General features: G+C 40.0%; 1 protein-coding gene across 1 annotated transcript; it reads left to right on the forward strand.

Moving 5' to 3' along the window:
• Positions 1 to 17,919: 17,919 nt before the first annotated feature.
• Positions 17,920 to 103,822, forward strand: LOC134313413 (uncharacterized). The gene is made up of 10 exons (XM_062994682.1): positions 17,920 to 17,984; positions 19,705 to 21,267; positions 24,720 to 25,005; positions 25,115 to 25,309; positions 90,735 to 90,986; positions 91,130 to 91,244; positions 93,441 to 93,558; positions 97,005 to 97,196; positions 98,479 to 98,669; positions 102,141 to 103,822. Exons 1-10 carry the CDS (start codon positions 17,920 to 17,922, stop codon positions 103,445 to 103,447), a joined length of 4,284 nt encoding a protein of 1,427 aa, XP_062850752.1. The 3' UTR covers positions 103,448 to 103,822.
• Positions 103,823 to 144,179: the final 40,357 nt, after the last annotated feature.

The following is a 144,179-nucleotide window of genomic DNA, read 5'->3' on the forward strand; positions in this document are numbered from 1 at the left end:
GAATTGAAATGGCTTTGCTGGATTTAGGGGACGTGCTTGTACCAAGCATTGCAATTCTCCAGCAACCTGCACAAACAAAAGCTGTAAAACAACAGGTTATAAACAAGCATTGCTAAACAAAACTAATACCATTTATTTGTCACTGAATTAAATTACTGTATATTTTAAAGAATCAGGATCAGACCTTATTGGCCAAGCATGCTCACACATACAAGGAATTTGACTTTGGTTACATCGAAGCTCGCAGTGCACAAAAACACAACAGGAAACAGTCCCATCACACACAACTCACTCTCTCTTTAACACACACATTCACACATTAATACCTGTAAACATATGCATGTGCAATCCACATTGTGGGTTAAAAGGTGCATTTATTCTTATGTGCAGTATAGAAAATATATTGTGGCGACTGGCTGGTCCAGCATTGTAGTAAGGCAGGGCCTGGGCAGAACGGATCCCATGATGCCATGCAACCACGGCTGAAACATCTTTAGGGGTTAAAAAGTGTGTGTGGATTGTTTGTACACCGATCAGCCATAACATTAAAACCACCTCCTTGTTTCTACACTCAATGTTCATTTCATCAGCTCCACTTACCATATAGAAGCACTTTGTAGTTCTACAGTTACTGACTGTAGTCCATCTGTTTCTCTACATACTTTTTTAGCCTGCTTTCACCCTGTTATTTAATGGTCAGGACCACAACAGAGCAGGTATTATTTGGGTGGTGGATCATTCTCAGGACTGCAGTGACAATGACATGGTGGTGGTGTGTTAGTGTGTGTTGTGCTGGTATGAGTGGATCAGACACAGCAGCACTGCTGGAGTTTTTAAATACCGTGTCCACTCACTGTCCCCTCTATTAGACACTCCTACCTAGTTGTTTTACCTTGTAGATGTAAAGTCAGAGATGATCGCTCATCTGTTGCTGCTGTTTGAGTTGGTCATCTTCTAGACCTTCATCAGTGGTCACAGGACGCTGCCCACAGGGCATTGTTGGCTGGATATTTTTGGTTGGTGGACTATTCTTAGTCCAGCAGTGACAGTGAGGTGTTTAAAAACTCAATCAGCATTGCTAACACACCACCACCATGTCATTGTCACTGCAGTGCTGAGAATGATCCACCACCCAAATAATACCTGCTCTGTAGAGAGTCCTGACCCTTAAAGAACAGCATGAAAGGGGGCTAACAAAGCATGCAGAGAAACAGATGGACCACAGTCAGGAATTGTAGAACTACAAAGTGCTTCTATATGGTAAGTGAAGCTGATAAAATGGACAGTGTGTGTAGAAACAAGGAGGTGGTTTTAATGTTATGGCTGATCAGTGTAAATAGGAAATGGGTAGTGAGTGTGAAGGACTAGTGTATTGAACGTTGTGTACCATTATTTAAATTAAATAAGTAATTTGTAAATGTGCAATTATCCGGAGGATGAACAGTTGTGTGCATGCAGTAGTGTTAAGTTATTTATGAGCATGATGGAGTGTGGGGAAAAAAAAGCTTCTCTGTAGCCTGGTTGTTCTGATCTTCATGGGGCTGAAATGCCAGCCTGATGGAAGGTGCTGAAACAGGTAATGGCCAGGATGAGACGAGTCAGCGATGATTTTCTGCATGCGTCTTGGTTCTGGAAGCACGCTGATCCAGTGTGGACTGTGATCCACGCAGTGTGGGCAGCTTTATACCAATGTCAAGTCAAATTTATTTGTATAGCACTTTTTACAATGGATATTGTCTGAAAGCAACTTTACAGAATCCAGGACAGACAGACCAAACACCCCTGTTGAGTAAGCCAAGGCTGACAATGGCAAGGGAAAACTTCCATAAAATTACAGAAAGAAACCTTGAGAGGAACCAGACTCACCAGGGACCCCCATCCTCCTTGGGTGGCCTGGAGAATAATTTACACAAATCATACATACATTAAATTAAATTAAACTAAAAGTTATAACTAGCAAAAAAGAAAAAGTAAATTGGAGTCCTTCATTATTCAGTCCCGTCTGTAATCAGGTCCGTAGTGAGTTCTGGAAATTTTTGGTGCAAACACGCCAGGTTGCCATCACCTCTAGCAGAAGCAGCATGTTGGCACAGCAGTCTAGACTTGCAGGATTCAACCTCGGGTGGGTAAACAGGCTTCTGTCAGAACCACCTCAGGGTAAAACAACAGAAAATGTACTTAAAATGTGAAATTGTTATGAGTAAAATGTCAGTTTTGCAGAGAACAGCATGAGACTCCAGCAACCCTAAGTATTACAGCATAACTAAAAGCGAGAGCGAGCAGGTAACACAGTCATGAGGGCTTTCACAGGACGTCATTGCTCACCTCCCCCACCATCATCAAACCTGAGTGATCGGACAAGAGACAAAACGACAGGAACCCAACATATCCTTGATCACCACAAGTTTCTATGACTTAGAACCCCCAAGCTCTGCGCCTTTGTTCATTAGTGGGGTGGGCAGCTCCGGTCCTAGAGGTCAGAAATCAATGGTCCTCTCTGCATACCTGATGATGCACTGCAGTCTGTTGGTATCATGTTTGGTGGCTAAGCTGTGCCACCCAGTTTTTTTAAACTTCAAAAAAAAGAGTTTGGAATTGTATCATTATTTATTTTTTTATGGAAATGTTCTGTTTACTTCAAATTATATTTCTGAAACAATTTGATTGTCATGCATTTGTGCTTTACAATAAGGGAACAAGTAAATAACAAGTATTGAAAGCTTATAGACATGTAACGAATATTGGGCTAAGATGAGACAAGGTGGGGCGGACACACACGCAGAGATGATCTAACAAATGTTTAATAATAACAAAACAAGACAGAATAACACAAGACAAGACATACTAACATATGACCTAAGCTAAGCTAACAATGCTAAGCTAAACACACATGAACTAAGCTAAACACACATGAACTAAGCTAAATGCTAATCTAAACACTAATGCTAAACACTAAACATACAAGAACCCTGACTAAACTATACTAAACCCTAATCTAAGGCTAACAATACTAAAGCTAAACATGAACAAGACAAATACAAGACTTCTAAACCTGGACAAAAGCATGGACTAGGGCATGAACAATCACTAGAGACAAACCTGACAAACAGGAGCAGAACAGGGCTAGGCCAAACCAATTTTAAATCAAACCAAAGTAGTCCCCACTGGTGGACCCACAGCTAACCACTTATATACCTGTGGATAATTAGCAGGGGACCAATCACTGTTACCCCTTTTCCACAGACGTGGAACGGTTCTGAACTTGATTTTGAACCGGTTCCGCATGTTTCCACCAAAAAAAAAGAGGTTCCAGACAGCGAACTAGTGTTCTAATCTGGCACTATAGAATATTTGGTTTTTCAACGCTTAATGTGAAAAATAAAGCGTAACCTGGCTTGTTGTATTAAAACAACGAACAATGAATTTAGGCAGTACAGAGCACTTATACCCAGTACAGAGCACTTATAACTAGGGATGTCCCGATCCGATCTCACAGATCGGGATCGGGGCCGATCAAGGCATTTTTAACTGATCGGAAATCGGCTTTACTAATGCCGATCATAACCCGATCTTTTGTTTTACGTCAGCATGTCCGCTGTGTGGAAATACTTTAAATTGGAAAGTGAAACGAGTCCAACAGCGGTGTAATGTCTGTAATGCGAGCGTTTCACGAGGCGGTAGGAGCAGAGCTGCGTTCATTACTGTAGAATTTTACTGTTTATATGGTGTGTGAGTCAAGGATCACTCCGGTTTACAAAACAATAACTTTTAATCCGAGTATGAAAACTTCAGGACCATAACATACAGCTTTTACGAGTTTACGTGTTACAAGACTGAATGACATCTCAGTATCAAGAACTCTGATTGGCTTAGTTATGTAACCGAGCGTCGTAGTGATGCACTTGCTTAATAAAGAAATAAATACACGGTATATTCACAAATTGTCGGGAGCAAAACACTTTATTAACTTCTTCTGTTCCGAATAGCGGACAGCCAGAGCCGAGCACGCTATCCCATGCACTATGGAAGCCCCAAAGGGTCAAAACACACTCACTTTGCGTAGACCCGTCCATCAAACCATTGTCACAATACAAACACTTTAAGAACTGGCTTTCCTTCATAACAAAAGAGTGACTTTCCATTTTATTTTGGTATTCAGGTTTTACTGTAATGCTGTTAAGTAACTTATTTGGTTTTTTATATTCAAGTTAAGCTGCTACACCACTTGTGAGTGGAGATTTTTGTTCATTTTTAGTGTATCACTGCATTAAACAGAATTATGTTCTTTGAATATAAAGTTCAAAGTGAAACTGTAATTATCTCACTTCATTTTTACTACAATGCTGCACTAGGTTTGTTTACTTTTATTTTGTAAAAGAACATTAAGCAATAGCTTGGATGCAGGCAATTTTTTTCCTACAGCACTGCAGAGCTATTCAGTTGTTAAACATGTACATTGGATTAATTTGAATAACTGTAATGTACTTGAAGTGTGCACTGTGTAAACAGTGTTATCTAGTTCTTATCTAGACAATATCTAGAAAATACTAGTATCGGTTTGAGAATCGGTATCGGATCGGGATCAAAATTAAAGATCGGGATCGGGATCGGGAACAAAAAAACGTGATCGGGACATCCCTACTTATAACCAGTAATAACAAAGAAAAATTGAGTGTTTCTGTGTCGTACTTTTAGTACATTAATCCACGTTATGCTCAATTATTTACGTTACGCTTTTTCGACTCTCCCGAGAAGATTTAGAACCCCGAGCTGCAGAACCACCACACGTGAAGTAAATCCAGCTAAACACAGATATATGTTGTAGATTTGGTGGTTATTTCACACAAATGTTTGTTCGTGTTGTGGAACTTTAGTGATGTTTTATCGCTCAAGCCCAGCGCTGAGCAAATCGGCTATTTGTGCCGACAGTCGCGGTGAGAGCGAAGCGCAAAACGCTTCTCACCTCAATGAACTAAGGAAAACAACAACTGACAAACACATCTAAGTCTTCTTATCACCAATAGTTGAGCGATGCTTTTTGCATAAAAACAAACATCTGTAACAACAGCACAAATGCTTGCACCTAATTGACACGCTCCGCCATGATGTTACTACTCTTTACTTTTGTTAAGCAACGCCCACCGTTGATGATGCAGGCTTGGTTTTCAAAAACTGGTGGAAACGTGGGTCGGTTCTTTACAAAACACCAAGGTTAGAAAAAACCTGAACAGAACCGGTTCAAGAACCAGAGTTCTTTTGGTGGAAAAGCACTAAATGAGGGGCGTTGGCTTCAGCTTGTGCTCCTGGAGAGAGGGGCGTGGCACCTACACCAACAAACTCCACATGCTCTGGGAGCACAGAGGGGCTGGGCTCGTGACAAGCCATCAGTTTTCATCACATAAAATGCCTTACTTAATAAATAATTAATATACTTTACTTAAATTACATAATCTGGTTTATACCATTCACACATACAAAATATCATGAAATACACATGCTGACCCTTGTCCTTAGGATGACTAATAAAACTAAATAAATGTTCTTTTAATTTGAATAGAAGGCTAATTTCTAACATGTTGTGCAGTGCTAAAAATCTGGCCTGCACATCCCAGCAATTTTAGATTAAGGCCTGATGTCCACCGATGCGTGAGTCTCATTATAGCGGTCATAGACAATCATTTCAGCTATGAGGCTGTAGCTGAGAGGAACAAAAATGCTGCCGAGCGAAAGTAATGCAATTACATGGTTTTAGTGCAACCAAGTGTTGGTCTCTGCTGCCTCCCTGCTGCTTCTCTTGTTAGTTTTTCCTGATTGCAATACTGATCGAGTGCTTTCCCACAGGCTTTTTAATTTCCGGTATTGATTCTGGATCACAGACGAAACTAGATCTACATCTTTAAAACAAGAACAGAAACAGCATGGGCTGATCATGCAGTCTGATAATAGTAAAAGGATATGAGACTCCCTATACTCAGAAGTCTAACATAATAATGCAATATTCTAGTAGAAGCTAATACTTTTTTATTCATGGTGACAAGCTAACAAGCTGTTAGAGACAGATATCCCGTGACTCCAAGTCTAAATGTAATAAATGAATTGGGAGTTGTTCCTTTTGTGGCTTGTAGGTTTATAGATGATTTATTTACACCCACATAATTTAAATATCAAATCATTTTACAATTTACATACTGAGCCAAAGAATATGTTTAACTGTAATTGGGTTGTCATGTACCTCCAGTAACCTCTTTATTCCTATTAGGCCTATTAAAGTAAAACTGGGTGCAAGCTCAAATACATCAAAGACAGGGCTTGAGCTTATTGCAAATTGCTGTAGCAGGGTGATGAGTGCCTTGTTGTATAAGCACCAGGTATTGTCCCATTTCTGAGATGTCTAAATGCAGAAGACTAAACCTTGGAACCAAAAAAGTAAAACAATGATAAATAAAAAATGAACTAGATAATTTATTAATCATTTGTAACCTAAATAAATCATACATAAAAATACAGTATAAGAATTTAATATAAAAACAACCTGAACACCCATAAGTCACAAAAAAGGGACTGGAATTTAGAAACAACACTACTACATGACCTACATGCTATAGAACACACATGAACAGAGAAAGAAAACAACTGGCTGATGGAAGTGAAACCACTAAGCTCTACGTCAATGTCACTGGCTCAAAACAAATAAATACTGTAAATAAAGGCATGATTGTGTGCTACTTAATCAGCTACTTAGTCCACCAGTGGGTTAAAACCTAAAGGCATTCTACAGAGAGAGAGATAAAGAGGGGGAACTAAAGAAAAATCTAAATGAAAAAGAACACCAAAATAATGTAAAACACACATGAACAGATAAGGAAAACAACTTGTTAATGGAAGTGGAACCACTAGGCTCCATGCCAATGTTACTGGTTCAAAAAAAATGATTGAATGATGGTGTGCAAATTAACCAGCTACTTAGTCCACCATAGAGAGAGAGATAGAGAAAAAAGGGAAACTAAAAAACAGTCAAAATGAAAAAGAAAACCAAAAATAATGTAGAACACATAAACAAAGAAAAAAAATCCAACTTGCTGATGGAAGTAGAACCACTAAGCTCTATGTCAATGTTATTGGATCAAAAAAAAAGCAGTGATGATGTGCAACTTAATCAGCTACTTAGTCCTCCAGTGAGTTAAAACCCAAAGAAAAAAGAACACCAAAATAACGTACATCTGAGATGTTTAAATAAATCCAAATGCATAAAACTAAACCACAGAATCAAAGAAAGCAAAACAATGATAACCAAAGAAAAAAAAGAAAAAAAGAGAAAATATTAGTCATTCATAAACTAGAGAAATCTTATGTAAAAATATAAGAAATTAATATAAAAACAACCCGAACATCCATAACCCACAAGAAGGGGGACTGGAATTTAGAAACAACACTACTACATGACCTACATGCTGTAGAACACACATGAACAGAGAAACAAAACAACTGGCTGATGGAAGTGGAACCACTAGTAATTGTGTACAGCTTAACCAGCTACTTAGTCCACCAGTGGTTTAAAACCCAAACCCTTTGTACAGGGAGAGATAGAGAAAAACTATGTGCAAATTGGGACTTAAAGGCATAAAGATGCATGAGGTCACTTCTTATTATGCTATTGTTAGCACAATTCTATCTGTATACATGCCAACATTTCACTGGCTGATGGAGAAATGTGTAACCATTCAGGGGTTACTGTAGAGGCAAAGGTGTGTTTTCCATCACAGGATTTAGGAAGAACTACTGTCATCTTTTGACAAATTGTCTTCTTCGTTCTCTTCCTCACTGGTGTCTTGAGTACATTTCCAATGCCAACAAAAACACAATAATAAAACAATTATTGTCACAGCTTGATGTTGCTCCAATATTCCTCAAATACTTTTTTGTATGTTGTCTGCTGTACGAAATTAAAACCCTATATTTTCATTATTTCATACTTTATCTACACTCCACTCCTCCTCATTGTCATTGCTGTCTATCTCACTGTCTTCGCTATCAGATGGCATTGGCCTAACATGGCGATCCTGTTTCTGTCTTACATAAAACACGCTTATGTCCATTTTCTATCAAAAAGCATGAAAAAAGTTAATTTAAATGAGAAAAAAAACACATTTGAATTTGGAGCTTATACTATACACAAATACATGTGATAATACATGATAACATCCTAAAACATAGTCAGCGAAAACATCCTTGAAAAGTACCCCTTAATGCACAACATTGCCCTGAGTCAACAAAAAGAAAAAACTTCATAAAACTCGACAGGCGACTTCTTTACACCTTCACACACGTGCACATATTTTTTATGTACAGTCCAAGTTATTTTAAATAAGATTAATAAAGCAAAAAATCGTATGTTTTTCTTATACCATGTGCTTCTGTGACCATGTGTCAGAAAAGGCAGTCCCACCTTAAAATGATACTTGATGGTGAATCTCAAACTTTATAAGATTGTTTTTTGATATTTTTTTGACCATTCTGGTTGGTTGCAATAATTAAAAAAAAATGGGCACTAGACATGGCGCTTAAGAAAACTTTCTGTTGCCTGAGGGCAACGCTGTGCAGTAGAGGGTTAAGAAGTAGAGTCGCTTCTGTGCTTTTTTTTTTTACTAGAGAGGTGGTGTTGGCAGTCCATGTGAGGTGTGCCGAGGAATTTGAAGTTAGATAATCTCTCTACAGTGTCTCCTCCAATGTATAAGGGAGTACGTTCCTCTCACTGTCTCCTGAAGCAGATGATCATCTCTTTTGTTTTATGGGTGTTGAGTGCCAGGTTGTTGATGGAGCACCTTTCAGACAGTTTGACAACTTCTTCACTCTTCACTCATCTCCATTTTGTATTAATCCGATCACAGTGGTGTCATCAGCAAACTTGAAAATTAAGTTAGTGCTGTGGGTTGGTGTACAGTCATGGGTGTAGAGGAAGTAAAGAAAAAGTAGAGGTTAGAATGATCCACCACCCAAATAATACATGCTCTGTGGTGGTCCTGACCATTGAAGAACAGGGTGACAGCAGGCTAAAAAGGTATGTAGAGAAACAGATAGACTACAGTCAGTAATTGTAGAACTACAAAATGCTTCTATATGGTAAATGGACAGTGAGTGTAGACACAACGAGGTGGTTTTAATGTTACGGCTGATCAGTGTATATGCAAATGTCTTCACTGTTCTGAAAAGCTTAACACAAGATTTCGGAGTATGTCAACAAAATCTGAACTCAATGACCCGATGAAGGTGGATCCACCAAAGCAAACTAAGATGGGTAGTGGCCCACAACTTTGTGTTAAACCTCATGAAGAAGTTGTCAGTCAGTTCAAAAAGAACATTTCACAAGGCAAAATTGCATATAGTTTAAGTATTTTACCATCTACTGTACATAATATTGTGAAAAGATTCCAGGAATCTGGAGTAATCCTATTCTTTGAAGCGCAAGGCTGGAAATCAATGGTGAATGTACATGTATTTCCAGTCCCTCAGACGTTATTACATGCTACTGTGAAAAAAATAACCACATGGGATCAAGACTACTTCAGAAAACTATATTTACTTAACACAATATGCTGCTGCATCCAGCTTAAAACACTATTGCACAAAGAGAAAGCCATAAATCAATTATATGCAGAAATGCTGCCAAGTTGTCTGGCTCATCTCAGATGGACTGAAAGATGTGAAAACGTGTGCTGTGGTCAGATGAGCACACAAGTCCAAGATAGACATTGAGTTTTCTGTGCCAAGGACAAAAAGGATAATCTAGACTGTTATCAGCAAAAATATAAAACTCCAACATTTGTCATAGTATAAGGGTGCATCAGTTCCCTCGGCATGGGCGACTTGCATATGTATGAAGGCATCATTGACGCCAAGACATCTTGGGATTTCAGAGAGACATATGCTGCAATCAAGGTGACATATTTTCACAGAAAGTCCTTTGTTTTTTTCAATAAGATAAAGCCAGGCTTCATTCTGTATGCACTACAACAGCACGACTTTGTAGACACAAAGTGTGTGTGCTTGACCGGCTTCTTTTGAATTGTGAAGAGAAGAATAAAAAAGTATGCACTGGCTATTTTCTGGACTGTTCTCTGCCTCATCACATCACATTTTGAATGTGTTTATTTTTACAAAATACAATTAAATTGTCAAAAAAGAAAAAAAAACATCGGAAAGACTTTTGTACTTTCATCATTTGTAATAAAGGTTCAAGGGTGTTTGTTTTCTCTATGCTTTTTTCCCCTCTTTTTCTCAGATTCCTCCCCCCCTACCCAGTTTTCTCCCCTAATCTAGTCGTATCCAATTACTTGGTTGCCTTGCGCTTCCCCTCTACCAATACAACCCTCTACTGCTGACTGAGGAGCTTCGCAACTGACACACTCCCCCTCCAACACACGATTGCCTCTTTTCACCTGTATGAGGCAAGTTCATATGCAGACCAGCCTTGTGCATGGAGAGACAGACCCTGATCTGTATTATTCCTCAACTCAGCCAGCAGAGGTCGGAATTGCACCAGTTATGAGGAACCCTGGTCCAGCTTTCCCATCCCTGATCAACAGCCAATTGTTGTTCATGTGGCTTCCCAGCCCAGCCAGATGGCAGAGCTGAGATTCGAATCTACGCTTTTTTTATTTGTTAAAAATATTCTTGTTTATGCTTATACTGCTGTTAAATATCCATAAGTAAAAAGTCAAACCACATGACATGTAAATTCCAAGTACTTAAATTTACAGAGTGGTTCAATACTTAATTTCTATCATTGTATATTCTGGCTTACAAATTTAATTTAGGCCACTTTGTCCTAATCAGGGTTGCGGCTTGTACGGTTATACCAAGAAACACTGGGCACAAGGCAGAAATTTCCTGGACAGGGGACAATCCATTGCAGGGTTTCGGCCATCCCTGCCCTCAGACATGGCCAATCACAGTTGTACTTTTATATATATTATATATTAGAATTTATAGAACTAATTCATACTACAATAGTGTTCGAAAGCACTTAATAGGGTGTACGTATTGCTAAATATAAATTTAGAACCCAGTCGAGTCCAGAGGAACAGGCAGGATTTAGATCAGGCCGAAGCTGCTGTGATCAAATATTTGTCATTCGACAGCTTATGAAGGGAAAAAAATAGATGTGGACAGCAAACTATTATCATTTTCATCGATGTCAAAGCAGTATTTGACTGCTTACATTGGCCAGCATTATGGAAAACATTGGAGCACTTCCCCCGGAAAATCATCCGCCTCTTACAAGCCACATACAATGGCTCGAGCAGTGTTGTACGCATCCGTAATGAAGTGTCTGACAAGTTCTCTAATCAATCTGGCGTTCGCCAGGGAGACGTTGCTTCTCTGATATTTTGCTTATGGTCTGAGAATCAATGCAGACAAGTCCAAAGTCTTGACAACTGATGGATCAGAAGCCATTGTACACCTCAGTGGAGTCCAAATCGAACAAGTTAAGAAGTTCAAATATCTTGGAAAACTGGTGGAGAAGAAAAAAGTAGCATCCACAGCTGAGATGCACAGTAGGGTCGGGCAGGCCACATCAGCCTTCACCTCATTTGAGTAGTGTGTATGGAAGAAGCAGAACATGTCTATCAAAACCAAGATGCGTCGCTTCCGAACACTGATCCTGCCGATATTGCCCACGCTAGCTAGGGATCTAGGAAATATTAACTGTTCTAATAATTAATAAAAGGACAGGAAAGAAAATATGATTGTGTTTCATTCTTTTTCAGGGTACACAACATCATGTTATTGTTGTGTTAACATACACAAGCTACTGTAAATCTCAATCCAAAATTCTAAGCTGTAGTCATGTTCAAAAACAACAAATCCAGGACATGCCACAGTAAGAATGCTCTAAAATCGAGTTGCTGACCCGATGTTTATTAGTATGTAGGTATTTTTTTGACCTCTCTCTGACCTGAATAAATACATCTTTTTGGACAGAATTTAAAGCCCACATTTGAGTCAGGAAATCTCTGTAAACCAGAGTACAGCCCATTAAATTTCAAATTTCATGGGTCTTTATTGCAGTCCGCTTCCCTTGGACAGAAAAGCTCAGTCTTGCCCCTTTATCTAGTTGAGGAATGTGCTTTACTGTGCTGTCTCTGTAGGCACGAAGATGGAGAGCGGGCATGGCTTACCAGATAAACAGCTCGTCTGTACTCAGCAGTGCTTTTCAGACTTACTGTTGCCACCTCATACTGTTATGCGTTCTTTCAGTGTGATTAGCAGTCAATACTTTGCAATCAAAGTAGGGGATGCAATATACTGTATGCTAATGGAGTAGGCATTTAAAATTGCAGCTAATTTTCATTGCTTACTAGTGTGTATAATGAAAATATAATATAATCTTTAATTCTATTTAATTCCATTTTATTTATTTAATCTAATGTTAAATGTTTGAACAGTTAGCTCTGCAAAGCAAACTGCCCAACAATGCTTTAAAACTATGTAGCAAAGAAAACAAAATACAAAAACCTCTCTCTGAGCTGAATGAATACATCTTTTGTACAGAATTTAAAGCTCACATTTTAAGAGCTATCAAAAAATAAATAAAGAAATAAATAAGTAAATAAATCTGAGTTAGGAAATCTCTATTAACCAGAGTACAGCCCACAAAATTTCATAGCAGTCCTCTTCTCTTGGACAGAAAAGGTTTCCTTGGACAGAAAAGGGTCTGTTCCTGAAAGCTTTCCTAGCTTTGTATGTTAATTAAATTTTAGATTATCTAATTCAATTCATAAGTGTAAACAACTTTTTTGTAAGGGAGTGGATGCTAAATGGAGATTTGGCAGTCCACCCATCTGACAGTCCACCTACACACGCAGCGGGGTCGGGGTGTCCACCTGTTAAAGGCCGGCATTGGACGGTGCAGAAAGTTTCTTACTGTGCTCTTTTTAAGAACTTTTCAAGCAGCTTGTCATATTGCAAAATCCAGTATCCTTTCTCCATCCACTTTTCTCTATAGCAGGTTGCATACACAGTATTTTGTTCCACTATTCCTTTGTTACTTTGTATTTCTTAATTTTTTATGATGTTTAGTACTTTAACGTGGTTTATGTATCTCAAGAGACATTTTAACATCTGTTTTTCATTTTGGCTTAATTTCTTTAGTAAAGACAATTGCTATTCTCAAAACGTATAGCAAACCATTAAGTCATTAGGGTTTGGTTGACTAAATATCAGAGCTGTAAGTCATTTTTATTCATGTATTATTATTATTATTTATTTATTTATTATTATTATTTATTTTTTTAATACTGCAATGTCACAGTTTTAACCCCTACATAATATCACTGATCTTAAAAAAAACTAGTGCTAGTCTGTATGATCTAAAAATTGATTAAGGCATGATTAAACCATTGTGAACTCAACAACAATCCTTTATTTGCTTGAATTGTGATGAGTTACATAAACACCCTCTAGATATTCAGGTGTTCAAGGTGTGTTGGAATAATGGTGAAAACTAAGGAGTTGTCACAAAAGCTTTAAAGATTTTTCATTACATCAAAAGGGCAATTGCTTTCCAGGATCTTAAACTTTATTAAAGACACCATTGGAAGTATTGTCCAGAAGTTCCAAACTTACAGGGCAGCAGCAAACGTGCCTGGCCATGGGAGAAAGCCCAAAATTGGCAACCAAAAGAAGATCACCTAACAGCTCAGGACCTTATGAACAGACTTTATCATGTATGTCACTATTGACAAAAGAAGCACAACATCATGGATTCACAGAAATACCAAGACATTTTGAGGAGGAATGTTATGACTTCTGTGGTAAAATCAATCCTTGGTAATAAATGGACTTTCCAGCAAGACGATGATCTCAAGCACACTACCAAGTCAACCAAAGCTTGGGTAAGGAATCCGTCCTGGAATATTTTAGAGTGGCCTTCTCATTCTTTAGGTTTAAATCCTATAGAAACGCTCTGGTGGGATTTAATGAAAGAAGCCGAGACACAGGAGCAATCAAATCTTTGCATGAGAATAATAGGTAAAAATTCCACACATGAGGTGTTAGAAGCTTGTTAGCACTTACTGAAATAGCTTATTAGAGGTTATGAAGGCAAAAGGATGTTCCACCAAGGACTGAAGCTAGGGGTTGAATAATAGTTCACATGGACAATTGTCATTTTGTCAACTTACGTTATAAAGATTGGTAGAATATAATAGTAAATATTGTTACTCTGAGCATCTTCTTGTATATTTTCGTTCAATTCCAAACACAACACCATAATACCTTTTGAAGTGAGAGGGAACTATTAAGCCGCTGGTTTATTTAGACTTAGGGGCACTGTAAAGAAAAAGTTCACTAGAACATTGCAGAACTGACACTTATGCTTAGTTCACACCACACAATTTTTGCTTTGATTTTTGCTCGCCTACAGATGGACCAGCTCTCAATCTCTATGTGTAAACTGTTTAGTGACTCGCCGATCTCTTGCAGACTCAGAAAAAATCTAGCATGCTAAATATCTGGACCTGTCGGCGACTCAGAATCCTGTAGCGTGAAAGGTATTCCGATCAGGTTGTGACTGAGTGCGGTGTTGAGCTATAGCCAGTGAGAAAGCAAGACACAGGGTTAGGGGAAACCCAGGAGTGGAGTTATAAATGTTTGGGGCAGGGGCATAATATAGTTTCTATCATTGGCACACACAAGCTTTACAGTATTTGTGACCTTATTGTCCACTCCAAATCATAATACCAACGTTGCATTGCAAAAATATAAATTTACCTCTAACTCTCTCTGCAGAACAGAACAGAAAATTCCTGCTGGCTGTTCAGCCAAATCCACTTCTTTTCTTTTTCCTTCTTGCTTTTTTGCTGCATATCAGTGCACAAACAACTTGGATTACTCACTGTTGGTGTCTATTTTTGGAAGGAAAAAACCTGTCTCATGCTTGGTATCATTAAACTCCCTAAAACTTCTCACGTGTATTTTGGTGACAAAATGTAGTTTGGGTAGTTGTGATTTTTTTTTATTAAACTGTATATTTTTATACTGCATTTCAGTTTACAGAATCACAGCATCACAGTCGCTAGCATCAAAAGTTCTGTCTGTGTCTCCATATCCTCCATACGTGGGCAAGCCATAGCCTAGTGGTTAAGGTACTGGACTAGTAATAAGAAGGTTGCTGGTTCAAGTCCCACCACTGCCAGGTTGCTGCTGTTTTAATCGAGATTAATCGCGATTAAAGAACCAAATTAATCGCGATTTATCGCCTCCAAAAATAACTACGCAAAATTTGAAGTTTTGCACATTTTTATTGCAAGAAAATTTTTACCAATAAAAAATTTATAAAATTATGATAAAATTATTAAATCTAAATTTATTAAAGCGTTATTATCAGCTACCCATATTTCAGCCAGTTATTTAAAATAATAACTGTTCACATTATCTTCCAAAAGTAAGGATATTTTCCTGCCACTGAAAACAGGCGCCCACAGGGTAGTAATATAAACCATTTCTAGATGCAAAACGTATAACATCATGTTGACCCACATTGGTAACTATGTTAAAGCGCCTAAGTCCATTGCGATCCATTTAACACCAGTGTTTGTAATGTTCCTACGACGTGTATAGTCCATGGACTTTCCATACAAACTCCTCCCAAATAAAGTTGTCTGAGCTCATGTTGCCTGTAACGCATATCCTGCGCTCAGACGCCTGACGAGACAAATGCGTACTTTGACCGAAGATGATATTAAAGCATCAATTAATAACTGTAATTTTGTCTAGCGATGATTTATCATGCTTTTTGAAAATTATTATTTAAAATACCTGATATTTCGATAATATGTAGCAGCAGCAGCTCGAGCAATTTCTAACTCACGATGCAAACTGGAAAAAGACCTGTGTTATTGCTATACAGTATAAACACAATGTTGCTACATTAAAGCAGCAAAAATTACCACAGTGACGTATGTTTAAAGTGGCACAAACATAGCCCAATAAAAACTGTTTGATTAAAAATTGTAATTAATTTAATTTAATTATCTTTCTAGATTAAAATTTTACAGCGTTAATCACGTTAATTAAATATCCTAAACTTAATGAATGCGTTAATTAAGTGAGGATGTTTAATTGACGCGTTAATTAACGACAGCCCTAGTTAATATCATTTACCCTAAGTTTTTCTGTTTTTCTGGTCTTTCCCACTTTTCACAATCATGCAGAAAGTAATTAGGCTTGTTCGAGATGAACTGCGCCTCGCCTTGGTGGTCAGTGAGAGCTGCCGGTTGCAGTTGGGGGAGGAGGTTAAAAGAAAGCCGTCAAGTCGGACAGTCGCCACCTGCAACCCACGTGAGCTACAGCGGATCTCGCGGCGTTTGCGTTCTTCGTGGCTGATGAAGTGAATGCAGTAGAAATCGCTCTGCTTTTGCGTGAAATCGAACTAAACATTCTTGATCACTGAGCAGGTTAAACCCAGCGTTTGTTTTCCAAATCCATAGTGGTGAATATACGTAGATGACCATAAAGTGTCAAACTAAGTTTCTGTAAAATCTGTTAATAAATATAGTTTTACTCATCATTCATTTATCTTGTAGATTGGTGAAAAAGAAAAGTTCTAACAAACTTTCATGTTCTAACAAACTAATGTTATCAAACACATATTTATGTTATTGAATAGATTTAAATATTTGTCTACAACAATTTAAATGAATAGACCTAAACTAAGTAGCCTATTTTTCAAGACTGTCTATTGAAACATTTCACATGAAAACGTGTGAATACATAATTCCAAATATATGGTTTGTTCAAGGTAAAATTGGTGAATATGATAAAACAATGTACGTAAAAGTGTTCTAGAAATAATTAGATGGAAATTATAAAGTGCACTCAATCAGACCTTAATCATCATTATGGTTGTGTATATGGTAAATAGACTGCAATTATATTGTGTCAAAGTGGCTTAAAGTCCAAACTGTCTAATTATATTGTCTACGTAAGGACTTAATCACATTTACCCTTCTTTAGGCTTGTTCCAAAAATACAACATTTTGTAGAGGATGTTGTCCCCCTCTATAGTCTCTCAGAATTTAGAGGTCATTTCAGACTCTCCAAAGGACAAGTGGAGGTACGATATGATAACCTTCTTTTCTCTCACTTACTATGTAGGATCTTATAAGCACCATTGGCCCTGTCTATATGAATCCACAGCAGACAAAATTGCCACTGACAAAGAGTGTCCTAGCCTGTCTATGGACACTGTCGAACCAGGAGTCATATATATAGGGGTATTTCAGACAGATTCAATATCACAAAATCCACTCTTGCCAAACATCTTCATGAGTTTTGTACTCACATGGCACACCACATTTCCTGGCCTTTAGGACAAACCCTGCACAATTCTTTGTTAGGCTTTCAAGCAGCTGGATTTCCAAACACTATCTGTGCAGTAGATGGATGCCACATTCATATTCAGAAGCCACACTGTGACAACCCCCTGGCATATTTTAACAGGAAACAGTTCTATTCTATCATTCTCACTGGATTTTGTGACAGTCACCGGCAGTTCACCCACATCAGCGTGGGTCATCCTGGTAGCTGGCATGATGCCAGAGCCTTTCGCCTCACAGAGGTTGCTTGTCTTTTAGAAGAAGATCCCCTGTCTGTCCCTGGTCCCACAAGGGGTGTATATAATTGGGGATTCAGCCTACCCTCTATTGCCCCAACTGATGAGGCCTTACAGAGACAATGGGCACTTGACAGCTAGGCAGAAGCGCTTTAATAGAAAACTAAACACTGGCCGTGTGGTCATTGAGCATGCCTTCGGCAAAGTTTAGGAGACTCCGATGCCTGCACATGAGGAATGTCCAGTCCATCAGCTCAGCAGTGTCTGTTGCATTCTACACAGTGTTTGCTTGGAGCCAGGAGACCATGGCGATGATGTGCAGGATGAAGAGGATGATGAACAGCATTCACTACAACCTCACAACCAAGATGTAATTCATTATAGAGACATAATAAAAAAAATGTTTTTGTGTCATCTTTAACTTCATGCCTTTTGGAGATAATTTTATCTTCAACTGCTTAACTGTTCACAGTAACAGTAATTTTGACCGGGGTGCCCAAATGTTCACAATGTCCGCATGTCACTGTATTTTATACAGTAGATGCATTGTTAAACAGTATACTTCAGTATGCTCACCGATGTGCCCAGTATGAGTCACTAATGAATAATGTGGTTAATAAGTACATTGTACAATTGTGTAGAAGTTTGTGCTTCTTCGAGCACTGACAAATCAGTTATTTAGGCATTGATGATGAATAGTGGCTGTGGTTTATTGAAGATGAATCTCTTAACACAATAATCTTCTGAACAACACATTTGTTTTGTTCTTCCAGAACAACTTACCTTCTGGCCTTGGTTCTTGTAAAGAAACATGACACCATGCACATCCACACATTTTTATGTATGTAGCATATTTAAATTTTTTTACAAAGTTTACAGAGAAGAATGAAAAATAAATCAAAGTGTAATAGTGATAGTGGTATTAAAACAGTTAAGATATAAAATATTAAAGCAATTTAGATTGCTTTATATTAATAAAATTAGAAGACAAGAACCATCAGAAGTTCTAGAAAAACATCAAGATAAAACGATATGTTACATTAAAAAAATATCAGGTAGCTTACTTGAGTCTTTTCATGATATGGAATGATAATCATGACATATGTTGCAATTTGTACGAAAATAAACTGTCATGCTACTAGAAAGCATGATAGTATTTCGCACATATCAGGTCTTTAAGACAAATAAACTGAGATTTACATTTTAGAATGAAACGAAACAACCGCCAGAGGATTCAGCGGAGCTTCTAGCCAATGAGGATTAAGCTCTGTCGTCATCAAGCCGTCTCTCAGGCAGCGCAGGTCGTGGAGAGCAACTGCAGGGACTGGTTCTGCCGCCTGCAGCCGCCCCGCTCTCGCGAGATTATAACCAGTCTGTCATCGTGACGCGCCGGTGGCGCCGACGCAAGTCGGACAAAAAAAACTATTTGGCATGCACCATACCGAGCCAGGCGGCGATCGGTCTGCGCAGCACCGGGTTAAGTCGAACAAGCCTAATGTCACACTTGAACCCTCTGTGTGCTCCTGTGTGCCACACCCCTCACCAGCACACACTCTGTCTCCTGCCACACCCTGATTGGTTCATGTGGACTAATTATCTCCAGCTGCTTCTTATTTAAGGAGGCAGCTTTTGTGCAGACTTTGGGAACTATTGAACTATTTTTTTTACATTAATGGAGGTTGGTGTACTGATGTCACAGAATTAAGTAAATACTGCAGTCCAAATTTGGAGTCTTTTTTCATTCATTGTAAGCCTTTCTACTCTCCGCGCGAGTTCTCTTCATTCATCCTGGCTGGTGTTTACATTCCACCTCAAGCCAACGTGCATGACGCACTGCAAACTCTAGCGGATCAGATAACGGGATTAGAACAAAAATATCCGGACTCACTGTTAATAATTCTGGGGGATTTCAACAAAGCAAAACTAAACCACGAACTGCCAAAATATAAACAGCATATTAACTGTCCCACCAGGGATAACAACACACTGGACCACTGCTACACCATCATTAAGGATGCATACCGCCCTGTTCCACGTGCACCTCTGGGAAACTCTGATCACTGTCTAATTTACTTAATTCCAAATTACAGGCAAAAACTTAAAACGTCTAAGCCTGTAGTTAAAACAGTAAAGAAATGGACCAGAGAGGCTAAACTAGAACTACAGGACTGTTTTGAACACACGGATTGGTCTGTTTTTGAAACTGCAGCTGCAAACCTGGATGAACTGACGGACACTGTAACATCTTACATCAGTTTCTGTGAAGAGGTGTGTGTGCAAACTAAAACCTTCTGCACATACAGCAACAACAAACCATGGTTTACACCCAAACTCAAACAACTGCGTCGGGTCAAGGCGGACGCCTACAGGAGTGGAGATAGGGCCCTGTACAACAAGGCAAGAAACACACTAACCAGGGAGATCAGTATGGCTAAAAGAAACTACACTGAAAAGCTGAAAAAACGTTTTTCAGCCAACGACCCTGCTACAGTGTGGAGAGGCCTTGGAGAAATCACAAGTTACAGGAAACCTCCCCCACCCATAGATGCAAATAAAGACCTTGCAGACGACCTCAACGACTACTTTTGTAGGTTTGAAAGTGACCACTTCACACCCATCAATCTACCCACCTCATCTGCATCTGTTATTTCATCTCTAACACCACCACCACCTTCCCCCCCAGTCACCCAGGCTACACTTGAGATAGGTGTGAAAGATGTCAGCCAGCTCTTCCGGAGACAAAAGACCAGGAAATCGTCAGGCCCGGACAACATCTCTCCCTCCTGTCTCAAAGCCTGCGCTGACCAACTGGCTCCAATTTTTACACGTATCTTAAACAGATCCCTGGAACTGTCTGTTGTTCCCTCCTGTTTCAAACGCTCCACCATCATCCCGATCCCCAAGAAACCCTCCATAACTGGACTGAATGACTACAGACCGGTAGCATTGACATCAGTAGTCATGAAGTCATTTGAACGATTGGTGCTAGCCCATCTGAAGGAAACCACTGGACACCTACTGGACCCACTGCAGTTTGCATATAGGGCTAACAGGTCAGTGGATGATGCAATCAACATGGGCCTTCACTACGTTCTGAAACACCTCGACTGCCCAGGGACTTATGTAAGGATCCTGTTTGTGGACTTCAGCTCGGCTTTCAACACTGTCAACCCTGGAATTCTCTCCTACAAACTCTCTCAGCTCACTGTGCCCCCTGCCATGTGTCAATGGATTACCAGCTTCCTGACAGGCAGAACACAGCAGGTGAAGCTAGGAGAAGTCACTTCTCACACTCGGACAGTCAGTACTGGTACTCCTCAGGGAAGTGTTATCTCACCACTGCTCTTTTCACTCTACACCAATGACTGCATCTCCAGTGACCCATCTGTGAAACTCTTGAAGTTTGCAGATGATACTACAATCATTGGTCTGATTCGCGACGGAGATGAATCTGCTTACCGGCGAGAGGTCGACCAGCTGGTGCACTGGTGCAGTATGAACAACCTGGAGCTTAACACGCTCAAGACTGTAGAGATGACAGTGGACTTCAGAAAACACTCACCAGCACGGCTCCCACTCACAATCTTAGGCAGTCCTGTTTCAACTGTGGAGTCCTTCAAGTTTTTGGGCACTATCATTTCCCAGGACCTGAAGTGGGAGTATAACATCAACTCCACCATCAAGAAAACCCAACAGAGAATGTTCTTTCTGCGGAAAATGCGAAAGCTGGGACTGCCACAGGAGCTGCTAAGACAATTCTACACTGCGGCCATCGAATCAGTTCTGTGCACTTCCATCACAGTCTGGTTTGGTGCAGCCACAACACAACAAAGGAACAGACTGCAGCGACAGGTGAAGTCAGCTGAAAAAATCATTGGTGCTCCTCTGCCCTCTATCCAGGACTTGTATACTTCAAGAACCAAGAAACGGGCAGAGAAAATTATCACTGACTCCTCACACCCTGGACATTACTTTATCCAACCCCTCCCCTCCGGCAGGCGCTATAGATCCATCCACATTAAAACCACCAGATTTAAAAGCAGTTTCTTCCCACAGGCCATCTCCCTCCTAAATAAATAAATGACTAATAATACATAACACGTAAGCGTAAAAATATTCATCTGCTGCCAAACTGACTACACTGTAGTACTCATCCTACATGTTGTGCACTTTACTGTTTTGTAAATATTTCAGATGCTGCTAAATTACATATCTGTATATTGTGTGTATATAATCTTATAGTTTGGATAATTTTGTGATTTTGTGTTTAATGTTTAATGTATACGTTGCTTGTACACTGTATCGTACCATTACTAGAGAGATACCATCAGCCGGAAACAAATTCCTTGTGTGTATCCACATACCTGGCCAATAAATCTGATTCTGATTCTATTTTGGCTAGGTTTGGCTCAGGTCTCTCGCTTCAGGTTAACTCATGTTTCGTTTCTAAGTCATGTTTCTAAGTCATGTTTCTTGCTATTGTTCCTAGTTCCAGGTTATTCCTAGCTCCAGGTTGTTCCTAGCTCCAGTTTGTTCCTAGCTCCAGTTTGTTCCTAGCTCTTGTGTTTAGCTCTCGTTACTCGTTATGTTACTAGCTCTTGTGTTTAGCTCTCGTTCCAAGCTATGTTACTAGCTCTTGTGTTTAGCTTTCATTCCTAGCTATGTTACTAGCTCTTGTGTTTAGCTCTTGTTACTAGCTATGTTACTAGCTCTTGTGATCAGCTTTTGTTACTAATAAATTCTTAGTTTTTTTTGCATCTCTGCGTGTGTCCGCCCCTTCTGTCTCGCCTCCTTAGCCCCCCATTCGTGACATAATAGTTCCCCTTTCATAGGACACAGCGAGATGTTTTTGTTGTATACATTCCCGGAGTTTAACTCCATGAGGTTTCCTCAGACCTTACCGCTAAGTAGGCCAGCTCTATATGATGGAAGCGACTCATTTGTCGAAGGCTTCCTTCTGCAGAGCCAGCTCTACCTGCAGAACCTTCAGGACCCCCAGCCAGCTGAAATCGACCAGATACGGTTCATGATGTCTAGACTGAGGGGTGCCGCTTGTGAGTGGGACAGGCAGCTGTGGTCTGACAGGGGAGCTGTGCTGAACTCGGTTAAGGTGTTCGAGGGCCTCATGAGAGCCAAATTTACAGGTGAGAACCCCTATGATTTTAGTATAGGAAAGTTCGCTAAACCTCCTGTACCCATTGGTGACGCTCCACGCAGCAAAGCGCCCACTGCAGCTTATACCCGGCATCCAGTGCCCACTGGGGATGTGAAATTTCCCCCAGTGCCCACTGCTGATGTGGTCCGGGTGCCAGTGCCTGCTATTAATGCTCGTGACCGTCCCACGTCCTTGTTAGGAGCCAGTCAGGATCCTTTGTTTAGTCTTGCTCCTTGTAATGACCCCAAGGGCTCCAGGGGTCTTTTTGTTTGTTCACCGGCTCCAGTTTCAGGTACTCAAGTTCGGGTGAGTCCTTTGCTGGTTCCGTCTGTTTTAACGACTCCTAATCAGTCTGAAACTTTGTATAGTCCAGTTAATTCTGTTAGTCCGTCGATCTTGCCTGTTTCTAGTCCGTCTGCCCAGATCTGTCCTGGGTCTAAGTCAGATTCAGTAAGTCCTAGTCTGTCTGGTCATGCCTGTTTAGTCAGCCAGCCTGTCATGTCTTGTCCGTCTGTCCAAGTCAGTCATGTCTCTAAGTCTGGTTCCATGAGTTCTAGTTTATCTAGTCCTGTTCCGTGTTCATCTGTCTCTGTCGGTTCTAGGTGTCAGTCAGCAGGTCAGGGTTTCAAAAATGGTCTGTTTGTACGTTCGGGCCCTCCTGCCACCCAGACAGAGTCGAATAGTTCCAAGTCCTCTCCAGTTTTGTTTCCTGTCAAAGTTCCAAGCTTTATGTTCCAGCCTGCAGAGTTCAAGCCACAGTCTACTACAGACAATTCTCCTTCAGCTCTGCTGCTGCCGGCTTCAGGTTCCAAGCAGCTGAGTCAAGAAACCTCTTCAGGTTCCACGCAGCTGATTCAAGAAGCTTCTCCAAGTTCCAAGCAGCAGATTCAAGAAGAATCTCCAGGTTCCAAGCAGCAGATTCAAGAAGCCTCTCCAGGTTCCAAGCAGCTGAGTCAAGAAACTTCATTAGGTTCCAAGCAGCTGAGTCAAGAAACTTCGTTAGGTTCCAAGCAGCTGAGTCAAGAAGCCTCTTCAGGTTCCAAGCAGCTGATCCAAGAAGCCTCTTCAGGTTCCAAGCAGCTGATCCAAGAAGCCTCTTCAGGTTCCAAGCAGCTGATCCAAGAAGCCTCTTCAGGTTCCAAGCAGCTGATCCAAGAAGCCTCTTCAGGTTCCAAGCAGCTGATTCAAGACGTCCCTCCATGGTTCAAGCAGCTCGTTCAGGACGCTTCTTCAGGGTCCAAGCAGCTGATTTCCGATGCTTCTCCAGTGTTTTCGCAGCTGTCTTTGGACGCCTCTCCAGGGTCCTCGCAGCTGGTTAATGATGTTTCCCCAGTGTTTTCGCAGCTGACTTCGGACACCTCTCCAGGGTCCTCACAGCTGATTCAAGGAGTTTCTCCAGGGTCCTCGCAGCTGACTTCGGATGCCTCTTCTCAAGGGTCCTCGCAGCTGACTCCGGACGCCTCTTCTCAAGGGTCCTCGCAGCTGACTCCGGACGCCTCATCTCAAGGGTCCTCGCAGCTGACTCCCGAAGCCTCTTCGCCAGGCTCCACGCAGCTGACTCCCGAAGCCTCTTCGCCAGGCTCCACACAGCTGACTCCCGAAGCCTCTTCGCCAGGCTCCACGCAGCTGGTTTTTGTTTCCATGTTAGCGCTCCCTTAGCGCTTCTGTTTCCTTGTTGGCGCTCCCTGACGGCGCTTCTGTTTCCAAGTTGGCACCCGTTGACGGTGCTTCTGAACTCTCGCCGGCGCCCCCTGATGGCGCTTCTGTCCTCAAGTCAGCACCCCCTGATGGTGCTTCTGTCCTCAAGTTGGCGCCCCCCAATGGTGCTTCTGTTCCCGAGTTGGCACTCCCCGACGGCGCTCCTGTTCCCAAGTCGACGCCCATGATGGCGCTTCTGCTCTCAGGCCGGCACCTCCAGAGGGTGCTTCTGAACTCTCGTTGGCGCCCCAGATGGCGCTTCTGCTCTCAAGTTGGCGCCCCCAATGGCGCTTCTGCTCTCAAGTCAGCACCTCCAGAGGGTGCTTCTGAACTCACGTTGGTGCCCTCCGACGGCACTTTTGAGCTCTCGTCGGCACCCCTAGATGGTGCTCCTGGATCCTTGTCAGCACCCCCCGACGGCACTTCTGAACTCTCGTTAGCACCCCTAGATGGTGCTCCTGGCTCTTCGTCAGCGTCCCACAACGGCACTTCTGTTCCCTTGTTGGCGCCCCAAGATGGTGCTTTTGAACTTTCGTTGGTGCCCTCCGACGGCACTTCTGAACTCTCGTTAGCACCCCTAGATGGTGCTCCTGGCTCCTCGTCAGCGTCCCACAACGGCACTTCTGTTCTCTTGTTGGCGTCCCAAGATGGCGCTTTTGAACTCTCGTTGGTGCCCTCCGACGGCACTTCTGAACTCATTAGCACCCCTAGATGGTGCTCCTGGCTCCTCGTCAGCGTCTCACAATGGCACTTCTGTTCCCTTGTTGGCGTCCCAAGATGGCGCTTCTGGACTCTCGTTGGTGCCCCCCAACGGCACATCTGGATTTCCGTCGGCAGTCCACGTCACAGCCCTTTTGTCACGCCTGCCTCAGGACTTTTTTAATGACTTCAAATTTGCCCCGCAGGGCCCAGGACCTCCTGGATTTTGTTTTTTTCTGTATGAAAGGCTCTCCAGGAGTAGAGCCTTTGGGGGGGCATCTGTCACACTTGAACCCTCTGTGTGCTCCTGTGTGCCACACCCCTCAACAGCACACACACTCTGTCTCCTGCCACACCCTGATTGGTTCATGTGGACTAATTATCTCCAGCTGCTGCTTATTTAAGGAGGCAGCTTTTGTGCAGACTTTGGGAACTATTGAACTATTTTGGCTAGGTTTGGCTCAGGTCTCTCGTCTCTCTCTTCAGGTTAACTCATGTTTCGTTTCTAAGTCATGTTTCAAAGTCATGTTTCTAAGTCATGTTCCTTGCTATTGTTCCTAGTTCCAGGTTATTCCTAGCTCCAGGTTGTTCCTAGCTCCAGTTTATTCCTAGCTCCAGTTTGTTCCTAGTTATGTTCCTTGCTATTATTCCTAGCTCCAGGTTGTTCCTATCTCCAGGATGTTGCTAGCTCTTGTGTTTAGCTCTCGTTACTCGTTATGTTACTAGCTCTTGTGTTTAGCTCTCGTTACTAGCTATGTTACTAGCTCTTGTGTTTAGCTTTCGTTCCTAGCTATGTTACTAGCTCTTGTGTTTAGCTCTTGTTCCTAGCTATGTTACTAGCTCTTGTGTTTAGCTTTTGTTACTAGCTATGTTACTAGCTCTTGTGTTTAGCTCTCGTTACTAGCTATGTTACTAGCTCTTGTGATCAGCTTTTGTTACTAATAAATTCTTAGTTTTTTTGCATCTCTGCGTGTGTCCGCCCCTTCTGTCTCGCCTCCTTAGCCCCCCATTCGTGACCGTAAACTGGCTACTCTAAATTGCCACTTGATGTGAGTTTCCAGGTGGCACAAGTCCCACTGTGACCTTTACTAGAATAAAACTGGAAAAAAGGATGATCATTTATAAATTATTTACAGGGACCATACAACTGTCTCCAAAATTGTCAAGCATTAGCCCACACAAACACATTTACCTATAATGGTTATTACTGCTGCCAAACAAATAACACATTTAAAAGACAGATGCAAGGACTGGGTGGCACTAAATAAACAGGACTGTACTTAAAGGGTGCTTGTTTTGGCACAATATTGCATGCACTATAAAAGAAGGCAAGAAACTGTCATGGTTTCATTCTGCTGACATTTTCAACGGTGGAATTAAAAGTGTATGCGCCAGCTTTTGTGGTTAGATAAGAAGAAAAAGAAAGGCCAAATGACAACACTTGAGCATCTCTGTCAGATTAAGTACAAGGCTTGAGATAAAAATACACATAAAACAGAGCTGTTCTAACAACCTTAAAGTGAAGATCTTTGAAAGCAGACATTTTTCTCATAACTGTCAAAATCACATTTTCTCAAGTGATATTTAAAAAGAAGTAAATAAACCTCAGCCCTCACTGGGACAAGCAGTAAGAGGATAAATGTTACTTGTAAAGGCAATTTTAAGCAGAGCAACAAAAAAGGAGAGAAAGAGGGAGGATGTGCTGCCCTAGCTGAAGACTTGCACACAGAATTCTTTAGATAATTAGAAACTTTGGAAACAAGCTGTTCTTTCAGAGGTTAGAGTTACAGAATTATGTCCTCCTGTCTTGCCCCCTGGCAGAGGGAGCGTAGAGGCTCAGATGATTGACATGTTGATTTCTCCTAAATGTCATCTGCACCATGTTGAGTGTTAATTCACTCATGGTGGAACTGTCTCTGTCTATCACAGGTTCTTCCTCACAGAGTTGCCAGCTCCTTTGTTGGCAACCAGCTTTTCCCTAAAACCATAATGCTGGGTTCGATCAGGTCTGGTTTTCTCCCAGTGCAGATGCCCATACATCCTGCAAATTGGGTTCATTTTCAACTCTTGCAGGTGCAGGGCTACACCTGGCACCTCAGTGGTGAGACACAACCCATCCCACTACAAATATCTTTACTTATAATAATAAATAAAATATCATTATAAGTACTTTGTACAACCCCAAATCAGAAACAGTTGGGACAGTATGGAAAATGCAAATAATATAAAAATGCAGTGTTCCTTACATTTACTTTGACTTTTATTTGATTGCAGACAGTTTGAACCCGGAATATTTCATGTTTTGTCTGCTCAACTTCATTTCATTTGTTAATATACCTCCATTCCTGCATTTCAGGCCTGCTACATATTCCAAGAAAAGTTGGGACAAGGGCAATTTAGCGCTAGTAATGAGGTGAAAAAACTAATGCATGTGATTCCAAACAGGTGACATCAACAGATGATTGTAATCATGGTTTGGTGATTACACTACAATACGGAGTTACATGCACAAATGCCAGAAGTCCCAACTTTTTTTGGAATGTGTTGCAGGCCTGAAATGCAGGAATGGATGTTTATTAATAAATGTTTATAATATAATATAGATGTTATAAATGCATGTGCTTTTTCACATCCCAGTGTTGGTATAGTATGTTATTTCTTGTGTTTCTTAAACAAGTAAAATACTTCTTATGTTCTGGTACCACAGTTTAATGAATGAATGGTGATGAATCAAGTAGCTCTAGGGTGAAATCAGCAGCCTTTAAATTGAGTATCAGACCTTTGGCAACTGCAAAGGTTTTTGTACTCGTAATCTGTTTATTGTTTGTAAACAAATTCATTTAACAGATAATTAACATTTAGGGAGCATTTTTCTTTTCCTTAATAGTAGTATACTATAGATATAAATAATAAAATACTTCTTATGTTCCGGTACCGCAGTTTAATGAATGAATGGTAATAAATCAGGTATCTCTAGAGTGAAATCAGCAACCTTTTAAATTGAGTATCAGACCTTTGGCAACTGCAAACTTAATTTTTGTAAACAAATTTATTACAACAGATAATTAACATTTAGGGAACATTGTCTTTTCCTTAATAAGAGTCCACTATAGATATTGATTTGCAAATGCTCTGCAGTGGGGAGTTAGTTTTAGCTTAGTTTCAGTTTCTTTTCTTTGAACTTAATTTTCCTTTGCTCTCTGATAACCTCTGTCTGTAAAGTGAGTGCAACGAGCCACTCAGGAGTCTAAAAGGAAAAAGAAAGAGAGCAAACATTCCATTATCGATTTCCGCTGATGATGGTTGTCATCATTCTGTTTATTTTCATGGCAGTTCAGTGGTTTGGATGTTCCAATTTCTGGAGGTGAGACTAGCTTCAGAATACACCTATTCTATTCTATTCTATTCTATTCTATTCTACAGTATTCTATACAATGACTTAAGTAGTCAAGATGGGGGTCACCCAATTCCTTGTACTTGTTATTTCCTTCATTAGTTAGTATTTATTAGTTAGTACTGCTTTATTTTCTAAATCTCCCCATTTTTAGTTTGTGGCTCTTTTAGGTATTATTCTACCTTGTCTTAAGATTCTGAATCATGGGTTAAATTTCTTCTCTTCTAGGTGTGTGAGTATTTGCAGTGCTCTCTCTTTAGCGAGGTGAGTAAGTAATTTGGTAGTTTATCATATTTAAAAACAAAATTCTAATGCATTTTAACACAGATTATTTGATTTAGTTATATTATTATTATTATTTTTATTATTATGAATTAAATATTAAAAGTAAAAAGAAAAAGGAAACAAAGCCTTATTGTTGATTATGTGGGTGACAAAATGCAAATCACTTGAATGAACTTAAACACAGTTAATGCACTGTAATAAAGTATATACTTTGTAAAAATATTCAAGGAATACAGATAAATCTCAGTCTTGGTAGGGCACAGCTGGAAACCACTGTTAAATGTGTGTGACCTTCAAGCCTTCAGACAGTGATGCATGAAAAACCTGTATGCTAAATAATAATTATATGTAAAAACACAGCCCAAGTTTTCTGGGCCTGATCTTATCTCAGATTGACTGGAAGACAATAAAATATGTGCTGTGGTTAGATAATTCCATGTTTCGTCTTGTTTTTATTAAGTTTAGGGCATTAAGTTATTCAGATTCAGATTATTATCAGCACAAGGGTGCATTCGTGCCCACAACATGAGTGAGGATAGATGTGAAGATGTTGACACTGAGGTGCATACCAGGATCTTAGAGAGACACTGCCCTCAGGGTGAAGTCTTTTTTCCAGGAAGTTCATGGTTATTTCACCAAGACACATGCTAAACCAAAGTGTATTTGCTTGACTGGCCTGCCTGTTGTCCAGATCTGTCTCCTAATGGACTCTTTACCACTTGCAAAACTGCAACAATCATTATCATCAGAAACTAAATGATTAACTAAAAATTTAATTAGTATGATGTATAATGGAGAGGTTAACATATCTCTGTTTTTTTTTTGAGAAACTGTGATGATGTTACGACATGAAACACATCACCAGAACTGTATAACACTTCTGATCTCCAAAGACATTATATCGATATTGATTATGACAAAGACATGCAATAAAATAAACAAAAGGGTCTGAGGGAACCAGGTAAGGGGTGAATCTGTGAACCAGGTATCTGTAAAAGGAAAAGACATTATTTGAACATTATAGCTGGTCAATACTGTTGCTATGATGATTGTACATGTGTGTATATGAGGTAGTGCTGAGCGGTGTGACGGTACATTTGGTATACCATCTTTGATTGCTAATACTGTATGTTTTTTTCATATACTGAAGATGTTTAAAGTCGTCCACTTTTCTACAACAAACCAGTGGTCAAGTTGTTCAGTGGAGTTTGCAAAAGTCATTTTATTTGTTAAAGGGAGAGCTAAGGGTAATTGTACAATACTTAAATAAACAATAAACATTGTATTTATTGCAGCTGTTTTAAACGTACTGATTCCATCAGATATTATGTCATTTTGTGGGGACAAGCAAAGCTTATAGTACTCAAAACCTTCACTATATACATGGTGAAATTAAAACTGTTTAATATGATCTGTACTTATGGCAGTAGAATAAGACACAGACATACAGTGTATCACAAAAGTGAGTACACCCCTCACATTTCTGCAAATATTTCATTATATCTTTTCATGGGACAACACTATAGACATGAAACTTGGATATAACTTAGAGTAGTCAGTGTACAACTTGTATAGCAGTGTAGATTTACTGTCTTCTGAAAATAACTCAACACACAGCCATTAATGTCTAAATAGCTGGCAACATAAGTGAGTACACCCCACAGTGAACATGTCCAAATTGTGCCCAAATGTGTCGTTGTCCCTCCCTGGTGTCATGTGTCAAGGTCCCAGGTGTAAATGGGGAGCAGGGCTGTTAAATTTGGTGTTTTGGGTACAATTCTCTCATACTGGCCACTGGATATTCAACATGGCACCTCATGGCAAAGAACTCTCTGAGGATGTGAGAAATAGAATTGTTGCTCTCCACAAAGATGGCCTGGGCTATAAGAAGATTGCTAACACACTGAAACTGAGCTACAGCATGGTGGCCAAGGTCATACAGCGGTTTTCCAGGACAGGTTCCACTCGGAACAGGCTTCGCCAGGGTCGACCAAAGAAGTTGAGTCCACGTGTTCGGCGTCATATCCAGAGGTTGGCTTTAAAAAATAGACACATGAGTGCTGCCAGCATTGCTGCAGAGGTTGAAGACGTGGGAGGTCAGCCTGTCAGTGCTCAGACCATACGCCGCACACTGCATCAACTCGGTCTGCATGGTCGTCATCCCAGAAGGAAGCTGACGCACAAGAAAGCCCGCAAACAGTTTGCTGAAGACAAGCAGTCCAAGAACATGGATTACTGGAATGCCCTGTGGTCTGACGAGACCAAGATAAACTTGTTTGGCTCAGATGGTGTCCAGCATGTGTGGCAGCGCCCTGGTGAGAAGTACCAAGACAACTGTATCTTGCCTACAGTCAAGCATGGTGGTGGTAGCATCATGGTCTTGGGCTGCATGAGTGTTGCTGGCACTGGGGAGCTGCAGTTCATTGAGGGAAACATGAATTCCAACATGTACTGTGACATTCTGAAACAGAGCATGATCCTCTCCCTTCGAAAACTGGGCCTCATGGCAGTTTTCCAACAGGATAACGACCCCAAACACAACCTCCAAGATGACAACTGCCTTGCTGAGGAAGCTGAAGGTAAAGGTGATGGACTAAACCCAATTGAGCACCTGTGGCGCATCCTCAAGTGGAAGGTGGAGGAGTTCAAGGTGTCTAACATCCACCAGCTCCGTGATGTCATCATGGAGGAGTGGAAGAGGATTCCAGTAGCAACCTGTGCAGCTCTGGTGAATTCCATGCCCAGGATGGTTAAGGCAGTGCTCAATAATAATGGTGGTCACACAAAATATTGATACTTTGGGCACAATTTGGACATGTTCACTGTGGGGTGTACTCACTTATGTTGCCAGCTATTTAGACATTAATGGCTGTGTGTTGAGTTATTTTCAGAAGACAGTAAATCTACACTGCTATACAAGTTGTACACTGACTACTCTAAGTTATATCCAAGTTTTATGTCTATAGTGTTGTCCCATGAAAAGATATAATGAAATATTTGCAGAAATGTGAGGGGTGTACTCACTTTTGTGATACACTGTATAAAAAGTCATGCAGAAAAATTAATAAAAAAATAAAACATACCGTGATATACTGGGAAACCATCAGAATCTTAAAAAATACCACAATACAAATTTTTGGTCATACCACCCAGCCCTAATAAGTGGTGAAATGACCATAGTAATATGATTATATACAGTGTATCACAAAAGTGAGTACACCCCTCACATTTCTGCAAATATTTCATTATATCTTTTCATGGGACAACACTATAAACATGAAACTTGGATATAATTTAGAGTAGTCAGTGTACAGCTTGTATAGCAGTGTAGATTTACTGTCTTCTGAAAATAACTCAACACACAGCCATTAATGTCTAAATAGCTGGCAACATAAGTGAGTACACCCCACAGTGAACATGTCCAAATTGTGCCCAAATGTGTCGTTGTCCCTCCCTGGTGTCATGTGTCAAGGTCCCAGGTGTAAATGGGGAGCAGGGCTGTTAAATTGGGTGTTTTGGGTACAATTCTCTCATACTGGCCACTGGATATTCAACATGGCACCTCATGGCAAAGAACTCTCTGAGGATGTGAGAAATAGAATTGTTGCTCTCCACAAAGATGGCCTGGGCTATAAGAAGATTGCTAACACCCTGAAACTGAGCTACAGCATGGTGGCCAAGGTCATACAGCGGTTTTCCAGGACAGGTTCCACTCGGAACAGGCTTCGCCAGGGTCGACCAAAGAAGTTGAGTCCACGTGTTCGGCGTCATATCCAGAGGTTGGCTTTAAAAAATAGACACATGAGTGCTGCCAGCATTGCTGCAGAGGTTGAAGACGTGGGAGGTCAGCCTGTCAGTGCTTAGACCATACGCCGCACACTGCATCAACTCGGTCTGCATGGTCGTCATCCCAGAAGGAAGCTGACGCACAAGAAAGCCAGCAAACAGTTTGCTGAAGACAAGCAGTCCAAGAACATGGATTACAGGAATGCCCTGTGGTCTGACGAGACCAAGATAAACTTGTTTGGCTCAGATGGTGTCCAGCATGTGTGGCGGCACCCTGGTGAGAAGTACCAAGACAACTGTATCTTGCCTACAGTCAAGCATGGTGGTGGTAGCATCATGGTCTTGGGCTGCATGAGTGTTGCTGGCACTGGGGAGCTGCAGTTCATTGAGGGAAACATGAATTCCAACATGTACTGTGACATTCTGAAACAGAGCATGATCCCCTCCCTTCGAAAACTGGGCCTCATGGCAGTTTTCCAACAGGATAACGACCCCAAACACAACCTCCAAGATGACAACTGCCTTGCTGAGGAAGCTGAAGGTAAAGGTGATGGACTAAACCCAATTGAGCACCTGTGGCGCATCCTCAAGTGGAAGGTGGAGGAGTTCAAGGTGTCTAACATCCACCAGCTCCGTGATGTCATCATGGAGGAGTGGAAGAGGATTCCAGTAGCAACCTGTGCAGCTCTGGTGAATTCCATGCCCAGGAGGGTTAAGGCAGTGCTGGATAATAATGGTGGTCACACAAAATATTGACACTTTGGGCACAATTTGGACATGTTCACTGTGGGGTGTACTCACTTATGTTGCCAGCCATTTAGACATTAATGGCTGTGTGTTGAGTTATTTTCAGAAGACAGTAAATCTACACTGCTATACAAGTTCTACACTGACTACTCTAAGTTATATCCAAGTTTTATTTCTATAGTGTTGTCCCATGAAAAGATATAATAAAATATTTGCAGAAATGTGAGGGGTGTACTCACTTTTGTGATACACTGTATGTGACGTCTTGTTGCTGTTTGTTTAATCTGTTTGTTTTTCTGACTCCTCAGGCTGAATATTGGTATTGCCTGGAGCCAAGATGGGAGTTGGAACAATAGTTGAAAAAGCTTCTTTGGTGGGTAAGGTCTGTGCAGCATGTAATGACTGTTGAATGCTGACTCAGTAAAGTCATTCAACATTTGTTTTTTTTCTGGCATGTATATAATTATTTCCCTTTGTATGTGTACAATAACCCTGAAAGCACTGGAAAATTAAAAGTCTGAGTGTCCTTGTGAGTTGCCATTCACTCACCACACTATCATGGGCATTCTTTCTAAATTTGTTTATTTTAACAAAATACAAAGACAGTTCATCAGTGAACAACTGAAATGCTATTATTTGTACTTTTGTCAGTTAAATAAAAGGTTCAGGTGAATTAACAAATCACATATTCTAGTTTTGTTGCATTTTAAACCCCAAATCAGAAAACACTGGGACAGTAAGGGAAATGCAAATAAAAAAGAAAATAAATGTTTTTTTCTTACACTTACTTTGATGTTTATTTCACACTACACGACTGAATCTTTTGCACTCGGGAGTCTTTCAGTCGGTGTATATTTCACACTACAGGACTGATCGGCGATAGGGGGTTTCACACTACACGATCTATCACCAACTGGAATCACAGGCAAGCTTCTCTGGTGTCCCAAACTATGTTTATTTATTTTTTTTTTTACAAAAACAAACGTGAGAAGTGACAAGGGGTTTAATGATACCACGTCCAAACATGCACGTCAACAAGTAGCGAGCGATCAAAGTGTTTGTGCGCTGATGTGCAGCGTAAAATCAAAGAGGAAAAATAAATAAATCTGAGTGGATTTGGCAACACGAACAGTATGGATTGTTCTATAGTGAGTTGGAGGTTAATTAATATTTTTCAATGCAGTGTTGGTGTTATGTTTTGTAGAGAACGATCAAGTCAGAAATACTGTTAAACTCGTGTGTGTGCCGGTGTATTTTGATATAAACTATATTACACCCCTGTCCCACCTGTTTACACTCCTCTCCTGCGTTTCCCCTCACACTGTATCCTGCGTTCTCACTGGCTGTTCGACATAGCACTCACTGCCAGTCGCACAACTCAGATCAGATATCTGACATGTTTAGAAATCTCGATCCGGTCGCCGAGCGCTCGGCGAGCCGGTCGGATGGAGTTGTTGAGTAGTTCACACTTAGCGATTGAGAGCCGAGTTTTGATCGCCGAGCGAACGCCGAGTTGCTCCCGAGCTGGCAAATCTAGCGCCGACCAGTCGCCGAGCGAAAATCTGGGCAAATATCGCAAATATTCACGTGTATTGTGAACTAGGCATAAATGAGAGTAAGTAATGTGAAAAAATCCAGAACAAACCACGGGAGGCAATAAACTGAGCAGGACAACTGGTCAGTCTGCACATAGCATGGGTGCAGATGTGGGGCCTGCTCTGGAAAGGACCCTCACTTAACCCTTCCAGGGGGATTCTGTTGTGATGCTAGCTGCATTCCCAGAAACAAGATGAAGTGTGCAGGGATCTGAACCAGTGGAAAACCGGACCAGGTTGATAAGATAAGATAGTCTTTTACTATCCCACAAAGGGAAATCTGACATTGGCATTAGGATTTCAGAGAAAAAGAACAGGTGCCAAAAGTGAAGGCAGCAACACTGTAAAGAAGAAACCATGATTAAGTACACATTCCTTATGTGAATTAACACTCAACTAGTCACAGGTGCCAGTTAAGAGAAACCATCACTTTATTCATCCTTGCTTTCATGCTCCCCTCTGCTGGCCATGAAAAGGCATGGTAGATGGGCATGATTCTGTAACTTATACTCCTCATAATCTCCAACAAACAACTCTTAAGGAGCAAAGTGATGAGCCACCCTCTTATTGCATTCAGTATGTTCTAAGACCCTTACTCATGTAACCATTGCTTTGGTCTCTAAACTAGTACTTTTTCACCTGTCTGTAGTTTTTCTTAGGTCATTTGTATCCCTTTAAATTTTTTTATGTATTTCAATAAATAAATCTCAAGAGTGAGAAGAAAAACTGTAAACCAAGCTTTATGCCTCTTTTGCCTTGCCTGAAAACTGTATTTGCATGTGCGCTGTGTGTGTGTGTAATTATGATAATGAACATATTCATGCCTGGTGGGATAATTAACATAGAGAGTGGGGGGTCATTTGAAAAACCCACTCTTCTTTTGTAATTGAAAAGAATGAGCTTGTCAAGACTCTGATGCCAAAAGAGTAATGAAGCACGAATTTATACTTTATCAGTGCAAATATTTAAATTCAACACTGCTCCATTCTAAACACTTTGTATGAATTTTAATGGTATTCCTGCAGAAACATACTAATATGTTAAAGTAGGTTAACACATGTCACTGCAGTGATTCCCAAATATAACTTCTCAATAAAAGAAAGTACTGCTATTTGAAATGCAGAAAGCATTTAAGGATGTTGTAGCCCAAAGTTCAGGTGGTAGTTCAGGTGAGCAGTCTGGATAAGTATGGGGCAAGAAAATCCAACAGAGAAAGAACACATGGAAAATGTGAAATTCTGTGTCATGACTCTATTGAGTGGAGCGTATTTTAAAGGGATGTATAAAATGAATAGTAAATAAAACCTTACTCTTGTGAAGTGGAAGTTAATATATATATATATATATATATATATATATATATATATATTAGGGCTGTCGAAGTTAACGCGATAATAACGCATTAACGCGACCTCAATTTAACGCGATTAAAAAAATTAGTGCCATTAACGCAAATTCTAGTTCATGTTGAGACTTGACTGGTAGAACAAACGTTTTAATGTCGGACTTGCCACCGTTTTTCATTTGCGGTTTGTTAACATAATGTAACCGATCGTGGTAGTGATGCACTTGCATAATAAAGAAATAAATACACGCTATATTCACAAGTTGTCGGGAGCAGAACACTTTATTACACTTAATTAACTTCTTCTTCTGTACCGAATACCGGAAAGCTGAGTCGAGCACGTTAGTTCATAAACTATGGAAGCCCCAAAGGGTCAAAACACACTCACTTCGTGTAGAAACGTCCATCAAACCATCGTCACGATACAACCACAGACAAGTCTGATACAATAACTACGCCTTATCCCACCTAAAGCACCGCTGATCTACAATGTTTGCTGATGGAGAAATTCTAACCTACAATCTGACATTTACTGCCTAGTATGTGAGTGAATAAAACTCCCTTACAGTTTTCTCTTGTCCCAGCAGTTTTTAACATCAGTACATTTAGCATAAAATGTGTTCACCATTTTAATTGTAACATTTCACTTAAAAATCCTTGTTTTCTATAACATTTACACAGATTTTTTTTAATGCGATTAATCGCGATTAACTATATGAAATTCTGAGATTAATCGCGATTAAAAATTTTAATCGTTTGACAGCCCTAATATATATATATATATATATATATATATATATATATATATATATATATATATAGGCTCAAGGAGTCATTTATACATTCTGAATAGTTGACTCATACACCATTCATACATACAGTAAACCACTGTTAATTGTGTGACCTTCAAGCCTTTAGACAGTGATCTGTCTAAATCTATTGCTGCTGTTTGAGTTGGTCATCTTCTTGACCTTCATCAGTGGTCACAGAACGCTGCCCATGGGGCGCTGTTGGCTGGATATTTTTGGTTGGTGGACTATTCTCAGTCCAGCAGTGACAATGAGGTGTTTAAAAACTTCATCAGCGCTGCTGTGTCTGATCCACTCATACCAGCACAACACACACTAACACACCACCACCATGCCAGTGTCACGGCAGTGCTGAGAATGATCCAACTTTAGAGAGACACGTACTGTCTCAGGGTGACGTCTTTTTTCCAGGAATATTCATATGCAATGAAGAAGCTGTTTATCAGAGCCGATAAGTAGAATAGCATTTTTTCCTATTATTTAAAGTGGAGAGCCTAATTATAACATAAAACATGCTAAATTTAGTATTGCACTGCATTTAAAATGGATCAAAAGTGTGTGCTGTATTTAATCATTTATGTAAGGTAATGTGAACAAGCATTTTGCTGCAAATATGCCAATTCTAAATGGTTTCAATTATCTTTAAACAGCTCAGTGAAGCTCAGAATGTGAATGACAGGACATCACATTCAAACACATATTTAATAAATTTAATAACAATGCCTGGTATGTAGTATAGATATGGAAAGTTAAAATCTGTTTAAGTAACATTCCATCAATAGTAATGTCAAGTATTTTGTCTGTAGGTTTTATCCACAGTGTTTTTGCTGCCTAAAGATTAATGTACTAAAAAATAATAGGATAGACCCTACCCGTAAAATGTGCTCTGAAATGTCAGTGGGATTTTCAGACTTCAAAGTAGAAGCTTGTGCAGATGGCACTTCATAGAGTGGCATTTTTGCTTGAAGGCAAATTCCACGTTCTGCATATAAAGCATACCTAGCACAAGCCCTCAAAGTCAGAAAGTACTGTTGTCCTGAATACCAAACAAACCAGAAACCAAAGACACACCAACATCATATTTCTTCTTTATGAACTGTGTTTTACACATTATGATTCATTTATTCATACAACTGCCCATTTACTACAGTGCCTGTTAAAAATATTAAGCCTTAAAACTGGGTGAAGTCATGTAGTCACTGGATATTCCGCTAGCACACCAGCGCCAAGATTCTGAACTCCTCTGTTCAAAACTTGCTGTTGCCATTGGTCGGCTGGGTGCCATCTAGTGGGCATAATTGCCAGTGCCTGCAGGGAGGGTTGACCCCTGCAGGGAGGGGTACCTGCATATGTGGGTGGGGTCTTCAAACGCTGTGAAAGGACCCTGATTGGTGGATAGAGGCGCCTATGCAGAGTGCATGGGTGGAAAAGGGTTCCGTTGAGGGATGCGCGCTGGTCAGAGGAGGCGTAGGCGGCAATATATACCCTACTCAACTGCAAAAAATCAGGGATCCCCAGCAGCGGAAGACAAATTGACTACAATAAATTGGGAGAAAAACGCATAAAATATATTTTTAAAAAATAATAGAATTGAGTATAGTCTGTATATGCCGGCGTGTGGGTACTGCACAGAAACCTTGTGACAGAGGCACCAGGATATTAAAAAATGAACCGAAGTGCAGGAGAGTTAACCAAGGCAGAATAATACTGTGCATGAAAAGCCACACAAATAAAAAAAAATAATAATAATAATTAAACCAAAGCCGAATAAATAACAAAGCCACAGTCTGATGCAAGACTAATGCAAGAAAAAAAGCAGGTGTCCACATTACTAGGACAGAAACACTGCACTTCACACAGAGATTGGCATGAAACATGGAAAAATGTACTAGGGGGCATCTTTGCCAGCTACTCAGTCCTCCAGTGAGCCACAACTCATGCGCTCACCAGGAAACCAAAACAGAGGAACTAACAAAGATGCTGCCATGCCATCCATAGACAAAACTCAGCAACAGAAGAGTAGCTGTGTAAGCTAGAAATGCAGATGCTGATTGTTCAATGAGTTCACTAACAAAAGTTTGAAATGGCAAGCAAATGCACTTGCAATTGCGATAATTAAGCATAATGAAACAGTCGTTACAAGAGTAGCCAGGGTTTGTTTGTTTGTTTATTAGGATTTTAACGTCATGTTTTACACTTTGGTTACATTCATGACAGAAACGGTAGCAACTCGTTACACAAGATTCATCAGTTCACAAGTTTAATGTCAAACACAGTAATTTCACCTAAGGTGTAATTCACCTTACTTTAATGTCTTTGGAGCTCCCGGAGAAAACCCACACAGACACAGGGAGAACTTGCAAACTCCACACAAAAAGGACCCAGAACGCCCAACCTGCAAATCAAACCCAGGACCTTTTTGCTGTGAGGCGACAGTGCTACCCACTGAGCCACCGTGCCGCCCCCAAACACAGGGATGGACTCTAGAAGAAAAAGATGTACTGGGGTGCAACTCTGCCAGCTACTCAGTCCACCAGTAATCCACAACTCAAGCGCTCACCAGGAACAAACATCAGCGCTGCTGTGTCTTATCCACTCATACCAGCACAACACACACTAACACACCACCACCATGTCTTTGTTACTGCAGTGCTGAGAATGATCCACCACCCAAATAATACCTGCTCTGTAGTGGTCCTGGGAGAGTCCTGACCATTGAAGAAGAGCATGAAAGGTTGTTAGCAAAGCATGCAGAGAAACAGATGGACTACAGTCAGTAATTGTAGAACTACAAAGTGCTTCTATATTGTAAGTGGAGCTGATAAAATGGACAGTGATTGTAAAAACAAGGAGGTGGTTTTAATGTTATGGCTGATCAGTGAATAACCAATATAAACTGTTTAATCCAATGAACAATTTAGTATATACTTTATTGTTTCAGATTACTATCTGTTCAACAAACAGCATGACACAGTTAGCCTCTTCATGTTGGAAATGGCAGGAGGCGCTATTCCTCACTGAGCGCTGCGCTTTCAGCTCTGTTCGAAAGCCTGTAAAGGAAAATGGTTGTGCTTTCATATCTCATGAAGAGCAAACATCTAAGCAGGAAGAAAATATGAGACCACAGATCACTTTGAGCATGTATTGAATTTAGAGCTGGCTTTGTGTGACTCCTTAAACAGAGGCTTACAAATGAGCATTCTCAATCAAACAGCCACACAAGCAATCTAAATATTCAATAGCTTTATCCACTGAGACTTGTGATGCCTGGTTTTGATGGACAGATTGAGACTACTAAAAAAGCCTATCAATAGCTGTACAACCCATTTCCATGTTTTCATTTTGTACTGCACATGATTTTAAGTGTTTCATTATATAAATAACATTTCTAAATGACTACAAGAACCCCATTGTTGAACTGCCATTTTTTTTTTTTACTTAACCATGTACTTTAACATCATAGATTCATGACTTCATGACTAAAAAAACACACTTGGGCTGTCAGTCTGGCAGCAGTAAATTAAATTGTCTTTATTCATATCAATTTTAGAGGTAATTACCAAAAACATAAAAGCAGTAAAAGTTTGACACTGTCAAGCTGGATGTCCTGTTTGGGTTAGATATACTAAAGCATTTAGGTATTACTCAGCAATTTCTACAAGATTTCTTTCTGCAGCCAGATGTGCAGAAGCTTAACCAAAAACCGAAGTCACTAACAAATCTCCAAAGTGCATGGGGTTTAGGCAGCAACCAGTCGCTGTATGAAAAAGCTCGATTTGGACGAGTCCTATTTATGAAAGCCGATATACAAGTCTTAGCACTTAACAGAAAACGCCTTCTCTCTTCAATGCTTCATCCTTTTCTCTCTCAGACACCCAAATTTAGTCTGTTAAGTGCCTGGTCTGGCCAATTAGACCACCGAGACTGGGGACAGAAATTTTAGACTTGTGATTACACTGTTTGACTCGTGGGTATGATTTTTTTTTTTAAGCATTTTCTCCCTTTTTCTCCTGATTTTTTTAGTGTGTCTAGTTTTTACCCAATTGCATTATGCCTTCTCTCTACTGGAGCTGACCCCCGCTCTGATTGAGGAAAGCGAGACTGTCACACTGTCACACATCTTTTCACCTGCCCGAGGTGAGTTAATTTGCCGATCAGCTCTGTGCATGGAGAGACACACCCTGATCAACGAATTATTCATCGATGCCATCAACCAGCCAGCAGAGGTCGTAATTCGCTCAGTTATGAGGAACCCGGTCCGGCTCATCCCACCCTATGAACAACAGCCAATCATTGTTCATGCAGCCGCCCAGCTCAGACGGATGGCAGAGCTGAGATTAGATACAATGTATTCAAAATCCCAGCTCTGGTGTGCTAGTGTGTTTTACCGCTGCGCCACCTGAGCGGCTTGTGGATATGATTTTAAATGAATGTAATTTCCAAGTCAACAATACATATTCGTTGTTGTGCTCCTCAAACCATTCCTGAACCATTGTTGCTTTGTGGCAGGGTGCATTATCCTGCTGGGAGAGACCACAGCCATCAGGGAATACCGTTTCCATGAAAGGGTGTACATGGTCTGCAACAATGCTGTAGGTGGTACGTATAAAAGTAACATCCACATGGATGGTGGGACCCAAGGTTTCCCTGCAGAAGCATTACAATGCCTTCGCCGGCTGGCCTTCTTCCTATAGTCCATCCTGGTGCCATGTGTTCCCCAGGTAAGCGACGCACACGCACCAGAAAACGTGATTCATTAGACCAGGCCACCTTCTTCCATTGCTCAGTGGTCCAGTTCCAATGCTTACATGCCCATTGTTGGCTCTTTCGGTGGTGGACAGGGATCAGCATGGGCACCCTGACTGGTCTGCAGCTGTGCAGCCCTATACGCAACAAACTGCGATGCACTGTGTATTTAGAAATTTTTCTATCAGAACCAGCATTAACTTCTTCAGCAATTTGAGCTACAGTAGCTCGTCTGTTGGATCGGACCACACGGGCCAGCCTTCGCTCCACACGTGCATCAATGAGCCTTGGATGCCCATGACCCTGTTGTCGGTTTACCACTGTTCCTTCTGTGGACCACTTTTGATAGATATTGACCAATGCAGGAACACCCCACAAGAGCTGCAGTTTTGGAGATGCACTGACAATTTGGCCCTGCTTCTAACACATCAACTTTGAGGATAAAATCTTCACTTGCTGCCTAATATATTCCACCCACTAACAGGTGCCATAATGAAGAGATAATCAGTGTTATTCACTTCACCTCTCAGTGTTCATAATGTTATGCCTTGTCGGTGAATATATACACACAAAATATTATATACATAAAATTTCACCACATATGAGATTTCAGTTTTTGATTTTTTAACTCTAAAACAAAGTTTTTGCTTAATTATTATGGGTTACTCTATAAGGAGTAGACTAAAAATGGCAGTCAAATACACCGATCAACCATACCATTAAAACCACCTCCTTGTTTCTACACTCACTGTCCATTGTATCAGCTCCACTTACCATATAGGAGCACTTTGTAATTCTACAATTACTGACTGTAGTCCATCTGTTTCTCTACATGCTTTGTTAGCTCCCTTTCATGCTGTTCTTCAATGGTCAGGACTCTCCCAGGACCACTACAGAGCAGGTATTATTTGTTATGTTTTAATGTTATGGCTGATCGGTGTACATTAAAATCAAATCCCTCACACAATAAAATGTGTAAAAATTCAAGAGGTCTAAATAGTTTCTGAATCCACTGTGTTTTAACACTCTTTGTTCTCCTAGCTTCCTAATAAAGGCACGGCATTGGAACATATTCCCAAAGTGTGTTGTGTGCAAGCATAATTACCTCCTTTTACAACAATATATGATTTAGTAGAGAAATAAATCTAACACATAGCAGACCCAAGTGAACGACGGCACAGCTCACACTGCAGCTGATTGTCATTCTGAAAGCAAATTGTGATCATAATACATTTTGCCTAAGAAATGATTAGATGGCTCCACAATCACAATGAAGATGGTTAGTATAATAAATGTGTTTCTCAGGCAGGTCATTAAGAAAAAGAACAACTAATTATAGGATAATTTGAAATGTCAGTTCAGCCAATTAGCTATGAAACTCAGAATTGAGGTGAAATACTGAAAGATGTGAAAGGAAAAGCTAAATAAGAAGCATATCTAGGGAGCAGAAGTGTGAAAAAAATAACTGATGTAATCAATAGAGATCGTCTTATACACCCACACAGTCTCAGATTCCCTCTTTGTATTATCTTGATCTACATTTAATGCTGGTAAAGATTAAGAGATTTGTCCCCTGAATCATTTTTCTCGAATTTCCCCACTGGGATCAATAAAGGAATCTAATCTTATCCTGTAAACGACAACACCTCGAAGATTTATTAAAAACGCAGTGTAGATTAATGCAGAATTCAAAATCCTTATAGGAAGATGTGTTCACTCAGCTGCCGTGTTTTCATTGTACTTTGACAGATGGTTTGTTCATTAATTTATTTATTGACTCATTTAGTTATTTTTAATAGCCAGTGTATCATGGCCAGTGTGCATTTGTGTGTGTGAGCATTTGTGAGGTCATGGAGTGATTTTGATAGCACTTCAATTTATTTTGAAGTTGTTAAATGGGGTTTTGTGCAGGCCACTGAATGTGTTTTATATTCTACGAAATGATCTTTCCTAAACTGCAGACAAAATAGGAGGCACAGTTTATTTGTCATACACTTGTTGGTAATAAACTTTTACTTAATTAGTTGATGGTCATACAAGACCATATAAACATTTTCATACATATATTTGTTTTTGGTAACTGTTGTATTCTGGTCAGGGTGGCAGTGAAAAATGTCTTGTTGAAAAGTCTTGTTGAAAAATGCATGGATGTCCCTGGAGAAGATGACGTCTTGAAGGCAGCATATGTTGCTCTAAGATCTCAATGTACTTTTATGCATGAATGCTGCCATCACAGAAGTGTAAATGACATTTGCCAAGGGCACTGACACAGCCCCATACCATGACAGACCTTGGCTTTTGGACTTGTTGCTGAAAACAGTCCTTTTCGTCTTTGGTCTGGAACCTGGAATGACCTGGAATGCTGATTCATCTGACCACATTTAATTCAACAATACACGTTTCCACTGTGTGATGGTCCAACCTAGATGCCTCCGAGCCCAGAGAAGTTTTAAGTTTAAGTTTAGTTCACATACTGCCATGTTTTTGTAAGATGAAATAACTGTGTATTTATTCTACAAATGTTATATTTAATATTATGCTAATAACCCTCAATTGCTTAGATTGTATGCTGTCACAACTGTAAGTCACTTTGGATAAAAGCGTCCGCTAAAATGCCAAAAATATAAAATATAAATATATAACACCAGTTTTGCTCTGAAGGTAGAAGATTTGTCTAGGCCAGCCAGATTGTTAAGCTTTTTCTATAAAATGTAATGGTTAATGCTGACAAATGCAGCACTAAAATTGTATAAATTATATATTGTATAACCATAATGGCTTAAAAAGACAATAACAAGTATATTTTCAGGTATACTATAGTAAGTATGGTATAAAGTATATTTTTGACATTGTTGACAATTATTACTGTCTACATAAGTCCCCTATATAGGGTACAACATAAAGGATTCTACACCTCCCAAACACACATGAAAAAAGAGTGTGTGTGTGTGTGTGTGTGTGTGTGTGTTGTTGAACTGGTTTCTGAAATACATTTTAAATGTTTAGTGGCTACTAAAAATATATATAATTGATGACAAATTAGGTTGTGAAATGCAATAAAAGGAATGTAGGAACTTCAATAGTACAAAAGTACAACTAAATGACTTTTAATGGCTAAGTACTTTTGTGTGGTCACTGTGCTCTGGCAGCAGCAATTACTTGTGCTGGTGCTGCCTATATGAGACATAGCTATTCTTATATTTTGTGTGGGTAAGTAATTAGACTGTCAGAGTATGACAACAGTTATACTGCAAACATAAAATTAATACAGTTTGGTTTAATATTGTAGTGAACTTCACTCACCATGAGTGTACAGGGAGCGAGAGACATTAGCATGAACCATGCCCCTTTACTCCAAATGTTATTGCTAACTAACAGCTTTTTCTACCTGTCTTTTGTACTGTGCTGAGTTTTAATGTGTAATTTTTACTTTAACCTTAAATAATAACAATAAAAATAATAAAATGACACATTAAGGAATTTAATATTGCTGATGTACTGAAATTGGTTACTCCTGTCAGTTTTCCCTCTGTGTGTGTGTATTTTGGCTATCACCTAGCACTTGCTGTAAGAGTGATTTCTACCTAAATAAAGAAACACTTAACCTGTTCTGAGCAAATATCTCCAGGCAAGTTGCAGACTGACTGGAAGAAGGGGATCATTTACTAGATTAGATCATGCCATCGATCAGTGACTGGAGAGAAAAGAATGAAGCAGTAGCATCAGAATAGCAGTGAAACTCCACCACAGAGAGAGGGTACTCTAAGTCTGGTCAACAGAATAGCAGTGAAACTCCACCACAGAGAGAGGGTACTCTAAGTCTGGTCAACAGGGAGTTTCTGGGGATCGGACAAGGACAAAGATGTGAGGCGAAGGCATCAGAAGTGGCCAATAAAAATAATTCCTCATTCTGGTGAAAGGTGGCACTGGCTGAGTTCCCCAGAACCCCCAGTGCTGTGTAAATCTGTGAAAAAAGCCAGACATCACGATTTCAAGAGGAAAGCAGGCTGCTCAGTGATGCAGAGGTGAATGTGAGTTAAAGGGAAAAAAAACATGTAAATTATCATCTGTGCCTCCATATGCCCTCTGTGGGCCATGCAGACAGGCAATGCAGACAGGCAGGTAGATGGGCCTGTTAAATAAGGACTTTTCATACATTGACAGTTGTAGCTTAGTGGTTAAGGTACTGGACTAGTAATCAGAAGGTTGCTGGTTCAAGCCCTTCCACTGCCAGGTTGCCACGTTTGGGCCCTTGAGCAATACCCTTAACCCTCAATCGCTTGGACAGTATAGTCACAACTCTAAGTCGCTTTGGATAAAAGCGTCTGCTAAATGCCAAAATGTAAATGCAGGGCTGCAAACTCCGTGAACTAATTTGACGACCTTCATTTTATCCACATGCTAAATGTGGAGTCAGTAGTAACTGAAAATTAAAAGTTGGCAATTGCCAGTTTTAGCTTGTTAGGTTATTTGATTCATTTATTCTCTTATATTGCCTGAGTCAGCTTAAAATGCTTCTTTACTTTAACCTGATAGATTTATTACATTTAGCATGTTGACATATTAGGAAACATCCCAATAGAACTGGATCACAATAAGTTAATGAACACCAGGAATAAATGCTCTTTAATTTCCTTCTCTTGATAAAAAATGGACTATAGCTGAAACACCCAGAGTTCATAGCATAAGCATAAGGAATAAAGAGGGTGCTCCCTGGTGTGTAAAGAAAGTAGTGCTGGTACTGCTGCTTTCACTACTTTAGTGATGGATTATCTCAGGCAAATGTAGTTTTTCAGCACTGCTTTTTACTACAGTCAGTCAGTGGTAGGACTAACAGAGGACGTGGAGAAAATGAGAGATTTAAAATTCCTTTTCACAGCAGAAACAGAAGAATACACAACATTTACCCACCACAATGAAACAATTAAAGAGCCAAAATCAGAAAATACCAAGATTTATACCTTTATCATACAGCATTCCTCGAAATGCCCATAAGCAATAAGACAATACCTTCTGTCATCCTTGAAAGCGGAAAGCATTAGAATAATATCATAACCAGTGTTAAGGGGGTCTCAGAGTTTTTTATTTATTTATAATTTTTTTTGCTGTAACTGATCTTTACAAAGTAATACATGAACACACTCTACATCATGCATATCATCACTGGAAAAGGGTACCTGTTTTTTTTTTTTGGCTTACAACATTTTCCACACTGATGGACTGCAAAATGGGCTGAAGTTTGTGAGAATGTCAACACTTAAGCAAGATAAATGAGGTGGTAAACAAAGGATGACAGGACACAAGATCGTACTTTAAGAGCTAGGTAAGCAATATAGTGTAGCGTCGCCACTGGGGGCCGGCACGGGCTTTACCCAGAAAGCCTTGCGGCAGTGGTGTCTAAGCTCACCGTAGCCGTGTATCCCGTTGTTGGGAGTGGGGTGGCTGCGGTGAGGGTTGGGTAAGTAGCTTATATGTTTGTCTGTTGTATGAATGTATGTGTGTATGAATGGGTGTCTGTCCCTAAACCACTGAATGAACTGCCAAAGGCAGCTCACTCGCGGCCCCGATGCTCGCCTTCCTGCTCGCCGACGCCACAATATGGTATCTGCATAGTTTTGGCCTGACATTTCAACAGTGTCTGCAGTGTTAAGATTTAGAGTTTTTAAAACAAGCAGTTCTCTTTCTGATTTGCATTTTTTTTTTTGCATATTTATTACACTAAATGATTACTGAATAGTAAAACCCACCATTATCAGGATGAAGCAGTAATGAAATATTTAAAAAAAGATTTTTTGAACAATGTTGGTGGTCTTAATGTTGACTATGATGTACAACTGTCTATCCTTGTGCTGCATGCATTTTTTTTCAGAATTAAGCTTTCATACATTAGCTTTTCTAAATATCCCTTACGAGCACCACAACAACCCAAGGTTTAAATTTCCAGCTGTGCTGTCAGAAACTAGACCCACCGCAACCCTGGCCAGGAAAAAATCAGTGGTAAAACATGAAAATGAAATATGCTATCTCTTTAAATCAGTTAACAGTATCGAAAAGTCATGCACTGGTCTTCAAGCCTGCAAAAATAAGTTGACTGAAATGTGACAAAACTTTTTTATTGCAGACATGATATATTTTACATTTTGTCTGGTCAACTTTCACCATCTACCTTACATAATATTGTAAAAAGATTTGGAAATCTGTAGAAATCTCAGTCTGTGTAGGGCAAGAATAAAAACCACCACTAAATGTGTGTGACCTTTGAGCCTTCAGACAACACATGGACTCAGGAGTACTTCAGAAAACGTTATCACTGGTCCACTACTGCATCAAAAATGCAACTTGAAACTATTATGCAAAGTGAAAGCCAAACATCAATTCTACGCAGAAACATCACTGAGTTCTTTGGGCCTTAGCTCATCTCAGATTGACTGAAAAAATGTGGACACATGTTCTGTCAGATAAGTCCATGTTTCAGCTTGGAAAAAGGACTATGACGAAAGAACCATCTAGACTGTTATCAGCAAAAGCTATAACAGCCAACAACTGTCATGGTATGAGAGTGCACCAGTGGGTGACTTACATATGTGTGAGGGTATCATTGATGCAAAGGTGTACATTTTGATTTTAAAAGATGTCCTGTTATCAAGGCAACATCTTTTTACAGAAAGTCCATGTTTTTTTTTAGCAATACAATGCCAGCACTCACAGTTTACGCACTAAAACAGTGCTAATCTGGTCTGCCTTAATGATACATTAAAAATGTATGGTGCATCATGAACAGTGGTCCAGTGCATAACCACAGAATCAAGCTTTGGCATTGGAGTATGTTATCTTAATAATTGTAGAAACAGACTTTTTATAATGATTGGACTCTTGACTGATTGACTTAATGACTCTTGACTTAATGATTGCAGTATACAAAATAATAACAGTGTCTTTACAAAGAACACTCCTGTTAAAAAAATCAATATAACCCCCAGTGATCTTTAATTGAAATCCACTTAATTGTACTGCAAGTGTTTTTAAACTTTCATTAACACAGCCCACTGGAATAGAAAAAGATAATGGCAGCAATGAGGGTCTTTTTTAAGCCAGCCCGTTAATTACTAAATGTTGCAGTGGCTTGGTACCCACCACTGGCATCTTGCCTCCCAGCATCAATGCATAAAGAGCTGATTACCTCTTCCTGCTTGCAGATATGTTTTCTGATATGGGCTACATGCTTCCACATTTACTGAATCAAAACCAGTAATCGCAATATCTTCACATGGCAAAAACTCAATGTAGTACCCTCAACTTATATATAATTATCTTGCTATTTAACCCTTGTTATAAACAGTCATTCATTCATTTATTGTCTGTTTCACCACCGCTTTATTCTTTTTAGGGTCGTGGTAGGTCCGATTCCCTGGACGAAAGGCAGGAAACACCCCGGATATGTTGCCAGTCTATCACAGGGCATGCACATATACACACATTCACACACAAACAAACACACACTCATACCTAGGGGGAATTTTAGTAGCTCCAATTAACCTGACACCATGTCTTTGGACTGTAGGAGGAAACCAGAGCTCCCGGAGGAAACCCACCCCACACAAACACAGCAAGAACATCTCTCCAAACAGAAAGGACCCGAACTGCTCCTCTTGGGAATCAAACCCAGGATCTTCTGACTGTGAGGCAGCAGTGCTACCCACCAAGCCACAATTATTTAAAGCAGTTATGGTAAAAAATATTGGCAACTCTGTAAATCTTTAACAAAATGCATTATCCCTCCTAGACAATTGTTGCAACTGCAAATGTTTTTTTGATATTTACGTTTCTTTCTTTTGTCGACATTAAAACAACACAAAAATGATATTGGTAAAAGTAAAATCTGGTATAATTCCACACAAAAGTCCAAAAATGCACTGGACAAAATTATTGACACCATCTCAAAATTATAAAAAATAATAAGATATCAATCAGTCGATGTCCACTTAACAAGTCCACTTAACGTTTCTGTGTCCACTGTGCACAATGTCAATAAGAATTACACAGCCCATGGCAATGATCTACTTGGATGTGGACAGAAGAGAAGATTTGATGGAAGATGGCTAAAGAATCTGAATCAAATTCTTAACAAATTCAAGCTGACCTGCTTACACAGGACACAACAGTGTACCACAGGAGTACAGGAGTACCACAGGGGACTGTACTTTCCCCTTTCCTTTTCACAATCTACACATCGGACTTTAACTACAACTCGGAAACCTGCCATATGCAGAAGTTCTCGGACGATACTGTTATTGTTGGGTGTGTTAGAGATGGACAGGAAGAGGAATACATTAACCTGGTGAGAGACTTTGTTGGGTGGTGCCAGGTGAATCATCTACAACTTAATGCATCAAAAACAAAGGAGATGGTAGTGGACTTTCGCAGGTCAAGTTTGCCTACGCAACCAGTATCTATCGAAGGGAATGCTGTGGAAGTTGTCAGGAGCTACATATACCTAGGGGTGCAACTGGATGAAAAACTGGAGTGGTCCGTTAATACTGACACCTTATACAGGAAGGGACAGAGCCGGCTCTATTTCCTTAGAAGGTTAAGGTCCTTTAATGTATGCAAAAAACTCCTGCATATGTTCTACCAATCTGTTGTGGCCAGTGTTCTCTTTTATGTGGTGCTGTGCTGGGGTGGCAGCATTAAAAAGAAAGACGAAGCACGACTGGACAAACAGATTAGGCGAGCTGGTGCAGTGGTTGGCATTGAACTGGAACCACTGGTAACAGTGGCAGAAAAAAGGACACTGTGTAAACTCTATTCCATCATGGACAATGTCAGTCACACACTACATACAAGTATCATTAAAAAGAGGAGCACGTTCAGCGACAGGCTGCTGTCACAGAGCTGCTCCACGGACAGGCTTAGAAGGTCCTTCGTCCCCAGAGCCATTAGGCTCTACAACTCCACCAGGCAGGGACGGCTGGCTGTAGCTAAAGACTGAGGGTCCTAATGTAGCCATGTGTGTACGTACATGTATAACAAAAGTAGTACATGTACAAATTAAATACATTAAAAAAAACATTTTAACATTTGCCAAAAGCTGAGAATGCTCTGTACTGTGTCGGTTCTATATAAGCAGATGCTGGTTAAGAGCCAAACAGACATAAAAAAGCTAGCCCTCCCAGTGTCTGTCACCTTTGACTAGTCTTGTTTAGTATGTCTGTGCCAAGTGTACCATGCCGCAGGGTATTTCAAATGACTCTGAGCATACACATATTTGAAAACAATCGCAATAGTTTGGGGGACTGAATTTGAAACAGAGGAGCAGCTTTTGATAGGATGATGAGATCTGAGTTTTGTAAAGGAAGAACAGATGCCAGGAGTAATGACTATGTGGTATTCTATTGAGCGTCTGTGTACATTTCAGGCAATAATCAAAGTGACTCATTGGATTAGCACAGATTGCAACTTACCTATTTGTCTTTGACACACATGCATACAGAGCCTAGTCACTAAATTAATGTAATACATTTATTTTGTCAATCATCAGATCTTTACCACCTCCATGTTTCTATACTCATTGTCCATTTTATCAGCTCCACTTACCATATAGAAGCACTTTGTAGTTCTACAATTACTGACTGTAGTCCATCTGTTTCTCTACATACTCTTTTAACCTGTTTTTACCCAGTTTTTCAATGGTCAGGACCACCACAGAGTAGGTATTACTTAGGTGGTGGATCATTCTCAGCACTGCAGTTACAATGACATGGTGGTGGTGTGTTAGTGTGTGTTGTGCTGGTATGAGTGGATCAGACACAGCAGCACTGCTGGAGTTTTTAAATACCGTGTCCACTCACTGTCCACTCTATTAGACACTCCTACCTAGTTGGTCCACCTTGTAGATGTAAAGTCAGAGACGATCGCTCATCTATTGCTGCTGTTTGAGTTGGTCATCTTCTAGATCTTCATCAGTGGTCACAGGATGCTGCCCACGGGACACTGTTGGCTGGATATTTTTGGTTGGTGGACAATTCTCAGTCGAGCAGGGACAGTGAGGTGCTGTCCATCAGCGCTGCTGTGTCTTATCCACTCATAGCAGTACAACACACACTAACACACCACCACCATGTCAGTGTCACTGCAGTGCTGAGAATGATCCACCACCCAAATAATACCTACTCTGTAGTGGTCCTGTGGGGGTCCTGACCATTGAAGAACAGCATGAAAGGGGGCTAACAAAGCATGCAGAGAAACAGATGGACTACAGTCAGTAATTGTAGAGCTACAAAGTGCTTTTATATGGTAAGCTGAGCTGATAAAATGGACAGTGAGCGTAGAAACAAGGAGGTGGTTTTAATGTTATGGCTGATCGGTGTATAATCAAAGGTATGTGGACACCCCTCCTAATTATTGAATTCTTTCCTGTTGCAGCTTGATTATGCCCTTGTGCATGAAGTCTATAAAAACATGTTTTTTTATCTGTTTGGTGAGGATAAACTTTAGTGGCCAGTACATAGCCCTAATCCTAACCCCTCTGAAAGCCTTTGGTTTAAATTAGAATGTTAATTGCTAGGTCTTCTCATCCATGACCAGTTCCTTACAAATGGTCTGCACACTGAATTTAGCCATTTATCTGTTATGCTAGTATTAAACTGAACAACCCTCTGGTGATAAATGTTGGTTTGGTCTGGCTTAGTGTTGTCCAATGTGTAAATATATTTTAGTGTTAAAGGTGCCCCTACAAGTGTGCAAGTTACCCATGCTATGGGTGCAAATAACGCTCCCATTTTAAATGCTGGTAACAATCTGGATGGTCATTTTTTCTTTACCCAAGAGACATGGCTTCTATCACTTCTAGAAATAATCTAAATGGTTGAATTGTACGACCACAACAAATCCTTCAATTGCACATTATTTATTATCAGGTAAACTCATGCTTGGAGAATTTGGCAATATTGATGGGCATTGTTATCATATGGCATTTGCTGTAAATAATGCAGTCCTAACTTGCTTTTGTAAATGCAGTTTTTACTGACAACAGTTTTCCTGAGCCAATGTGCTGATATCCAACACTGAGTCAATTTATCAAATCAATTTAATGCAGTGCTGTCTAAGTACTCAAATGTCACAGGCATTCAGAAGTGGTTTTAGTCTTGCCATATATGCACAGCCTCAACCCATACATGCCTGTTAAATGCTAGGCCTTTCCTGGATGCTTTTTTTTACCCTCACACATGATTGTGTCATCTGTTTATCATCAGGTGCTTTCTTGAACAGTTTAACATTTCTCTATACTGTGTCAGTTTCTTCCAAAATGTGTGTCAGATATCAATGTAAGAATGAGTGTATATGTACAAAAACAATAAAGCTGGTACAATTAAATATCATGTATCACACTGCCTCCACTGCCTTTGTCCGCCATATTTGTAATTTTTTTGTGAGAAAAGTTGTGCCGCACTGAATGCTTGGATTGCCTTTACTGTTTAGGAAGCATTGAATGCTCCCTTGTTATTCAGTCAAATTATCTCTTAGGGTGCCCTGGCGGCGCAGCGGTATATTCTGCTAGCACACCAGCACCGAGATTCTGAACTCCTCGGTTCAAAACTCGGCCTTGCCACCGGTCGGCTGGGCGCCATCTAGCGGGCATAATTGGCAGTGCCTGCAGCAGACACAGTTCTGACCGGACTATGTGGGTGAGGTCTATGTGGGGTCTATGTGGGTGGGGTCTTCAAACTGTGTAAGGACCCTGATTAGCAGATAGAGAGGCACCTGTGCAGAGTGTATAGGCGAAAAAGGGTTTCGCTAAGGGCTGTGCATGGGTTGGAGGAGGCGTGAGCAGCAATATACCCACCTCGACTGCAATCAGGGAGCAACAGAAGACAAATTGACTACGCTAAATTGGAAGAAAATGCATAAATAAAATAGAAAGTTGTGTCCTCTTCCTATTTTTTCAACAATACTAAGCATAATTGTATTTTCAATGATTTGCTCCTTTTATAATGTGTACAAATATATATATATAAATGGTTATCTTGTTTGGTTATCTGGGTTTCGAGTGAGAAGTTAGATTTGATTCGGTTAAAAATATTTTTTTTATTCTTTGTTGTACTCTCAAAAGTCTTTAATAGCACCATAGTTCAAAAGCACCAATATTTAAAGGCCTTTAAGTCTTTCAGATTTTCTGCTATCAATGTTGTGTTTTCTGCATATCGCAGGGTATTGATGTTTTCTCTACCAATCTCAAATCCTCAATCATCTTCCTCCAAGTCATGCATCTTTTATTATATTTTCAGCATACAGGTTTGTGACAGGTGGGGTGTGGGGGTGTGGTGTAGCTGAGGGCTGCAACAGGAGGGAGGAAATTAGGAGGTGAATCAGTGGATTCCCTGGAGATTCTAATTACCTGTCCTATTTAACCTGTGCCTTTCTCCCATGGGGTTGTTTTTCTCGTGACAAGATGAAAAATGTCTCTTGTGTTTATGCGTTTGTTTTGTAATCTCATGTTTGAACTGTGTTTTTCATGACATTTTTAATCAAAAAGTGCCTATGAAGGTAAAATTGTACTTGGAGTCTGTGGTTCTTTCCAGTCGCTTTTGCACAAACAAGGTTAAACAAGAATGGTGATCGTATAGAGCCTTGTTGTATACCACATAACCTCTCGCACTTACTCGTCCCAGTGCTAGATTGGTTACAGTTAGTTAGACCGGGACACAAGCTCAGCAAGGTGCTAATCCACTGCAGAGGAACATAGATTCACACATTGATTAACACCATCACTGACACCTTTGCTTGCAGCCACAACTACTTCTTGCAGCCAATTAACCTACTGTATGATTCTATGTGGTAAGAAGAAACCAGAGAACACAGAGGAACTGCCATTGGAAGAACATGCAGAACACCTCACAGACAATGCCTGGAAGCGGAATAGTTAAACCCAGCACCTAAGGAATCATTTTGCTAGGCGTCACCCACTTTACCAGTGGTTCAATAGCCTAGGATCCTGAAATTGGTAATAAAGGATCCTAAACAAAAAAAGCAATAGAACATCTCTCACTATTTAAAAGAAATACACCTTTTGCTGACAAAACAGCCCTGACCCGTCGAGGCATGGACTCCACTAGACCCCTAAAGATGTGCTGTGGTATCTGGCACCAAGATGTTAGCAGCAGATCCTTTAACTCCTGAATGTTGCTAGGTGGGGCCTCCATAGATCGGACTTGTTTGTTCAGCACATCCCACAGATGCTCGATTGGATTGAGATCTGAGGAATTTGGAGACCAAGTCAACACCTCAAACTCGTTGTTGTGCTCCTCAAACCATTCCTGAACCATTGTTGCTTTGTGGCAGGGCGCATTATCCTGCTGAAAGAGGCCACAGCCATCAGGGAATACTGTTTCCATGAAAGGGTGTACATGGTCTGCTACAATGCTTAGGTAGGTGGTACGTGTCAAAGTATCATCCACATGGATGGCAGGACCAAAGGTTTCCCAGCAGAACATTGCTTAAAGCATCACACTGCCTCCGCCAGCTTGCCTTCCTCCCATAGTGCATCTTGGTGCCAGGTGTTCCTCAGGTAAGTGACGCTCACGCACCTGACCATCCACGTGATGTAAAAGAAAACGTGACTCATCAGACCAGACCACCTTCTTCCATTGCTCCGTGGTCCAGTTACGATGCTCATGTGCCCATTGTTGGCGCTTTCGGCGGTGGACAGGGGTCAGCATGGGCACCTTGACTGGTCTGTGGCTATGCAGCTCCATACACAACAAACTGTGATGCACTGTGTATTCTGACACATTTCTATCAGAACCAGCATTAACTTCTTCAGCAATCTGAGCTACAGTAGCTCGTCTGTTGGATTGGACCACACGGGCCAGCCTTCGCTCCCTGCGTACATCAATGAGCTTTGGCTGCCCATGACCCTGTCGCATTTTTCATGCTTTTAACACATCAACTGAGGATAAAGTGTTCACTTGCTGCCTAATATATCCCACCCACTAACAGGTGCCATGATAAAGAGATAATCAGTGTTATTCACTTCACCTGTCAGTGGTCATAATGTTATGCCTAGTCAGTGTAAATCTAACAGATTGATGTGCACACCAATCATCCAAAGGTCTCTATGGGAGAGGACTTAATTTAATGAGATGTATCATCTCTTTATTACATCAGTATTTTATTCTTTTAACAGCACGTGTCAAATCTGTATTAACATGGCAAACAGTAATGCGCTTAAAGGCCTCACAAGAAGAAGGCCTTTAATAGCTTCCTGCATTTAGCAAAGCTAATCATATTGTATTAAGAATACCCCGGAGTACGTGCTAACTGGATTTGTGGAATGATGATATTGAAGGCAATAAACATAAATATAAAGTAAATGGTCATGAAATGGTGAGGAGCAGACTTGGTGATTGGCCACAAGCCTCTGATATTAATACATAATTTCTTCTTAAACCACACGATTAGCTGCAAATCCACTGAACTAGAATGTAATAAATAATTATGTTCTTTGAGAGCGTAAAGCATGAATTACTTAATGGCATTAATTCTGTTTTTTTTTTTTCTTTTTAATATTTTGTTAATGCATCTTCTCCCCTTTTCTCCCGACTTTTTAACGCGTCCAATTGCCCGATTGCGTCATGCTTCCTCTCCACTAAAGTCGACCCCTACTCTGATTTGAGGAGAACAAAGCTAACCCACGCCCCCTCCGACACATAGGCAGCAGCCGTATGCATTTTTTCAACCACACTAGGCGAGTGCATATATGCGAATCAGCCTTGTGTACGAAGAGACACACCCTGATCTGCACTCTTTCCCCGCCTCTGTGCTGGTGCCATCAATCAGCCAGCAGGGGTCACAGTGCACCAGCCACGAGGAGTCCCTTCCCGGCTTAATACCCCACCCATACGATTAATTCGAAATCCCAGCTCTGGTGCGCTAGCGTGTGTTTTTACTGCTGCGCAACCTGAGCGGCATTAATTCTAATTTTAAAATTACTAAATGTGGATTTACTTAGCAAAAGACACTGGCAAATGTTGGTACTGCTGGAAATGAGCAGTTGATTCTCTGTAAAAAACAATGAAAAGTTTTAAAGCTTTACTGTCTTAACTTTTAAAGTTAGGGTTCCAATATAAAAATGGAAAACTTAATGCACCGTATGAGGTGACAGTAAAGAAAGTTATAGAACAGAGAAAAGATGGGACGTCAGCTCAATATGAAGACAAAAGTCATGACAACAGGAAAAACCCACTAACTCTGCCACTAATAGAGAAACTGTCAAAGTGGTGGATAGTTCTTGCCTGCTTGGATCAATTATTAACAACAAAGGATCCAGCAGTCAGGAAATATGACATAGACTGGAACTTGGCAGATGAAGAATAAAGGAACTGAAAAAGATCTTCGGATGTAATGATTTGTCTTTCCAAACAAAAATAAAAATGGTCCACACTATGATCTTCTCTGTGGTTCTTTATAGATGTGAATAATAGGCAGTAAAACTGGAAAAAGAAGAATATTTATGCCCTAAATCAGAAAAAGTTGGGACAGCATGGAAAATGCAATTAATTTTCTTACATTTATTTTGACTTTAATTTGATTGCAGACAGGATGAACCTGAGACATTTCATGTTTTGTCTGGTCAACTTCATTTCATTTATAAATAAACATCCATTCCTGCATTTCAGGCCTGCAACACTTTCCAAAAAAAGTTGGAACAGTAAAGCATTTACCACTTTGTAATGTTGCCATTCCTTTTCACCACACTTAAAGTGTTTGTGCTTGCCAAAGGTTTGCCAAAGTAATCCCTCACCCATGTGGTTATATCAGCTATTGTTGAGGGCGGTTCTTGATGCGTTGCCATCTGAGGGATCGAAGATCACGGGCGTTAAGCTTGTGCCCTTGGCCTTTAGGCACTGAAATTCCTCCCAATTCCTTGAATCATTTAATACAATTTTGCACTGTAGAGGGAGAAATATGCAAATACCTTACAATCTTTTTATGAGGTACATTGTTTTTAAACATTTCAATCATATTCTCACACATCTGTTGACAAACTGGAGATCATCAGGCCATCTTTGCTCATCAAAGACTCAGCCTTTCCTGGATGCTGCTTTTGTACCAAACCATGATTACAGTCACCATCACCTGTTTGGAATCACATCATTATTTAGTTTTTTTACCTCATTACTAGTCCTAAATTGCCCCTGTCCCAACTTTTTTTGGAATGTGTTGCAGGCCTGAAATGTAAGAATGGAGGTTTATTAACAAATAAAATGAAGTTGAGCAGACAAAACATGAAATATCTTGGGTTCAAACTGACTACAATCAAATAAAAGTAAAAGCAAATGTAAGGAACTCTGCATTTTAATTTTATTTGCGTTTTAAATACTTTTTCTGATTTGGGGTTCTAACTGGAAAAGACAATTTTGCTGGGAAAAATAAAAAGTGAAAGAGAAAGAAGATGGCAAGCAAAATGATGGATGAATGCAATAAGAGGAACAATGAACCAGCCATTAAGTCTGAAGACCCAAACAGAGAATAGGATGTTCTGAAGAAATACTATCCATATGGCAACAGGAGTCGGAATCGACTTGACAGCACGTGTATGATGTCAAGTGTGTGTTAACAATAATGAAATTGACTTTATATTTTTTAACAAGGATGTGAGGACTAAGTTTACCAAACCACAACAGAAGATAACTGTAGGCACAGTGATGACACACACAACAGAATACATTAATTCTTTGTAGAGCATAATGATATACTCCGTGAAAGAGACAAACAATCCAAAAATAACAACTTCTATTTATTTGTGACAAAAAGACACAGAGATTTCAATCTTGATGCTAAGGAAGTAGTTAAAGACTTTGTGATAGACTGTGTGCACATGCCTTACCACTCAAAACACACAACTGAAAACACATTTAATCTTTTAATAAAGGTTCATTGAATTTTTATTTAAATGTCAACTTTTATCTTATCATCTGTTTGTCAGCTTGGCATATTGGCAAGCAAATGTCAAACTCACAATAATTTATGGTGAATCCAAAAAGCATTAAGACCCCTTGACTTTTGTACAACTTACTATGTTGTGTATTGGATATATATGTGTTTTTCTCCCATTTTCTCCCAATTTAGTGTAGTCAGTTTATCTTCCGCTGCTGGGGATCCCTAATTTTTGCAGCTGAGGAGGGTATATTGCTGCTCAAGCCTCCTCAGACCCGCACGCTGCTCTTAACAAAACCCTTTTTCACCCATGCATTCTGCACAGGCGCCTCTATCCACCAATCAGCGTTTGGGGAACCCGCACACATATTCCTGTCATCCCTCCCTGCAGGCACTGCCAATTATGCCCACTAGATGGCACCCAACCAACCGGTGGCAATGCCGAGTTGCGAACCGAGGAGTTCAGAATCTCGGCGCTGGTCTGCTAGCGGAATATTCTGCTGCACCACCTGGGCGCCTAACTTTGACTATTCTTAAGATGTGTCTATGTGTCACCTGATCATGACCTTGTTGGACACCCCATTACAAAAACAAATAGTACTAAATAGAGTGACTTCTATGTGATCTTTTAAGCTATTACTTTAGCCACTTTTTTGAGAAGGCTACTCACAAAACTTTGAAGTACAAACCCCATTTCTAGAAAATTTGGGATAAGTAGAAAAGTAGAAAGAAAAGAGTTAATCATTGTACAGTAGTTTGTAAATATAAGCACATTTAGAATTTAATGCCTGGAGTTCACTCAAAAAAGTTGGGACAGGGCAAAACCAGCATGAAAATAATGCTGACGGTACATTCCACAATATGCAGGTGGATTGGTAACAGGTGAGGGAATCATGATTGGGAATAAAAGTAGGATCCATAAAAGGCTCAGTCTGTACGAGCAATGATGGGTCATGGCTCACTATTATGTTGTAAACGTCATAAGATAATTGCCAATCAGTTCAAAAAGAACATTTCTCAATGTCTAATGGATTTTGTGCTGCATTTGTATGACTGGACACTGTTGTTGGTCAAGAAAGCCTCAACTGATCTTTCAGTTTCAAAGCCGTTCAATGGGGCTGAGGTCAGGGCTCTGTACAGTTACTTTAAATCAAGCTATTCTTTGTGTGTTTATAGAGCTTGTTTTATGCACTAGGGCACAATCATTCTGGACCAGGGGCCTTTCTAAACTCTTGCTGCAAAGTTGGAAGGATATAATTTCCTTTAAATAACTGATTTATTACACCTATTGCAACTGTTGTGGCTGAAATACATGCATTCGGAAATTGGATGTCCCAATACTTTTGTTTTTATAGTGTATATTCAGTATATCTTTAGTAAACACTTGATTTTCATAAGGTGCATGTTGGGTTTGAAACCTATCCCTGAATTTCTGGGAGCAAGGTGGTAATAAACCTGCAGTTTCATTCCACTGAAGGGGATTTGTTTGTTGTTTATTAGGATTTTAACATCATGTTTTACACTTTTGTTACGTTCCTGAGAGAAACGGTAGTTAGTCGTGACACAAGATTCATCAGTTCACAAGTTTAATGTCAAACACAGTCATGGACAATTGTGTATCTTCAATTCACCTCACTTGTATGTCTTTGGACTGTGGGAGGAAACCGGAGCATCCAGAGGAAACCCACACAGACACAGGGAGAACATGCAAACTCCACACAGAAAAGGACCTTCTTGCTGTGAGGCGACAGTGCTACCCACTGAGCCACCGTGTGTAACGGTTTGTGGGCTAGACGGACAGGAGGGGCGGACACAAACGCGGAGATGTGTGAAAGAAAACTATATTTATTAATAATAAAGACAGGACAGAACAGACTGAACAGGACTAAACAAAGGCTAAACGGAGGATAGTACACACAGGCTAACAAACAAGGACTAGGCTAACAGACAGGGGCTAAACAGGGACTAAACTAAACAGGCTAACAAAGCTACACAGGCAAACATGACTAAACAGGCTAGACAAGGACTAAACAGATGAAACATGGAATGAACAGAACTAAACAAGAACTAAACAGACTAAACAAGGCATGAACAGACTAAACAGGCTAACATAACAGGAACAGGCTAAACTGACCGACAGGAGCTAGGAGGAAGGTAAAACAGAGTTACCAGGGGCAAACAGACAGAATTACCAGGGGCAAACAGACAGAATTACCAGGGGCAAACAGACAGAATTACCAGGGGCAAACAGACAGAATTACCAGGAGCAAACAGACAGAGTTACCAGGAGCAAACAGACAGAGTTACCAGGAGCAAACAGACAGAGTTACCAGGAGCAAACAGACAGAGTTACACTCAATAATCTCCAACCAGCCTTTCCCTGAGCCTCTCCTAAATAGTAGCAGCTGGGGCTAATTAGCCCCAGCTAACCAATCAGGAGAGGGAGGCTGGTTGGAGACTGGGGAGAGAAGGGCGTGGCACACTGGAGCACAGGATCACCCTGAGGCTCCAAGCGTGACAGTAGGCCCCTCCCCGAAGGCACGACTCCTGGCGTGCCCAATACAAAAACCAACAACAAAAAGGAGGTCCTGGACCCTGAGGGGCAAATTTGAAGTTATTTAATATGCCTTGCGGTAGGCATGATAGGAGACCAGAAGCGCTGTCGGGGAGCGCCGACGAGAGTTCAAAAGCGCCGTCGGGGGGCGCCATCGTTGGAACAGAAGTACCATTGGAGGGCGCCAACACGGAAACAGGAGCGCCATCTGGGGGCGTCATCTCGGAAACAGGAGCGCCATCTGGGAGTGCCAACGAGGAAACAGAAGCACCTTCGAAGGACACCAACTCTGGAACAGGAGCGCCATCAGGGGGCGCCAACTCAGGAACAGGAGCGCCGTCGGAGGACACCAACTCTGGAACAGGAGCGCCATCAGGGGGCACCAACTCTGGAACAGGAGCGCCATCAGGGGGCGCCAACTCTGGAACAGGAGCGCCGTCGGAGGACACCAACTCAGGAACAGAAGTGCCGTCGGAGGACACCAACTCAGGAACAGAAGTGCCGTCGGAGGACACCAACTCAGGAACAGAAGTGCCGTCGGAGGACACCAACTCAGGAACAGAAGTGCCGTCGGAGGACACCAACTCAGGAACAGAAGTGCCGTCGGAGGACACCAACTCAGGAACAGAAGTGCCGTCGGAGGACACCAACTCAGGAACAGAAGTGCCGTCGGAGGACACCAACTCAGGAACAGAAGTGCCGTCGGAGGACACCAACTCAGGAACAGAAGTGCCGTCGGAGGACACCAACTCAGGAACAGAAGTGCCGTCGGAGGACACCAACTCAGGAACAGAAGTGCCGTCGGAGGACACCAACTCAGGAACAGAAGTGCCGTCGGAGGACACCAACTCAGGAACAGAAGTGCCGTCGGAGGACACCAACTCAGGAACAGAAGTGCCGTCGGAGGACACCAACTCAGGAACAGAAGTGCCGTCGGAGGACACCAACTCAGGAACAGGAGCGTCGCCGAGGGACGCCCATTCGGGAACAGGAGTGCCATCAGGGGGCACCAACTCGGGAACAGGAGCGGCATCGGGCTGCGCCAACTCGGGAACAGGAGCGCCATCGGGATGCGCCAACTCGGGAACAGGAGCGCCATCGGGATGCGCCAACTCGGGAACAGGAGCGCCATCGGGATGCGCCAACTCGGGAACAGGAGCGCCATCGGGATGCGCCAACTCGGGAACAGGAGCCAGCTGCGTGGAGCCTGGCGAAGAGGTTTCGGGAGTCAGCTGCGGTGAGCCTGGCGAAGAGGCTTCGGGAGTCAGCTGCGGTGAGCCTGGCGAAGAGGCTTCGGGAGTCAGCTGCGTGGAGCCTGGCGAAGAGGTTTCGGGAGTCAGCTGCGGTGAGCCTGGCGAAGAGGCTTCGGGAGTCAGCTGCGGTGAGCCTGGCGAAGAGGCTTCGGGAGTCAGCTGCGGTGAGCCTGGCGAAGAGGCTTCGGGAGTCAGCTGCGGTGAGCCTGGCGAAGAGGCTTCGGGAGTCAGCTGAGAGGACCCTTGAGAAGAGGCGTCCGGAGTCAGCTGTGTGGACCCTTGAGAGGAGGCGTCCGGAGTCAGCTGCGTGGACCCTTGAGGAGAGGCGTCAAGAGTCAGCTGCAAAAACACTGGAGAAACGTCATTAATCAGCTGCACAAATCCTTGAGAATCTCCTTGATTCAGCTGTGAGGACCCTTGAGAGGCGTCCGGAATCAGCTGCAAAAACCCTTGAGAAAGTTCTTGAAACAGCTGTGAGAACCCTGGAGAGGTGTCCAAAGTTAACTGCGAAAACACTAGAGAAACGTCATTCAGCTGCGTGGACCCTGGAGAGGCGTCCGAAGTCAGCTGCGAAAACACTGGAGAAACGTCATTCAGCTGCGAGGACCCTGGAGAGGCGTCCGAAGTCACTTGGGAAAACACTGGAGCAACGTCATTCAGCTGCGTGGACCCTGGAGAGGCGTCCGAAGTCAGCTGCGAAAACACTGGAGAAACGTCATTCAGCTGCGAGGACCCTGGAGAGGCGTCCGAAGTCAGCTGCGAAAACACTATTGAAACATCACTCAGCTGTGAGAACCCTGGAGAGGTGTCCAAAGTTAACTGCGAAAACACTAGAGAAACGTCACTCAGCTGCGAGGACCCTGGAGAGGCGTCCAAAGTCAGCTGCGAAAACACTAGAGAGGCGTCCAAAGTCAGCTGCTTGGACCCTGGATATGCGTCAGAAGCCAGCTGTTTGGACCCTGGAGAAACTGGACTCAGCTGCGAAAACACTGGAGAGGCGTCCGAAATCAGCTGCTTGGACCCTGGATATGCGTCAGAAGCCAGCTGTTTGGACCCTGGAGAAACTGGACTCAGCTGCGAAAACACTGGAGAGGCGTCCGAAATCAGCTGCTTGGACCCTGGATATGCGTCAGAAGCCAGCTGTTTGGACCCTGGAGAAACTGGACTCAGCTGCGAAAACACTGGAGCCGGTGAACACACAGAAGGACCCCCGGAGCCCTTGGGGTCGTAACAGGAAACAGGACCTAAATAATATTGGCTGGCTCCTAACGTGGACTTGGGACAGTCACGAGCTTTATAAGCGGGCACTGGCTCCTGGACCACATCCGCAGTGGGCACTGGGGAAAATTTAACCTCCCCAGTGGGCACTGGATGCCAGGTATAAGCTGCAGTGGGCACTTTGCTACATGAAAATTTGGTTCTCATGAGGCCCTCAAAATCCTTCACCGAGTTCAGCACAACTCCCCTGTCAGACCAACGCTGCTTAGCCCACTCACGAGCAGCACCCCTCAGTCTAGACATCATAAATCGTACCTTGTCGATTTCAGTTGGCTGGGGGTCCAGAAGGTTCTGCAGGTAGAGCTGGCTCTGGAGAAGGAAGCCTTCAACCCTATGGTTGCTTCCATCATAAGGAGCCGGCCTACTAAGCGGGAAGACTAGAGGAAACCTCATAGAGCCAAAGTCTGGGAAAGAATAAACCAGCAACATCTCGCTGTGTCCTATCAGGGAGATTATTCTGTAACGGTTTGTGGGCTAGACGGACAGGAGGGGCGGACACAAACGCGGAGATGTGTGAAAGAAAACTATATTTATTAATAATAAAGACAGGACAGAACAGACTGAACAGGACTAAACAAAGGCTAAACGGAGGATAGTACACACAGGCTAACAAACAAGGACTAGGCTAACAGACAGGGGCTAAACAGGGACTAAACTAAACAGGCTAACAAAGCTACACAGGCAAACATGACTAAACAGGCTAGACAAGGACTAAACAGATGAAACATGGAATGAACAGAACTAAACAAGAACTAAACAGACTAAACAAGGCATGAACAGACTAAACAGGCTAACATAACAGGAACAGGCTAAACTGACCGACAGGAGCTAGGAGGAAGGTAAAACAGAGTTACCAGGGGCAAACAGACAGAATTACCAGGGGCAAACAGACAGAATTACCAGGGGCAAACAGACAGAGTTACCAGGGGCAAACAGACAGAGTTACCAGGAGCAAACAGACAGAGTTACCAGGAGCAAACAGACAGAGTTACCAGGAGCAAACAGACAGAGTTACCAGGAGCAAACAGACAGAGTTACCAGGAGCAAACAGACAGAGTTACCAGGAGCAAACAGACAGAGTTACACTCAATAATCTCCAACCAGCCTTTCCCTGAGCCTCTCCTAAATAGTAGCAGCTGGGGCTAATTAGCCCCAGCTAACCAATCAGGAGAGGGAGGCTGGTTGGAGACTGGGGAGAGAAGGGCGTGGCACACTGGAGCACAGGATCACCCTGAGGCTCCAAGCGTGACACCGTGCCGCCCCACTGAAGGGGATAACACATTTTCCAACTTGATAACACACATTTCAAGTTGCTAATCCAAATACTGGTATGTTTTAAAAAACTGAAGCACTAATGTGTTGATGCATTGAACAAGTGTCCTTAATAACTCAAAACTAACTTGAAAACCCTTGAAATGTTCATGAAGGGCTCATGACATCTGCACTGACTTTTATTCATAGTCTATTTTGCTGCCAGCAAATATTTTATATCAAGGCTTTATTTCCTTTGAGATATAAAGGGCATCTAGAATGTGAGGCATTATTCTACACCAGCTGTTTGTAGAATAAGAGGCAAAACATGCTAAACACACCAGAGACTGGAAGAAAGGCATGATGCCATTTCCCACATCATCTTTTTCCATTGTAATAATTTAAGTAATATTATACTTAAAGGTCCTTTATTGGGATTGTTGAATGAAATTCCATTGTACGTACCTATAACAAAGAGCAAATAAATAAATTCTAATACATCTTTACTGTAATTTTGTTTATATTGATCATGCAAATCTGTTACACTGCAAAAGGTCTATTTCCTCATAAACACACTTTAAAAATGGTAAAAAGTCACTTTGTAGTCATTAAATAATTTTTAAGGTGAAGCAAAGTGCAAAAAAAAGTTAGTATTTTTCTGTAACTCATGAAACCTTTAGCCAGTCAGCATTTCTAGCTGGCCAAGTCATGACATTAATACTTGCTTCTTATTAAACTGGCTCGGGACATGGTAGCCTAGTGGTTAAGGTATTGGACTAATAATCAGAAGGCCACTGGTTCAAGCCCCACCATTGCCTGGTTACTGCTGTTGGGTCCTTGAACGAAGCCCTTAACCCTCAATTGCTTAGAAAGTATACTGTCACATTACTATAAGTCGCTTTGGATAAAGGTGTCTGCTAAATGCCAAAAATTTTAATTATTATTTTGAGGAAGTATAATCTTTACTTTGCTTGTTCGTCACCTATAACACTTTATACTACATATACATTGTTCCCTAATTAAAATATTCAAGAGTTAATGCTATTCATCGTTTAAGTAACACCCTAACTTCACTTGTAACCCTACCAGGATGGAAGCCAAATTTGCTGAAAATTGTAATGAACTTTCATAACAACTAAAATCAAATATACATAGAAACTCATATATACATATAAAATATACTGTATATAAAAAGAGCAATAATTTGACTCTTTCAATTTACTTCTAGTAGGTGGTCATGTGGCACATTCTTAAAAGAACTTCCCTTGGCTTGATCCAAAAGGCATCCAATTTATAAATACTGCTTTTAGCAATCTGATATATGCTGCTTGTCGAAAGAGGCTTAATTGGAAATATTAATTAAATATTCAGATTATTTTCTTTTATAAATCTTTTGCCTTAAGTGAAGTCTTTATCAATTGAATGATACAGTCAACAAACACAGATAATGAACAATGTAGCATCTTAGATTATCAGGATATTTTGTTATAGCTGTTATGTGTAACAAATATTATTAAATACAGTAATGCTGATCTTGAAACCTACTGCTTGGTTATATGATCTAAAACTGGGTTACAACATGATTAACCATTGGAAACTCAATAACGTCCTCTTCTTCAGCTGTGATGTGTTACATAAACACCACCCAGAGATGTGTTCAGTGTGTGTTGCATCAAAAGAATAAGGATCAATCAAAAATGCTACCTATGTCCTTCCTACCTCCAACCTATGTTGTGGCAATAATCTAACACTTTTATTTAACACAGTTAAATATCCTGGACAAATTATGACTAGTACCGCATTAAAATGTCAGGAAACAAATTTAAACAGCAGTAATATGAATATAATATGAATACAGAATATGTGGCAGGAAGTCAAATGCTAATTATATTATGCTGCTGGGTTAATTTCATTGACCCATTGGGATTTATGCCTGCATGCATAACTTTAATTTATAATTCTAATCGACTAAATGTGACAAATCTACTCTAAGGGACCTTTAAATGTTTAAAAAAATTTAATTCATTCTTAATAACTGTAGCAGATGTAGCAATTCATGTACACCAGTACTCAAAACAATTTACTATTTATTTATTCACTCAATCACTGTCTTGTTTTACCACGACTTTCTCTAGGTCAGGGTCATGGTGGGTTCTGATTTATTGGGCAAAAGGCATGAAACACCCTGGACAGGTCGCCAGTCCACAACAGTGCACTTACTTACACAATTTTAGTAGCTCCAGTTGGCCTGATTGCATGTCTTTGGGATGAAACCCAGATCACCCAGAGGACAACCACACAGACACAGGGAGAATCAAACCTTCTGTGAGGCAACAGCACTACCCACTGTGCCACTGTGCTACCACCTGGATTTGATCTATGTCTTCAGTGACTTCCTCCAGTTTCCTCCAGGTATTTTGGTTTCCTCCAACCTGTCAAAAAATAAAAGTCTGTTTGTTTCCTGTAATACAACCTTAATTGTTTAGTATGAAAAAGTCAAGAAGTATTCACTTCAAAAATGAATATGTACCAACCTTGTATCATCATATCCTATTTTCATATTATGTCCGTGGCGGCACGGTGGCTAAGTGGGTAGCACAGCAAGAAGGTCCTGGGTTCGATCCCCAGGTGGGGCAGTCCGTGTCCTTTCTGTGTGGAGTTTGCATGTTCTCCCCGTGTCCGTGTGGGTTTCCTCTGGGTGCTTCAGTTTCCTCCCACAGTCCAAAGACATGCAAGTGAGGTGAAATGGAGATACAAAATTGTTCATGACTGTGTTTGATATAACCTTGTGAACTGATGAACCTTGTGTAATGAGTAACTACCGTTCCTGTCATGAATGTAACCAAAGTGTAAAACATGACATTAAAATCCTAATAAACAAACAATCATATTATGTCCAAATATATTTAATAAAAGAAGTTGACCTATCAACATACAACATATTAAGAAAAAACATAGTATATGACATGGACAGAAATACTTGGTTGCATAATTTTTAGCAACAATTTTCAAACATTTGTGAGCTTTTTGCACCTGTCTTCTGGTAGTTTATTTCATTCCTCCTCTGCAATTCTCTCAAACTCATGAAGATTTGCAGGGTTTCTTTTCCCACTAGCAGATTTCAGCTTTCTCCAATTCTCCAATGATTTTTATTTGGATTGAGCCAGGCCTTATTGCTTTCAAGTTTAAAACAATTCATTTTTTCTTAACCGTTCTTGTGTACTTCTTGGATGCATGCTTTAGGTCATTATCCTGCTATAAGACCCATTTTGTTTGACTCAAGCCTATTTTTTTACACTTTTTTTCTAGCACGTCACTCTACAATGCTATGATAATCCTCTAATTTCATTGTTCATGTAGCACATTCAAGGCCTTCAGTCACAGAGGCAGAAAAGCAGCCCCATAACATTATGGATCTCCACCATGTTTCACTGTAAGTAGGGTGCACTTATCTTTATAGGCTTCATTTCATTGTCCATAAACATAATGCTTGTATGCATTCTCAAGAGCTAAAGTCCATAGTACAATGTCCCAGAAGAATTTTGGTTTGTCTGTTCAGTCACTCTTTTCTTTAATCAGTGGGGTCCTTCTAGTCTGCTTTCACCCAATGAGCCCCATATCCCACACATCCCCCTATATGAAGGGTTGGGGTCTTAGATGTCACTACACTACACTGTCGGTGTAGTAACATTATAACATTAATAATAAACAATTCTGTAAGATACACAGCTGTTTGAAATGTGCTTTTTCATGTTCATCTTAATTTTTGTATACAGGAAGAAAGTGCTACACAGCAACATCAGTCCTAGAGACCTGGGTTTGACGCTGACATCACTGTCTATAAGGAGTTTGGTATGTTGTCATCTTGTTTGCATAGATTTTCTCCAGGTACTCCATTTTATACCCCCATCTGGTTGGTACCCTATCTAGTATGTATTCCTGCATTTTATTGTTTCTGAGTTGGGCCAGATCCACCCTAAGTAATACATTAACAAAGATAAAGCAGTTGCTAAAAATAAATAAATAATGAATGAGAAAAAAACATTATAACACGGGTGTAATGTTTAGATGAATACAAGAAGTTGTTTGCCAACGTAACAGTCATGTGGGTGGACGCCGAGCTGGTAACATATGATATTACTTCATGATGCCACTAGAGTGCAGCAGATACAAAGAGCCAACATAGGTGCCTGATAAAGTTTTCTTTTAGAGACCAGTGTTAGGTTTTGTCTATACGTGGAAATGATGCCAGACCATGTCATATTTCAGGATGATTCACCATTTTGTGAAAAATAAAACAGTTGTATTTCTTGCACTGAACACAGTTTTGCAGTAAACTAAATGGTTAAGTTGAGAATTTATTTATTTATTAGGATTTTAACATCATGTTTTACACTTTGGTTATATTCATGACAAATGGTAATTAATCGTCACACAAGACCCATCAATTCACAAGTTTAATGTCAAACACAGTCATGGACAATTTAGTGTCTCCAAATCACCTCACTTGCATGTCTTTGGACTGTGGGAGGAAATCGGAGCTCGCGGAGAAAACCCATGCAGACACAAGAAGAACATGCAAACTCCACACAGAAAGGACCCGTACTGCCCCACCTTGGGTTCGAACCCAGGACCTTTTAGCTGTGAGGCAACAGTGCTACCCACTGAGCCACCATGTTATACAATTATATTTAGACAAGCTGTAGTAGCGCAGCTTATCCAGTTCTAATAAGCTCTAATCACAATTAACAATTATTCAGCTTCCCTTTGTTTACACAAACATTTGTATATAAATTATGTTATATATATATATATATACAGTGGGGCCAAAAAGTATTTAGTCAGCCACTGATTGTGCAAGTTCTCCTACTTAGAAAGATGAGAGAGGTCTGTAATTTTCATCATAGGTACACTTCAACTATGAGAGACAAAAAAATCCAGGAAATCACATTGTAGGATTTTTAAAGGATTTATTTGTAAATTATGGTGGAAAATAAGTATTTGGTCAATAACAAAAGTTCAACTCAATACTTTGTAACATAACCTTTGTTGGCAATGACAGAGGTCAAACGTTTCCTCTAAGTCTTCACCAAGTTTGCACACACTGTAGCTGGTATTTTGGCCCATTCCTCCATGCAGATCTCCTCTAGAGCAGTTATGTTTTGGGGCTGTCTCTGGGCAACACGGACTTTCAACTCCCTCCACAAATTTTCTATGGGGTTGAGGTCTGGAGACTGGCTAGGCCACTCCAGGACCTTGAAATGCTTTTTACGGAGCCACTCCTTCATTGCCCGAGCGGTGTGTTTGGGATCATTGTCATGCTGGAAGACCCAGCCACGTTCCATCTTCAATGCTCTCACTGATGGAAGGAGGTTTTGGCTTAAAATCTCACGATACACGGCCCCGTTCATTCTTCCCTTAACACGGATCAGTCGTCCTGTCCCCTTTGCAGAAAAACAGCCCCAAAGCATGATGTTTCCACCCCCATGCTTCACAGTAGGTATGGTGTTCTTGGGTTTTTCTTCTTCCTCCAAACACGACGAGTTGAGTTTTTACCAAAAAGTTCAATTTTGGTTTCATCTGACTACATGATATTCTCCCAATCCTCTTCTGGATCATCCGTATGCTCTCTGGCAAACTTCAGACGGGCCTGGACATGTACTGGCTTAAGCAGGGGGACACGCCTGGCACTGCAGGAGTTGAGTCCCTCTCGGCGTAGTGTGTTACTGATGGTAGTCTTTGTTACTTTGGTCCCAGCTCTCTGCAGGTCATTCATCAGGTGCCTTCTTGTAGTTCTGGGATTTTTGCTCACCGTTCTCATGATCATTTTGACCCCACGGGATGAGATCTTGCGTGGGGCCTCAGATCGAGGGAGATTATCAATGGTCTTGTATGTCTTCCATTTTCTTACAATTGCTCCCACAGTTGATTTATTCACACCAACCTGCTTGCCTATTGTAGATTAACTCTTCCCAGCCTGGTGCAGGTCTACAATTTTCTTCCTGGTGTCCTTCGACAGCTCTTTGGTCTTGGCCATGGTTGAGTTTGGAGTCTGACTGTTTGAGGCTGTGGACAGGTGTCTTTTATACAGATAACGAGGTCAAACAGGTGCCATTAATACAGGTAACGAGTGGAGGACAGAAGAGCTTCTTAAAGAAGAAGTTACAGGTCTGTGAGAGCCAGAAATCTTGCTTGTTTGTTATTGACCAAATACTTATTTTCCACCATAATTTACAAATAAATCCTTTAAAAATCCTACAATGTGATTTCCTGGATTTTTTTGTCTCTCATAGTTGAAGTGTACCTATGATGAAAATTACAGACCTCTCTCATCTTTCTAAGTAGGAGAACTTGCACAATCAGTGGCTGACTAAATACTTTTTGGCCCCACTGTATATATATACAGTGTATCACAAAAGTGAGTACACCCCTCACATTTCTGCAGATATTTAAGTATATCTTTTCATGGGACAACACTGACAAAATGACACTTTGACACAATAAAAAGTAGTCTGTGTGCAGCTTATATAACAGTGTAAATTTATTCTTCCCTCAAAATAACTCAATATACAGCCATTAATGTCTAAACCACCGGCAACAAAAGTGAGTACACCCCTAAGAGACTACACCCCTAAATGTCCAAATTGAGCACTGCTTGTCATTTTTCCTCCAAAATGTCATGTGATTTGTTAGTGTTACTAGGTCTCAGGTGTGCATAGGGAGCAGGTGTGTTCAATTTAATAGTACAGCTCTCACACTCTCTCATACTGGTCACTGAAAGTTCCAACATGGCACCTCATGGCAAAGAACTCTCTGAGGATCTTAAAAGACGAATTGTTGCGCTACATGAAGATGGCCAAGGCTACAAGAAGATTGCCAACACCCTGAAACTGAGCTGCAGCACAGTGGCCAAGATCATCCAGCGTTTTAAAAGAGCAGGGTCCACTCAGAACAGACCTCGCGTTGGTCGTCCAAATAAGCTGAGTGCACGTGCTCAGCGTCACATCTAACTGCTGTCTTTGATAGATAGGTGCAGGAGTGCTGTCAGCATTGCTGCAGAGATTGAAAAGGTGGGGGGTCAGCCTGTCAGTGCTCAGACCATACGCCGCACACTACATCAAATTGGTCTGCATGGCTGTCACCCCAGAAGGAAGCCTTTTCTGAAGTCTCTACACAAGAAAGCCCGCAAACAGTTTGCTGAAGACATGTCAACAAAGGACATGGATTACTGGAACCATGTCCTATGGTCTGATGAGACCAAGATTAATTTGTTTGGTTCAGATGGTCTCAAGCATGTGTGGCGGCAATCAGGTGAGGAGTACAAAGATAAGTGTGTCATGCCTACAGTCAAGCATGGTGGTGGGAATGCCATGGTCTGGGGCTGCATGAGTGCAGCAGGTGTTGGGGAGTTACATTTCATTGAGGGACACATGAACTCCAATATGTACTGTGAAATACTGAAGCAGAGCATGATCCCCTCCCTCCGGAAACTGGGTCGCAGGGCAGTGTTCCAGCATGATAATGACCCCAAACACACCTCTAAGACGACCACTGCTTTATTGAAGAGGCTGAGGGTAAAGGTGATGGACTGGCCAAGCATGTCTCCAGACCTAAACCCAATAGAACATCTTTGGGGCATCCTTAAGCGGAAGGTGGAAGAGCGCAAAGTCTCGAATATCCGCCAGCTCCGTGATGTCGTCATGGAGGAGTGGAAAAGCATTCCAGTGGCAACCTGTGAAGCTCTGGTAAACTACATGCCCAGGAGAGTTAAGGCAGTTCTGGGAAATAATGGTGGCCACACAAAATATTGACACTTCAGGAACTTTCACTAAGGGGTGTACTCACTTTTGTTGCTGGTGGTTTAGACATTAATGGCTGTATATTGAGTTATTTTGAGGGAAGAATAAATTTACACTGTTATATAAGCTGCACACAGACTACTTTTCATTGTGTCAAAGTGTCATTTTGTCAGTGTTGTCCCATGAAAAGATATACTTAAATATCTGCAGAAATGTGAGGGGTGTACTCACTTTTGTGATACACTGTATATATATTTATACAACAGGTAGTTCCGACCTTACAATCTGATTGGTTGAGAAGCGTTCTAACTGTGCTGATATTCGTGATAACAGCACGGTCTTTTCACACCACAACTGTATTACTCCGCTGACGCGTTGCCAGTAACAACAAGCTTCATGCACACAAACGCGCACGCAGGCGACACAGCCTTTTTTTTCCGGATCTCGTTTTAAATCCGTTATCTGATATACAATCTAGCGCACTGTGTAGGGAACATAAATCAATGGTCTAATATACTGTCTAGTGCACTATGTAGTGAACATGAATGCCTTATCTGATATACAATCTAGTGCACTATGTAGTGAACATGAATGCGTTATCCGATACACAATCTAGTGCACTATGTAGGGAACATTAATGTGTTTGTAATGTGAACAGTTAGCTTAATAGCCCAGTTAGCAGCTCCTAGAAGTTCTGTTCTCACCTATATCCTTTGGTGTGTGCAAGATGTTTTTTGTTTCTTTTTTTTCTCTACGGAGGTTCTTGACTTTTTCTTCTTCTTGTTCTTACCTCCCTGAAATGAGTTTTTGCAACTTGGGATGACCGAATCACAGCCGTGATGTTATTCGCGATAACACACTCCCTCTCGTGTTCTATTGCTTAAATATATATATATGTGTGTGTGTGTGTGTGTGTGTGATACTTGACAACCATCATTATTTATTGGTATATTGTTAGTTAGTAATGCTGGGTGCAAAGCTGAATACACCCTGAATAGGGTGCCAATTTACCCTCTCACCCCTAGGAACAATTTAGAGTAGCCGATCCATCCGTACTCCTTACATGGTCTTATGTTTCCTGTTTCCATAATGTCCATCTGGCACAGTAGTTCATGATTCTGTTGCTTGTTACCCCTCTTTGGTTAGTCTATTTATAAACATTTTGTGTTTGGAAATAATTACATGCCTTGGTTTGACTTTGATAAAACACATGTGACATTTTGCTTTTCATTAATCTGACATTTTGCTTTAATTTACCTTAGTGCAGGCATCCACTGCTTATTTACTCACAATGTATTTACATTTTGTATGTTTAAATGTGAGAAAAGTATTAATATATGAGCATAAACAAAATAGTTTTATTAACAAAATTGATTCCTGCCATTGTTACAGTACTGTACCATTTTGTTAGTGGAATGATTATGTATGTACATAGTAAATAAAAATACTTGATTAGCTGTTTGTAATTTTACACTAATTAGAAGTTTCTGCGGCATAACACCATAAAGTTTTACCACAGTAGAGTACTTCAGCAAATATTACAATAATACAGAAAATTTGTAATAACACAGACATAATTGGTCACATCTGGGGGGAGGTTGGTGTTCCTGCAATGACCCTGAAGAAGTGCTTTTGAATCCATTTTAACCCTATGTACAGTATCAACATGTTTAGTCAAATGTTTTTTTTTTTTTTTTTTGGGTTGGGCAGATTAAAATTCTGTTAAAAAAATAGAAAACATTTGCAAAAAAATATATTTGACATTCGACAGCCATAATTATTTGTATATTGTCAATTTAATGTTGTGTGGGGGAAAAAAAACACATTTAAAAATGATGGATGTAAGTACACCCTGGATGGGGAGCCAGTCCATCGCAGGTTAACACACACACACACACACACACACACACACACACACACACGTGCATATACTCACTCACAACTGGGGACAATTTAGAGTAGCCAATCCATCCGTATTCCTTATATGGTCTTATGTTTCCTGTTTCCATTATGTCCATCTGGCACAGTAGTCAATTATTTTAACCTGTTGCTTGTTACCCCTCTTTGGTTAGTCTATTTATAAACGTTTTGTATTCAGAAATAATTACATGTGGAAACATGTAACTACTCTTGTTTTATTGATTAGCTTTGGTAAAACACAGGTGACATTTTGCTTTAATTTAACTGGAGTGCAAAGGATTACAGTGGTACCCTGATACTCGACGTCAGTTGGTTCTGGGTGTGGCGTTGAGTTTAAAGGTATTTTTTCCCATAAGGATGTATGGAAAACTTGTTAATGCGTTCTATGGTCCTGTGGAACTGCATATATTTTAGTCTAATGTAAAATAATGGGGTTGTTTTTGACACTTATACACTGAAAATAACACAAATATAATATAAAAAAACACTGAAAACCTGCTCTTTACCTTACTTCTTTATTGTTTCCTTATGTTCCTTAATTGTGGAGATGCTTGATTTTGGAATAATGTATCCCTTAGCGAGCTCAGTAATTCACATGAGAAGCAGCAAAACCACTTTTACGCTGACTGCGCTGTTATTTCCTATGGAGTGTGCCAGTGCACAAAGCTTAACTTGACTTATTGTACTAAAACGAGCAAGGAATTTCATTAGTGGTGAGAACTTATGAGCAGTAATAATTAAGAGAGGTTTAGTGTTACTGTGTCGTTCTTTTAATACACATTGTCACATTAAGCCTTTTTTCTTTTTTTTTACAGTGAGTTAACTACATAATCTGTGTATACACCGATCAGCCATAACATTATGAACACCTCCTTGTTTCTACACTCACTGTCTATTTTATCAGCTCCACTTACCATATAGAAGCACTTTGTAGTTCTACAATTACTGACTGTTGTCTATTTATTCCTCTACATAACTTTTCAGCCTGCTTTCACCTTGATCTTCAATGTTCAGGGCCCCCACAGGACCACTACAGAGCAGGTATTATTTGGGTGGTGGATCATTCTCAGCACTGCAGTGACACTGACATGGTGGTGGTGTGTTAGTGTGTGTTGTGCTTGTATGAGTGGATCAGACACAGCAGCGCTGCTGGAGTTTTTAAATACCGTGTCTACTCACTGTCCACTCTATTAGACACTTATACCTAGTCGGTCCACCTTGTAGATGTAAAGTCAGAGACAATCGCTCATCTATTGCTGCTGTTTGAGTTGGTCATCTTCTAGACCTTCATCAGTGGTCACATGACGGATGTTGGATGGATATTTTTGGTTGGTTGACTATTTTCAGTCCAGCAGTGATAGTGAGGTGTTTAAAAACTCCAGCAGCGCTGCTGTGTCTGATCCACTCATACCAGCACAACACACACTAACACACCACCACCATGTCAGTGTCACTGCAGTGCTGAGAATGATCCACCACCTAAACAATACCTGCTCTGTGGTGGACCTGACCATTGAAGAACAAGGTGAAAGCAGGCTAAAAGGTATGTAGAGAAACAGATGGACTACAGTCAGTAATTGAAGAACTACAAAGTGCTTCTATATGGTAAGTGGAGCTGATAAAATAGACAGTGAGTGTAGAAACAAGGAGGTGGTTTTAATGTTATGAATGATCAGTGTATATTTACATACAGATTATGTAGTTAACTTTAGACTTTATATTTCTCAATTATTTTAGTCTATTTTTTTTTTACAACAAAGCTTTTCTCAGGTCTAATAACTTATGGCAGTATACTAAGATTGGATGAGTCTTTTACTAATTTGCAGTCACATCTATCAGCATGATTTCATTTGGGTTTAAATACTGTAAGTATATAAATTAAATGCATAGAGCTTTAACAATAAGCACTGCATTCCTTGGCCCTGCAGGTGGTATTGCTGATTGTATGAAGAAACACACAGAGGTAGGGATTAGGCTGTGAAAAGACTTCTTTCGTATGGAAGAAATTGTCAAATCCAAAAACATACAGTACTGTAACATTTTGTTAGTGGAGGGTGCCAGTATGTCTGTAATATTTTTTTTTTCACTTTTTTGATTTTGTTTCCTTATTTTTTTATCAAATTAATTTAATTCAAAGCATCCTGCTTTAAGATTTTATTTATACCGTCTGTGTAATTTTGTTTCTTTTTCATTGCTTACATTATTTGATCTGTGGTAACTGGTTTTGTTTTAAGCCAGCATAGTAGTTTATAAGCCTCATCTGCTGCTTGTTACCCTGTTTAGTCTGTTTAAATCTGTGTTTTGTTTTTGGAAATAATGGCATGTAAATAAATACATCTCTTGGATTTAAGTGTGGGTGTTGGTTTAATGTTGCCTACATGAACAGATGTAGTCCGTGAATTACTTTTAATTTAAGTCAAATTTATTTGTATAGCACTTTTTAACAATGGACATTCTCTCAAAGCAACGTTACTGATTCCACGTCCAAAAATCCCCAGTGAGCAAGCTGTGGGCAACATGACAGGAAAAAAACTCCCTAAATATTACCAGGAACAAACATTGAGAGGACCAGACTCAACAGGGATTCATACTTCTCATTTGGCCTAAAGGATATTTGGATATCCTCTAGGTAAAGATAAAAAAAATAGTGGTAGTGTTTTGTGTTTATTGTGAATTTAACTGGTAGTCAGTGCAGACTGGTGAATAAGAGAATAAGACTAATAGGCTCAAATATCATAGTTCTAGATAGCACATGAGCTGGTGCATTTTAAACCAACTTGAACATGTTTAAGGATCTAAAAAAAAGCATTGCAATATTCTAACATTGAAGTTATCAACCTGGATCAGTTTTTTTCAGCATCATTAATAGAAAGTACATTTTTATATATAGAAATGTTTGCTGCTCCGCATAGCTTTTGGAACTTCTAGACAATACTCTCAATGGTATCTCTAGAAGGGTCTTGGAAATGTTGCCTATTTCCCTTCTGTTGCAATGAAATAATTTCCATCTTTTGTGACAGCTTCTTAGTATTTACCATACCCGCCCAAAAATTATTCAGAAGCCTTAGTAATATTATTAGAAAAACACCTGTTACCTCAAATAACTGGAACATAAAAAAAAACACTTAACAGCCAAGAACCTTATGGCCGAACTCCACAATGCATGCCACTCCACAAGAAGCACAAGCAGGGTTGAGTGACAAATCAAAACTGGAACCGTTCAGTCAGACGGATCAGCAGTTTGTCTGGTGTGAGAAAGAAGAGGCTTATGACCTAAAGAACACTATACCCACAGTCAAGAATAAAGGTGGCACTTTTTTCTGCTGCAGGACCATGTGACTGGCATCATGGATTTCCAAAAAAAAAACAAGGCATTTTGAGAAGGAAGGTTATGCCTACCACTGTGAAATTTAACCTAGGTGATAATTGGACTTTCAAGCAAGACAGTGGTCATCAGAATACTTCAGGCCAGGAATTTCCCATAATTGCCTTCATACTAAACCAAAAACTAAAATCCTATAAAAAATCTTTACTTGGATTTAAGAAAAGCAGTTGCTGCACAAAGGCCATCAAACCTTAATAAGCTTGAAGCAAAAGATCCTACAAGAGAGGTGTCAAAAACATGTTAGCACTTACAGAAATCACTTATTAGAGGTTATCAAGACAACCCTCTAGAGGCTGAGGGTTGAATAATAGTGCACATTGATATCTGTCAAGATAACTAGATGTTTTTCATTTAAACTAAAATCATGTTATCAAAATTGCTTGTTTTTATCAAAAAAATAATGCTTTTCTGTTTACTGAGACATCTAGTTGTATATTTTTATTCGATTCTATACAAATTACCATGATTCCTTATAGTGATGAGGGGGTTGCATTTTTTAGATTGTAACTCTATATATTTGTATGTAAGGGTTTGGAAAAACAAAAGGTAGAATTAATGGATATAGGGTTATTTTAGTTTGCCTTTTAATTGTATGGGTCTAGCTTTAGCAATCGTTTGCCAAAATACACTGGTCAGCCATAACATTAAAACCACCTCCTTGTTTCTACACACATTGTCCATTTTATCAGCTCCACTTACCGTATAGGATCACTTTGTAGTTCTACAGTTACTGACTGTAGTCCATCTGTTTGTCTACATAGAGCAGGTATTATTTGTGTGGTGGATCATTCTCAGCCCTGCAGTTACAATGACATGGTGGTGGTGTGTTAGTGTGTGTTGTGCTGGTATGAGTGGATCAGACACAGCAGCGCTGCTGGAGTTTTTAAATACCGTGTCCACTCACTGTCCATTCTATTAGACACTCCTACCTAGTTGGTCCACCTTGTAGATGTAAAGTCAGAGACGATCACTCATCTATTGCTGCTGGTTGTGTTGGTCATCTTCTAGACCTTCATCAGTGGTCACAGGACGCTGCCCACAGGGCGCTGTTGGCTGGATATATTTTTGGTTGGTGGACTATTCTCAGTCCAGCAGTGACAGTGAGATGTTTAAAAACTCCAGCAGCATTGCTGTGTCTGATCCACTCATACCAGCACAACACACACTAACACAACACCACCATGTCAGTGTCACTGCAGTGCTAAAAATGATCCGCCACCCAAATAATACCTACTCTGTGGTTGTCCTGGGAGAGTCCTGACCATTGAAGAACAGCATGAAAGGGGGCTAAAAAAGCATGCAAAGAAACAGATGGACTACAGTCAGTAATTGTGGAGCTACAAAGAGCTTCTATATGGTAAGAGAAGCCGATAAAATGGACAATGTGTGTAGAAACAAGGAGGTGGTTTTAATGTTATGGCTGATCAGTGTATAGTGACTGTATGATCAATGCAGTAAACAGTAAATTAATATTCATGTAAATTAATATATGTTTAAAATACCTACACTAACCAACCAAAAACCTCACATTAGACCTGTAAAAAGCCCAATAACACTGTCTTCTGAAACAAGTGTATCTTATTTTCTCTGAAGTGGTTTCCAACAACTCATACCAACTTATCTAGCACTGCCTCTTAGGTCTTTGTGCCTGATTACTGAACTGTCGTGCCACTTGGGCAAAATGAAAATGAGAGCATGAAATGGTTTTAGGGGGTAAGGCAGGATCATTAAGGTGTGTGAAGGAAACACACCACAGGTGAACATGGTGCAAAACATGCTAACACAGGCCAGCAACCTCACACCCAATCAACAGCTTGGTGGTCTCGAGTACTGAAATGAGGGAGAGGTGTATAAAGGGAAGAAAAGCATTAAATACCAGTCAGTCCTCAAGATATGCACTTATCCAGATTAGTTGCAGAACATTTACAGTGACTAGTAAAATCAGACTGGATGCTCAGTGATTAAAGATCCAGTAATCAGAAGTTCATGATGTGAAATCCCAGCAGTCAGTGGGTCAGTACTGAATCTGTGACATGAGATTGGACTCTGACCCAGTCGGGTGAATGCAGATGAAGGATAGATCAGATTTAGCCTGAAGTCTGGGTCTGTAGTGGCCACTTGACAGACGAGGTCTGGACTCATTTACTCATAAGCCCTGCTCAGCCCTTCCTTCTCTCAGTAATGAAGCCAATCTTTATTATGGTTAGCACTAAAACCAAAAACATTCACCTGGTCACGGCATTAGGTTCTTGGTCCACCAATGAACTGACCAGCAATCATATTTCACAGATCAGAGCGGTTAAATATGACAAATAATAGAACAGACAGAATAAAAAGAACTCTCTTTGATAAATAGGTTAGCAGATAAATGGGTTGTGACAGAACTCCTGGATGAGATCCAGATCCAGGATATGACAAACTGGACATCAAAATCGTTCTTTCCGGCCATATCTCTCAGTCAAGTAGATACTGGGTAGCGCCCTTCACCCAGCACGTCAAGCAGACGTCTGACAAATTATGCTAGGGAAGTTTGAGGTAGAAGGGGGCTTGAGGCGCTTGGATCACGGAAGTCACAGTCTGTAGGAAACTAGATTACAACTGCTACACCCCCCTCCTGGTAGATCTTGATCTGTGATCATTCTGAGAGTGTGATCTCTGGCAACTATATATATACACGATCAGCCATAACATTAAAACCACCTCCTTGTTTCTACACTCATTGTCCATTTTATCAGCTCCACTTATTATATAGAAGCACTTTGTAGTTCTACAATTACTGACTGTAGTCCATCTGTTTCTCTGCATGCTTTGTTAGCCCTTTTTAACTCTGTTCTTGAATGGTCAGGACTCTCCCAGGACCACCACAGAGTAGGTATTATTTGGGTGGTGGGTTATTCTCAGCACTGCAGTGACACTGACATGGTGGTGGCGTGTTAGTGTGTGTTGTGCTGGTATGAGTGGATAAGACACAGCAATGCTGATGGAGTTTTTAAACACCTCACTGTCACTGCTGGACTGAGAATATATACTAAAAATATCCAGCCAACAGCGCCCCGTGGGCAGCGTCCTGTGATCACTGATGAAGGTCTAGAAGATGACCAACACAAACAGCAGCAAAAGATGAGTGCTCGTATCTGACTTTACATCTACAAGGTGGACCGACTAGATAAGAGGGTCTAGTAGAGTGGACAGTGAGTGGACACAGTATTTAAAAACTTCAGCAGCGCTGCTGTGTTTGATCTGCTCATAGCAGCACAACACACACTAACACACCACCACCATGTCAGTGTCACTGCAGTGCTGAGAATGATCCACCACCTAAATAATACCTACTCTGTGGTGGTCCTGACCATTAAAGAACAGGGTGAAAGGCTAAAAAAAGTATGTAGAGAAACAGATGGACTACAGTCAGTAATTGTAGAACTACAAAGTGCTTCTATATGGTAAGTGGAGCTGATAAAATGGACAGTGAGTGTAAAAAACAAGGAGGTGGTTTTAATGTTATGGCTGATCAGTGTATGTAATCTCAACACATATATAGCAGAGGAATTTTTGGGGCGCTGGTAGCAGAGCTGGGCATTTAAGTTAATGACTCAAGTCCGTGTCACACTCAAGTCATATAAAAATAGACTTTAAACTTGACTTGCAGAGTCCTATTGACTCTGACTGGTCAAAAACAAGTCTATTATCATCCAGGCAGTAGTTCCTGATGTGACCGGTGAGATCCAGTTACCTCATGACAGCACTTTATATCAGTATGTCATATAAATATAGCCATAGTGCAGTTGCCCTTGAAGAATGTAGAACCTTTTGAACTCGTCTTTGGTTTTATGTTTTGGCATTCTTATGTGAATGGTTGTTTGCAACAACGTCTCTTAATCTTTGTAGTTTACCTGTTTTAATATTCTAATTGCACTGATTCTGTGGGAGATTGATTGTGGACTGGACATTGTAGCAGTTTCATGTAAGTTAATGCATGTATATTGAGTGTTTTAGCAACTTGCTGTTTTAACCATTGTGTAATGTAAATCTAAGCCACTGTGCTATATATGCTTTTGTGCATTGTGTTTATTTTGTACTCTGTAAATGAAGCACAGCCTATTGGTGTGCTTTAAATAGTATATACTCACCTATGTATGTTTTGGTTTAGTGTGGCTTTACAAAATCCAGGACCAACAGACCAAAAAGCCCTTGTTGAGCAAGCCTAGGGTGACAATGGCAAGGAAAAACACCCTTAAAAATACAGGTAGAAACCTTGAGAGGAACCAGACTCAGCAGGGACCTCCATCATCATTGGGTGGCCTGGAGGATAATCTGAATAAATAGGATTCACACAAATCATACTTACACAAAATAAAATTGAACTAAAAGTTATAACTGAAAAAAAAAAAAATAATAAAGTAAACAATTGAAGTTCTTCATTATTCAGTCCAGTCTGTAATAAAGTCTGTTGTGAGGTCTTGACATTTTTGGTGCAAGGTTCTTTGTCTATAATCGGGGTGGGCAGCTCCGGTCCTAGAGGTCAGAAATCAGGCGCAGCCAGAAGCCAACACAAAGCACTACCAAATCTGAGAAACATAAGAGCACCAGACTACCCAGACCTCCAGGACCGGAGCCACACACCCCAAGGTTTGGAAAGACTAATCAAAAGCCTGAGTAAATAAATATGTTTTTAATAAACAGGTAGACCTTGCACACGAAATGCTTTTATCAGCATATCTTGCTCTGTCTTGTACAGTAGATGCTAATGGGTGGTATTTTTACAGGAACCTGCAAGTTGCTGAGCAGAGTTAATCACGTTTTTCCTCTCTCTACTCAAAAGACTTGTATAGAAGAAAAAGTGAATTGAAATCTTACTTAAAAAAGAGTTGCTATGTTTTGGTGAACACAAAGTCAGCTTTGCAGGATGCTGACTGGCAATTTTAGAGTCCAACAGAGAACTGTATTATGTCAGGTGATTGCTGATGTGTTTTGTCCTGTAAACAGAAAAGAGTTTGTGACAGCTTTAAGAATGTTTGCAGAGCCTTAATGGACATGTTTGCAGAGGTTGAAAAAAGTACAACAGAAACACAATGGCTCCTTGCTACGTTTGTTCTCAAAAGTATCCAGCTGCAGCTTTGTGGACAAGACCTCCTGCTGGAAAAACCACTAATTGGACAAAGTCTGTTGTTGGATGGTAGATATGAAACCCATGGCTAGATGGAAGTTGGTCTGAAGTAAACTGTTCTTTTAAAATCAAAGCATGGCTATGCAAACATGAACTTTCTAGCATACAAAAACAGATTCAAAAATTGATACTTAATGACAACCCCAAGTAAAATGCTGCAGGAAAAATAACCCAAGTGTAAAATAATACATTTTTTTACAACCCCAAATCAGACAATATAGAACCCCAAATGGGACAGTATAGAAAATACAAATAACATAAAAATTCAGTGTTCCTTACATTTACTTTGACTTTTATTTGATTGCAGACAGTTTGAACCCAAGATATTTCATGTTTTGTCTTTGATTCTATGATCCCTCAGACGGCACTGGATCAAGAACCGCCACTCAACAATATCTGATATAACCACATGGGTAAGGAATTACTTTGGCAAACCTTTGTCAAGCACTACAATACAGAGTTACATGCACAAATGCCACTTAAAACTTTACTGTGCAAAAATTAAGCCTTATGTTAACCATGTCCAGAAGTGGCGTCGACTTCTCTGGGCTTGGAGGCATCTAGGATGGACCATCACACAGTGGAAACGTGTATTGTGGTCAGATGAATCAGCATTCGAGGTCTTTTTTGGAAAAAAATGGACACCGTGTGCTACGGACCACAGACGAAAAGGACCATCCAGACTGTAATCAGCAACAAGTCCAAAAGCCAGGGTCTGTCATGGTATGGGGCTGTGACAGTGCCGCAAAGGTCATTTACACTTAGAGCAACATGTGCTGCCTTCAAGACGTCATCTTCTTCAGGGACATCCATGCATTTTTCAACAAGACAATGCAAAACCACATGCTGCACACATTACAAAGGCATGGCCGGGAAGAAGAGGGTGTGGTTGCTGGACTGGCCTGCCTGCAGTCCTGACCTGTCCCCAATAAAGAATGTGTGGAGAATTTTAAAACAAAAAATGTGACAATGACTGTTACACATCTTAGGACATGTTTGCAGGAAGAATGGGACAAAATAAAACCTGAAACACTAAATCACTTGGTATCCTCGGTGCCAAAACGTCTTTTAAGTGTGGTGAAAAGGAATGGCAAAATTACAAAGTGGTAAATGCTTTACTGTCCCAACTTTTTTTGGAATGTGTTGCAGGCCTGAAATGCAGGAATGGATGTTTATTAATAAATGAAATAAAGTTGAGCAGACAAAACATGAAATATCTCAGGTTCATCCTGTCTGCAATCAAATAAAAGTAAATGTAAGAAACTCTGTGTTTTTTATTATTTGCATTTTACATGCTGTTCCAACTTTTTCTGATTTGGGGTTGTACTTAGATTTAATTTCATACATCCCATGAAAAAATACTTTAAAAGAAAGTGTGACTAACATGAAAGAAAAATTTTAATTAAGTTTAATAGTTTAATAAAAATAGATTATGTTTAGTATTTAAAAGTATTCTTTATTTCCTTCTGAGGTTGCACTATATTAATGGTTTTTTAATGTGTCTGGCCCTTTTCTTACCCCATCGTAATGCCTGTTTAAATTCTAAAAAATATCCCTGTATGCATCTGTTTCTAACAACAGTCCCTGCTTAACTCCAGGAAAGGATATCTGCATCCTGAGATTAAAAACATCACAGCTATAAAAGTTCACACCAATCAGTTATTGGAGAACTTTAATGGCTCACATTAGCCTTGAGCACTGTCACTCCCCCTATGCTATTTTGGAGCTGTCATCTATTGGAACTGCCAGAGCTACACACACCAACCCATGACATTGTGAGTTTATAAAATCACTCTGCAGGAGATGAGAGCTGAACAATCAAATAAATGCTATTAAGAAGACCAGCGTAAACATTATCAACATTATCTTCATTATTAAAGAGAAACAGGGGCCACCAAGACAGAACCCGATCTTCTGTGCAGAGCTGCACATAGACTTGTACAGGTAATATGAATAAGATAATTTTTTTTTGCTTTATCTCTGGCAGTTTGGGTACATTTCTAATGCTTAGACAAAATCCTAAAATACTAGTTGCTCCAACTTGGTCTAAAGCCTTAGAAATGATTTTTGATTAGATATCTCAGACTGCTTTTCAAATATTAATAATAATAATAATAATAATAATAATAATAATGTCTTCTAAATGCAATATGAATGAAATAGACACATTATGTGCTATTTTTGTCAAATTCGACCAAACACTTTAACCCATCTGGCTTCTGGTAAATACTCCAGTTAGCACTAATAAAATGGAATTATGAATGTTCCCCTGTGTAAAGCCATAATGGCCAAGCGCTGTGATTGTAATAAGGCTGTAATTGGCGAAAATATTGCAGCAACGCTGCCTATGCACTATTTTCAGGTCTGTAAAATAATATGCAGCAACAACATTCACCTTTAGGTCTGAAATATGATTGCATGTTTCAAGAACTGCTGTTATACTGTAGCTAAAATGTGTTACCATCCAACTAAACATTTTGTAAACTTACTGTATAATGGATTCAGAAAGTATTCGGTCTTGCCCTTTTTGTGTTCTTTATCTTGTAAATTTAATTTTGAATGGATATATTTATAATTTAACCATGAATCTACACTTTGTCACCAAGAATGAAGTAAAAACATGTTTTTTATTTATTGTATTTATTTATTTTAATTGTATTTATTTTTTACATTCATTAATTTATTTTTTTTGTTTATGCATTTTCTCCCCTTTGTGTCATGCTTTCTCTCCACTAATGCCAACCCCCACTCTGATCTGAGGAGAACGAAGCTAACCCATGCCCCCTCCGACACATGGGCAGCAGCCGTATGCATTTTTTCACCCACACTAGGCGAGTGCATATATGTGAATTAGCCTTGTGTACGGAAAGACACACCCTGATCAACGCATTTTTCCCCGCCTCTGTGCAAGTGCCATCAATCAGCCAGCACAGGTTGTGGTTGCATTAGTCATGAGGAGTCCCTATCCGGCTTAAACCCCACCCCTATATGAACAACAGGCCAATCATTGTTCATGTAGCCACTCAGCCCAGCCGGATGGCAGAGCTGAGATTCTACGATGTATTCAAAATCCCAGCTAGCGTGCTAGCGTGTGTTTTTAACACTGTGCCATTTTTTTTTTTTTTTTTTTTTTTTTTTTTTCCTTTGTTTTAAATCATAAACAATTTCATTTTACAAAAGTATCTAGACCCTTTATTCCATACTTTATAAAAGTCCCTTTGGTAGCAATTTCAGCTGCAAGTTTTGCATTTTGCACAACTAGATTTGGCTAGTTTATCCCATTCTTAACGTCATATTTTCTTAGGCTCAATCAGAGTAGATGGCAAGCACCTGTGAACTGTCATCTTCAGATCTCTCCACAGATGGTGAATTGGGTTTAGGCCTGGGCTTAACTTTGCCTCTTCTTTTTTAAAGTGACAGAAAAAAGTGTCTGCTTCTTTGCCCAAATAGCTCAATTTTTTAATAATAGTTCAGGCCCATTTGGTAACCTCTGACTCAACAGTGCTCTCCATCTTGCCATATAAAGGCTGTAGATAGTTGTCTGTCCAACAGATTCTCCCACCTCTGCAAATGGCTTTTTGAGCTTTTGTTTAATGTAAACACTGGATACTTTCTTACCTCTCTGACCAAGACCCTACTTGCCCTGATTCCCTATTTGGCCAGGCAGTCAGCTGTAGGAAGTGCCAGACTACTTTTACTTCAAAATTATTGAGACCTTTGTGGTCCTGGAAGCACTTAAAGCCTAAGATATTGTTTCATATGCCTGCACTGTTCTATACTTTGCTGCAGTTTGAACTCATAAATACACAGACAGCAAATTGTATGAGTTTTAGACAAATCTCAAGAATAATTAAAGCAAACAGAATGCATTTGAAAACATTGTGGAGTGACCCACAGCAAATGGCCTAATACTTTTGTGATTTCAGTTTAAAATGTTTAATTATTCTTTTAAAAACTCAAACATCATGTTTTTACCTCATCATTATGGACAAGACATTCACCACTGTAAGGTGACATAATCTGACTTGCACACACATACAGTAACCTGCACCCAGGGTTAATTTACAGTAGCATATTTTGAAAGGTGAGAGGAAATCAGAGTACCCAAAGAAAACCCAGTGGGCATATAAAGACAATACCAACTCCTCACAGTCAGTGACCGGAAGTAGGGATCAAAGCCAGGACTTCAGAAACTATGCTGTTCTGCGGGACCCACAATACCAGCTGTCCAACTCTGAAAAGAAGGGGGGACATTAGAATAAAGCATTTAAAAGGAAATTCATTTGTAAATGTATTAAATAAGTGTTTGTCCATAAATCTTTGGGCAGAAATGAGATGAGGCAGGAATGCAGCTGAAACTAAGAACTGATAACAGTGATAAAGTGGGTGGGAAAATGATAAAATGTTTCTGAAGTGGATGAAACATCAGTATCTTCTCACATCTAAAAATTTTGATTGTATTGTTCTGATGATAGGCTAGACACAGTTTATACAACAGTCTATATACTTTTTTTCCCTCTAAAACACCAAATCAGAAAAAGTTGGGACTGTGTGGAAAATGCATGGAAAATTTCTTCAATTTCATACCAAGAACAAATAGCAACATTACAAAGTGGTAAATGCTGTACCATTCCAACTTTTTTTGAAGTGTGTTGCAGGCCTGAAATGCAGAAATATATGTATATTAACAAATTAAATAAAGTTGATCGCAAAACATGAAAACATTTGTGTTCATATGGTCTGCAATAAAATAAAAGTCAAAGAAAATGTAAGAAAGACTGAGTTTTCTCCCACTAGGCTGCCAAATTATCTATGCTTTATTAGCCCAATTAATTTGAGTTCACTTTCACTTTTTCAGGTTTAAAAAATGCTTAAAAGCTTCTTTTTATTTTGGTATTTGTATGGTAGGAAAATAGATATTAAATAGATTTTGTTGTCCCTGTAGGAACCTTAAGTGTCAGTTAATTAATGGTCTAGACACTGATTGAAATGTTCAACATGTATTTAAATGGACTGGACATCTGTCCAGTCAGGCCAAACACCAGTGTTGTAAACATGAGGACAGCAGCAATGACAATAACAAGAGATATTAGCGGAGCCATACCTTCCCATCAAGTCTCAGTTTTAAAAGCAGTAAAAGAGTCTTAGACCTGTCTAAGACCCAAAATCTAGAGTTCCAGCTCTTTAAACAATACCAATGTTGGACAAATCATCGCTGAATGGTGGCACAGTGGCTCACCTCAACGAGAAGGTCCTGGGTTCAATTCCCAGGTGGAGTCATCTGGGTAATTTTTATGTGTTTGCATGTTTTCCTCTGGTCTGTGTGGGTTTTCTCCGGGAGCTCTGATTTCCTCCCACAGTCTAACGACATTTAGGTTAGGTGAACTAGAGATACAAAATTGCCCATGACAATGTTTGCATTTAACTTGTACTGATTAATCATGTGTAACCTGTAACTACCTGTCCTGCCATGACTGTTAAACATAAGCTTAAAATCCTAATAAATACATTAATCTACAGTGTATCACAAAAGTGAGTACACCCCTCACATTTCTGCAAATATTTTATTATATCTTTTCATGGGACAACACTATAGAAATAAAACTTGGATATAACTTAGAGTAGTCAGTGTACAACTTGTATAGCAGTGCAGATTTACTGTCTTCTGAAAATAACTCAACACACAGCCATTAATGTCTAAATGGCTGGCAACATAAGTGAGTACACCCCACAGTGAACATGTCCAAATTGTGCCCAAAGTGTCAATATTTTGTGTGACCTCCATTATTATCCAGCACTGCCTTAACCCTCCTGGGCATGGACTTCACCAGAGCTGCACAGGTTGCTACTGGAATCCTCTTCCACTCCTCCATGATGACATCACGGAGCTGGTGAATGTTAGACACCTTGAACTCCTCCACCTTCCACTTGAGGATGCGCCACAGGTGCTCAATTGGGTTTAGTCCATCACCTTTACCTTCAGCTTCCTCAGCAAGGCAGTTGTCATCTTGGAGGTTGTGTTTGGGGTCGTTATCCTGTTGGAAAACTGCCATGAGGCCCAGTTTTCGAAGGGAGGGGATCATGCTGTTTCAGAATGTCACAGTACATGTTGGAATTCATGTTTCCCTCAATGAACTGCAGCTCCCCAGTGCCAGCAACACTCATGCAGCCCAAGACCATGATGCTACCACCACCATGCTTGACTGTAGGCAAGATACAGTTGTCTTGGTACTTCTCACCAGGGTGCCGCCACACATGCTGGACACCATCTGAGCCAAACAAGTTTATCTTGGTCTCGTCAGACCACAGGGCATTCCAGTAATCCATGTTCTTGGACTGCTTGTCTTCAGCAAACTGTTTGCTGGCTTTCTTGTGCGTCAGCTTCCTTCTGGGATGACGACCATGCAGACCGAGTTGATGCAGTGTGCGGCGTATGGTCTGAGCACTGACAAGCTGACCTCCCACGTCTTCAACCTCTGCAGCAATGCTGGCAGCACTCATGTGTCTATTTTTTAAAGCCAACCTCTGGATATGACGCCGAACACGTGGACTCAACTTCTTTGGTCGACCCTGGCGAAGCTTGTTCCGAGTGGAACCTGTCCTGGAAAACCGCTGTATGACCTTGGCCACCATGCTGTAGCTCAGTTTCAGGGTGTTAGCAATCTTCTTATAGCCCAGGCCATCTTTGTGGAGAGCAACAATTCTATTTCTCACATCCTCAGAGAGTTCTTTGCCATGAGGTGCCATGTTGAATATCCAGTGGCCAGTATGAGAGAATTGTACCCAAAACACCAAATTTAACAGCCCTGCTCCCCATTTACACCTGGGACCTTGACACATGACACCAGGGAGGGACAACGACACATTTGGGCACAATTTGGACATGTTCACTGTGGGGTGTACTCACTTATGTTGCCAGCTATTTAGACATTAATGGCTGTGTGTTGAGTTATTTTCAGAAGACAGTAAATCTACACTGCTATACAAGCTGTACACTGACTACTCTAAGTTATATCCAAGTTTCATGTCTATTGTGTTGTCCCATGAAAATATATAATGAAATATTTGCAGAAATGTGAGGGGTGTACTCACTTATGTTGCCAGCTATTTAGACATTAATGGCTGTGTGTTGAGTTATTTTCAGAAGACAGTAAATCTACACTGCTATACAAGCTGTACACTGACTACTCTAAGTTATATCCAAGTTTCATGTCTATTGTGTTGTCCCATGAAAATATATAATGAAATATTTGCAGAAATGTGAGGGGTGTACTCACTTTTGTGATACACTGTACATTGCAGCATATTTTTTCATTCAGTGGGCATCTATGGACAAGTCTAACCATAAACCAATGGCCAAGAGGCAACTATCAGACAACATTAAAGCCTGCACTACCAGACCCATGACTACGATGAATAAGAAAGAACAAGCTAAAGAGAAGGGGCAGTCTAGCTCTGCCCAAAATATCCTGGATGGGCTTGGCTCTAGAAGAAAACTGCAAAAGGAGCTGATTGGCAACATAGAGGATTTTCACAGGCTGGACACACATGCTATTACTGCTGGTAAAGAGGTAGGGAAAATGATCCCAAGGAAATGTTTGGCTGAGTTTTCTGTAATCTAATATAACAAGTGGGTGAGATTTAATATGTTTACAAGCATGAACTGTAATACAAGTGTATGCTTATATAATCTGTTATGTGATTCTATATCAAGCTTAAGAGTAAGAAGATCTTCTCAGTAAAGACTATTGCACAGGCCATCACAAAGGGGGCGTCCACTGATTTAGAAAGACTCCGGGCTATATGGATCTGGCTTTGTCATAACATAGGTCAGTCTTTTTTTTTTTCTCTTAAAAGCTTAACAGTAATTTATCTGCTTTATGAGCTGAATAAAATAAGTTTAAACTGATAAAAAAAAAATAATAATTAGAAAGTTATGTGTTATGTGTTTAGCTATTTTATGTGACCCACTAAACAGGGTTGGAAAGTCCATCACCAGTGCCTTCCTCTTTCAAGAACACTGATCTGTTTAAAGACACTGTATGAGCTGCAGTTTGAAAAGAGCTGGTGGCTTATTTGTCTCCCCTTAAAGTCTGGTTGTTACTATGAGGGAAAACTCAAAGTGGTAAAAATGAAAAAAAAAAAAAAGTTAGTTATGTAAAGGTTACTCAGTATTGTGTAGCTTTTCTTTAACGTGGCAAAATGTAAAATGCTGATTGTAGATTATTTTGACCTACCTGTATTAAATTAAAAACAGTAAAAATTTTATTTACAGTTGGAATTACATTTCAAATATTTAACCCTCCCCCCCAAACAGCTAAAATGTTTGAGCCCTTAAAGCTGACCAAAAAAAGAGCTAAAGTAACCTTTCTTTCTTTTTTCCCCTTTTGTTAAAGTTTAAATAGTTTGTTTTACACATTCTTAAAATTGCATCTGTTGTTAATCAGCTACAACCCCAAATTTGGGACAGTATGGAAAATGCAAATAGTAGTAAAAAACAAAAAACTTTTATTCATTGCAGACAGGATGAACCTGAGATATTTCATGTTTTGTCTGCTCAACTTTATTTCATTTATTAATAAACATTCATTCCTGCATTTCAGGCCTGCAAGAATTTACCACTTTGTAATGTTGCCATTCCTTTTCACCACACTTTAAAGATGTTTTGGCACCGAGGATACCAAGCGATTTAATGTTTCAGCTTTTATTTTGTCCCATTCTTCCTGCAAACACGTCTTAAGATGTGCAATAGTTGCATTTTTCATTTCAAAATTCTCCACACATTCTTTATTGGAGACAGGTCAGGACTGCAGGCAGGCCAGTCCAGCTCTTCTTCGGCAGCCATGCCTTTGTAATGTGTGCAGCATGTGGTTTTGCATTGTCTTGTTGAAAAATGCATGGACGTCCCTGGAAAAGATGACGTCTTGAAGGCAGCATATGTTGCTCTAAGATCTCAATGTACTTTTCTGCATTAATGCTGCCATCACAGAAGTGTAAATGACCTTAGCCAAGGGCACTGACACAGCCCCATACCATGACAGACCCTGGCTTTTGAACTTGTTTCTAATAACCTGGAATGCTGATTCATCTGACCACAATACACGTTTCCACTGTGTGGGGGTCCATCCTAGATGCCTCCGAGCCCAGAGAAGTCAACGCTGCTTCTGGACATGGTTAACATAAGGCTTAATTTTTGCACAGTAAAGTTTTAAGTGGCATTTGTGCATGTAACTCTGTATTGTAGTGCTTGACAAAGGTTTGCCAAAGTAATCCCTTGCCCATGTGGTTATATCAGCTATTGTTGAGTGGCGGTTCTTGATGCAGTATCGTCTGAGGGATCTAAATTGCCCTCGTCCCAACTTTTTTTGGAATGTGTTGCAAGCCTGAAATGCAGAAATGGAGGCAGATTAACAAATGAAATGAAGTTGAACAGACAAAACATGAAATATCTTGGATTCAAACTGGCTGCAATCAAAGAAAAGTCAAATGTAACTGCATTTTTATTTTATTTTCATATTCCATACTGTCTCAACTTTTTCTGATTTCGGGTTGTATAAGGAGAATCATGATTTCCAAAAAAAAAAAAAAAATGTCAAAGAAAAATAACGGAAACAAAGTAACAAATGAAAGACAGAAAAAACATCTGAAAAACAAGTGCTTGAAAAAAGGGAATTAAAGGAAACTCAGAACACTATCGGACTGTCAATGCAGGAGCTTCACCCCACCAACTGGTGCAGCCTGCGTCCACCTGGGTTAATTTTTAATTCTTGCAGGTGTGGAGCTACACCTGGCGCTTTAGTATGATCCACCTCGTTACAGAAGCACAATAATGTACATGTTTTTAATCTTTTTACTTTTATTAAAATTATTTAGATAATTACTTTTAATTGTAATGGGGCATTTTGCTTCTCTAAGAACATCAGTTTATATGCCTTAATGCCCCAAGATTGAATTTTAAATTTTGTTTTGAATTAAGATTGTCTTGTTGCCTTAAAAAGATTTGTGTGTTTTGTAAATTGCTGTAGAATATGATGTAAATGGATACCTGGGTTTGACTGAGAAGACCTGTTTTCCTGAGGAAGTCATTGAAACAGGACGAGGAGTTTGCTGTGGATACTCCAGCATATGCTTAGAAATGTGCAAGTAAGATCATGATAGACTGCATTAGGGTTTTTATCTTGGTATTATTATCAGATCTAATATTTTCAGAGACTTTTTAAACTGAATTCTCATCCTGTAAAGCACACAGGGGAGCAGAAAGCTACAGCGCCTGTAGAAAATGTTCATATGCCTTTGAAATACTTACAGACTGAAATCAAAACAAAAAAAATATCTTTCTTCAGCTTTATTCATACATTTTACCTCATAATATTCGAATAATGAGACAGTTCCAAAAATTAATGAAAAACTGGAATAACTGGGTTGGAAAAGTGATCAGTGTCCTGTAGTGATGGGAATTTCGGTTCTTTTGGCTCGGCTCACTAAAAAGAGCCGGCTCTTTCGGGTCCCAAGTGGCTCCTTAGATTTTTTTGTTGCTTAAATTAATTTATTACCAAATTACATGTAAAGTGAATTACTAATGTAAAAACATTGTATAAAATGTTTATTATTTTAAATGGCTTTATTTATATACTCAACGTGGAACAGTTGAGTGCTACAACAATAAAATACAAAAACAAAGACCCATCTCAATTAGACAAAAAGGTCTGATTGTGTATATTATTTGTAAATTTGCATCTACAGTAAAACAAAACAACATCAACAAAGCATCACTCAACAAAATATAAATGAAAATGTGCAAAACAAAAAGAAAAAGCAGCATCCAGGTGACAGTATTTGTAAGTCTTTAGCAAAGATTGGCATTAAGAAAAACCAAGGAGCTCATCTTTGAGGGGTTGATCCTGTTTCTCCTTTCTGTTATATTCTGCCCTGTTTAGGAAAAGATTCTCTCTGAGGGGGCAGATGTTGCTACAATACAGTCTATGTGCCATCACATGTATAAGATGTGGGTAGACTGAACACTTGGTCTCCCACCAGCTCAGTGGGTCTGAACTTCTCTGTAAAAGGGGTTCCTCGTGTCCAAACTTTACTATGTTTCCTGTCACTAATTTTCCTCACCTTTCCAGCGTGTAATGTCTGGCTACATAAAGCGCTATGTAAAACTTCATCAAGTTCTCTCGCTCTCTCTCCCTCCCTCCTGTTCGTGTGCTCACTGTGTGTGTGTGTGTGTGTCTGTAACCCCACCCCTCCTGCTCAGTGTAAACACACAAACGCCACCACGCATCTTGACCAATCACATGCGGCTTTAACAGAAAAAAAAACATTAAAAAAACCCAGAATCGGCTCCCAATCCGGATCCCTTCGTTCTTTTTAAAGAGCCGGCTCTTAGAGCTGGATCGTTCGCAACTGACCCATCACTAGTGTCCTGGTTTTGGTACATTGCAGGACTGTTTGAGTTTAGTCAAATTCTGTGGTGACCGGGAATGCTGTGCTGTCTTCAAGTACATCCACAAACAGGTGGTGCATTTAGGGTTGTTGTGTATTGTATCAATTGGTGTATTGTCTATTTTTGGTAGTATGCTATGTTGTGGTTTTCTTCAAGCATACCGCTTACAAAAAGTTCAGTCTTGGTCTCATCTGACCAGTTAGCCTTTTACTATATGGCGTTAGAATCTTTCAAGTCTTTTAGCCTGGCACTTTTTATGGAGAAGCTTCTTTCTTGCCACACTGCCATACAGGCAAGCTTTGTGTAACACTTGGGATATTGTTGTCATTTGCACAGACTGACCAATCTCAAATCAGTTGCGATTGCCCCCTTGGTAGCTTCCCTCATCAATATCCTCCTGGTTTGGTCATCCAAGGTTTGTTAGTGCTACACACTTTTTACTTAATGATAATACTTTTAAGGGTACTTAGATGGATAGTTAGAGCAGCTGACATATTTTGTATCCTCAATTTTGTGTTACCATGCACTTCTAGGGGTGGAATCCTCAACAAACAGCTAGTCTTATTCTAAAGTAATTTAAACCACTGCAGATGATGTTTGGTGTGGGCCAGCTATCCTGATGTGAGATCTGGAGAGTGATTGGTTGTACCTGAGCAAGCTTATTTATTTTATTTATTTGTTTATTAGGATTTTAAATGTTTTACACACTTTGGTTACATTCATGACAGGAACTGTAGTTATTCATTCCACAAGATTCATCAGTTCACAAGTTTAATAACAAACACAGTCATGGACAATTTTGTATCTCCATTTCACCTCACTTGCATGTCTTTGGACTGTGGGAGGAAACCGGAGCTTCTGGAGGAAACCCACGCAGACACGGGGAGAACATGCAAACTCCACACAGAAAGGACCCGAACTGCCCCAGCTGGAGATAGAACCCAAGACCTTCTTGCTGTGAGGCGACAGTGCTACCCACTGAGCCACCGTGCTGCCCGAGCAAGCTTATAATGGTCACTCTAAAGGGCTGGTTGCTTATCCAAACCAATAGTTTACTCATTAAATTATAATAATTTATTAGAGGGCAATTTTGACTTGATGGTAAGTGATGGTAAGGATAATAATGTCCAAAGATTTGGACTTCAACTCAATATGAAGAGAACAAATGTCCTAACAACTGAAAAAAACAAATAACTTACCATAAATAACTAACCATAACTAAACATGAAGAAGACAACAAAGTGGTGGACAATAGCAAATTATTAATGTTAAATGTTAATGTTATAATATCAGTTTTTAGTTATTAAAAGCAAAGGATCTAACTGTCAGTAAATACAACACAAATTGTCAATTGGAAGAACAAGAATTAGGTAATTGTGAAAATGTGTCTCTTCAAACAAAGACCAGAATTGTCTATAGTGCAGATCATCACAAGCTCCTGAGAATGCCTGTAAGCATCTTCAGATCTCTCCAAAGATGTTTGGGTTTAGGTCTGAGCCTAAAGAAATACCGTATGCCCCAAAGTCACTCCAGTGTTGTTTTGGTTGTATGCTTTAGGTCATGGTTGTTTTGAAAGGTGAAGTGCACCCTCAAAGCAGGCCACTCCCACCACTATTTTTAACCATAGGGATGTTGTTAGCCTGGTGCTGTCAACCCACGTGCCATGCCTTTTTTCACAAGAAATAATGCTTGGGGTTCTTGGTGTCCAAAGAGGTTTTTACATGCTGTCATATGCCGTTTACCCTACAGTGGCTTCTGTTTGCCTCTATCCATATAGGCCGAATGTAAAGAGTGCTACAGAGGTGAAAGTCTGTCCACACACATCTCAGGAATAAATAAACAGGATGCACCTGACCACAGTTTGGATTACAGGCATTTAATACATTTGTGGATAAGAAATAAAAAATAATAATTTTCTCATAATCACATAATCATAATCAATGGATAGACGGGTAAAATTGGCAATTTTAGCCATTAAAAACAACAAAGTATGCAGAAAGACAAGGGGTCTAATTCATTTCTGAATCCACTGTATAGTAGTTACATTTATTTCAATAAATCACACTATATTTTTACAAGAATGGCAAAAGTATAAAATAAACCTTGTAAATGGTTATCATTGTTCTCTGCTGTCTCTTTGCAGGGAGGTTGGTATTGAGTGCAGGGAGATAGGAGGCCATGGGAAAGGTGCAGGGTTCAAACAGGGTCAGAGCTACAAGGACATCAAGGCGAATCACACTTGGAATGCAGTGCATCTGGAGGGTCACTGGTACCTGCTGGATGCCTGTTGGGGGGCTGGGAGAGTTGACTTGGACAAGAGGGCCTTCATTAAAAGGTGACAGAGCATTGGATAGTGCATGAGGAAATGACATACAGCTACTTATTGTAATTCAACTATTGGAATTTCCGCCAAAGTTAAGCCAAAGGAATGCATAATTTAATGACCGTGAAGACGCCAGGCTGATTGATATGACAAATGGGCTAGCACATTAGAAAAATACCATATTTATATAATTAATTATTAACTGTTGAATCTAAACATAGATAAAAAACAAGGTGCGTCACTCTTCTTTGCAGAAATTCTTGAATTCAGCTACATTGTAGCTTTTTTGAGCATGTTAATCTGGACTCTAACACTCCAGAACCTTCATTTTTTCATATACAGAGCCATTTAAGGGTGGACTTGCTTGTATATTTGGATTGTCCTGCTGCATAACCCAACTGTGCTGTAACGTTAGGGCAGACATTCTTCTTCAGAATTTTCTGATACAGAACAGAATTCATAGTCATTCTGGTCCTGTGAAGGCAAAGCATCCCTAGATCATCACCACAATGTTTGACTGTTGGTATGAGGTTCTTATGGTATGCAGTGTTAGCTACAGATGTAACAGGACCAGTATTACAAAAAGTTCCACCTTTGACTAATCAGTCCACAAAATATCATTCCAAAAGTTGTGAGGGTCATCTAGATATAAAATGCGAGATGAGCCTTTGTGTTCTTTTTTGGTGGTTTGTGCCCTACAACACTCATGAATGCAATTTTTGCCTAGTGTATTTCTTTTTTGTGAAATCTTGTTTATTGTTCTAAATTGAGGTTCTTTAGATGTTTGTCTAGGTTCTTTTATGACCTCCTGGATGAGTAGTTGATGCATTCTTGGTGAAATTTTAGTAGGCCAGCACTCTTGGAAAGCATCTTACAGCATTAGTAATGGCTTTGTAGCACTTTTCAAGCTGGTGGATTTCAATTGCATCTGTATTTTAATTTCTATAGAATTTCTATTAGACTTTCTAGCCTGCTTCACAATGCTAGACAGGTTCTATTTAAGTGTTTATGTTTGAATTCAACAGGTCTGGTGGTAATTATGCCTGGGTGTGGTTAGTAAAATTGTACCCAACTGTCACTTGAATTTGGTTAACTGTTTGATTTAGTAGCTAAGGGAGCAATTATTTTTTCACATAGGTCTAGGTGGGATTTTTGGGGTCTTTGTATAAGATTAAAAGTAGTTTGTTCAAAGTTAGTTTGACACCCTTTATGACTAAAATATGACATGTATTTTACAGGTGTTATATAAGAAACATACTACTCTTGACTACTGATTCCTACTGTTGTTTAACAGGTACAATGAATTGTATTTTCTGACCAATCCAGAAGACTTCATCAATTCACACTTTCCTGATGAGGAAGAGTGGCAACTGCTGAAGAACCCCATCACACTGGAGGAGTTTGAGAAAAGGGTGTTTAAAACTTCAGAATTCTACAGATTTGGGTTGACATTGATTCACCCCAAACAGTTCTTACTTATTACAGGTTGGTCTTGTTTCTTGTACCGATTTGTGACTTTCATCATTCATCTGCTTGTGTGTTCTTTGACTAATATACTGTACATTATATGTATAGTAAATTCAAGTAGACACCTCTCCTAGTTATTAGGTTCAAATGCTTCATCCAAACCTATTGTTAACAGGTTAATAAGATAAATTATAAATTAAATGGCAACAGTTTGGAAAAAGAGGGCGGCACGGTGGGTAGCACTGCTGCCTCACAGCACGAAGGTCCTGGGTTTGATTCCCAGGCGGAGTGATCCGGGTTCTGTGCGGAGTTTGCATGTTCTTCCTGTGTCTGCGTGGGTTTCCTCCGGGAGCTCCGGTTTCCTCCCACAGTCCAAAGACATGCAGTCAGGTTAATGACAGACACTGAATTGCCCTCTATGTGTATGTGTGTGTGTATGTGTGTCTGCCCTGTGATGGACTGGCACCCCATCCAGGGTGTTACTGTGTGCCTTGCGCCCATTGAAAACCTGGGATAGGCTCCAGCACCCCCCAGCGACCCTAATTGGTTAAGCGGTTAAGAAAGTGAGTGAGTGAGTGAGTGCGTGAGTGAGTTTGGAAAAGGCACTTTTCTGTTACATTATGACTATGTCCCTGTACACAAAGTAGGGTAGATAAAGGTGTGGTTTAACTGCAGTGGCCTGTACTCAACCCCATTAAACATGTCTGAGATACACTGTATAGTATTTGGACATCTGACCATGAATTTCTTGTATTTCAAAAACAAAAAAATTGCATCGCAATAGTGACCTTTACGTGATCTTTCAGCTAAAGCAACAGCCAGTTTTCTAAAAAGGCTTTTCACAAGACTTCAGTAAAAACAGCATTTGTATGGCTGGGCTATGATGTGGGTAAGAAAGCTTCAATTGATGCTGTTCATTCCAAAGCTGTTTGGTGAGGCTGAGGTCAGGGTTCTGTGCAGGACACTGCAGGGTTTTTTTATAAAACTAAGCTTTTTTATAGATCTTCTTTTGTGCAGTAATTCTGGAACAGGGAAGGACGTTCCCTAACCTGTTGCTGCAAAGTTGGAAGCATATAATTTACTTCATATAATAGATTTAATTATTACACCTGTTAGCATTTGTTGTGGTTGAAACACATACATTTAAAAACTAGAGGGAGTGTCCTAATATTTTATATAGTATACTATACAGAGCAGTGGCGATTTCTCTAAGACTGCAAGGGAAGCTCAGCTTCCCCTAAAATGTCAAAAATTAAATGGTCAAATATGTACAGTTGTGTTAACATTTCATTGACTACAAATGTGTTAGAACACGTTCATCTCGAAGACGAGTTCGTTCAGAATCAGCTACTTATCACAAATCGACTGACTCGATATTGTTAACTTCTCATACGTTCCCGTAGCGTCAATGCATTTGCCCATAGAAGCTGAGTCTATTCACTTCAACGGGACTGCATGGAACGTTTTTTTTCATTGCTTCGAAACTTGCCGGTCATTGAATAAATGCCACGATTTTGTCCCGCCCCCGGACGCTGAGCGTCTCTGGGGGTGAATGGAGCTGTGGGCGGGTCTGGATGCGGAGCTTCTGCAAGATGATTGGAGGATCAGTCGAAAGGCTGAATCCTGTTTTGATTGACAGCTATTTGCTGGCCATTGAGAGGACACTGGTCAAGTCCCTGGAAAAGACACCTACTTGGTACGATAGGATCACAGGCCATTTTCTTGAAAAGGAACGGAGGGCAGAAATTATGTATAAATAAATTGACAAATTTTATGATGTAAGCTGACAATGAGCTTCTCTTTGAAAGACCAGCAGCCGCCACAGATACAGACATACCAAAAATATATTTCATATTGTTGCCTATGATTTTCTTAATGCATGCTCAATAATCCAGGTACACCAATCCAGTTAAATCAGTTCATCTGGACACAAAGTTTGTTGTAGAGATACGTTCCGTCACTCATCCAAGTGACTTCTTCAGTCTGAGCTGGTGGTGAATAACCCCAACTTTATATGCAGCCGATTTGCATAACGACCGATCACCGCCCATTGCATAACAATGGAACCGGTGATCAGGTCCATATGCAAATCACAATGACCATTAATTACAATGGCCATGTGTGACTTTCACATATGTCTGGGGTATGGCTGCAATCCCGTACATCGGGGAAACTAAACAGCCACTGGCAAAACTGATGGCTCAGCATAGAACATTGATCTCTTCTGGCCAGGACTCTGCAATTTACATTCACCTGCAAACCAGCGGCCACTCATTTAATGATGAAGATGTGCAGATCCTTGACAAGGAGGAATGCTGGTTTTAACGGGGAGTCAAAGAGGCCATCTATGTGAAAAGGGAACGACCATCCATGAATCGAGGGAGAAGCCTGAGAGTACATCTCTCATCATATTACATTTACATTTTCAGCATTTAGCAGACGCTTTTATCCAAAGCGACTTACATTACAGTCACAGTATATAGTTTGAGCAATTGAGGGTTAAGGGCCTTGCTCAAGGGCCCAACAGCAGCAACCTGGCAGTGGTGGGGCTTGAACCAGCGACCCTCTGATCACTGGTCTAGTACCTTAACCACTAGGCTACAGCTGGCCCTCCACCATCTTACAATGTCGTGATTGCAGCCATACCCCAATCATATGTGGTAACCAATAATATCATTTACATTTACATTTACATTTTCAGCATTTAGCAGACGCTTTTATCCAAAGCGACTTACACAATGAGCTGAACACAATGAGCAATTGAGGATTAAGGGCCTTGCTCAGGGACCCAACAGTGGCAACTTGGTGGTGGTGGGACTTGAACCGGCAACCTTCTGTTTACTAGTCCAGTACCTTAACCACTGAGCTACCACTGGCCCTTAATCATATGAGTTTGGGGTATTCCACACCAACTCGGAATGAAGAAGTCACTTGGATGACTGACGAAACATATCTCTACACCAAACTTTGTGTCCAGATGAACTGATTTAACTTTTTGGATGCCTATGATTTTGTAATAGGTAGGTTAGGATCAGGCACCCACATACGTTTGGCCATAAAGTGTACTTTGTAGGTGTTAGAGGTGAAAGAGAAATTTACCTGTCAAAAATTGACTCCAGGAAAGACTTGGCCGGGCATTTTAGCTTTGTGCACTATTCTCAAACCAACATGTATATTGGAATGTTAGACCTGAGCCTTCACATATAATAATGGAATGGCTTTATTTGTCATGCACATATACAGGTGTACAGTACAACAAAATTCTTTCTTTGCATATCCCAGTTTGGAAGATGGGGTCAGAGTGCGGGGTCAGCCCTGTGATGGACTGGCGCCCCGTCCAGGCTGTTACTGTGTGCCTTGTGCCTATTGAAAAGCTGGGATAGGCTCCAGCACCCCCCGCAACCCTATTTGGATAAGCGGTTAAGAGAGAGAGTGAATAATTTGAATTATACTGTATTTTTGACTTTCATTATTTGTCTTTGTGTGCAGAGGATGGTGAGGCTTCCATATCAGTGGGCTTTTCTCAGCCTGTGGACTTCACATATCAGATCTTCCAGCATGGTGGTCATGATGAAAAAGAGCTCAGCAGCTCTATGGGTCTGCTTACTGTCAACCAGAACAGCATAAACCTCAGTCTAATCCCCTCGACCTCGGGCACATTTAACATCATGTTGTTTGCACGACCTGGTAACACATCTAAAAAGTTCAGCTGGGTGTGTTCCTTTATGTTGGAGTGTGATCAGCCCAAACCTTCAGACAAACTCCCAGAGAACCCTTACTTGTTTTGGGGAATGCACCAAAATGCTGAGGAGCTGGGATTGAAGCCTTGTGTGTATGGACAAGAAGCAGTTATTTTGCAATCTGGATCATTTAAACTGGTGCTAGAGACTACCAGGCCACTTATGATGCTGTGTGAGCTAAGCCATATGGATATTGATGAGAATCTGGTTAGTAGATGTCTTGCCACTCAAACTGAGGCAGATAAACTTACCTGTAACATTCTATGCCCTTACACTGGTTATTACAGACTGTCAGTATTTGTTCAGGACTATGAGAGCACTAACAACAGCTGTCAGAATGCTGGTAACTTTCTGCTTCACTGTATCAGCAACCCAATCAACTTAAATCAGCTTTATCCTTCTGATCTCTGCAACTTTTGTGGACCGGGAATCAGGACTACTGAGGTCGGACTGTCAAAGTTCAGTCACACAGGGGCAATAGTGTGCACACAGCGAGGAAAGTGCAACATTACTTTTCAGAACCATCAGAACTTAGACCTGTATGCTATTTTAACTACAGAGCAGTGGAAGCAGCCCAAACACCCCCTGTCTCGATACACCTTCTTCACCTATAACAACAGTAAGGTCACTCTTAGCATAGCATTACCTGAGCCAGGGGTTTACAAACTACGTCTGTGCGGCAAGACTCCACCCAGCCAAGAGTTTACATTACTGTGTGATTACATTCTTCAGAATAGTTCAGTGCAAGCCTGGCCCCCATTCCCTTTCACCTACACAGCATGGACAAAGAACCATGTGCTGTTCGAGCCACATTCAGGCGTTCTGGAGCCGCAATGCTGGGTTCAATTTCGAGTTCGTGTTCCTGGAGCCCAGAGAGTCTGCGTGCAGAGTGAAAACATAATGGACCTGCAACTTAATAAGAGTTGCATTTGGGAAGGGGAAGTGTTCACAGGGAATGCGAAACAGCTCCAACTTGCTGCCAGCCAGGAGGAAAGCACAAATCTGATGGCCATCCTGATGTGCTTCGATGTGCAAGAGCCGCAGAATAAAATATAAAAGAAAACATTGGCAGTTGTAGCCTAGTGGTTAAGGTACTGGACTAGTAATCAGAAGGTTGCTGGTTCAGTCCCCACCACTGCCAGGTTGGCACTGTTGGGCCATTGAGCAAGGCCCTTAACCCTCAAATGCTTAGACAATATATACTGTAAGTCGCTTTGGATTAAAGCATCTGCTAAATGACAAAAATGTAAATGTAAAACACTGGTGCAAAGTCTAGTGCACAATACCATATCATGGCCAAGAGCTTCAAGTAATCATTTGATTTTGATCAATACTAGTAACACTCTAAATACAACAAATGACTTTGTCCCAAACTACTATTAAGTATTAAACACTAAATCAGAACACAGCAAAATATAACAAATGGAATGTATTATGCACTGGGTACCTTATGATGAATTAAGTACTTTACTTAATACTTTACTTGCATTGTAATTGGCAATATGTTTACAATGTGCGAATCAGCAGCATGTGAATAGCTTATTAACTCTGCTTGGGCCTTTTGGAATGCCTTGACACAGGTCCATCTCCTCTACTGAATTCTAACCAGGATAAGGTGCTTTTTTAACTTTTGCTGGTCATTGGTATTATTATTCACTGCTCAGGACTGGTGCAGGACGATGCCCGGCCTCATGTGGCCAGAGTGTGTAGGCAGTTCCTGGACGATAAAGGCATTGATGCCATTGACTGGCCCTCATGTTCCCTAGACCTGAATCCAATTGAAAACCTCTGGGACTTTAGGTGTCAGTGCATCCGATGACGCCAAGTCGCGCCACAGTCTGTCCAGGAACTCAATGATGCCCTGATCCAGGTCTGGGAGGACATCTCCCAGGACACCATCTGACGTCTCTTCAGGAGCATGTCCAGACATTGCTGGAAGTGCAAACAGGCATGTGAGGGCCGGCCATACACACTACCAAGTAACATTATGAGCTGCAGTGATGAAATTCATTGAAATTGGATGAGTTTTACTTTGATTTTCTAACCACTAATGCTAACTGCTAATTCCAAAAAAGGAATTATTGCTATGCATGCTAAGGTAATCGATAAACTAGAGAAAAGCATGAAATACTACACCCTAAATGTTAAACCTCTAAGATAAACCTTACAAAACTCCAGACCATGGAAAAGTCCTTAATTTCCTTTGGGATTAATAAATTATCCATCCATCCATCCATCCATCCATCCATCCATCCATCCATCCATCCATCCATCCATCCATCCATCCATCCATCCATCCATCCATCCATCCATCCATCCATCCATCCATCCATCCATCCATCCATCCATCCATCCATCCATCCATCCATCCATCCATCCATCCTAGTAATTAGAAGGTTGCCGGTTCAAGCCTTGCCACCACCAAGTTTCCACTGTTGGGTCCCTGAGCAAGGCCCTTAACCTTGTTCAGTCATAATTGTAAGTCACCAAAAATGTAAATCTATCTATCTATCTATCTATCTATCTATCTATCTATCTATCTATCTATCTATCTATCTATCTATCTATCTATCTATCTATCTATCTATCTATCTATCTATCTATCTATCTATCTATCTATCTATCTATCTATCTATCTAAAAGAACAGTACCACAAAAACACTAAAACTAGAACCAAATCAAACAATAGTGTGTACAAGAGTTAGAACCACAAATATGAGGATTATAAATGCCAAACAAAAAGAACAGAACAAAAAGCAGCACTATATACATAATAATCTTGGGGTAAATAGGGAGCAGCTGTACATGATAAACCAAAGAACAAATCAGAGGGAAGGGGTGGTGACAGAGTGAGTGTGGAATAAATACAAAATCATATTTACATAACTGTCTTTTCAATGCTTTGGCAATCCTGTGACTAATGTAAAGCCATGATAATAAAGCTCTGTGAATTTAATTTTAGTCCATGTGTTAGTCCACAGAGGGAGACTGAGACTGTTCTAAACTAAACCTCCAGAGTGTTGCACTAACATTAGACAAGCTTTGTTTATTTGTTTATTAGGATTTTAACGTCATGTTTTACACTCTTTGGTTACATTCATGACAGACACATGGTAGTTAATCGTTACACAAGTTTCATCACTTCTCAAGGTTATATCGAACACAGTCATGGACAATTTTGTATTGCCAATTCACCTCACTTGCATGTTTTTGGACTGTGGGAGGAAACCGGAGCACCCGGAGTAAACCCACGCAGACACGGGGAGAACATGCAAACTCCACACAGAAACGACCCGGACCGCCCCACCTGGGGTTCGAACCCAGGACCTTCTTGCTGTGAGGCGACAGTGCTACCCACTTAGCCACCGTGCCGCCCCGACAAGCTTTGAGATACAGTATTGTAATACTGATCTATACACAGTGTATAGTATTTTTCATTTGCCCTAAAAGCAGCAAAACATTCTTTCATACAATAAAACATACAGGACTTGCATTCACAATATTCTCTGCTCCAGGGGTAGTATTTAGTATATCATTCCACTGATATAAAGAAAGTTTCCATGAACTACCACATGAACTCAATTTATCATAAGGCTTGTATATAAGTCTGCTAGCTTACACTATACTGCTATTAATGCTAAGGCAGATGGAATGCCAATATATGTTATACACAGTCAAGTCACATTATTATGACCATCTTCTAATATCCAGAGTACAGCACAAACAGCACGGACAGCAGCTTACACTATACTGCTATTAATCTAAGGGAGATGGAATGCCTATATATGTTATACACAGTCAAGTCACATTATTATGACCACCAGCTAATATCCACAACCGCGTGTGCTGCACGGACAGCAGCTGGACGGGCTAAGAGTGACTCAATAAGGTCCTGGTTGGTTGTCACAGGTATCTGAAGCCATGCTGACTGCAGTGCATCCCACAGATGCTGGAGGGTGTGTAGGGGAGGATCCAAAGAGTAAACATGATGATTGAGAGGGTCCTACAGATGCTACAGATGAAGTAGGGGGCCAGGGTAGTACTTGGAAGTCTTGGTCATGCTCTTCCAACCAATGTCAGATATTTCTAGCCGTGTGAAATGTCGCATTGTCCTGCTAGAAGATCCCATCTGCCCCAGAGAAGACAATTTTACTCATGGTACTTTTACCCATGACAGCAGTGAGGGATATATGTGCAGAAAGCCTATCACACACCTTATACAGTATACCCACCAAGCCAGCTCACAAAACATAACTTTCTTTAAGAGCTATGTGCTGCCGCTGTCTAAAGTGGTCATAATAATGTGACTCTACTGTGTATATACATGTACAAGTGTACAGTACAAAGAAACTCCTTTTTCTGCATATCAGAGCGCAGTGTCAGCCCTTGTACAGCACCACTGGGGTCGAGAGGGTTAAGGAAGAGCCAGGATTAAATCCGAAAACATACCCACTAGGCTACCACTGTCGCATTATAGTCAAAACCTAGCGCGCACTGATTAATCTTATTTAATCTTAAACAATTACTTTAACCCATTGGTGCAACAGCCTAAAAAGTGTTTTAATAATTAAATTTACACTTAAGACTACAACAGAAAATCACAATTGTGGTGGGCTAATATTGTAAACACTAGACAAACTGGATAATAACATATTTCTTTGATAATATCATAATATAACAACATTTGTGTTTGCAGTGTAGTCATTGTCATCATTCTGTCTGTCTTTTTGTAAGATAGTAAAGCTTTATCTTTCTTTTTATTTATTCCTTCTACTTAAAAATACATGAAGCACAATTCTTGCCCCAACCATGGTGTCATGAGCAATTTACAACTAGTGTTTGTCATTTTATATTAATGAAAAGGAGTTATCTGAGCTCAGGTTAATAATAGATAATGTCACTAGCAAGTAAAATGTAAGTGAGCAAGCTGTTTTCCTTGTCTGGCCTATTTTACATTATTGCATCCATTCTTTCTTTGTGTTTTTCAGGAATTGTTATGTTATTTGTTAGAGTAAGTACAATTAAATATTAATCAGTGCACCTCCAAATGGTGCTAGAATTTGACTACTGTATAATGCGATTTAATAACTCATGATTCTGAAGCAAGAAAATGTGAAATTAATGCTCCAAAACAAAGTACCTATAAAAATGATTTATGCTGTGTAATGGTCCAAAGTTAAAGTAGCAGGAGGGTGTGTTGACAGTCAGTGTATATAAGTAGCAGCAATAACAATAAATAAAAGCTTCACTTAAACTCTATGATTTACAGAATGACAAAGACTCGCTTAAACCATCACAGTCCACTTTTTCTCAGTGGACTGCAATAGCATTTAGTAGACAGCAGAGTGTGCAGGATCTGTTTACTACATTAAGATACAAACAGAAAAAATACAGGAAATACACAGATCAGCCATAACATTAAAACCACCTCCTTGTCCATTTTATCAGCTCCACTTACCACATAGTATTATATTATTATATTGTAACTGGAGCTGATAAAATGGACAGTGAGTGTAGAAACAAGGAGGTGATTTTAATGTTATGCCTTATTGGTGTATGTACACATAAAAAAATCAGTACAAAATCTTGAACTCTTTTAGGAAGACTGTCCTGAAAGTTTCTGAAGTATCCTTTAGGTATACTATACCAGGCTTCTTTCAGCACTTCCCAGAGTTCTTCTTTAGATGTATGCAGTCATTTATTTATTTCTCTGTCCAGATTATGCCTCTATAATATTCAGGTCTGGACTCTGTGAAGGCCAGTCCATGACTGTCAGTAATTTACCAGCTATTTTTCATTCCAAATATGATTTCACTGCATTCGCATTGTGCTTGGGATTGTTATTATGCTGAAAAATAAAACCATTTCCAATTAGGAGCTATCCAGAAGGAATGGCATGATAAATTAAACGCTGTCTGTACTTTTTAGCATTCATGAGCGCAACAGTTTGGACAATGTTTCCAACACCACTGAAATAATGCAGCCCCAAACCAGGATTGATCCTCCACCAGGTTTCACTGAAGACTGCAATTGCTCATTCTACCATCTCTCTCCAACCCTTCGACATCCTGATGAAGCTGCCAGATGTTGAGAAACCTCTCTTTTGATTTTTAAAAGTTTTCTTGGCCTTCAGGTCCTTCTTTTTTTTTTTACTTCCTTGGATCCTTTATAACAGCTTGAATGTCACATATTAAGTATGTTAGTTTGCTGATTTCCTCTTGAGAGTGGCCTTGTTGATGTAAAATTATGACTTTATATATAAAAGTTGGTTCTTTCTGGTTGTATTCTAATAAAGAGACTGAGAAATAACTATGGTTATTATGTACTCTTTACTCACAAAGGTGAGATTGTGGAAGACAGTTTCATCTCACGGTCATACACTATGGCAAGGATGAGCACAGCAACAAGACACAATGTAGTTATACTGCATCAGCAAGGTCTCTCCCAGGCAAATATTTGAAAGCAGACTGGGGTTTCAAGATGTGTTGTTTTTAAAAAAGCACAAAGAAACAGGCAATGTTGACGACCGTAGACGGTCAGCCAAAGAAACTTAGTGCAGCAGATGAAAGACACATCAGGCTCACTTTTCTTTGAAATCAGAAGAAGTCCAGCAGTGCTATCAGCTCAGAACTGGCAGAAACCAGTGGGACCCAATTACACCCATTTACTGAAGTCTGGCCAAAAGTGGTCTTCAATGTGGAAACAAGGCCAAGCGACTCAACTATGCACGAAAACTGAAAGAAAAAAAAAGAAAAATGACAGCAGATGTTCTGGATTGATAAGTCAATATTTGACTGAAACAGAAGGCAGTTTATTCTCTGAAAGTCTGGAAAGCAGTACAATGTAGAGATTCCTTGCAAGTCTGGGGCTGTATTTGTAGGAATTTGGTCAAGGTTAATGCTGTCCTCGAATCCTGAGACATACGGGCAGATACATATCCATCATGCAATATAATCAGGGAGGCGTCTGAATGGCTACAAATTTATTCTGCAGCAGGACAACGACCGCAAATATACAGCCAACGTCATTAAAACTATCTTTTGCATACAGTAAAACAAGGAGTCCTGGAAGTAAGAGCCCTGATCTCAACATCATTGAGTCTGTCTGGGATTGCCAGATATATACACCGAGGCATAACATTATAACCACTGACAGGTGAAGTGATTGACACTCTTCATCTCTTCATCACGGCACCTGTTAGTGGGTGGGATATATTAGGCAGCAAGTGAACATTTTATCCTCGAAGTTGATGTGTTAGAAGCAGGAAAAATGGGCAAGAGTAAGGATTTGAGCGAGTTTGACTAGGGCCAAATTGTGATGGCTAGACGACTGCGTCAGATCATCCAAAACTGCAGCTCTTGTGGGGTGTTCCCAGTCTGCAGTGGTCAGTATCTATCAAGAGTGGCTCAAGGAAGGAGTAATGGGCGGCCAAGACTCATTGATGCACATGGGAAGCGAAGGCTGGCCCGTGTGGTCCGATCCAACAGACGAGCTACTGTAGCTAAAATTGCTGAAGAAGTTAATGCTGGTTCTGCTAGGTGTCAGAATACACAGTGCATCACGGTTTGTTTCATATGGGGCTGCATAGCCGCAGACCAGTCAGGGTGCCCATTCTGACTCCCGTCCACCACCGAAAGCACCAAAAATGGGCACGTGAGCATCGGAACTGGACCACAGAGCAATGAAAGAAGGTGGCCTGGTCTCTCTTTGTTTTACATCACGTGGATGGCCGGGTGCGTGTGCATCACTTACTTGGGGAACACATGGCACCAGGATACACTATGGGAAGAAGACAAGCGGAGAGCGGTGGAGGGTCCTGCCATCCATGTGGATGTTACTTTGACACGTACAACCTACCTAAGCATTGTTGCAGACCATGTACACCCTTTCATGGAAACGGTATTCCTTGATGGTTGTAGCCTTTTTTAGCAGGATAATGCACCCTGCCACAAAGCAAAAATGGTTCAGGAATAGTTTGAGGAGCACAACAATGAGTTTGAGGTGTTGACTTGGCCTCCAAATTCCCCAGATCGCAATCCAATTGAGCATCTATAGTATTTGCTGGACAAACAAGTCCGATCAATGGACGCCCCACCTCACAACTTACAGGAGTTGCTGCTAACATCTTGGTGCCAGTTACTACAGCACATCTTCAGGGGCATATACAACCCCTGGCAAAAATTATGGAATCACCACTCTTGGAAGATGTTCTGTCAGTTGTTTAATTTAGTAGAAAAAAAATAAATCACAGACATGCCACAAAACTATCATTTTTCAAAATGTCAACCTTCTGGCATTAAGAAACAATAAAAAAAAGAAACAAATATAATAGTTGTGGTCAGTCACAATTGCTTTTTTTAGATCAAGTAGAGGAAAAAAATATGGAATCACTCAAATCTGAGGAAAAAATTATGGAATCACTCTGTAATTTGCAGTTTAAAAACAAAACATCTGCAGCAGATTAGATTTGCTAATTATTCTTCAGTTTAAAAAGAGTGCTCACACCTCGGAGAGCTGTTGCACAAAGCAGATTGTCATGAATCATGGTTCCAACACAAGATATGTCAGTTGAAACAAATGAGAGGATTATAAAACTCCTTCAAGAAGATAAATCATTGTGGAATGTCGCAAAAGATGTTGGTTGTTCCCAGTAAGCTGTGTTTAAAATCTGGACCAAGTACAAACAAAATGGGAAGGTTGTAAAACGGAAGCATACTGGTAGACCAAGTAAGACATCAAAGCATCAAGATAGAAAAGTTAAAGCAATATGTCTTGAAAACAGAAAATGCACAACAAAACAAATGAGAAACAAGTGGCCGGAAAGTGGAGTCAATGTCTGTGACTGAACTGTAAGAAATCACCTAAAAGAAATGGGATTTACATACAGAAAAGCCAAACAAAAGCCATCATTAACACCTAAAAAGAAAAGAACAAGGTTAAAGTAGGCTAAAGAAAAGCAATCGTGGACTGTGGGTGACTGGATAAAAGTGATCTTCAGTGATGAATCGCGAATCTGCATTGGGCAAGGTGATGATGCTGGAACTTTTGTTTGGTGTCTGTCCAATGAAATTTATGAAGATAACTGCCTAAAGAAAACATGTTAATTTCCACAGTTGTTGATGATATGGGCCTGCATGTCGGGTAAAGGCACAGGGGAGATGGTCTTCAATAAATGCCAAAGTCCACATTGAAATTTTGGACGCTTTTCTTATTCCATCAGTTGAAAGGATGTTTGGTGATGATGACTTCATTTTTCAAGATGATAATGCATCTTGCCATAGGGCAAAGGACGTGAAAACTTTCCTTCAAGAAAACATATAATGTCAATGGCATGGCCTGCAAATAGTCTGGATCTCAATCCATTTGAAAATCTCTGGTGGAAATTGAAGAAAATGGTCAATGACAAGGTTCCAACCTGCAAAGCTGATCTGGCAACAGCAAGAGACAGTTGAAGGCAGATTGATGAAGAATACTGTTTGTCATTAGTTAACTCCATGCCTCAGAGAGTTTAAACCATTATAAAAGCCAGAGGTGGTGCAACAAAGTAATAATGGTGCAGTGTTTTCTAATGATTCCATAATTTTTTCCTCAGATTTGAGTGATTCCATATTTTTTTCCTCTACTTCATCTAAAAAAAAGCAATTGTGACTGACCACAACTATTATATTTGTTTCTTTTTTTATTGTTTCTTAATGCCAGAGGGTTGACAGTTTGAGAAATGATAGTTTTGTGGCATGTCTGTGATTTATTTTTTTTCTACAAAATTAAACAATTGAAAGAACATCTTCCAAGAGTGGTGATTCCATAATTTTTGCCAGGGGTTGTATATATATACAGTATATACAGTATATATATATATATATATATATATATATATATATATATATATATATATATATATATTAACTCTTTTTCACACATTTCTATTCTTACCTCCTGTCGATAATGATAAGCATTTGTTAAGTTCCAGAGCAGTTCCTTACACTGTGAACCCCTGGGGACAGCCAGGTGGTCTATGTTTGGCTAAGAAATTGGCTGTTTTGTTTTTCTTGACACTTTCTCAGGGCTGATTAGCATCACTGCTGTCTGGCTCTGCATGTGGCAGATAGCGAGGGACCATCTTATGTCTCGCTGGCATCAGGTGGACCCGCTGCATGTATTTTAAATGGTTGACAATTTTCAACCATCCAAGAATAGAACAAAAATATGAAGAGGTAGCTGGCTTCCTTCTGAACCATGTGCCATTGTGCGGAAAGTGAGAGCCATAAAGACATCGTTAAATTTGGTGTAGAAGAACCTTAGTGGCCTCCAGTGAAATGCTTTTTTATAACTGCCCAGTCACAAAGAGAATATACATATACATACATATCTCTACACAGTCTCTGTTGGTATAGAGAAATGTCCTGCGTGTATTAAATGTGTTGAGGTAGTCCTAGTTACTATTCTGGTTGAGGACCCGAATAGCTTGCGGGAAGAAGCTCCTTCTCATCCTCTCTGTTTTGGCCATCAAGGAGTTAAATCACTTCCATAACCGCAACAGAGAAACCAGTCTATTATTGGTACAGCTAGTCTTTTACTATCTTCCTGGCTTTGGACCAACACTGTTTGCTATAGATGAACTGCAGGTCTGGGGGCTCGATCCGGATCATGCACTCAGCTGATTGTACTACCCTCTGGAGTGCCTGTCTGTCCTGTTTGGTGCTGTTCCCAGATCAGATTTTCCTTGGGATTTATTTCAATGTTGCGGTTGTGCAACACCTTTGTTGTAGTTGAATGTATAAGGTGGTATAGATGCCGACGGCCAGAATGGTGGTGTGGCAAGACCATGACAGATCCTTTGAGATGTGGAGTCCAAGGTACTTGAAAATATCTTCTCTCTACACTGCAGTCCCATTGATCCAAGCACGTTGGTGGTTCCTCTCCTGCTTCCTGCTGCAGTCCACGATCAGCTCCTTTGTCTTGCTGACATTATCCTGGCACTAGTCCTCCAGGTGTTTAATCTTCTTCAAGAAGGACCTTTCTCATTATAAATCACATTATAAGGGGAAGGGGTGATGGTGTTTACTCTATTTTAATGTGGAGTTTCGAAATATGTCTAACATGCTGAGGGTCTGATCTCTACATCCTATATTGGCCACATAATACAATGTTATGACAGACCTTTTAAATGATCATTTTATTAATTGAATGAAAAGTTATCCAATAACCCACCAACCCACACACACAAATTAATATTAAGAAGTTACCTTTCCAGATTGGTAATAGAAATGTAAAGGTGTGGAGAATATACACTGATTAGCCATAACATTAAAACCACCTCCTTGTTTCTACACTCACTGTCTATTAGAGTAGACAGTGAGTGGACACGGTATATAAAAACTCCAGCAGTGCTGCTGTGTCTGATTTACTCATACCAGCACAATACACACTAACACACCACCACCATTTCAGTGTCACTGCAGTGCTGAGAATGATCCACCACCTAAATAATACCTGCTCTGTAGTGGTCCTGGGGGGGTCCTGACCATTGAAGAATAGGGTGAAAGCAGGTTAAAAAGATATGTAGAGAAACAGATGGACTACAGTCAGTAATTGTAGAACTACAAAGTGCTCCTATATGATAAGTGGAGCTGATAAAATGTGAACATAAAAACAGTGAGTGGTTTTATGTTATGGCTGATCAGTGTATATATGTATTTTACACATTGGGCAACCAGTACCTATCAACCTTATTTTTAATACCACAAAAGTATTGTTGCTGAGCATGTTTATTTCAATATGACCACAATGTACCCATCTTAAAATAGCTTCTTCCTGTATGATTACACACCATGTCACAATTGTTGTTTTGTTGCATGACCCAATTCCGTTTAAGCTTTAATTAACAACCAGTGATAAGTATAACTGATGACTCCTTCAGGGTTTTTAGTAAATTGAATTAATTGTTCCTTCAATTATGTAAAATCTTCCAGACCCTGAGAAAGAAAAGCATTCCTTACACCATTACACCACTGGGTTTATTTGTTCATAAATAAGATGTTCTTACTATATAATGCAGTGTTAGCTTTATGCCAGATGTTGCAGAACGCATGTCTGGCAAAAGGGTTCCCCTTTTGACTTTTTACAGAACATTATTTCAAATGGCTGTGGTACCATTAGGGTAGTTGTTGCTAATGTAAAATAAGTCTTTATGTTTCCATTTATTGTTTCGCTGGAGTCCCAGAGAACAGAACATGCTTTTTTAATTGTAAACTACAATATTTTAATAACCTTCTTTCTAATTTTCTTCAGATTTCATTTTGATTGTGGTATAGTGTGCTGCTTTGTTGACACCTTTTGGCCTACATCACATTGCTGAAAAGTGATATTTAGATTTAACCTGAATGTGTCTTGTAATATAGTTAAATTATTGGTATAATTAAAAGATTGGTGTAGAAGACGCCATCATGTTCCTCCTCCACAGGGCCCACTCTTATCCGGACAAGGGAAGCTGTGCTGTAAGAATCATGTTTTTTTTTATTTTTCCAGCGCTTTTCACACCATACAGCCCCTCTCACTTAGAGATAAACTGACCAGTATGGAAGTGGACCCACACCTGGTATCATGGATTACTGACTATTTCACTGGCAGACCACAGTTTGTTAGGCTAAGGAACTGTATATCAGAGACTGTGGTCAGCAACAAAGGAGTACCATAGGGGACTGTACTTTCCCCTTTCCTTTTTACACTCTACACGTTTGACTTTCATTCTAACTACAACTCGGAAATCTGCCATATGCAGAAGTTCTCGGATGATACTGTTATTGTTGGGTGTGTTAGAGATGGACAAGAAAAGGAATACATTAACCTGGTGAGAGATTTTGTTGGGTGGTGCCAGGTGAACCATCTACAACTTAATAAATCAAAGACAAAGGAGATGGTAGTGGACTTTCGTAGGTCAGGGTGGCCTACGCAACCAGTATCAATCGAAGGGAATGCTGTGGAAGTCAGGACCTACAGATACCTATGGGTGCAACTGGATGACAAACTGGAGTGGTCCGTTAATACTGACACCTTATACAGAAAGGGACAGAGCCGGCTCTATTTTATAAGAAGGTTAAGGTCCTTTAATATATGCAAAAAAAAAACCTCCTGCATATGTTCTATCAATCTGTTGTGGCCAGTGTTCTCTTTTATGCTGTGCTGTGCTGGGGTGGCAGCATTAAAAAGAGGAATGAAGCACGACCGGACAAACTGATTAGGCGAGCTGGTGCGGTGGTCGGCATTGAACTGGAACCACTGGTAACAGTGGCAGAAATGAGGACACTGTGTAAACATTCTTCCATCATGGACAATGTCAGTCACCCACTACATACAAGTATCATTAAACAGAGGAGCACGTTCAGCAACAGGCTGCTGTCACCGAGCTGCTCCACAGACAGACTTAGAAGGTCCTTCGTCCCCAGAGCCATTAGGCTCTACAACTCCACCAGGCAGGGACGGCTGGCTGTAGCTAAAGACTGAGGGTCCTAATGTAGCCATGTGCATATGTGTATATGTATGTATATGTGTATATATGTGTATGTATATACAGGGGTTGGACAAAATAACTGAAACACCTGGTTTTAGACCACAATAATTTATTAGTATGGTGTAGGGCCTCCTTTTGCGGCCAATACAGCGTCAATTCGTCTTGGAAATGACATATACAAGTCCTGCACAGTGGTCAGAGGGATTTTAAGCCATTCTTCTTGCAGGATAATGGCCAGGTCACTACGTGATGCTGGTGGAGGAAAACGTTTCCTGACTCGCTTCTCCAAAACACCCCAAAGTGGCTCAATAATATTTAGATCTGGTGACTGTGCAGGCCATGGGAGATGTTCAACTTCACTTTCATGTTCATCAAACCAATCTTTCACCAGTCTTGCTGTGTGTATTGGTGCATTGTCATCCTGATACACGGCACCGCCATTGGATGCACATGGTCCTCCAGAATGGTTCGGTAGTCCTTGGCAGTGACGCGTTCATCTAGCACAAGTATTGGGCCAAGGGAATGCCATGATATGGCAGCCCAAACCATCACTGATCCACCCCCATGCTTCACTCTGGGCATGCAACAGTCTGGGTGGTACGCTTCTTTGGGGCTTCTCCACACCGTAACTCTCCCGGATGTGGGGAAAACAGTAAAGGTGGACTCAACAGAGAACAATACATGTTTCACATTGTCCACAGCCCAAGATTTGCGCTCCTTGCACCATTGAAACCGACGTTTGGCATTGGCACGAGTGACCAAAGGTTTGGCTATAGCAGCCCGGCCGTGTATATCGACCCTGTGGAGCTCCCGACGGACAGTTCTGGTGGAAACAGGAGAGTTGAGGTGCACATTTAATTCTGCCGTGATTTGGGCAGCCGTGGTTTTATGTTTTTTGGATACAATCCGGGTTAGCACCCGAACATCCCTTTCAGACAGCTTCCTCTTGCGTCCACAGTTAATCCTGTCGGATGTGGTTTGTCCTTCTTGGTGGTATGCTGACATTACCCTGGATACCGTGGCTCTTGATACATCACAAAGACTTGCTGTCTTGGTCACAGATGCGCCAGCAAGACGTGCACCAACAATTTGTCCTCTTTTGAACTCTGGTATGTCACCCATAATGTTGTGTGCATTGCAATATTTTGAGCAAAACTGTGCTCTTACCCTGCTAATTGAACCTTCACACTCTGCTCTTACTGGTGCAATGTGCAATTAATGAAGATTGGCCACCAGACTGGTCCAATTTAGCCATGAAACCTCCCACACTAAAATGACAGGTGTTTCAGTTATTTTGTCCAACCCCTGTATATATATTTTTTTGTTTTTGTACTGTTAATTATTTGTTGTATAATGCTACTATCTATCTATCTATCTATCTATCTATCTATCTATCTATCTATCTATCTATCTATCTATCTATCTATCTACCTATCTATAGTTGAATTATTAGTTCATTTTGGGTTTGGGTAACTAATGAGAAAATTACATTTTTTATGTAAGTTCATTTTAAAAACTGTATATTTAGTTTACTGCCATTGGCTTATATCAGGGGTGTCAAACTCATTTTCACCGAGGGCCACATCAGCATTATGGTGGCCCTCAAAGGGCCAATTTTAACGTATTCTGCTGCGATTGCAGTCTGTTGTTTTTCTTGGAGGCTAAATTCTGCATTTATATTGTCCTCCTTTACCACAGACACAGCCTCATAACACAAGAGACGCACCGTTTTATCTTCCTGAAGCACAAACTTGTTTTCATTTTCATTAAATTTCCTCCTTCTGCTTAATTTTCTTACTTATCTTCATTTTAGGATCATGTGTAAATATTTCTTAACATCATCTACTGGCAGGATGTGTCACTTTGCAGGTCACAAAATCAGCATGCATTTTGAGAGATGCAGTTAATGTAGGCTTTTACAGTGTATTTTAAGACAATTGTTCTGCCCTCACTAATAGTTTATCCCCTTGCTCAGACAGACTGACAGACAGCTCTCTTCAGAATACTAAAGCAATAAGCCACGAGAGGCCGTGCGTTACTGTGATTTTAGCACGGGGATGACGTGCTAAACTTCTTTCCCTGTGCTAAAATCTTAACAGTAACGTACGGTCTCGAGTGGCTTATTGCTTTTATAAAACGGCGGTCAACATAAAATACAATAAATACAACAATTTTTAATCATAAATGTATTTATTGTGTATAAACTTACAATAAAGCATTCTTCCGCAACGCAAGGTAGTCCGATTAACAGTGTTGCTAGGCAACATGAGGGCGAAAATAACTTTAACTTTTTCCATTCAGTGGCGTATTAATATGGAATGATGTGAGGTGGTCCTAGGTGTGCGTTTATCGGGGATTTTACAACGGCTTCGAACGCGGCTCAGCCAATCAGATTTTAGGACCGGAACTATCCGTTTTATAAAGTCGGTTTTATTTGCGCTCCAGCTGTGTGATACACTGTGTGCACCAGAATGAAGTAAAAATACAAACAATAAAAACAATAAAGAACTTAATACAGTAAAAGCACACAGCTGTAGTCAAGTGTTACATCTGGTACAATATGAGATTTAACCAAACGTAAAATAGCGCTAAGGAGTTAGCATTTTGTGTAAAGATACTAATTGCTATAGTAACGGTAACAATTGTATTTAATTACTGTAAATTTGTAACTAAAACGCTGTGATATACTCACTAAACATTTACAAACAACTGAGAATATAAACGCCACTACTTACAGACGATGCTTTGGTAATATATTACAAGATAATTATTTATATTTATTATTATTGTTTACATTACTACCCGCGTTCTTTTGCAGTAAAAGTCACATGGCTTCTCAGCGAAAGTCAAAGTTAGTTGCCATGACTACGATGTCAACAGTTAAAGGCTTAACACTAGAAGTCCCAGAAATTTCGAGCTCCCCCCTGAAGTCCCGAAAGAGGGTCAAATGACCCTTAGTCCGAACTGACGACTCTGATGGCTCCAATTAGCATCCTTTCATTTGTAAATGTGGCCATTGCCTGAGGAATCTGCAGGGGGGAGTAGAGCTGAATTCACACTAACGTCTGTCTAATACTTGAAAAGGACTAAAAACCTGGCCTTTCTGAGCCAATGGCCTTAAAGATACTTTTTTGGGTGTCAATGACAAAAAATACCAAAATTCAAGATTAAGTCAAATAATAATGATGATTTATTAATATGAATATAAGTAAGTTTACGTCTAAGTCTTCCTTCGGATCCAGACGAGTCTTCTGAAGCTTCTCAGGAGAGAAAAGCAAAAAGAGCCCCCACCTCTGGTCACTCTTTAGTTTTATACCTTCATTAATTCCTGATCACGTCAAAAATGCTTATGTGTGTGCGCTGTCTTTTGCACAAAATGTTGAAGCATACAAAATCTTTTTCTGTACCCCTGTACATTTTGGCAAGACACAGAGTCCTGGGTCTTCACAAAGATCAGTTTCAGTTCCCTGTTCCTAAATGTTCTGTACAGAGAATTAGCCAGACATTATGTAATGGCTTTTTCCATCCTAAAGTCAGCTTTTTAAGTACAGTTATAAGTCAAAAAGTTTTACCATATAAATCAATAAATTTTACCTAAAAAATCAATTTTTAACCGAGATGACATCCTCAAAACACCATGTGAAACACAGGTCAAGAGACTTTGCATTTTGAGGGAACTGACAATTTGTATAAAACACACATTTTGTTTTGAAGCACACATGAAGTGTTTTGGGAGAGATGTGACCTTTTGCTGCTGATCCGTGATGTTGTGCTGCATTATCCAGGTCATTTTGCCAAATGTACATATAGTTTGCAAAACATACAATCTGTTTCAAGTTTTCAAGTTTTTCTAAAAGAATTTATTTATGTTTTTCTTTTAAAAAAAGATGTGAAAGAAGTGGGTTCAAAATGACAGACAAAAAACAAAACAAATTAATTGTGTTGATCCACCTCAACAAAGGTCTTGTAAAAGAGTGTAAGCAAAAGAATGTAAGCTGCTCCTGAGTGTGTCTGCCCACCCCCCAGCTGCATTGTTGTGCAGGGGATATGCATAAGGTTGCTAACACCTTAGCAAATTTGCATGCAGCCTTTTGTGCTGTGGGGGATAAATAGGTGACTGCTTCACCTATTTTGTTCAAAAGAAACCGTCTACATTCTCAGCAGCATGCACAGCGTGGTTGAGACTGAGGATACCAACAAAAGGAAGCCAAACACGGTCACACAATACAACCACACAAAGTGCGGTGTGGATGTAATGGACCAAATGGTGCGGGAGTACAGCGTGCGTGCAGGAACACGGAGATGGCCAGTCGCCGTGTTCTACAACATGATTGACATGGCAGCACTGAATGCGCATGTTCTTTATCAGGCATGCACTGGGGTGCAGGAGAGACGGGTGGACTTCCTGGTTGAGCTTGCAAAATAGTTAGGTGACTCTCATGTGAGTGAAAAGAAGGCACGCAAGGAGAAACTCCTTCGGCAACAACCTTCCACACCCAGCCCTGGCAAAAGGGCGAAGTGTCAGGTCAACCATCGATGCACGAACAATTGTGCAACTGAGAGATGTGTTGACTGCTACAAATACACGTGTGGCAAATGTACCAGGGACATACCCAGGCAGTGCCAGGTGTCCTATTAAATTATAAGCGCGTCTCTGTAACGACTCGAACCATCACAACAATCGTACAGTCGTTAAACCTCTCGCGGGCCGGATCAAATGACGTGGCGGGCCGGATCTGGCCCGCGGGCCGTGAGTTTGACACCCCTGGCTTATATCAATTGTTGTAGTACATCTCAAAAATTTAAGTGTGACAAAAATGTAAAACAAAAGAAAGTAGCAGTAATCAGGAATGGGTCAAATACTTTTTTTATACCACTGTACATACATTGGCTATATCTATCCCTAGACTCTCAACTAATGACTAGTTTTACACATTCACAACTATCTGAGTGTAATGAAACTTATTTTTCATTGTTTCTTAGTGGCTAGATCATAAAGGTACCATGAAGTGATCTACCTTAACAATTATTTTAACATCTAACTGTCAAAATTATTAAACCACTAGAACTAAACCAAATTTAAGTAGGTTAAGTAAGATTTATTTTCAATCTTTATCCAGCACACCTGATTCCAATATTCAGAGGTTGCTGAGCCAAAATAAGCTGTATCATATGTGTGCACAGCTGTTCTGTTTCCTGTACACTATTTAAACTGATCAGTGGTTTTTGAGCAATAGCAATGCCTGCATAAAAACATGGCATGTGACTGTGCTTACATTATTATTAGGGCTGTCTAATTTATATATTTTTATGCATTTAGTAATAAATAGCTTATATGGATCAAGAATGAGTTTTTTACTCAGGGGTTTAGTACCTTTTAAAGCTCATAACCAAGTCTAAAGGATGTATTTATTATATTAAGCAATCAAGCATTCTCTGCTGGGAGGGAGTAATTCTTTAAGTAAGCAAGCAATTCTTCAAGTATACATATGTTAAGAGTCAGTTAAGCAAACAGGATGCACTTAACCATAATTCTGAGTGAATGTGTGTGTGTGTGTTTGCCTTGTGATAGCCTGGCAACCTGTCTGAGGTGCTTCCTACCTTTCACACAGTGAATCAAACCCACTATGAGCCTAAATAAGATAAAGAGGTAAAGAAACAATGACTAAAGTCATACATTTTAATTTTGTTTAGCTTTTACAGTAATAATTATATGTACACTCATATTTAGCATGTTTTTTCCAGCACTGTGAATAAAATACTTTGCACTAGCATTCAATAACATGTGTTGAGCATTTCCTTATTACAGCATCAATATTCTTCCAGTACTACTTTTTTCTTGTTCAGTTTTCACATCCATAAAGAACCACAGAGAAAACAAAACAACAGTCTGGGCATTTCTGATATTTGTTATTTGTTACAAGTTATTTGTCTTTCCTGTTTTCATGACTTTTTTGTTCTTCATATTGAGCTGATGTCAAATCTTTTCACTCTGTGAAAAGTGTATGAGTGTTGTTTCATTTGCATATCAAAGGTTATTGATGTTTCTGCCACCAATCTTAAATCCTAAATCATCTTCCTCCAGTCCTGCTTGCTTCATTATGTATAGCATACAGGTTTACCAATGTGGATCCAGTCTGTTTTTCTATTTTCTGTCATGACAATATACACTGATCAGCCATAACATTAAAACCACATTCTTGTTTCTACATCCACTGTATTTAATCAACTTCACTTACCATATAGAGGCACTTTGAAGTTCTACAATTACTGACTGTAGTCCATCTGTTTCTCTGCATACCTTTTTAGCCTGCTTTCACCCTGTTCTTCAATGGTCAGGACCCCCACAGGACCACTACAGAGCAGGTATTATTTAGGTGTTGTATCATTCTCAGCACTGCAGTGACAATGACATGGTGGTGGTGTGTTAGTGTGTGTTGTGCTGGTATGAGTGGATCATTCACAGCAGCACTGCTGGAGTTTTTAAATACTGTGTCCACTCACTGTCCACTCTATTAGACACTCCGACCTAGTTGGTCCACCTTGTAGATGTAAAGTCAGAGACAATCGCTCATCTATTTCTGCTATTATAGTTGGTCATCTTCCAGACCTTCATCAGTGGTCACAGGAAGCTGCCCACGGGGCGCTGTTGGCACTGGATGTTTTTGGTTGGTGGACTTTTCTCAGTCCAGCAGTGACAGTGAGGTGATTAAAAACCCTATCAGCATTGCTGTGTCTGATCCACTCATACCAGCACAACACACACTAACACACCACCACCATGTCAGTGTCACTGCAGTGCTGAGAATAACCCACCACCCAAAAAATACTTACTTTGTGGTGGTCCTGGGAGAGTCCTGACCATTGAAGAACAGCATGAAATAGGGCTAACAAATCATGCAGAGAAACAGATGGACTACAGTCAGTAATTGTAGAACTACAAAGTGCTATATAGTAAGTGGAGCTGATAAAATGGACAGTGAGTGTAGAAACAAGGAGGTGGTTTTAATGTTATGGCTGATTGGTGTAGAGATTCCTCATTAGAACAATGAGATGCTCTAATATTTTCATCCTTCTGAGAACAACCATTATTTTGTGTGGTAAACTCAGTCAAAGGATTTGCTGTAGTAAATGAGTCACATGTTGACTTGATTTTGAATTTGTTGTTTTTTTTTTCCATAATCCAATGTACTTGTATTGTTGCTTTGTCTTTTCTGAATCCTGCTTGCACATCCGGCAGTTCTCTTTTAATGTAGGCTTTAGTCTACGTTAAATACAAAATAAGTACATCATGTAAAAAAATACATTAACATGCATTTAGTAAAAATGGATGCTTGCCCTTTTATATAAATCATTATCCCAGTTTCTAAAATGCTTAAAACAGAGAATAAGAAATATGTATAACCAAAATTCAAGAAACAATATTATTTGGGACATAAATCAGACAAGAACTAAAATAGACAGTAGGAAATAAGAACAATGAACAGCTCAGTACTTTAAGGACAAAAATGGCAAAAAGCAGTGGGACACACAGGTGCACAATAGAGAAATAGGCCAACGGCCTATTAGGCTGAACTGGAACTAAAATAAAGACGTTGTTGCTGTCATTGGAGACCCTGACTAAAGGAAATAGTATGTAGACATAGACAGGCATTATCTTCCCAAGAGGAAAGCAAGTTTGAGACTCTATAGCTGTTGCTGAATACCAAGCAGGGGACCAAGCAGGACCCCCACAGGACGACTACAGAGCAGGTATTATTTGGGTGTTGGATCATTCTCAGCACTGCAGTGACACTGACATGGTTTTGGTGTGTTAGTGTGTGTTGTGCTGGTATGAGTGGATAAGACACAGCAGTGCTGATGGAGTTTTTAAACACCTCACTGTCACTGCTGGACTGAGAATAGTCCACCAAACAAAAATATCCAGCCAACAGCGTCCTGTGTGCAGCATCCTGTGACCACTGATGAAGGTTTAGAAGATGATCAACTCAAACAGCAGCAATAGATGAGCGACTGTCTCTGACTTTACCTACATCTATAAGGTGGACCAACTAGGTAGGAGTGTGTAATAGTGTGGACAGTGAGTGGACACGGTATTTAAAAACTCCAGCAGCGCTGCTGTGTGATCCACTCATACCAGCAGAACACACACTAACACACCACCACCATGTCAGTGTCACTGCAGTGCTGAGATTGATCCACCACCTAAATAATACCTGCTCTGTGGTGGTCCTGTGGGGGTCCTGACCATTGAAGAACAGGGTGAAAGCAGGTAAAAAAGTATGTAGAGAAACAGATGGAATACAGTCAGTAATTGTAGAACTACAAAGTGCTTCTATATGGTAAGTGGAGCTGATAAAATGGACAATGAGTATAGAAACAAGGAGATGGTTTTAATGTTATGGCTGATCAGTGTATTTTTCCATTCCTGCATTTTCAGTTGAACAAGGGGTTAAAAAGAAAACAATAAAGTAGCTGCAATCATGATTTGGTACAAAAGCAGTATAAGAGTCTTTAATAAACAAAGATTGGCAGAGGACTTGCAGTTTGTCAAAAATGAGAAAAGATTAAAAGGGATTTGCACATTTCTCCCTTTATAGTGCATGATGTCATTAAACAGTTCAAGGAATCTGGAGAAATTTCAGTGCATAAAAAGCAAGGGCGAAAGCTTAAGCTGAACACTTGTGCTTTCCGATTTCTTAAATGGCACTGCACCAAGAACCGCCACTCAACAACAGCTGATATGAATGCATTAAACACTACAATACATAGTTACATTTACTAATGCCATTTAAAACTTTACTGTCCAATGTCTTATATTACCCATGACAAGAAGCAGTGTCAAGTTCTCTGGGCTGGGAGGCATCTGGGATGGACCATCACACAGTGGAAATATTTATTGTGGTTAGACGAATCAGTATTCCAGGTCTTTTTTGAAAGAAATAGATGCTGTGTGCTTTAGACCAAAGCCGAAAAGGATCATTTAGACTGTTATCAACAACAAGTCCAAAAGCCAGAGTCTGTGATGGTATGGGGTTGTATCAATGCCCTTTACAAAGGCAATTTACACTTCTGTGATGGCAGCATTAAGATCAACATATGTTGCCTTCAAGATGACAATCAAAACCACATCTTGCACACATTACAAAGGCATGGCTGTGGAAGAAGAGCAGGTACTGGACTGCAGTCTTGACCTGTCCCCAATAGAGAATGTGTGTAAAATTCAGCAATGGAGACCCTGTACTGTTGCACATATTAAAGAATGGAGAAAGAATAGGGAAAAAGAACAGGACAAACATCTGAAACACTTCATTGCTTAGTATAATTGGTGCTAAAACATCGTTAAGTGTTGTTAGAAGGAATAGCAACATTACAAAGAGGTAAATGCTTTACCATCACAGTTGGACCACTAGAATGTGTCGCAGGCCTAAAATTGAATTGATGGTTTATCAATGATGTTTATTAACAAATAAAATAAAATTGCCCAAACAAAACATGAATATTTTGGATTAATGCTGACTGTATTGCAATAAAAGTAAATGTAGTTTTATTTATTATTTATTTGCATTTTCTATACTGTACCAACTTTTTCTAATTCGGGGTTGTATATAAACCAGCGTTGAAAGAGCTTTATATAATCCCCCATGTGCGATTTTCCAACTTCTAATACAACAGTGTGAAGACGGGCAGTTGAGAAAAGGTCAGAGCAGTATAAATAGCTGTGGTTCCAGATTGTCAGCTCTGGAACGAAGATTACCCATCAAGCCGTCACTCGGGCGGAGGTGATTACTGCATAACACTATCAGTTACTGCTTCTCTATTCTGCTTTAGTGTATGAGGGTGACAGGGGCAGTGTGTATAGATCATATTCTCAGGGACGTAGCAGAAATCTCACAAGGTCCCTTAAGATTGGATTTACTAACAAATCCACAACCTTCTCATTTTTATAAATATTTATTTATTGGGTAGTATTTTATGATAGCACCCATTCTTAGTAAATTCAAGTGTGTAGTGCAGAACAAAGTTCATGAACCCTGTGGACCTAATTCAGAATAAATGGAGGTATATTTTGTCAGATCTAAGGCCGCAAGGGACAAGTTGTCTAACCTGGGGCTTTATGTTGATGCTTTCTCTGTGGCACTCATAACATACTCCAGCTCTAAACACACTCAGCGGCAAACCTCTTTCTCAGCTGCCCGACCCCAACATCTGAAGCTCATTCCACTTTTCTATGTAATGGCGTGTCATTCCAAAGTTGTTTTGCAAAGTATTACGCCCACTTATGTGAACTTATTTTGCTTTCTTGGGTCAATGTATCATTCCTAGTTGTATTTGTATTCATTGTTATAGATATTTGTTTATACACTGATCAGCCATAACATTAAAACCACCTCCTTGTTTCTACACTCACTGTCCATTTTATCAGCTCCACTTACCATATAGAAGCACTTTGTAGTTCTACAATTACTGACTGTAATCCATCTGTTTATGCTGTTCTTCAGTGGTCAGGACTCTCCCAGGACCACTACAGAGTACATTTACATTTACATTTTCGGCATTTAGCAGACACCTTTATCCAAAGCAACTTACATTACAGTTACAGTATACAGTCTGAGCAACTAAGGGTTAAGGGCCTTGCTCAAGGGCCCAACAGCAGCAACCTAGCAGTGATGGGGCTTAAACCAGCAACCTTTGGATTACTAGTCCTGTGCCTTAACCTCTAGGCTACGGCTAGAGTAAGTATTATTTGGGTGGTGGATCATTCAAAGCACTGCAGTGACACTGACATAGTGGTGGTGTGTTAGTGTGTGTTGTGCTGGTATGAGTGGATCAGACACAACAATGCTGATGGAGTTTTTAAAATAGTCCACCAACCAAAAACATCCAGCCAACAGCACCCCGTGGGCAGTGTCATGTGACCACTGATGAAGGTCTTGAAGATGACCAACTCAAACAGCAGCAACAGATGAGCGATCGTCTCTGACTTTGCATCTACAAGGTGGACCAACTAAGTAAGAGTGTTTAATAGAGTGGACAGTAAGTGGACTGTCCACTCATACCAGCACAACACACACTAACACACCGCCACCATGTCATTGCCACTGCAGTGCTGAAAATGATCCACCACTTAAATAATACATGTAGGGGTCCTGACCATTAAAGAACAGGGTGAAAGCAGGCTAAAAACATTTTGTACAGAAACAGATGGACTACAGTCAGTAATTGTACAACTACAAAGTACTTCTATATGGTAAGTGGAGCTGATAAAATGGACAGTGGACAATGTTATGACTGATCAGTGTATATACAGATTATTCAGAATAGTCAGCAACAACAGATTAACCAACTACAGCAACAAAATGTTCAGATTGTTCTCCACCTAGTAATTCAGGTGAGGTGAGTACACTTGCTGTCATTCCATGTTTTTTACTACAGTGGTACCTTGTAACCTGACATCCCGTCAAGAAATTTGTACCCTTTAACTTGACGTTTCCCTAACGTGCATGGGACTCGACGTGCATGCGAGAACTTGTTTGGCTTGAGTCGGCCACTTTGCACAGCAAAACAAATGGGTGAGCAAACAAAGTGGTAAGCACTAGGGCACATTCACATGAGAAGTGTTTTGCGTTTTAAGTGCCACAGCAAGCGCAAAAAACAACAGCACAGCCAGCACAAAAGCAGTTTTGCCACTTCTCATGTGAATGCGCCCTTACTTAACTCGCTAAGGAATGCGATATTCCAAGATCTCTGTTATTAAGAAGCATGATTTAAACTGTTTTTCAATTGTATTCCAGTGTTTTATATTATATTTGTGTTATTTTCAGCACATAAGTGTAAAAAAAAAAACCATTATTTCACAACCCCACATCAGAAAAAGTTGGGACAGCATGTAAAATGCAAATAATAAAAAACACAAAGTTTCTTACATTTACTTTGAATTTAATTTCATTGCAGACAGGATGAACCTGAGATATTTCATGTTTTGTCTGCTCAACTTCATTTCGTTTATTAATAAACATCCATTCCTGCATTTCAGGCCTGCAACACATTCCAAAAAAGTTGGGACAGTAAAGCATTTACCACTTTGTAATGTTGCCATTCCTTTTTACCACACTTAAAAGATGTTTTGGCGCCGAGGATACCAAGTGATTTAGTGTTTCAGTTTTTATTTTGTCCCATTTTTCCTGCAAACACGTCTTAAGATGTGCAACAGTACGGGGTTGTGGTTGTCACATTTTTCATTTCAAAATTCTCCACACATTCTCTATTGGGGACAGGTCAGGAATGCAGGCAGGCCAGTTCAGTACCCGTACCCTCTTCTTCCACAGCCATGCCTTTGTAATGTGCGCAGCATGTGGTTTTGCATTGTCTCAATGTCAATGTAAATCTCAATGTACTTTTCTTCATGAATGCTGCCATTACAGAAGTGTAAATGACCTTTACCAAGGGCACTAACACAGCCCCATACCATGACAGACCCTGGCTTTTGGACTTGTTGCTGATAACAGTCTGGATCGTTCTTTTCGTCTTTGGTCCTGAGCACACGGCGTTTGCGGTGTTTCCAAAAAAGACCTGGAATGCTGATTCATCTGAACACAATACATGTTTCCATTGTATGATGGTCCATCCTAGATGCATCCAAGCCCAGAGAACTCGACGCCACTTCTGGACATGGTTAACATGAAGCTTCTTTTTGCACAGTAAAGTTTTAAGTGGCATTTGTGCATGTAACTCTGTATTGTAGTGCTTGACAAAGGTTTGCCAAAGTAATCCCTCACCCATGTGGTTATATCAGCAATTGTTGAGTAGTGGTTCTTAATGCAGTTAAGAGGGATCGAAGATCACGGGGGTTCAGCTTAAGCTTTACGCACTAAAATTCCTCCAAATTCCTTGAATCATTTAATGATATTATGCACTGTAGAGGAAGAAATATGCAAATCCCTTCCAATCTTTCTTTGAGGTACATTGTTTTCAGTCATTTTCTCACTCATTTGTTGACAAACTGGAGATCCTCTGATCATCTTTGCTCATCAAAGACTCAGCCTTTCCTGGATGCTGCTTTTGTACCAAACCATGATTACAATCACCTGTTGACGGCACATGTTTGGAATCACATCATTGTTTAGTTTTTTCACCTCATTACTAGCCCTAAATTGCCCCTGTCCCAACTTCTTTTGGAATGTGTTGCAGGCTTGAAATGCAGGAATGGAGTTACAGTAAATTAACAAATGAAATGAAGTTGAGCAGATAAAACATGAAATATTTTGGGTTCGTCTTGTCTGCAATCAAATAAAAGTCAAAGTAAATGTGAGGAACACTGCATTTTTATTTTATTTGCATTTTCCATACTGTCCCAACTTTTTCTGATTTGGGGTTGTACATTAGCCTAAAATATATGCAGTTCAACGGGACCATGGAGCACATTAACAGGTTTTCCAAACATCCTTATGGGAAAAAAAATATGTTAAAACTCAATGTCTTTAAAAACTCGACGCCACTCAGAGTAACCAATTAACACTGAGTTTCAAAGTACCACTGTACTTTCCAAACCAGAGAAATACAACGGCAACCCCCACCCCCGCCCCAATTGCAGAGGATTCCTTTTGCAAGCTTCATTATATTTAACCCACTATGTCACCGATTATGCCATGGAAAGTTCCAAAGTGGTGTTTGTTGTAGCCCGACTCACAGGACAAGCACAGGAATGGGCTGCTGTAGATTGGAAGGGTCAGAGAGAGGGGAACCAGTCTTACAAGCAGGGCCATTAAGCGGTCATTAAATCCATTTTTGACCATCCAGCAGAAAGCAGAGTCTGGTGAAGAGCTACTCCATTAAAAACAAGGTCATATAACTATTGCAGGCTATGCCCTCACTTTCCACACCCTAGCAGCTCAGTCTGATTACTGTCCATTGACAGGGACTTTGGCCAGAAGAGCAAATGCAACTGAGTCGTGATGAATCTCTCTCTTTGGATCAGCTTATCACTCTTTTGATAAGGTTTGACAATTTGCTTTAAACCAGGCTGATTCTAATGTCTCATGTTTATCTATCTGATATATACATTGATCAGCCATACCATTAAAATCACCTCCTTGTTTCTACACACACTGTCCATTGTATCAGCTCCACAACACACACTAACACACCACCACTATGTCAATGTCACTGCAGTGCCACCACCTAAATAACACCTACTCTATGGTGGTCCAGTGGGGGTCCTGACCATTGAAGAACAGGGTGAAAGCAGGCTAAAAAAGTATGTAGAGAAATAGATGGACTACAGTCAGTAATTGTAGAACTCCAAAGTGCTTCTATATGGTACGTGGAGCAGATAAAATGGACAGTGAGTGTAGAAACAAGGAGGTGGTTTTAATGTTATGCCTGATCAGTGTATAATTTGCAGACTCACTGTATTGCATAAGGTTCGAATTATTGCTATTTCAATTTCACTCGATGCTCTGATAGGTCCATAAACAACCTCCAGTTGGTTTGAAACATGGCAGCACAAGTTCTAACTAAAGCTAGAAAGTTTGATCATTATAGCCCTTCTGTCATCTCTGCCCTGGCTGGAAATGAAATTCTGCATAAATTACAAAATGCTTTTACTAACGAATAAAGTTCTACATGGCCTGTCTCCAGAATATTTAAGTGAACCTACTGAGCACTACAACCCAGCATGTTTGCCTTGTTTACAAGATGCAGGGCAACCTGTAGTTCTTAGGATTAATAAAATCACAGCAGAGGAAGAGTGTACTCGTAAATGCCTCCATAACTTTAGAATAATCTCCATATCTATATTAAGGATTCAAACACAGTCTTAATCTTCAAATCCAGATCAAAAACAGATTTCATTATTTTATCTAATTATAACTTTAGGCCATCCTAGAGTCCCAGGGTGGATTCCTGTTGAGTCGGGTTCCTCTCAAGGTTTCTTTTACGTAATATTTAGAGAGTTTTACCCTGCCACTGTTGTTCTATGCTTACTCATACAGGTGTTTGTTCTAGTATCTGTAGAGTTGCATCAAATAAACTTGTATTTTAAATTTAATTGGTCTTACCTGGATAAATGAATTAACTACTTATAAAATGTGGTATGTTTATTTTACAAGGTATAACATCACACCAAACAAAATAATTTACAATCTAGGTTTAAAAAAATATGTGACTAGTATGTCTAGTCTAACAACTTAGACTTAGTCAGATATTTAATAAATATGGAACAAACTGAAGGTGTGTGTTGTTGAGGTACCCTGTTTTTTACAGTGCACAAAAGATTTTAGGCTTATATTAAGAAATATCTGTTCATGTCAACAACATAAAATCCACAATAAATCAATCATCGTCAATTCACGTCAATCTAGGTATCAAATATAAAAGATACAGTGTTTGCAAATGCTTTGTATTTAACAGTGTGTGTGGGCAGTGGTAGATCAGTGGTCAAGATAATGGACTAGTAATCAGAAGGTTTCCAGTTTAATTCTCACCACTGTAAAGTTGCCACTATTGCTTATATTTGCTGTAGTTGCTCAATTGCTTGTATGGTGTTAGCTATAAGTCACTTTGGATAGAAGCATCTGCTAAATGCTGTAAATGTAAATGTAAAATACAGTACAATTAGTTCAACAGCAGTTTAACAAGGTATTCACAACCAACACGTAACATTTGGGGCAGTGGTAGCTCAGTGGTTAAGTTAGTGGACTGTTAATCAGAAGGTTGCTGGTTTCTCACCACCGCTAAGTTGTTACTGTTTGGTCCCTAAGCAAGGCCCTTAACCCTCAATTGCTTGAACTGTATTTAGTTATAATTGAAAGTTGCCTTGAATAAATGTGTCTGCTAAATGCTGCAAACGTAACTGTAACAAAGTGTAAAATATTCCTATTTTTTAAGCATTCTGCAAAGATCATAACAATACTGAATGAATAAAATTGATTACTGCTAACATTTCTAGAACCTGTTACAGTCTTTGTTAGGACTAAATGAAAATATATTGAAAATATATATTTCTTTGCTTTTAAAGAAAAAAAAATGTGTTAATAAAATAAACATGTTTATATATAAAAATAGTGTTCAAACAAAAGTTGAACCATATTAACAGAACACCTAGTCTCCACCAAGGTCTACCATTACAGTGATGTACTGTATTTTGGAGGATGTGCTGTACTTCTGGTGATGTGCGTCTTGAACACCATTTGACTCTACTTAACACTATTTGGATAAACTGGACATTGATTGAAAACGACCCCTACTTGCTTAACCTAATAAAAGGTTCTATTGATGGAAAATTTCAAACAGACAGATCTTTTGGAAAGCCTTCTTATACAAAGAGGAAAGTAAGAATTGATAAGGTGTGTCAACAATAAGGTGTATAATATTGGCTGTAGGTTTTGACATGCTTTTTGGTCTTACAGTGTACTTTTTGTTGATGTTATTAAAACCATAGTCAAAATATATATTGTGTTAAAGTAGATTTATACACTGTGGGTATGGCAAAAATGTATTTAATACTTGTTTTCCCCACTCATGTCAAGAACTGGGAAGATTCGGATTGTGTCTCCACTAGCTGTTATGATAGTTGTCATAAAAGTTGTTGAGTCATGCTGTATGACAGAAATCAGAACCACTGTTTTCCTTTTTTTCCTTTAACTGCTTCTGTATTTTGTGATCACCACAGCGGATCTGGTCTGCATTCCAGACTTGGCACAGTTTTTACTGATGCAATGCTACCATTTTTTTTAATCTGAGCTTGGTGCTCGCACTGAGAGCACAATGAAAAGTCTAGCTCTTAATGGCAACCCCAGAAATTAGCCAACCATGTCTGTGCAGACACTTGACCGGCTGATAGCACTGCTGAGATTCAAAACCTGGATCCCTGGATCTCAGCGGTAGTGAGTAGCATACATTAATGCTGTGTCACCTGTGTGCCCTTATCAGAACCACTGTTTTGTTTTGTATGTTCACATACTTGTAGCCATATGGTGTACCTTTATCAGACTGTGCTGTGAATAATTAATTCATTGTTTCCTAATTACTTGAAAAACAAAACTTGGGCATAGCTTGTTGTTAATGATGACATTTGGGTCATTCTAAAAAGTTCTTAAACTTGCCATCTGCAATTGTACTAAGCAATTAATTCATAACCTTAAATTTAATCAATGTTTAGAATATAATCAGATCAGTTAACATTTTAGTGGATTATTAGTGGATAAGAACTATTCTTAATTGCAGCATTCATAATGTGGCACCAAAGTAGAAAATAAATGTTTAAAACTGTTAAGTACATCGTACCTCAGAGACAAACAACAAATCAGTGGTCTTCATGAACAGCCTGTATAGATGCATAACTATCCAGCTTTCTCAAGTGCCATACATCTCAGTGCTTACAAATATAATTTAACTTCACTGAGACTTCATTCTTCTCTACATAGCAGCCAGAGGCAGCTCACCTGAAGAGGGGAAGCAATGATAAAGCACACTTGACTGCTACTGTCCTACATTTATTTGAACATTTCTGCTTCTCAAGGACTTATATAACTCTTTACATCATAAATAATTTTATGCTGCTCAGGTGGCGGTAGTAAAACATGCTAGCACACAAGAGCTGGCATTTCTAACTTGTTGGTTCGAAACTCAGCTCTGCCATCCGGCTGGGCTGGGCGGCTACATGAACAACGATTGGCTGTTGTTCATACAGGATGGGAACCGGAGCAGGGACCTCATAACTGGTGCAGTTACAGCCTCTGCTGGCTGATTGATGGCGCCGGCACAGAGATGAGGAATAATGAGCTGATCAGGGTGTGGCTCTCCGTACACAAAGCTGATCCGCATATGAACTCGCACATGTGTCAGAGGGGGTGTGTGTCAGTCTCGCTCTCCTCAATCAGAAGTGGAGATCAGCATTGGTAGAGCATAATGCAATAGGGTACTTGGATATGACTAGGAACTTGGACTTGGAAGAAAAAATGGGAAAAAGTACACTTCTAATTACCCAAGACAAACTTAAGGATGAGTATTAAATTTACATTTATGGTATTTAGCAAACACTTACAGTGGGGCCAAAAAGTATTTAGTCAGCCACTGATTGTGCAGGTTCTCCTACTTAGAAAGATGAGAGAGGTCTGTAATTTTCATCATAGGTACACTTCAACTATGAGAGACAAAATCCAGGAAATCACATTGTAGGATTTTTAAAGAATTTTTTTGTAAATTATGGTGGAAAATAAGTATTTGGTCAATAACAAAAGTTCAACTCAATACTTTGTAACATAACCTTTGTTGGCAATGACAGAGGTCAAACGTTTCCTGTAAGTCTTCACCAGGTTTGCACACACTGTAGCCCGGTATTTTGGCCCATTCCTCCATGCAGATCTTCTCTAGAGCAGTGATGTTTTGGGGCTGTTGCTGGGCAACACGTCTACAGGTCTACAATTTTCTTCCTGGTGTCCTTCGACAGCTCTTTGGTCTTGGCCATGGTTGAGTTTGGAGTCTGACTGTTTGAGTCTGTAAACAGGTGTTTTTTATACAGATAACGAGGTCAAACAGGTGCCATTAATACAGGTAACGAGTGGAGGACAGAAGAGCTTCTTAAAGAAGAAGTTACAGGTCTGTGAGAGCCAGAAATCTTGCTTGTTTGTGGGTGACCAAATACTTATTTTCCACCATCATTTACAAATAAATTCTTTAAAAATCCTACAATGTGATTTCCTGGATTTTTTTTTCTCATTTTGTCTCTGATAGTTGAAGTGTACCTATGATGAAAATTACAGACCTCTCTCATCTTTCTAAGTAGGAGAACTTGCACAATCAGTGGCTGACTAAACACTTTTTGACCCCACTGTATACAAAGCAACTTATAACTTTAACAGAGAACAATGCACGTAATAGAGAGGTAAGAGCCTTGCTCATTGTCTTAACAACCTGGCAAGGTGGGTCTTCAACTAGTGACCGTCCAATTAATAATCCAGTACCTTAACCACTGAGCTACTACTGACCTAACATAAAAATTTAATCTGCAAAGAAAATATTTTTTTAGAGGTTGGCAGGCTAATTTACACTGATAAGCCAAAATATTATGACCATGGCGAGTTCCTTCAACTCCTTGCATCCTGGTTCAGTCTCTTCTCTGGGTAAACAACCAACATTCCCAGCTGTTCACATGATTTAGGAAAAAATGGGTCTCATCGAATTAGGCAACCTCTTTCCATTACTTTAATATCCAGGTCCAATGCCTGCATGTCCATTGTACGTGCTTTGGCACTGCACAGGGATTATCATTATCACCTTGACTGGCATTTGACTACACTGCCCCATACACAGAAGTGTTCAACGCACCATGTGTTGTGACACATTCACCTCATTACCAGTATTAAAATGATCTGCAATTTGAGCCACAGCAGCCTTTTGGTTGGTCCAGAACAGATGCCATAGCCTTTATTTCCTCTGGTATTAATTAGTACTGGCCACCCAACACACTGTCAGTGGTTTGAGGATTGTCTGTTCCCAGAGTCCTGATGGCCATCACAGTTTGACCTTTATAAAATGTATTCAGTCCCCCAAACAACTCAGCATTTGTTACATCTCTAACTGTGACATTTATGATTGTTATTACAACCCCAAATCAGAAAAAATTGGGACATTAAAATGCTCCTTTTATTTACTTTGACTTTTATTTGATTGCAGACAGTTTGAACCCAAGATATTTCATGTTTTATCTGCTCAACTTCATTTCATTTGTTAATAAACGTTCATTCCTGCATTTCAGGCCTGCAACACATTCCAAAAAAGTTGGGAAGGGGCAATTTAGGGCTAGTAATGAGGTGAAAAAACTAAATAATGATGCGATTCCAAACAGGTGATGTCAACAGGTGATTGTAATCATGGTTTGGTACAAAAGCAGCATCCAGTAAAGGCTGAGTCTTTAATGAGCAAAGATGATCAGAGGATCTCCAGTTTGTCAACAAATGCATGAGAAAATGATTGAAATGTTTAAAAACATTGACTTCTCTGGGCTCTGAGGCATCTAGGATGGACCATCACACAGTGGAAATGTGTATTGTGGTCAGATGAATCAGCATTCCAGGTCTTTTTTGGAAAAAAATGGATGCCATGTGCTCCACAGACAAAAAGAACCATCCAGACTGTTATCAGCAACAAGTCCAAAAGCCAGGGTCTTTCATGGCATGGGGTTGTGTTAGTGTCCTTGGCAAAGGTCACTTACACTTCTGTGATTGCAGCATTAATGCAGAAAAGTACATTGAGATCTTAGAGCAAACATATGCTGCCTTCAAGACATCTTTTCCTGAGACGTCCATGCATTTTTCAACAAGACAATGTAAATCCACATGCTGCACACATTACAAAGTACTGGACTGGCCTGCCGGCAGTCCTGACCTGTCCCCAATAGAGAATGTGTGGAGAATTTTGAAATGAAAAATGCAACAAGAACGACCCCGTCATGTTGCACATCATAAGACGTGTTTGCAGGAAGAATGGGACAAAATAAAATCTGACATACACATGATTTCTTTTGACTTTGCTTTATTAGAAAAATTAACATGAAAACATGCAGAGCATATGGTCAAAAGCAGATAGGTCCCTGACCATCAGCTTGTTGGACAAACATCTCCCCCTGTATTAGCCATAACACATTTCATTTGATCATTTTTATTAGTTTTATTACTGCTTAATCCTGTTTAGGCTTGCGGTGAGTAAGGCTCCCCAGAATCACTGAGTGCAATATGGTAACAGGACAGGATGCTAATTCATCACTGTGGGCCTCAGCAACAAAAGTCCAAGTCCAAACAAAGTATTTTACCCACGTGTTGATGATGGTCTTCGCTGTGTTCCATGGTATATTTAATGCCTTGGAATTTTTCTTCTTCTTACTAATACCTTTCAAAAATGAGATCCCTTTGATACTATATAGGCTCATTGCAGACCATGGCTTTTGCTGTAAGATGATGTAAGTAAATGTCAGGAAAATCCTACTAGAAGAGCTGAACTTTATATTGAATTGCACAGATTATAGGTCAACAATAAAAGTGGTATTGGTCTTGGTCTACTTTTAATTTAAAACCTTGCTTTATATTAAAACCTAATTCAATCAAGTTTTAAAAATCCTATAAAACACAACCAGTATTTGGAATTTTCTAATCCTAAACTACAAATTTTCAAATCCCAAGCTACCTTTAGCTGTAATGAAAATTTGCTATCTTAATACCATTGGTGTGTGAATAAGGGTAAACTCACCTTCATATATTAGTCTATATCCGATTTCTTAATTATATTCCTGACCTTATATTCCTAACAGGTCACTCCTATAAGTGAGCAATCAATAGCACAGCAGATAGCCATAATCAACCTACTGACACTGGGTTAATGATAATATCAGTAAGGCTGCAAACCCCATGACTCTTTCCCTGGCACATCACCCTATAAGCAGTGCTCTGGCACTTACCAGCTTAAATAACCAGGTTGTTCTTGCTCAACTCTGTTCACTGTCATAAGTAACACTGTGAAGAAGAATTCTTGATTTTAGATATATCATGTGTATATCATTAAGAGGTTTAATTTTTAATCAGTGACACTGCCACAGCCACACTTTGCTGAATTTCCTAGAGTGAATAATTGCCCTTACAGTCTCAGTGAGATTGCACATGAGATTGCATGAGCAGCAGTTAATACTAAAATAAATAAAAAAAAGAAAAATGTAGTAAACAGTAATACAAGCCCAAATCAGAAAAAGGCAGACCAGTCCAGTACCAATACAATCTACTTCTGCAGCCATGCCTTTATAATGTGTGCAGCATGTGGTTTTGCATTGTCTTGTTCAAAAATGCATGGACGTCCCTGGAAAAGATGACGTCTTGAAGGCAGCACATGTACTTTTCTGCATTAAAGCTGCCATCAGAGAAGTGTAAATTACCATTACAAAGGGCACTGACACACGCCATACCATGACAGACCCTGGGTTTTGGACTGGCATTTGTGCATGTAACTCTGTATTGTAGTGCTTGACAAAGGTTTGCCAAAGTAATCCCTTGCCCATGTGGTTATATCAGCTATTGTTGAGTGGCGGTTCTTGATGCAGTGCTGTCCGAGGGATTGAAGATCATGAGCATTCAGCTTAAGTTTGCGCCCTTGGCCTTTACACACTAAAATTCCTCCCGATTCCTTAAATTGTTTAATGATATTATGCACTGTAGAGGGAGAAATATGCAAATCCCTTCCAATCTTTCTTTGAGGTACATTGATTTTAAACATTTCAATCATTTTCTCACAAACTGGAGATCCTCTGATCATCTTTGCTCATCAAAGACTCAGCCTTTCCTGGATGCTGCTTTTGTACCAAACCATGATTACAATCACCTGTTGACATCACCTGTTTGGAATCACTTCATTTTTTGGAATGTGTTGCAGGCCTGAAAATGCAGGAATGGAGGTATGTTAACAAATGAAATGAAGTTAAGCAGACAAAGCATGAAATATATTGGGTTCAAACTGTCTACTTGCATTTTTCATACTGTCCCAACTTTTTCTGATTTGGGGTTGTAAAATGTAGCCATAGGTCTTAGCTAGTGTTACAAAATCATATTGAGAGTACACATTCTTTAGTTTAAAATACAACTTATATTTAATAATAATTAGCTCTCTCTTTCTATAGTGAGGTTTACACTGATTGTAGCAGAGGTCCTTCATTTCGTAACTCAATTTATGTTAATAGGACTGTTTGTGTTATTTGTTTCACCTTAAGTGTATTGTTTACGAATTAGCCTTCATCACATTAATTAATAATTATTTTGATTAATAGTTTATAACCTGCCTTTCCACTTTTGCATGAGCTGCAATACTCAGCCATATTGTAGTGCCTATCAGGTCTGTGCAGCTGTAGCCCTAAGTGTCTGTGGTCATAAGTAAAAGCCATTTACTATTGTTAATTAATGTATTTATGTTTTTAAGACACCATTTTAATATATTGCACTGTGGGTGCATTTACTTGCATTAGTATTAAATCCCACTAGAATACTATTCCAACCTTTAGTATATTTCAATTTATCTTCATTAATGTTAGTAACAACCCTAATTTGGGACGGGGGAAATATAAGACCCGAGAAGTTCAATCAAAAACAGCTGTTTTAAAACTTTTCCATGTGATGCTATTATGATAGTGTGTAAAATTAATGAAGAAACAACATGTTAAAGCCCTCTAGGTGTAACTGAAAACCCATTACAACACTGTTAACATATGAATGCCTAAATGATGTTAGGTTAGTATAACCTTAATGACCTCTCACAGCCATGAATTGATGAAGCGATACGCTGACTTCAGGAGACCATTGCATGCTGTGATCTCTATCAGCGAATATATTAAAGGGTAGCCTTAAGGGTCATTACGCTTGGAGTCATCCCACATGCTTACTCCCAGTAGACTGCATGTAAACCAGGCATGTACACGGAGGCACATTTGACACTGATCTCTTGATCTAGGCCAGCCCTGTGGGATAGATGAAATTGGCAATAACAGCAGCTGGATTTTTGAACACTCATGATGAAAGTTGACCAGTAGTAAAAGGAGCTGTGCTGATGTGTGGAGGTGGACGAAATGTACTCAGCGATGAGAGCAATAAACTTTGTAACTCAGCAGCAAAATGTATTAACCAGACAGCATTTTGTATAACTGAATTCGTAAAACCCTACAAACTTCATTACAACCCCAAATCAGAAAACCTGGGACAGCATGGAAAATGCAAATAATAAAAAAACACAGTGTTTCTTACATTTACTTTGACTTTTATTTGATTGCAGACAGGATGAACCTGAGATATTTCTTGTTTTGTCTGGTCACCTTCATTTCATTTATAAATAAACATCCATTCCTGCGTTTCAGGCCTGCAACACATTCCAAAAAAAGTTGGGACATAAAGCATTTACCACTTTGTAATGTTGCCATTCCCTCTCACCACACTTAAAAGACATTTTGGCACCGAGGATACCAAGCAATTTAATGTTTCAGCTTTTATTTTGCCCCATTCTTCCAGCAAACACGCAAGTACGGGGTCGTCGTTGCATTTTTCGTTTCAAAATTCTCCACACATTCTCTGTTGGGGAGAGGTCAGGACTGCAGGCAGGCCAGTTCAGTACCTGTACCCTCTTCTTCTGCAGCCATGCCTTTGTAATGTGTGCAGCATGTGGTTTTACATTGTCTTGTTGAAAAATGCATGGACGTTCTTGGAAAAGATGACGTCTTGAAGGCAGCATATGTTGCTCTAAGATCTCAATGTACTTTTCTGCTTTAATGCTGCTATCAGCTTAATTACCTTTGCCAAGGGCACTGACACAGCCCCATACCTTGACAGACCCTGGCTTTGGACTTTGCTTTGTTGCTGATAACAGTTTGGATGGTCCTTTTCGTCTTTGGTCTGGAGCACACAACGTCCATTTTTTTCCAAAAAAGACCTGGAATGCTGATTCATCTGACCACAATACACGTTTCCACTGTGTGGTGGTCCATCCTAGATGCCTCTGACGCCAGAGAAGTCGACACCGCTTCTGGACATGGTTAACATAAGGCTTTTTTTTGCACAGTAAAGTTTTAAGTGGCATTTGTGCATGTAACTCTGTATTGTAGTGCTTGACAAAGGTTTACTAAAGTAATCCCTCACCCATGTGGTTATATCAGCTATTGTTGAGTGGCGGTTCTTGATGCAGTGCCGTCTGAGGAATCAAAGATCACGGGTGTTCAGTTTAAGCATACTGAAATTCCTAATGATTCCTTGAATGGCTTAATGATATTATGCACTGTAGAGGGAGATGCAAATCCCTTCCAATCTTTATTTGAGGTACATTGTTTTTAAACATTTCAATCATTTTCTCACGCATTTGTTGACAAACTGGAGATCATCTGGCCAAACAAATGAATTGAAGATGAGCAGACAAAACATGAAATATCTTGGGTTCAAACTGTCTGCAATCAAATAAAAGTCAAAGTAAATTTAAGGGACACTGCATTTTTATTTTATTTGCATTTTCTATACTGTCCCAACTTTATCTGATTTGAGGTTGTAATATAACAATGTCAGTCTTTACAAAATATAACCTTATTACATAGGCTGCCCCAAGCTGCTTGTGAACTAGCTATCACTTTTCATTTAAGCTTTTGTTTTACTTGTTCTTATAACTGTCGTAAACAACTTAAGAAAGTAGGCAAGAACAAAGACAATCCTGTTTTTTACCCTTTTGTTAAACAGTTAAGATTTGTACATTTTTTTTTGCAATTTATCATGTTATATAATTAAATAACTTTTAGAAACACAAAGAGCATAGATGAAAACAGTCATACTAATCTGTTTATTAACGTTCTCAGTAATCCCCAATCCTGCCCCCCTACTTAATCAAGCTTAGCCACATCCATCCTATCTGCTAAATAATGCTATATTCAATTTAAAATGCATTTCTAATACCCAAGAACATGACATATGTGTTTACGTAAAATACAACTAACAAGAACAAAACCTGCAACATCAATATGATTAATAAAATGCTGCCACCTTTCGCCTTAGCTTTTGTTTTACTTGCTGTTATAACTGTCATACACGACTTGAGAAAGAAAGCAAGAACAAAGACAGTCCTGGGAGTTTTTACATTTTTTGCAATTTATATTTATTTATATTTATATTTAAAACATTATGACCTTGCAGATGTTTTATGAATTTAATGAGCACATATTCTCACAGACAAAATCTGGCTCCAGCTTAGCAAATTAAAAATCTAAGCTTGATTTCATGCAGCCTTGTAGAATATAAATCTCTCATTTTAAAACTTAACATCAAGGCCAGTCAGTCACTTTAAAACATTAACAGAAACACTATACCAGATAAAGAGCAAGTAACTTGTTTTAATATGGAGAGTCCCCTCCACAAACACACACACTGCCATAGCAGCATCTACACTTCTGGAAGGTTTGTCTTTTAATTCAATTTCTTGCCCATTAAGTTGACATGGCATTCATAATTTCAGGCAGTAGGGAATGAAATGCTTGGCTCACAGTTGACATTCCAGTGTGATTAAGGTCAAGAGGTTTTCCAACAACAAATTCATCAGACCATATTTTTATAGTGGTGTGTCTATGAAAGGACCTTCCCCAAAATGTTGCATATACCCTTTTGCATATAGTTGCATTTATACACTTCTTATTAATGAATTTGTCTAAAACATCTAAACTTTAATAATTATTGTCCACAAACTTCTGTCCATATATTATATTTTTTATCTACAATCAAATCAGAAAAAGTTGGGACAGTATGGAAAATGCAAACAAAATAAAACTGCAGTGTCCCTACATTTACTTTGACTTTTATTTGATTGCAGACAGTTTGAACCCGAGATATTTTATGTTTTATCTGGTCAACTTCATTTCATTTGTTAATATACCTCCATTCCTGCATTTCAGGCTCTGCAACACATTCCAAAAAAAAAGTTGGGACAGGGGCAATTTAGGGCTAGTAATGTGGTAAAAAAACTAAATAATGATGTGCTGATTCCAAACAGGTGATGTCAACAAGTGATTGTAATCATGGTTTGGTACAAAAGCAGCATCCAGGAAAGGCTGAGTCTTTGATGAGCAAAGATGATCAGAAAATGTGTGAGAAAATGATTAAAATGTTTAAAAACAATGTTTGTTCATTATTGTTCATTAAACGATTCAAAGAATCGGGAAAAATGTTAGTGCGTAAAGGCCAAGGGCGCAAGCTTAAGCTGAACGCCCGTGATCTTTGATCCCTCAGACGGCACTGCATCAAGAACCGCCTCTCAACAATAGCTGATATAAGCACATGGGTGAGGGATTACATGCACAAATGCCACTTAAAACTTTACTGTGCAAAAAAGAAGCCTTATGTTAACCATGTCCAGAAGCGGCGTCGACTTCTCTGGGCTCGGAGGCATCTAGGTTGGACCATCACACAGTGGAAACGGGTATTGTGGTCAGATGAATCAGCATTCCAGGTCTTTTTTGGAAAAAAATGGACACTGTGGGCTCCGGACCAAAGATGAAAAGGACCATCCAGACTGTTATCAGCAACAAGTCCAAAAGCCAGGGTCTGTCATGATATGGGGCTGTGACAGTGCCCTTAACAAAGGTAATTTACACTTCTGTAATGGCAGCATTAATGCAGAAAAGTACATTGAGATCTTAGAGCAACATATGCTGCCTTCAAGATGTTTTCCAGGGACGTTCATGCATTTTTCAACAAGTCAATGTAAAACCACATGCTGCACACATTACAAAGGCATGGCTGTGGAAGAAGAGGGTACGGGTACTGGACTGGCCTGCCTGCAGTCTTGACCTGTCCCCAATAGAGAATGTGTGGAGAATTTTAAAACGACAAAAAAGCGACAACAACAACCCCATACTGTTACACATCTTAAGACGTGTTTGCACGAAAGAATGGGCCAAAATAAAAGCTGAAACACTAAATCACTTGGTATCCTCGGTGCTGAAATGTCTTGTGTGTGAAAAGGAATGGCAACATTACAAAGTGGTAAATGCTTTACTGTCCCAACTTTTGTGGAATGTGTTGCAGGCCTGAAATGCAGGAATGGATGTTTATTAATACATGAAATAAAGTTGAGCAGATAAAACATGAAATATCTCAGGTTCATCCTGTCTGCAATCAAATAAAAAGTCTGTGTTTTTTATTATTTGCATTTTCCATGCTGTCCCAACTTTTTCTGATTTGGGGTTGTACATAAAAAGCACACAGTTAAGCAGATGAACGACGATGCTTGCATAGCAGCAGTCTGAGCACACATAGGAATCGTTAAAGTATAACTTTGGCTTTGAAGTAATGAAGATATCCCAGTGAGGATTCCCCTTCAGTCTTTCTGAAAGTGGAAGTATTTAAAGAGAAAATTAATTTCAGACTGCACAGTAACATGTTTTCCTCCACCAGGTCCCTGTTGCTTGTGAGTCTTAGAAAAAACTATATACAGTGAGATTAGAAGAAGACAAATAAGAAAACAATCTCAAATTTGCTTTACATTTTGGGTTTAACAGAGTTTGCCATGCTGCTGTTTACATGTCTTCACATTTTCAATTCACTTTCCAGCCATGTCATCTATATTTAAAAACTGTAATGGGAGAATCATAGTGATAGGTGATCAGTTTGATAAGTGACAGCCAAGAGCATGTTATTGGTCACCACCTATTTGGCATACAGCAGTTTATCCCATCTTTTTATGTTTGTAATACTAAGATGTTGACAATAATATGTTTAAAGTTGT

The sequence above is a fragment of the Trichomycterus rosablanca genome, chromosome 1 (assembly GCF_030014385.1).
Source record: "Trichomycterus rosablanca isolate fTriRos1 chromosome 1, fTriRos1.hap1, whole genome shotgun sequence".
In the NCBI taxonomy this organism is placed as follows: Eukaryota; Metazoa; Chordata; class Actinopteri; order Siluriformes; family Trichomycteridae; genus Trichomycterus; species Trichomycterus rosablanca.

Coding starts and splice junctions, on each gene's coding strand:
- LOC134313413 (XM_062994682.1), top strand. CDS start 17,920: ATGGCGATGATGTGCAGGATGAAGAGGATGATGAACAGCATTCACTAC. Junction 21,268..24,719: donor ATCATTTCCCAGGACCTGAA/GTGGGAGTATAA, acceptor TTGGCGCCCCAG/ATGGCGCTTCTGCTCTCAAG. Junction 98,670..102,140: donor ACAGTTCTTACTTATTACAG/GTTGGTCTTGTT, acceptor CTTTGTGTGCAG/AGGATGGTGAGGCTTCCATA.